The sequence below is a fragment of the Coptis chinensis genome, chromosome 4 (assembly GCF_015680905.1).
Source record: "Coptis chinensis isolate HL-2020 chromosome 4, ASM1568090v1, whole genome shotgun sequence".
Lineage (NCBI taxonomy): Eukaryota > Viridiplantae > Streptophyta > Magnoliopsida > Ranunculales > Ranunculaceae > Coptis > Coptis chinensis.
Genome location: NC_141459.1, coordinates 82830264 through 82940047, shown reverse-complemented (window position 1 = coordinate 82940047; position 109784 = coordinate 82830264). Strand labels below are relative to the sequence as shown.

The 109784-nt window shown below is 37.4% G+C and overlaps 2 protein-coding genes and 3 long non-coding RNA genes across 6 annotated transcripts; 3 read left to right on the top strand and 2 right to left on the bottom strand.

Moving 5' to 3' along the window:
- Window positions 1-6182: 6182 nt before the first annotated feature.
- Window positions 6183-6677, bottom strand: LOC147505167 (uncharacterized). The gene has a single exon (XM_086605482.1). It carries the CDS (start codon window positions 6675-6677, stop codon window positions 6183-6185), a length of 495 nt encoding a protein of 164 aa, XP_086461608.1.
- A 17018-nt stretch (window positions 6678-23695) lies between these two features.
- Window positions 23696-59938, bottom strand: TPC1 (two-pore channel 1). 2 transcript variants are annotated; one of them, XM_086557747.1, is made up of 24 exons: window positions 59670-59938; window positions 57782-57925; window positions 57414-57521; window positions 53970-54065; window positions 53367-53497; window positions 52763-52823; window positions 52443-52609; window positions 50682-50787; window positions 50396-50473; window positions 48809-48870; window positions 47186-47258; window positions 46762-46827; window positions 46469-46612; window positions 43067-43124; window positions 41833-41940; window positions 31646-31709; window positions 29714-29882; window positions 26857-26921; window positions 26500-26590; window positions 25895-25981; window positions 24989-25063; window positions 24573-24610; window positions 24369-24477; window positions 23696-23972 (listed from the first exon to the last, which is right to left on the bottom strand). In XM_086557747.1, exons 1-23 carry the CDS (start codon window positions 59826-59828, stop codon window positions 24390-24392), a joined length of 2238 nt encoding a protein of 745 aa, XP_086413873.1. In that variant the 5' UTR covers window positions 59829-59938; the 3' UTR covers window positions 23696-23972; window positions 24369-24389. The 2 variants fall into 2 exon arrangements, with proteins under 2 accessions (XP_086413873.1, XP_086413874.1); XM_086557748.1 differs by having other exon boundaries at window positions 23696-23957.
- LOC147505166 (uncharacterized) lies at window positions 57923-59644 on the top strand. Its single transcript, XR_015193244.1, has 2 exons — window positions 57923-58125; window positions 58162-59644. It is a non-coding gene; the product is annotated as an uncharacterized LOC147505166 (long non-coding RNA).
- A 6597-nt stretch (window positions 59939-66535) lies between the features above and the next one.
- LOC147505164 (uncharacterized) lies at window positions 66536-85782 on the top strand. The gene is made up of 4 exons (XR_015220551.1): window positions 66536-66657; window positions 66771-66839; window positions 84888-84938; window positions 85766-85782. It is a non-coding gene; the product is annotated as an uncharacterized LOC147505164 (long non-coding RNA).
- A 116-nt stretch (window positions 85783-85898) lies between these two features.
- Window positions 85899-86688, top strand: LOC147505163 (uncharacterized). Its single transcript, XR_015220549.1, has 2 exons — window positions 85899-86126; window positions 86250-86688. It is a non-coding gene; the product is annotated as an uncharacterized LOC147505163 (long non-coding RNA).
- Window positions 86689-109784: the final 23096 nt, after the last annotated feature.

Below are 109784 nucleotides of genomic sequence, written 5' to 3'. Positions count from 1 at the left end.
TAATAAACGTAGCTTACAGACACAGCAAGATTGTTATAATCTAGTAAAAAATACGCCAAAGTGGCAAAGAACTTAGTTACGCAACGAAACGCTTGCTCCAAGACCAAAGAAGAAAGCAAGATCCGGACATCTTGAAGGCTTCGATTCTTCACCCTCATCCCCAACAACCCCTTCAACACCTCACTCTAACCCTTCACCTTCACTGTACTCGGAATACGATCCTAGTAGTACCAAAGGTTTTTTAGAGAGGTCGACTGGTAGGAAGCAAAGCAAAGAAATTGAGAAGAACAAGAAAATTGCTTCTACTGTCGAGGGTAATGTTGCATCCACTGCTAAAAATATGGATGGATTTCTTCAAGCTTTTAAAGAAAGCCGAAGAAAAAAAGAAGAGATTCTAAATGGGCAATTTCAAACTATGATGAAATTGAAGCAAGAGAAGACACAAAAAAAGTTATTTTTGAAGCAAGAAAAACTCCGTGTTAGAGAGGAAGAAAATGAGACTAGATTGTTGGCAATGTCACTCGACAAAGTCAATCCTCGTTTGTGAAGGGTTTTAAAGCTAAAACAATAAGCAATTGTAGCTAAATATGAAAAAAAACCAACAACAACAACAAACAAACAAACAAACCTGGATCAAGTAGTACAAATGAAGCTTCCGACAACGAAGGAGCCAATGATGAAGAAAATGGCGACTGGCTTGATAACTAGAGTAACTCTAGTAGTATGTAATAATGGTGATATGTAATAGTTGTCTTTTATTTATTTATTTATTTTTATTTTATATTTTTGCAATCATGTATTAGTTATCGTTCTATTAATAAAAATTGCAATTCATTTGCTAAATCAAATTGATCAAAGGAAATAAATTAGAACTTATCAAAATGATCAAATGAACAATTCTAAATCACACAACATAATAATAATCGTTATACAACAAACTTAATATTATAAATCATCAAGTCCTCACTTATTCCTACATACGCCTCTTCTACCGTGAACTCCTCCTCGACTGTCCTTGTGCTGAACTCTCCGTCAGTCCATGTGATGAACTCACCCTTGTGCGATCAATCTGAGCCTGTAACTTATCAACCTGGCATTGCATATCGTCATAATCCACATGAGCCTGGGAAAGAAGTCTCTCTCTCTCAACACTGTAGGCGAATACCGAGGAGCGCATGCCATCATTTACACGAATGCTTGTCTCATATCTCATGCGTAGCTCATCCTAAAATAATTATTCATTAATAATTTATGACATTTTCATAATAAACAAAAATATTAAACCAAAACCATTAAAAATAATTATCGATGTCCAAGGTCATGCTCTAACTGTACGACGCGAGTGTCATCAATAGAAAAAATGGGATGGTAAATCGTCTGGCCACTCGGATCACTCAAACTGAAAACCCAAGGCCACTCTGACTGAGGGGGATCTGGCACTGGAACAAATGTGTGTACAGGTCCATGTTGAAACGTCGGTTGTGACGACTGGACAATCTGAAATTCACGTCTGACACCCATTCTGTTAACCGTATGAATGTTGCCTATATGACCCACAGCTGGGAGCAAATGACCAATAGATACCTTAAACCAATAACGGTAATACTACTCATAAGTCTGCAATGTAACTAGGTTAGAAGCTACTATCCAACTTCAAGCCACGTTTCTTTCGATGACTTGATGTAAGGTCATGTCCTTAGCCTCTGATACATGGGTAGGTGGATCAGGGGGGATACCAAAGCATGGTGTGAGTTGTTTGTAATATCTATCCCCTAAATACCACTCCATATCACTCCCACAAATGAATACCATCCTCCTATGAGAAATGAACAATGCGTATCTACAGTCATTTGCGCCAATGTGCACAGATGACTGCTAAGGCCTCCAAATAATAGAAGCTTGTATGCTAAGCTCGATTTGGGTTCGGACAGAAGTTATGTTATGACTGATCTCACTGGGCAGACGAGCTCAACGAGGTCCGTGCCAAGCCCTGAGCCTAGGTCTCTCATCGGTGTACTCTATGAGGATAGGATTTGCAGCACGGAAATACTCATAAAACCATACCTCTAAGAGAATGACAAACCCTCCCATCTGGGGACTACTTACAACACCAGTCTGCCGAGAAGCCCTATCTAAACAACGCAACAAATTACAGTATATGACTCCACCAAAATCAATACCGCCCAACTCGTGCAAGTGCTCAAAGTTGGCTAGATACCCCAAGTTAATCGTGGAATGGCTAGAAGGAAGAAACAAGACGCCCATCAAATACTTACAAAAAGCTCTTACATACTCATCAACATGTGCTTGACCATCATCAAAATCAAGTGACAAATAATTTATTAAAAATTGCAACCCATCATCATTAGTCAACGATGTAATGTATGCAGCCTTGATACCATAAATCCTAACACCAGCACTGTCATATGACTCCTCGGTCAGAGAAGGGAAGAAAGTCATCATTTGGGCACAACTCTGGAATTCAGTGCTATATCTCAACGGATGACCTAATCCTATAGTCAAACCAGATATCATACAAAAATCTAGTGGAGTGAAGCCTAACTCTCCCTGAGGGAAGTGAAAAGTATGTGTACTATCCCACCATCTCTCAGCTAAACTATTGATAACTCCCTGAATGTCAGTCTTATTGTAAGGTATGTCAACTAGATGACCGAAGGGAGTCACTAGAATTGCATCTCTAACATGGTCAAGTGCATCGACTTTTTTAATATCATCCCACCACATCTTAAGCGCACGTGGAGTGCACCGAACCTGATACATAACACATCTCTGATGTACGCAAAATGAAACTAAAATTTAAAAAATAAAAATAAAAATATTATTTAACTACTACTATACTACTGCTAATATATGAAATTAAAATATATACTTGTTGTTCAAGAACAACTCTTGAGACATGCTTATCATGAAACCTCTTAAACACCGGTCTAAGATGGCGTTAATCCATAGCCTCAGCAGGAAATTCAAAATCGACTTGCTGATATTGAAGCAGCAATGGATCGTCCGGCTCAACTCCCTGATTTCTAGTTCCAGAAGTGTTTGGTTCATCATCTAGATCACCCATGGGATTGCTCCAAACTAGTGCACTATTACCACTGTTTTCATCTTCCTCACCGTCACCACTCCATCTTGTTTGGTTATTATAGACGTATTCGTCGTCGGAATCCATTTTTTTGTTAGAACTAGAGAAACTAGGTTGAAAACAAATGTGTGAAATGACAAAAGTTTGACTGTCGTGCGACATTTAAATAGGCATAGCACGCGATATTAGTAATGGCGCGTGACAGTACCAACGGCGCGCATGGTGTGGTTTACAATCAATTTTGCGGTCGATATTTGCGACCACTTAGAGTAAGTCAAAATTTGCGTCTGGATTCTCCAAATTTCGTCTTCAAATTTGAAGCGTACGCGTATACTACCACCACCTAGAGATGCTCTAACTTATTTAAATTCTAAATTTATCTGAAGTTATCTAAATTTTAACGTACTGATGATATTAATCCTCATAGGCTTCTTATCGACAAACTCTCCATAGCCTTCTCCAGACTGGCCAACACCTCCTCACAGATTACTTTATTCTCAATCTCGATCAGCAGGCTTTGCAGGTACAATCACTTTCTTCCTTCTTCCCAAACTTTCTATAGAGTATTAGTGCGATTGGGAAACTCCCAACACTTACTATAAACTCATACAACTAAACACAAAGGGTTTTGGAATTACTACTAACTTATCTAAGAATTCTTCGTTACCAACGCTCATTAGGAAAAGTTTATGTATTACATTGACTTTTCATAATTCCAGTTATCAACATTGGCTGGCTTATTTGACTAAGCAAACACCAAGCAATTGATTGTTTCCCTTTGCACACATAGAATTTGTGTCGTTGAGCGGCACTGTACACCTGTATAAACACTGGAACCATATAAGAAAACACTTCAATTGATAAGCCTGAAACATCAAAATAACTTCTAGAATGGAAACCGTTACTTCATAAATTCTTTTTACTTATTGATTAGATAGATTGTTTTTGGTTTCGGATTAATAGTATCTATGTTCATAGGAAAAAAAAAAAAAAAGGTGAAGCAAGTTAACATTCCCCAAAATATGGCCCTTGAATCTATTGTTAGTGATTAGTCACATTTATTTTGTTTTTTGCTCAACAAGTTATTGATTATCAAAATTTTGTAGTCTGCCATGTTCTCATAAAAATTTTATTATTTTCTATTTTCTCCTCAGCATGGATAAGACACAAACTACTTCTACCAGTGAGCGTGCTGCATTTGCTGAGGTATTTTATCAAGTTTTATTTATTTATTTATTTATTTATTTTATTATTATTATTATTATTATTATTCTTACATGATGAATTGTAAAACTCCACAATTTATACAATGTTTGTTTTCTGCTTAAGTTAATATTGTTAACATATTTGTATTTTTGTAGGTGGGGAGAGAAGTACGATGGGCACGGTAGCAATATAAAATACACTAACAAGTGGGCCGAGCGCTTAGAGGGTGATGGATGGACAAAATGGGGTTACAAGTGGGGAGAGGTGGAACCGTACATGGGGGAAGGTCACAATGGCTCTGGTTGGGTGCACAAGTACAGGAAAAGCAACTGCGGAGAGCATTCGGACACTCATGTTTAGCAGGACACATGGTATGAGAGGTACCCGCATTTTGGTTTCCAACATTGCTTTGAGAACTCAGTGCAGCTACAAGAAGTTCATAAACCACCACCCGAAACATCATGAACCCAAGCATCTTCGTTAAATTGTAGAATAATACTTCTTACAGCCTCAGGTGGAAGCACAACCTCAAAAGTAACAATAAAGAATTTGACTTCATTCAGACTCAGTATGGTCTGACTCTGTGGAGTTCAAAAGGAAGTCAGGATACTGTAGTAATGAGAGGCCTATCATAGGCATCACCTGATCACCATGATCAATTGCTGCTTTGTTACTTGGCACACCATATCTAGGCCATCTAGTTAAGAATCTTTAATTCATTTTTTTTTCTTGGATTGTGTTTCCTAAAACTTAGTGGCACCCCATTCTGCATTCGTGAGTGATAGCAAATGAATCTGTAATATTTTATATAATTTTGTTTTCTACATATCTTGCAGGTGACATTGTTTATGTAGTTAGTGACCCTAATTTTTTCAGTTGCTTGGGGAATGGAGACTATGCCTGCAACAAATAGTTGAACTCTATATATATTAATATATGGAAAACCAAGGTTACAACAACTGAATGTTCGATGGTGCCAAAAATTCTGCATTTTGCCTCCTTGCGTGTCATTGAGTTATACTAGCATCACTTGAACATTTGAGCATTGTGAAATTGGGTTTTATGTGTTGAAGGATATGGATACTTAATTATATTTATCTCAACATTTAGACATTTTGTAGATATTCAAAATTTTGCAGGAGTATGATACGAATAGGCAATGGTACTCACTTTTTACAACATGTTATCCTTCAATTCGTGTAAACAAATGTTCAATATGCTGATCTTATTTGCAGTGCAAGTGTGCAGGTAGGTGTTTGATAGAGAAAGGAAAATGATAATCCATGTTAAAGTGATTTGCTACTTAAGGTTTGGGGACTTAAGATGCCTCAGGAATCAATGCTCTCGGGGTGGGCTGAGATAACTTAGTTCCATCGGTTGTTATCCATAAAGCTTTGTGAGCTGAGAAGAAAGAGGAAATGAATTCCAAGGTTTTATATTACTTTGTTAGATACAAAGTAAATGGTGAGAAACAAAATCAAGAATCATTTCGGTTGAAGACAAGGGTAATTTCTAGATCACGTTACTATACATTCGTATTGTAAAAATGTCATTCAAATTAGATCAATTATGTATGATTATTTGGAAACATATGTAATTTTTTATCACCTCCATGAAGACTAGATGTAATTTTTAGTGTTAACACGTTGAGTGTGAAAGGCACCCATAATGACTTGAGTGGCGTAGCCACGGGTTAAATTCTAGTTGTATTTGAATAGGAGAATAAGGAGGGGAGGGGATTACAAAAGAAAAAGGAACTGTAAAATAGATAAAAGGAAAATCAGGACCAAAGATGATTTTGCATCATTATGAATGGATAGCAACCCTACTAGTTTGGCCTCCTACACACCATAAATCATTTGCATTGTCCATCTTAGTTGAATCTGAAATATGTGCTTGTGGCAGCCTCCCATTTATATAGCCATGGGGGCTTACCGTAGTACAGTCCTAGCTCTTCATTGTTCATTTTTGTGGCATATTTTGCAGCTTGTTCTGCTGAGAAATTTGCTTCTGTCCAAGTAGAGGTAAGCATAAGACTGTTCAATTCTGAGCTGCACTTCTCCCATCTTCTTTTGATCTTCCATGACAATCTACCCATTCCAAAAGCCCTCACAGCCGCAACTGATTCTGATTCTAGCCATAGATCTTTCCAATTCATTCGAATAGCTACTTCCACACTTTCCACAGTGGCGATACATTCGGCCATGCAGTTTGTGTTTATCCCCATCTTCCTCCAAATTACCAGTAAAAAGTCTCCTGAATATATTCGAAAAGAAGCATCGAACCCAGTTGTTCCAGGATTGCCCATAGCCGAACCATCACAGTTAACTTTTATTACACCAGTTGCTGGAGGAGTCCACCAACACATTCTGATTCTAGGGGATTTTGGTAACCTTGAGTTGATGTTCCAGTACGTCAGTAATTAATTGCAAGTCAGCTGACTTGTTGCTCGCATTGGAGTCCAAGAGAATGGATGCGTCTTTTACCATCTTTCGAATTCTTCCAGTGCAATAGCTGAAATTGGCATGTGTATCTTCATGGTAGATTTTATTCCTGTGATGCCATAAGACTGTTATGGTTGACACTATACCTGACTCCCAGAGTTGCTTCACCATTCAGCGACTACCTTGCGTTGGTTTCCTGGCTTCCATGAAAGCTGTGCATTGATTTCTCAAACCAAAACTTCCTGTAATCCACTGCCAAACTCTCTTTGAGAACCCACATTCCCACAACAAATGCTGGACATTCTCCTCTTCTTTTGTACAAACATAACAGCTGGAAGCCAACCTAACTCCTTTCCTTTAAACCATGCCATCCACTGAGTGGCCTGATTTTGTCTAATTGTATTTATTTATACCCTACTTATATCATGGATTTTTTTTAATATTGTCTTAGTATGGCGGTCAATATTCTCACATCATAACCATGTGTAGTTAAGTTCTGATATGATATCAGTTGCATGTTGCCAATGAACCTAGGTGTGCATCTATTCACTTCCCTTTTGGAACTAAATCTTTCAAATTTTCTTGGAACAATGAAAATTTAAGGCACTCCAGTATTGAACATGCTGGTTATATTTGCTCCTAGATGTAATTGCTCTTCTCAAATTTTATTTATTTTAAACTATGATTTTTGTGTTGAATGCACAAGTATATTTACTGCAGTGTCTTCTCTAATGGTTATATTTTCAATTGTTTTCAGAATTGGATCAGGAGGTTGCCTCTGGTTCATAAGTGGTTGATACGTCATCGGACAAGAAAATTGGAACTGTGACAACGTACTGGATTTGGGTGTCTGGGGGTGTTTTTGTTGAGGGTGGAAGAAGCTTACAAGAGTTCAGGAATATTGAGTGTCAAAAGGAAGGAAGACGTGAAATTTGAGGCAGTTCGATCATAGTGGTGTCGGTCTGCAGAATTGTTCACAGAGCATCAACAACATAGTGTAGCTGCTTATGATTGTTGTGTGAAAGAGTTCTTAAATCTTTCCGAAGCTAACATATGCCTGTCCATCAACTTTGACATCAATAAAATTCCATGGCGTTCTGACATTGTCCCCAATGCATGTGTACGTATATATTGTTATAAGATCGTAGTTATTGTTTGAATCAATATCCCAGAGATCAAGTTTTGTCCCCCGGTGTCTTTTTAACTCTTACTTGCTGAGCAAAACTATAGGTAATCAAGTGAGCGGAGCGAACGTTCTGGGCCGAGGGGGGTATGTGGACAAAAAGTCATTTGGTTGGTTTCTGTCTGTCCTCATTCCTCATCTCATCTCTTCGTCCCTTTCCTCTCTGTCTCCACGCCTCTCAATTTCTCCCTCTCCGCTCACGCCCCCACTGCATAGCAGTATACTAGTTAGCATGATGCACTGTCAATTGGAAATTGAGTTGCATTTCCAAGAGCCTAGTGATGTGATTTTGAGTTATATTATGATCATGCACAGACGCACAGTTCCAATATTATTTTGTTAATTAATAAACTAATCCAAAGTCTCACAGTAGATTCCAAGACTCCCTTATGGCTTATTTTTGGATATTAGCACCCGCTAGCATTTCTCTTATGATATAGCTACTTAATTGAGACGGCATATGATTCAGGTTTACTCTTCATTTCAAACTTCTAATCCTATTGGCGGGAAGAACTTTGTTAAACAAGAAAAAATATTAAGTCATGATCTCACCTGCTTCAGAGGCAAAACAGTACCCCTCCCTTGTCCAGCCACGGTTAAACCTCTAAAAAAGTGTCGCAGACTCGCAGCTCTACTACTCAAGTTTAGACCCTACACTTTTAGCTAGGTGAAGTTATTACTACTTAGAAATCTCACGTCGACTCTTTTTGGCATTTAAAATAAATATACACAAATCCGAATTCCATACACATGTTCCGCCTTGAAGGGCAGCTATTACGTCGTTGAATCCACTAAGGTTCTGGGCTTGAAGCCTTGAAGGTTGAAGGGCATGTTCCACCTTGAAGGGAAGCTATTACGTCGTTGAATCCACTAAGGTTCTGGGCGATGCTGAGAAACAGTCTAGATGGCGGTTATGGCACAAAAACTACCAACACGGTCTTTTTTACAAACACAATCCATTTCCAATCATGTTCATTCATACGGGGAAATAAATATATAAATATAAAAATTCTCCATTACACTTAAGTTCACACTTGTAATACACTACTAATGCGTACGTAGTCCAAAAGTTTCCAATATCAGGGGCAAATGAAACTTCCCTGACAAAACCAGCTCCTTTCCTGTCGAACTTCTCATCATACCAAAATATTACCAAAATAAGGAACAATTACATAGGGGTCGTCATGACTGCATTTCTTCATTGCATCAGTGCTCTTGCCTCTGCCGTTGGGCGTGGTGCCATCTCAATACACCAATCTATAGCTTTCATCTATCTTGAGAACAACCTCAGGGTTGGGTTGATTATGGATTTTAAATGCTTACAAGGCACCCATTTTCAATCTATACATCACGCCATCCTTTCCAGCATAGCCCTCTCATGTGAAATAGTTGCAACCCAGATTCTTTTGAGCGTATAGCAATTATGTCAGCTCCAGAGTTTCTAAGCAATGACAAACAAGTAAAATTAAAGTGCAACATTGCAACAACATATATAGGTTAATGAGTGAATGGATGAAAAAAGAAACATAGAGACGACTCAAAAGTGATCAACTTCGCCAACAACAGTAAACGGAATATATAGGCGGATGAAGAAATCCACACACCACTTCCTCTGTTATATGTGATTAAAAAGTTTTACAAGAACATAGAAGAGACTAAGAGAGTACTGCACCTTAATAGTACTACCCATGCACACCCTTAACGGACGCACTTCTCGGATGGGCCCTTCAAAAGGTAACCGAGGCAATGAAAAAGGTTCAACTCTTAACCTCCGTACATTTATCTGTAATGTTACACTATCGCACAAGCAAAAAGAGTCCAATGTATTCGTGTAAAAGAGTATCCTAGATTTTAACACCTTGTGTTTGGTGCCTGAGGCAACATACATGATTCTTTAAAAAAAAATCATAAACAACGAGTCAACAAATTGGATTCAATCAAAATAATAAAGCAGCTGGAAGTGAAAACAATGTGTCCAACAATCAGGTTATTTTTACCAACACTTAAATTCAGCAAATGTACAGGTGAGATATATCTACAAAAGAAAATAGACATTGAGAGTAGGATGATTCCAAGTCAGAGTCTTATTTTCACCTCTAAATATAGACTGATTCGTGAATAGACATTGAAGAATAGGATTATTCATCTCCTGCAAAATAGACATTCTCAATCGAATGTTTGATACACAGACTAGTCGATCTTCAAATTCAGCATATTTTTCTTTCTAGGAGACAATTAGAATACAAGTTGAAGTGGCAACACACAAAAAGTACGTGGGTCTCAAACTGTTTACTCGATTACTCATAAAAAAAAATTAAGACCCTGTTATAGACATCAGTCAGTCCAAACATTACATTACCGTATCTTTATCTTTGGATGATTTACACTTGGATATACTTGATATATTAACGTGTAAACAGATAGTTTTACATGCGTATGTGGTAGTAGTATCATCTGCATGTTTGAAGCCGAAATTTGAGGTAAGTATCCACAAAATTTGACCAACTTTAGGTGGAGACAAATAACAGTTGCAAATTTGGAATAGGGTCTAACTTGCGCGACATTACCACTGTCGCCCCAGGTTGAAAAAAAAAAAAAAAAAAAAAAAAAAAAAAACTCACACAACATTCCCACTGTCACGCCAAATTGAAAAAGTAAAAAAAAAAGAACCCACACAACATTAGCAATGATGCGCGACATTGTCACTGCCGCGCCGCATCCCTATCCGAAATCACAAATTTGCATCCACGGATGTAGCTAGATAGGTGATACCTCCACATTTGCCTCCACCTAGAAATGGTTTTTTGCAAATTCCGAATGGTGGAGGCAAATATGCAGGCCGGTGATACCTCTACCTAGAGGCTAGAGATGCTCTAAGTACGGTCGTAAAAAGGTCATCAAGCCCTCGGCCCGGCTCATGGGCCAAAACCCCTCAAATTTAAGCTTTCATGCAATTTGAGGGCTGGGCCGACCCTCACGTTTTGAGAGGAGGGTCAAGGCCTAGATGTGAAAGCATGAGGGCGGCCCTCAGCCCGACCCTCAAAAGCCCTCACAACTTTTCTATGTAATTTTATTTATATTTTGTTAAAAAATACGTAATTGTATAAATAACAAAATAAAAAGTATGTTTTACATACATTAGTGCTTTGTGTAGGCTCCTCCAACATTACATGAAAAATCTAGTTCAAAATAACAAATTGTTTCATTGTTGAGATGTAAACTCGGGTCACTTCTCCATATAAGCAAGAATAAAATATAAATCATAGTGATGTGATATGATCATTGGTATATGGCAATGAAGTTTTTAATCAACTTCAACTAATCAAACACAAATTATTCTACAACCTATAACACCACATCATATTTTTGGTCTCATATACATTTCTTATTGATTCATGAAATACGTCGGCACATAAAACCTAATAACGAAACTTTTGAATTTTATTATCTTACAAATTTTAGCCAATTCAAATTATTAATTAAGTACATTAACCAAAGTCAAGATTGAGAAAACTTATTATTTAAACGTGATAATTAATTTATCGCGTATTAATTTAGTAAGATTATACTGTAAATAAAGAGTTTAAGAGAGTAATCAAACCCGACCCTCTAGCCCAACCCTCAATTCTCTAAAGAAAAGGATGAGGTGAGGTTTAGGGCTTCACAATTTTAGCATTGGCCCTCATAGGCCTGCCCCTCACTACATGAGATGGTCGGGTCGGCCCTCAAGTCATACGGGTTTTATGGTTTGAGGGCCGGCTCAACCTGTTATACACCCCTAGATGTAAGTATCCTGAATTTGTACACAAATAGTGATTGCCCGGATGCAAGAAAGAAGATAAACAAGAAGAAGAAACTAGTTTGGATACCATGTAAAGTCCAGCCCATAAAGCGGAAATATTACTATGCTTAGATATCATTACATAGGGACTCACTCTCCTTAAATAAATAATGAACACATAGTTAGACTACTACGTACCTACTTAATATGGGACTAAACCACATACTAAAACTTATAGATATCTCAACACTCCCCCTCAAGCTGAAATATACAGATAGTATATTTCAAGCTTGCAATTACAATGTTGGCCCCAAAGAAGTACTCCCCCTCAAGCAAATACAAAAACAATAGTTAGCTAGATAGATTCTCTATCTCCAAGCTCCAGCCGCAAGCGAAACCTATGAACGAGCACCTGGTAAAAACAACAACAAAGGCTCCGGGCACTTATGCCTCAGTAGCTCCACAAACAAATGCTCCTCAACTAGAGGTAGCTCAAAAACCAGGGCATCGCACACTGCAAAAGCTTGACCAATACGACGAAAAATGGCCGAGTTGGATCCAAAAATCAATAACAAAGACTAATAAATGGCTGAGTTGGATCCAAGAATCAATAACAAAGACCAATCATAGTATCAGGGGTGATGTATCCAAGTAAATCATGAACAACTTGGGGAGATGCACCCAAACCAACTAAAGGGAACTTCATCCAAAAACCAACTTTGAGCACATAACAACTCTCATCCATGAGTACCTTATACCAAACTTCCAACATCACTTGATAGATAATGCATAAGCAAATACTTCCAATACTCCCCCTCAAATCCAAAGACATAATGCAAGTAACTCCCTATAAGCATCTTGTCACAACAAATAATGGCAGCATAAAAAATAACGAATTACCTCAACAAGAGATAGTAAAAGTCTGTAAAACACTTGAGTACTCGACACCACTGCGGCATAAAAGGGAATCAAAACCTGAAAATCATCAATGACATCAGCATACAATAAGTTTCTCAATAAGAGGGCTAAAACAAAAAAGTCGGTGAAACACCATAGAACTCAACACCACTGTGGCATAAAAAACGAATCAACCCTTGAAAAGTTGAACCATCAATGACAACAACATACGGTAAGCTCACTAAAACAAAAAAAAACTTGTGAAACACGAGAACTCGGTACCACGACATAAAAGATAGTCAAACCCTTACAAGCTGAACCATAAAAGGGAGTCAAACCCTTACAAACGAAAGTGCTCATTGACCAACCAATAATTAGGGAGTCCTACTAACTCATACAAGTTGAGAGGAGGAAAAACTTTGACCCGTATCTCTCAACCAAAAATAGATCAAGAGCTCACCAATAAAACCAAAGAAATAGAATAAACGATAATTACATTAAATCGCAGTGAATAGTAATTCGGTGAACAATACAGTGAACAGTGCCCCCGTGATCAATGATCTAGTGAAAAGTGTCATGAACAGTACCATGGTGAACAACAGTGTGAACAGTACGGGTGAACAATATTAAAAAAAAAATCGCCGAAATCTAGCCAATAACCGGTCACTGGTGAATCCAACAACCGGTGACCAGACAACGTGAAGCCCTAGGTCTGAACCTTAAAGCTCCGATACCATGTAAAATTCTATATATATATATATATATATATATATATATATATATATATATATATATATATATATATATATATAACACTTTTTGTACAACGTTTTATACAATACCCTTTGAATATATGAATTAAGCCCTGATTCCTTGTAGATATGATCTTTACACCATGGAGATCATCTCCACAAAAATTCAGCTCATTTGAAAACTCCTAACCATGAGAAAAATTGCTCTCAACCTATGAATTTTTATCAACGGTCCAGAAATATCAATTTTGTAACTATTTTTTGGCAAACTTAGAAATGTTTAAAGGACTCGATTTTTTATGGAGGTCATATCCATGGTGAGAACATCTTATCCACAAAAATTTAGCCCTTAAAATATCTTAAAGGGTCCGGTGGGGGGTATGTGTATAAAACGTTGTATAAAAAGTGTTGTAAACGGAATCTGCCCCTATACCTATATATATATATACAATCCTTCTCTAAAAAGTAGCTATTTAAGTTAACTTAAAATAAGTACATAAGTAAAATTTCACCTACAAAATGAATTCAAAACTTTTTTTTTTCTGGATATGATATACTCACCATAAAGATCATCTCCATAAAATTTCAGCTCATTTGGAAACCTCTAACATTAGCAAAAAATGATTGCAAAAACTCAAATTTTTTGGACCGTTAGATTTCTTTTTAAAGATGACAACAATTTTTATCTATGTTAGAGGTTTCTAAATGAGTTGAAATTTTGTAGAGATGATTTTTATGGTAAGTGCTTCATAACCACAAAAGATTAGGTTTGAATTCATTTTCTAGGTGAAGTTTTACTTACGTACTTATTTTAAGTTAACTTAAGTAGCTACTTTATATATATATATGGGCTGGCTACCTTGACAACTTAAAATGACAGCCCATCTAAACAGCTCATCACGTCCATTCGATTATACCCGATCCAACGTCCAGATCTTGTGCTAATTTCACAAAGCAAATATGAGAGGGTACAATAGTTATTTTATTTTTCTTTCACAAATTAGATTAGAAAATTGGGTAAAAACTGACGCCTCTTTCTTCTTCCTCATCCTCTTTCTCTCTCCTCACTACAGGGACACCCACCACCAAGTTTTCAGAGAAACCCACCACCACGTCTTTTCATGAAAACTCTGTCTGGAAACTCAATGGAACCGGTTAACCCACAGTCAAATCTTAAGAATCAAAAGGAAAATATAATTAAAGTTGAATCATTGACACCCAACTCAATCAAGTTTGAAGAACTCATTTGAAAATTGATTGCCTCCGGCCAGCTCAACAATAGAATCAAATAGATACAAAAACATCAATGCTCAACAATAGAAGCAAAAGATGAAAACATGTGATGCCCATCTTATCCGCCAAGAAATAAATTTGGATAGTTTAAGGTTTTATTGTTTTTAGAATCTCGTACATTTGAGGAGCTCACTGGTGCGAACATGCTTGAGACCACTAGACCTTTTCCTGACAAAAGTTGTATAATATGGATGGTTTATTCTAAGAAGGATTCGGTCGATTTTTTATACGAACCCGTAATTTGAACCAGTAATTTGAAAAAGCTCGATCACATCCGTGTATATTTCAAACATATAAAGCGATTTCTCAATCCAATCACCCATCAAAAGCTCACCAAGATTCCCAACTCAACAATATCCTTAATTCCTTCCAATAGTTTACATAAAAAAAAGGTTATCATAACTATATAAGGTATTTCTTTATTAATTAATGATTCAATGGAAGTCAAAGAATTCACTTCAACAGATAACCGGATCACCCACTTCATGCTTATGAGGATAACTCCAAGGTAAATTAAACTCATCTCCAACTTGAAGAATTATACACAAATCAATACCCAACTATGAAGTTTTGTGCAGAGATGCTTTTGTTAGGAGGAAGAAGAATGGGGTCATGGTTTTTTTGTGGATCTAATTTTTTTTTTGTGAATAGAAAGTCAATGACCATTGTACCCTCTCTTATTTGGGGTATGAACAATCACTGTTCATACCCCAATATGAGCTATGAACACTCATTGTTCATATGAATATTCATTGTTCATACATATTTGGGGTATGAACAATCAATGTTCATTCCTCATTGCATGTATAAGCTGTGCACAACACTATATAACAGAGAAATTTTATATACGACAATGTATAAGCTTATATACGACAATGTATAAGTTGTGCACGACAATGTATAAGTTGTGCACGTGTGGAAGACTACCAAAATGGTTAGATCTAATCTCGATCGTCGATCTAAAATAAATTAGATGATCTGTTAATCTCAACCGTTGGCCAAAACAAAAATAAATATGATATTATTATCGGGAAAAATCACTCATCCCACTACAAAACAAGGGGGGTATCTCAAATTAACCCTTCTTTGTTCATACCACAGTCATGAACTATGAACATTTTTTATTCATATCACAATTGGACTATGAACAGTGAGTGTTCATAGTCCATACTGTACGTACTATGAACAATCAGTGTTCATAGTCATGAGCTATGAATATTCTTTGTTCATACCACAATTGGACTATGAACAATGATTGTTCATAGTAGGTACAATATGGACTATGAACACTCACTGTTTATAGCTCATTGTTCATAGTATGTACAATATGGACTATGAACACTCATTGTTCAGCTATGAACAATGAGTGTTCATAGCTACCGAACTATGAACAATCACTGTTTCTAGTCCAATTGTGATATGAACAAAGAATGTTCATAGCTCATAATATGATTAACTCAAAATGATTAACTCTTAATATCACTGTTCATAGTCCAATTGTGGTAACTCTTAATATGATTAACTCAAAACCAAAACTGAAAACTTTAATACAGACTACCAGCCTTTATATAGGCGAAATACCCTAATTACCACAAAACTCGAAATTTTAAAAAAATGGAAAGTTTTGGGATAACCACATATTAATAAACTACTAATCAAAATAGAACTAACCTAACTGACCAAATCGAAAACGGACTCTCCTATCAAAAGATATAGCAAAAACAAAACTTTCCTAAAACGGCAAAAACGTGATTTTGAAGGCCTAAACGATGGATTTAGGGCCTGAGACGGTGGTGCCCACGGCTAAGCTGTGGGTTATGCTTATTTTGACGTTTCCAATCAAATATGGCCGCGTCCATGTCTTTCCGACTTTGTTACCCACTTTTCCAGTTCATTGATGTATGCCAACTTCATTGACATACGCATCATATGCCAACTTCATTGACATCATTGGCAAACTGTACTGCATCAACTATGAACACTGAATGTTCATAGTCTAACAAGAGTATGAGCATTCAATGTTCATAGTCCACTAGGAGTATGAACACTGAATGTTCATAGTCCAACAAGAGTATGAACATTCAGTGTTCATAGTCCATTGAGTTGTTGATTTTGCGATTTCTTCATCGGGTTCGTCAACAATGGGAATTAGTGGCACTTCGTTACATTTTCTTTTTCGGTATCCTCCTTGTGTTCGTGGAGGCATGTTTAAAATGACGATCCTTCCACATTGTAAGCTCCCAAAAAACTGGATAGTCAATTTAAAATTCAGACAATTCAAAAAAATAAAAATAAACACCCAAAAAAACAAGAGTGTAAGAACCCAACGGTCCTTCCACACTCGACAAGCATGTCATTCCACACTCTTATTTTTTAATTTTTCTGGACAATTTATGGAGTCGTACTTAACAATCTTATTACAACTTTTACACATTCTTCCTGAATTCTCTAAGGCTTCCTCCCTGGGGCCTTTCATTCTCTCCGCTTTCTTCTTCCTCCCCTTCGTTTGAGAAATGTTGGGATTTAAAACCAAGAGCTGAAAGGAAGATTTAAGAGTTAAAATCAAATAAGATTTTTATCATTGCAAAGATAAACAACAAACTAAATAAATTACCTGTGAGGTATCAACTATAGACTCTTCAACTGGAGGTGCTTCATTATTCATTGTATCTGTTTTGCTGATAGTTTCCTTGAGCTCTGAAACTCCAATAGACATTTCACTCATCTTCTGAATAAAATATGCATGTCTCAACACTAATCGATGTATCATAAGCTAATTGAGTAGCAACCTTGATACAATGGGCAACTCTTAAAGGCTCATGGTCTTCATGACCGACCACTAGTCCACCATCAAACACCACTCTATGTGTGTTTGCCTTTTGCGTCCACCGTTTCAAAATAAAATGATCTGGAATCTCTTCGATGTCATAACGCTAAAAAAGCTTTAAAATGTGAGCACAAAGTAATCCTTCGAACTGAAAATTCTTACATTCACAGTCACCCTCTAAAGTTCCTCTATTAAAAGTCACTTTCCAAATTGAAGTTTGCTTGATGTCCCTTGTCTTCACCGTATAAATTCCAGATCCATGTATGTCTATCTCTTCTCCAACAATTCTATATTTCATCTTAGCCTTTTCTAAATGTTTCTTGAATTTATTGAAAGCACTAATGGTATAAAATCTACCTGCATGCTTGAGGAGGAAAGCATCCTTAGCCACAATGCGAGAAGTATGTTCGGTGCGGTAATCAGATTCCCTTTCATTCCTGGCTATCGATTCCAAAGACCTTTCATTACTATGGACAAATTCCATAAGTGTAGTCGTCGAACTAACGAATTGATCATAATGAAAATTCATTGATTCACTCCGCCCAGTCGTATGCATACCAGTAAAAAAAAATGTCATTGTGATAAGCCGGAACCCAAGACGTACGTTTTTTTATATATTTCTGTCAACCAAGTATTTTCAATCAAGTCATATTTCAACAGTAGTGCATACCACCTTCTTTCAAAATCAACAATCTTATATGACTTCCAAATAATATATGTAAGCTCTGAACATAATGTATTGAGCTTATGGTAGACAAAGGACAACTTCTCTGAATTTTTTTGCATAATGTGCTAAAGACAAAATTGATGTCAAGTAGAAGGGAAAACTCTTCTAATTGCTGCAATCATCACTAAATCTTGGTCAGTAAGCATTGAAGTTGGTGGACGACCACCCATAGCTGCAAGCCATGTCTGAAACAACCACACAAATGTCTCTTCTGTCTCATCAAGTAGCAGGGCACAACCAAACTGAATAGATTGCATGTGGTGGTTGACTCCAGTAAAAGGGGCAAAAGGCATACTGTAAACATTAGTTCTATATGTTGTATCAAAAGATACGACATCCCCAAAAGAAATTTACCGCAACCCCTTTTGTATCTAATTGAATGGCATAGTAGAACTGAGGATTTTCAGCACTCTTTTGCCTAAAATAGTGAAGTACAGTAGTAGCACTATTGTCTTTAGGCATTTTTCTTATCAAACCATAATGGTGGTTCCAACAATGCTTTCTCCTAAACCCAATCACATCCCCATGGAAAACGTCTGCCACTTTCCTTACAGGTATACTGTTGTCATGAAAAACCTCTGTCAAACACTTCGCAGCTTCAGGCATATTTTTGTTACCTTTCTTATACTGCCTCTTTGATAAAGAGACAAAACTGTGGCTATGGTTGTTTGCAGCGACGCTCACATCATATATATTTTCAAGTTTTCTTTTTGTAACTCGCATTCTAGCTTGGCAACCACACCTAACAGTCGGAGTATTTCTCGAAGCTACACATTCACTTTCTTCTTTCTTGTTATGGACCCTCACGTGAGCAAACCAATAGACAACTAGAAGGAAATTCCACACCAGTTTGTTTTTTATCTGTAGTCCAAACACGAATCTCAAATCCCTCTTGTTTACCAAACTCTCTATAGTAAGTTTTTGCTTCATCAACACTATTAAACTTCATACCTAAGTGCGGAGAAACTAATATCTCGACATCTTTACTTTGGGAATCAGTACAACGAGAAGAAGACCCGTCAGCAGCTCCAACATTCCCTTCCATTTCTAGAAAATATCAAATGGAATAAATGCAGAACCATAACGAAATAAATATCAAGCGACTCCCATATTAAATTTCCAATTTTAACTCTTAAAAAAATTAGACAGTAATTAAATGTGGGTGTGTGCCTATTAAACTAACCATGCACAAACACTAGAAAAAATGAAAAACGTGAAAGGAGGGTGGGTGGGTGGGTTTCTTCCTAACATTTGATACACTAAAACAAAATAAAAATAACTCACCAAAAAGGTAAAAAAGCTTCAAACTTGAATTGTTTTCTTTAGGTGAGGAGAGCGGTCGAAGATTTTATGTAGAGGGAGAGAGAGTTCATCAAGCTCTCAGTTGGGATTTGTTGGGAGAGATTGATTTTGTTGGGTGAAAGAAGAAGAGCTGGGATTTGTTGGGTGGAAGGAGAAGAGCTGGGATTTGTTGGGAGAGATGGGTTTTGTTGGGTGGAAGAGGAAAAAGAGTCGGGTGGTTTGTTCGGGAGTTTTTTTTAGAATAGAAAGTCAAATGACTAAGTTACCCTCTCTAATTCCTTTGTTAAATGAGATCAAGATCTGGACGTTGGATGGACTATAATCTAGTGTATGTGGTGGGCTGTCAAGATTAGCTGTCAATTAGAGATGCCAAAGTAGCCAACCCCATATATATATATATATATTATTTATTATTATTATTATTATTTTATTATTTTTGAAAAAGATTCATAGGGTTAGGCGGACCCTTACCTGTATTAAGATCACCCTTGAGGCGGCCTTGAATATATCATTCCCCTTACATCATTAGATACAAGTTCAGATCGAGAGTCTACAGTCAAGAGGAGGACCATTGCATACATAAAGAGGAAATATTATTATGCTTAGATATCATTATATAGGGACTCACTCTCCTTAAGTAAGGAATGAACACATGCTTAATGTGGGACTAAACCACATATATACTAAAACTTATATATATCTCAACAAGATTTTTAACAAGCAATCAAAACACTGATTCCGGATAAGAGAGTTTCCAGAATTTGTTTGTGCGAGCTTGTAGGAAGAAAGCTAGGGCTTGTTTACATTAAAGATATTGTTACAAGAACATGGAGATTAAAGAACTTTTTTTACCATGAATACTTATGGTACCGATATGTTCAGTTTCCGAGTTTAGCAATGAATGAAGTTGATAGAAGAACAATTTTAGACATGTGGTCCATATTGCAAGTCACTTGTTCATGAAGAACTTCCCTATGGAGATGTGGAATAGTGAAGGTTTTAGTCAAGTGGGAAGTGTTGTTGGAACACCTATGTTCACAGATAGACTTGCAGAGACCAAGATAAGAACCTCGTATGCAAGAGTTTGCAATGAAGGGGATGCAAGATGTAAGTATCCTGAATTTGTACACAAATAGTGATTGCTCGGATGCACAGATTAAAGAAGAAGGAAAGGAGATAAACAAGAAGGAGAAACCAGTTTGGATAAAGAAAGAAGATTTCTAAAAATCTATGGATGCAAATCATGTTACACGGGATGAAATTGTAGAGATTTATGATGTGGAGAAAGATACTATTACTAAGATAGATGAAGGTTGGGAAAGCCCTAAGAAGAAGCACTCATTTAGGCCTAAGAAAACTACAAATTCAATTTAGAAAAAATATGTACGTGCAGATTAAAGAAAGTGGAGCTGAAGGTAAAGATGACAAGGTACGTAGCGAATAAGGAAGAACAGGTTACACCTTTACTGGATGGTACTCATGCAAAAGAGAAGAGGACACAAGCTAGTGAGAGAAGTCCAATAAGGAAACTAAGCAGTTCTTCAAGTGGTACGTACTAGCAGTGCAAGTATCCAAGGGGGAAGACATTAAAAAGTCCTATGGTGTGTCGTGTGTGCCAACTACAGCCACCTCAATCCCCTTCCAAAGCCTAAATGATTTACATTGGTTTCTGGAATTTGAGAGGGGATACTGAGGAGTGTAAGCAAGAAGATGCAAACCTGATCAACATCCGTAAGGCAGCAAACAAGATGGTTAATGCAATTGCCTCAAATATACCTATTGCTAGGCTCATTGAGGTTATACCAAGCTCATTTTCTGAGGATATTAGAAAAATAGTTACAAAAAAAAGAGAGTAGAGAAATAGGTTATGAGAGAATGTAACCAGCTTTATTTTATTAATGACAAGGGTAGGGGTCCCGTTAACAACCTTGCTTGCCAATAAAAACAAAGAAAACAGGAATAATAATAATAATATGTGCCTTGTAAAAAAAGGTGTTTTTTAGGATGGTTTCAGATAAATTGATGGACCGGTGTTATTAGATCTGTGGTGAATGATATAATCTTAACCAAAATTCGGTGGCTATACTGAGCAAGACATGGTTAGGGCACCAATTTCAGTTGTTATCAAGTTTTGCACACAGGCCGCCGGGTGTTTTTGGGATGGCGTCAAAGGTGTAGCTTTTGCACCTAATACGGCTGAATCTAATTACTTTTGGGATTATATTTGGGTTGGAGAAATACCTTTGAAGGAACAATTTGGAGAAAAGTACATCTTAACCAACAATAAAAGAGCAAGGGTATCAGATTACGTGGAGGGAAGGGGGCACACTGTAGTATGTAAGGTTGCACTTAGAAGGGGATAGAATGATTGGGAACCGAAGTTGATTCCTAAAAGTGGCCTTTTAGTAACATGCAACCCATGAGTAGTATCATTTTGAGTACTGTACTGCGAACTCAGACATGTACATCAGTCCCAAAATTGATTAGATGATCATCATCTCTATGAAAGCTAGTCTCGCAAAGCAATAAAGAAGTATTTCAATGGAAAGAGTGGACTCTAATCCCTAAATACTACACCCCGAGGCCTTTTGAGGTAAGCCCCCGCGCCATGGTGGAATCTAACTGCCAATGGAGTTATCAGTTATGGAAGACTCATCGGTGGTTATTTAAACTAGTTTTGCGAAATGAGATTCAACAGTAGTTATTTAAACTCCATAGTATACAGCGGTAGAGCCAAAGGAGCCCAAGGCTGGTGTTAGGGAATCATGTCATATGTACGCAGTCTATTACCACTGTCGCTAATAAAACAAACATGGCCTTCTGCCAGAATTAAAACAATCCTAGAGACTCCCTCTTTTCTTGGAAATGTTACCAGAGTCCACGGTATAGTACCCACTAGAGAGCACCTTGCTAGGCTCTTCCACATACCTGACAGAACTCATCTTCTGTGTCGAACGACAATAAAATTTATTCAACACATTCTTCTCACTTCTTCTTTTACCAAGGCTCTCTGAGTCGCTGGTACTCTATACCATGGCACATAAGAGTATAAGACTAACCCATATTGAGAACTTATCATTGGTTTAATCCACCAACAGATTGGCCTATTATTGATACAAACATCTGGAAAGCATTTTGTTTGATGATCTATTGGAATATCCGGTTAGAAAGACATAATATATTGGCTAACCACAAGCTTCCAGATTTTTATAGAGTAAGCTACACGCCTACACCACTCAGAAGTTCTTTGATGATCCAAGGGTCTTGAAACCAAAAGAAGTGAAGACAAAAATTCAGGCCAATAATAGTAACTAGACGTCTAGACACCACCTTTTATGAGTCATCTTAAACTCAATGTGGATTATTGCAAGCTACAAACAACTAGTGAGGCTTCTTTTGGATATGCACTGCGTGATTATAATGGTTTTTTCATTGATGCGGGATCTGACAGAGACACAACAAGAAATTATGAAGAGGCAAAATGCAAAGGAATTCTCCGAGGCCAGAGCAATATCCTGGAGCAGGAACTTTGTCACCACCAACCTAGAAATAGAAGTGGACGCTCACGCAGGTGCTACTAACTACCTAAAGCAACAACAGTCCAGTCTTTCAGGGACTTCTGAACCAATATTAACTGATGCAATAGCTATAATATGGTCCTATGAACATGTTTGCATCAAATGGGTGCATAGATCTGATAACCAAGTTGCACACCCAACAGCCTCTTATATCATTTAATCCCCTCTACTGTGGAGTGGACAGCTATGCCTCCACCCTGGTTAATTGATGTATTAGAGAGGGATAGATCTTCTGTAAGCCTGGAACCTTAAATGTATACATTAATACATGTATATCTGGTAATTACCAAAAAGAAAAAGGCAGAAAAAGAGATTATAGCTTAAAAATGTCATGACAGTATTACTGTATTACACCTTTTTGCGTTTCCATACATTTTAGATAACTTCAATTTTTCAAAAGTGAATTCTCCAATTTACTTTCGAAGTCATCGGAATTTCACCCATTGAACTCTCGTAAATTACCATCCAGTCTGAACTTTGTTACTATGCTTGCAGTATAATCAATCTTTTCATACAACACCTCTCAATCTCTAATAGTATATCCCAAACCAAGTCGGCCAATCTTGAAGGTGAAATCTAAAATTTTAACTAGAAAATAGAAATGAACACACAAGGAAATAGACTACACTCTATATCATTTCGTTATATAATACAATTAATCAGGCCAGAAGTTTTCCAGCTTGTTCAGTTGAATATATCTACATACAAAATTACAAACACCCTGGAAGCGCACAACAATAATCAATTAATGATTAGTTGATTAGTTCCTCAATCTAATAAATTTTCACTCTTTTAAGTCAGCAACAACAGTTGCAATATTGAAAGTAAATCCTGCTTTTCTTGCTGTTCAGTCTTCTCTGGAATCTGTAAATTAACAGCCTTGTTGGCAGACACAATTAATCAGTTTATAAAATAAGTCAAGCCATAGATCAAATTCATCATTCAGTAGGATGCAACTATGTAAACTATTGCATGGAGTAGAATGTATTATAGACTGTTAGAAAGTGAAGAGTTGCAGCATAATAAGATTCTCAATCACCACTACAGCAAGCAACCAGAAAATAGACAACTAAAATTTATTTGGGGGGTGGTGTTATCCAATCCAATGTTGTTAAGTTCCAAAAGCAGGAAATCGAGAATACTTGTTGATATTTCTACATGTCCTACTTCAATTAGAGAAATCTTGAAAAATCATGTAGTGTGCGGGCGAACATATGTTACCTTTTGACTATGGGAATTAATTTGAAGTGGGAGAGAGGTCAAGTGGGACAATACCGTGAAAGGAGGAAAATAGAACTACGCAGTGGAGCATTGAGCTTCCTTTAGCTCCGCACTCAAAATGCGATGAAGAAGTGCATCAACTCTTTGACTTCGCGTTTTTGAGCTGCATAGCAGATGGCATGAGAGAATCTGTGTTAATAGCGTAACGTATGTAACAAAAAAAACTGTTTTAGTAACCACCTAGCAAAAGATACATACCCAACTTGTCGGGGTCGATTTTTCCTTCCTCCAGCTTCCTGCAACAAGGAGTACACTTATAAGATTTGTAGACTAGCATAACTATGAAATGATGCCAATGATCCTTTAAAGACTTGTACACGAGCATAACTAAAATTCGTAACAGAAAGTTCCATTTCAATAATTATACGGAAAGAACTTCCAATTTCAAAAATTGTGAGGCAGGAAAGTTCATCTTGGTTGTCAATTTCAAGTCCACTTTTAACTGTACGAAATTTAAGCAGAAACAGGAGTCATATTTTAATTTCACAATGGAAGCTCTATCACCCTAAGAAATTAGCAGGAAAACCACGACTTTAATGCCTACTGAAAGGGGAGCACCCTCAAAGATGTCAGTAGTTTCGATTTCCTTAAATGTAAGCATAAGTTCAACATACCTTGCTTTCATCTTCCCGTTCACATGGTTCGAGTTCCATTTCGGCAAAAAAAGCCTCCAAGACGAACGCTACGACCTGAAATAAGACGAGATACAAGTTTTGTCATGTGTTTTCTTTACATTCTCATGCAGCAAGGCTTCAAAGATGCACACTTGTCAAAGTTGAGGCACTTAAAATGTTGATCACAGTATTTTTCCCTCTAAATGATTCTTGATCTTCCATGTAAATTTGGTGTCGATACCAATATCATGGAAAATCTAATACTGGTATCATGGGAAATCTGAAAACTTACAGACTCATAACAGTTATTACATCACTGACCGATGTCACTTGGAGTAGATAACATTTGTAAAGTAGCTTTCCGAATTAAATATCTAAAAGACTAGTACTATGTCATTGGTAATGAATAAGTTGCATTCCTACATATAAATATATAATTGATCTAATAGGAACTCACCCTAAGTTGCATTCCTACATATAAATATATAATTGACTGATCTAATAGGAACTCACCCATTCAACTGAGATATGAACATTTCCTAACAAACAAACGGTGATTCTAGTCAAGTTATTTGCTAAGTAAAGGATATGTACAGGGAAGCACCATTACTTCGGACCAAAATGCCATTCTATGTCTAGACAGGAAAATAGTAATTTCAGCTGAGATCCACAGCCTACCAAGTATTGATGGTTACTCCGAGCACCAGTCTAACAAGTATTTCGTTTTACTTTTGTTTTCAATCCATTGATGTCAAACACATCGACCAACATTTTAATTACATTCAACTGAGTGAGAACCAGAAGGAGAAAAATTAATGCGCCTTCTCATATAGCCCACATGTATAAATTTTGTCACTCTATGATTGCAATAAGAATATATCTGACTAAAAGGATGCCGAGAATTACCAGATTTAGAAGTAGCAAGACTGTTATGAGGTAAAAGCTGATAAAGTATGCAAGGCTCCAAGAAGTTCCCGTCAATTCCTTGTAGCCCTGAGATGGCAGGAAGATCAGTAGCATATTCTAACGGTGATAAGAAAATAAGTAACAGAAGTATTAAATCAAAGTATCAAGTTGCCATCAATATTCACATGAGAGTCAATTTATTATCCATGCCATCTTATTGTATAAAATTGAACATGCAGTATGTTACAGTGGAATCCAAGATGAAATAAGCCCTATATACATGTGCGAGAGAAGGCCGAAACTAATTGGCCGTATACCTTTTTCTCTCTTCTTCTCCAGAATTTCGTCTTCTTCTCTTATTCAATAACTTAAATATATTATGACCGTCTTCCTCTCTTATTCAGTAACTTAAATATATTATGACCGTGTCAATGTGAATTGAACTAAAGCAGTGAGTTTTAGGATTCTTCCATGTTATCTCTATTGATAGGACCTAGGGTTACTATTATCATTAATTGGTGTTCACATACTTCCTGCTTCCGCGCATAAGTTTCGTCAAAATACATGAACAATAACAGATTATGGAGATCAAAAAATTCTATTACCTGCATCCATACTTGCCAGTTGCCCATGACTAGCAAATTGAAAAGTGTCACCATCCCATTCGGATAGTCATTAAAGTTAAAAAGCAAGTAACTGATTTTTGTCAAGAGAAACATACTGAACAAACTGAAACTTGCTACTGAGACATACCAGTAGAGTGATCAACAAAATATATCAATTGAAAGCAAATGAAAAGCTCTAGAGTATACAGTGTCCAAACTTGTAACCCATTTAGAAAATATATAGAGCATGACTTTATAGCATTATGCATTTCTTATAATGCATCCAATTGGATAACAACAACTACTGCAAGCGAACTTATATGACAAATGGAACTGAGAAAGCATCACCAAGGATACTCATTATCAGAAAGAGCTGATCCTGGTAATTTTGGGTTTCCAGCATTGACGAGTCCGCCGAAGATCTGCAAAATAAGCAAATGTCACTAGTTATTGCATCAACTGATCGAATGTACTTGTCAATAATCATACTATAATCTGGAATCTGATAAACAGGAACATCTCCATAACATTTTTTCACCAATCCATTTAGTAATTTCAGAAAACAAAAAGTTAAGCATTAGTCCAATCCACATGGACTGTATATTTAGCACTATTGTGAATGAATAGGCACCCATGAAATTCTTTAGCAAGTATGATTATAACCATCATCACATACACCTTACTCCAAAAGTTAGTGGCGACATGGATCCTGTTCCACTATTCAACGGTAATCATAGGAATATCTTCTGTCAATGACTCAAGACACATAAACTAAAACTTTACTTACAATTTCGCGGTTCACGTCATTTTCATCCTTGAACGAACCCCTTTTCGGAGTCTATAACATGTACCAACGTATGAATCAGAGAGCTATTTTATCTCATTATAATTGGTTTTAGGCTTTTAGCTGAGACCTTGATTACTTTGGCCAGCATAGTTCTTAAGGTCTTACCGTTAACATCATTAGCAATATTACATGATTACACTAATTTTAGTAATATGGCAGTGGTAGCCCATGCTTACACCATTACTAATCAAACTCATCCGTCGAATCGAACTTCGAAGCATTTTGGCATTCCTTCTGCTCATCAATCGTTCAGCCACGCTCATGAAGAAGGGATTGAAAGAAAGGTACAAAAGATAGAAACCTAATTCACTCAACTGCCATATACGAATCTGACCCCTCTCGATTATCGGCTGCCTTCACATCAAGATGGACTTTCATGGAGAAGGGAATGCCAATCTGGGGTTCGGATTATGGTGGGATCCTAAGAGATGGCATTGGTACTGTCATATCGAATTGAACTGGCCTCCTCTAGGAACTAGCGAGCAATGACCTTCAAGGCGAATAGGCTTACTACTTCCTAGCGATCAGGTGGCCCTCCCTCTTCCTACTCACAGCTGTTACACCCACTGCTTCTTTCACAGATGTCTTGCGAAGGGATAGAGCTCTGAGCTTTGCCCTTCAATCGGTTGATCAACACCCCATCCCCATACCGGAGAGATTTTTATACCTGCACACTCAGGCCTAACATCAAGGTTTCAAGAAATTGGTTTTAAAGTTGCAGTCAACCCACTTTTCTCCACCAATTTAGCAACTTTTGGAGTTACTTCTGTCCAGAATTATTCAATTTACGTTCCTCTTTTAACGAGGTTGGAAATATGTTCTAAAAATTAATTTCTTAAGGATGATCTCTACTGTTGGGAGATCATATCCAACAAATAGCAGCGCTTAATCATCTTGTAGGTTTACCAACGGGCCATTTGTACAGACTTCTGTACAAAACCCTTTGTACATATATCAACCAACCAACCCCCCCCCCTCCCCAACAAACACACACACACACAGATACAGACGCAAACATATACATATTCATGTTTCTTTTCTTTTCTTTTCCATTTTTCAATTTTGATCGAACTCCGGCTTGAGTGCTTGACAAGGAAAAGAGATACTTTTTGTCCATCAGCCTGATTCGCTAGCCAGTTCAAGTAACTTGCACAAATTATACTCCATCTTAATAGTAACTAACAACCAATGTTACTTCTTGAATATAGTGAAGCATAATTAACTAGCCATACCTGATGAAAACATACCAAAAAAGAAAAATAAAAAAGATAATAGTGCAAGATACATAACTATAACTATACAAGACACCCCTCATCTTAAATTGTAAACACACTAACTTGGACAGAAAAAGGGGATGGGGGAAGATATCATACTAGAGTAGGTTATAAATGCAATACCATGATAGGTGCATTTTGCTACTATTTCCAAAATAATATCATTATCAAATAGCTACCCTGAACTTCTATACTGAAAATATATTCAGCTTCCTGGGCATAAAAGCACCTAAAAGTAACAGTGGTAATAGAGCTACACTCTCAATGGAGATACACCCTGGATCTTTACACTGATTGTTAAACCAAACAAAAAAGATAAAGATCATTACAAGCTATTTACTTAGAGGTCTTTTCTTAATTTGTAACAAGGTACTTAGGTCATTTTAGTGTCATTAAGTGGGATGTGCACATAACCTGGATATAAAAATCCTTGAAGGTAAATGATGATCATGGGGTGGGCTTAAAAAGTTCAAATTGATAGTGGAGGAGAGGACCGGAGAGGGAATCCAGAACTCCTCATCTATACAGTGACACCAACGTACTCCCATCAATACATAATGACTAATTACGAATAAAAGTGGTCATACTATTGAATTTAGTGAGTTATCAAGCAACATAGTTTGACAAAATTTGGAAAAAGAAAGAGGCTATCAAATATGGAAAGTAAATGATATTCAGAAAAAATACGTCTTGCCATGCCAAACAGCTCACATGGTACCAATTGTATTTGAAGGATTGTTAATCAGCAACGCTATACTGCTAAGCAGGAGTACGGTTAAACGCGTTTTTGTGTTAGACCAGCATCTCCTTCTATATATTCTCTAAAGGTTCTGGAGTAAAGTGGTGACATTAACAAGTAGTATATAGTTCTCATTTGATACTACTAGTTATCGCTTCATCTTTTTCCCACATCAAACTATAATCGCTGATTTCTTCATTGACATTTAGCACTAATGTAAGTGGAAAGAAAAGAAAAGGAATTAATCAAAGAAAAAAATTAGAACTTTGTCCAAGATGAGACCAATTTTACAGGACTCCAGGTATTTCATTTAATTATTTATTTTCTGGACCTTTTAAAGACAAACCCGCATACCTGTAAACCAAGGGTGCAATAGATACACATCACACAAAAGATGGTCCCCAGATATGGCATCAAACTCGGTATAAGGGTTAAGAATGTCGCAACAAAAGCTCTGTAACGTTGAACATGCATCAATAGTCTTATCAATCTCAGTAATCTTGCAATGAGAAGGTAACGAATCCTGTCAACAGAAAAGGAACAAAGTTATTCCTATTGCACTGTATGGAAGTCTTTGAAAGGCTAATCATTGTTCATTGAACTAAGGTTACACCACACGCTTGGCCACAATAAGAAAAGACGTCCCTTTACAGGAAAACTACAGTTCGGTATGATATGACTACCTTAGAATTCATTAAAAAACAAAAGTTTGATGAACTGGATTCAATATTTATGTATAAATGCTTCCTGTAATCAGTGCAATCAACGAAGTCAAAATTTGATAGATAAATTAGTGCACCCTGTATATGAAAAATATTGGAAACTAGATGTAGAGTAGTATGAGTAGTATAGTATAGTCCCACATTGTTCAAGTAGAGATGAATCCTTGTAGTCACTCTATAAAAGCTACAACTCTACAAGGTACTTCACTACGGGTAGCCTAATGAAATTAATCTAGAAAATGACGGTGCAAGCTTCACGGGCATGTGTTATTTGGATTAATGTATGTTTATAAATACAATGGCAAAATTGAAGGTATTGAAATGAACAAATTCAACACAAAGAAAACTGTTAATGACCACTCCAAAAGCAAGGCACAAGATGCTTTAAAATCATGAAAGGCACTGCAGGTATGACATGGGTACGCACATTCCTCAGAACACCCCAGGCTGGGCAAGCACTAATGCTCCAATAAAGACTTGAACAAAATTCTTGAGACCTCATTAATGACTGGTGGCAGACCCAGATTTTTTCTCGAGGGTATGCAAACATTTATTAACAACCTTGATAATTTAAAAAACAGACAAAAGCGGTCGGCTTTTTTGCAAAAACAATTCATAAACTAGTTAAATTTCTCAAATTTTCAGTAACTGTAGTACAAAACAAAACTTTAGCAAAATATGTAGCCAACCTGCTTAAGTTTATGCTAAGGCTAGCTTATCGCCCATGGAGCTTGTAAACTATTCCGTGACGAATCATTAAAATGTATTGTTTTCTTTAGGTAGGTGTATTACGATCTTCTCAATATTGACTCTCCCATCAAGTACCCAACTTTTTTGGCATTAGAATATCTATTTATGAATATTAATTCAATGATTTTGAATGTCAACTGGGAATCAAATGTGTGATCTATTAAGTGTTTTTTTTTTTTTTACTAAGTAAGATTGAAAATTGTGCATTCAACTACCCAATTACTAAAGATAGTTGTTAAATGAGTTGGAAACTGAGAAGCGAGCACAAATCTAATCTGAACTTGCATGTGACCACTTGCTGAACCACAATGCTACTGACTTTTCTCAAAACATAGTTTGTTGATGCACCAAAGACGTGTATCCCCCCCCCCCAAGGGTATTCAAGTGGATACCCTAGGTTATACCTTGGTCCGTCCCTGTTGATAACCACTATAGTCTGTGCTCCAAAAGTCTGTGTGTCTAACATGGCACAGACACAATGACAAGCTGTAATGCAATTTTAAGATGAAAACTCTAAGAGACTGATTTCATAAAAAAATTATCTAAATTGAGGCAATGGAGGTGAACTGGTCCAGAGCAAAAGCTAAGCACATCAAAACCCAAAAACCTAACCATAAAATCATGAATTAAGCTGGAAACTTTAGACACATAAATCCACAAAGAAAGAAACATAAAGGACATGATTCTGTTTGAATAGCCAAAAGACCAAAACCAAAAAAGTGTTCAAACATTAGTTGCTAAATGATATGACCAATATTAATACCAAAAGCTGCAAGAAGCATGATATTGTAAATCAAGATAGTTCGAGGCATACCATTCTCCATTTGAAAGAAACGTAAGGCCACGAGGAGCAATAAAAGTTGTTGTTTCTCCAATTACTGCAAAAGAAAATTGTCCATAAGCTTGGTAACTGGAATCATACCATTCAAAAATAATAATAATAAATAAATAAAAATTGACGTATATAAAATTCAGGAACAAGGATACAGAGTTACCTCTATTTACCAATGATAATTGGACCAAAGAATTATAAATCAGACTCGCAATTGATGTATAAGGGTAATTTCCGAGAAAATGAAATAGGTCAAATCTTAAATATGCTATACTTTTTCCGAGGTACTCCATGTTATTCACATCTTATGCCTCTATTACTAATTTTATTTACCAAAGGAAAATTCCATAGTATACTTTAGCGATGGTAAATCCTCTCAACCATACCAAGCAATTTATAACAAAATTCAATCAAAGTAAATAGCAAATTATTATTGTTGAGATATATAGTGCAGTCCCATATGGATATGTAAAGCCTTGCACAATAGTACAAAGATCTCAGTGCCACTCCACTATCACCAATTGGTTTTTAGTTGGATGCACCGAAAGGTTAAGATGGAATCAGAGCAGGCTATTGTGCCTAGCCAAATGGACCAACTTACTCCATGTCAACGAAATATGTTTGTCCACATGTTAGCCTCAAGTAACACCACACATGAGGGGGCATGTTGAGATGTTCAATATAGTCCCACACGGGATATGTAAAGCCTTGTACAACAATGTAAAGATCATGGGGTCACTCCACTCATCACCAATTGGCTATGAGTTTTGAGTTGGTTACTCCTAAATTTTAAGAATCATCAAATTGTTCTGACCTCGTTCCCTTCCTCTTCGAGTCACATAAAAGGCACCCCAAAGCGGATTTTAAATTTCACCCCTTAAATTTATAACTTTAACTTTTCTAAGTACCATAATTAAGGTTTGGTAAAGATTGAATTGGGCACGACAAAGCGTTGAAACCTATTATTGAATTATTGAAGATGAGCGTCCAAATTAAAACCAATTTGTGATAAGTGGAGGGCCCAAGAACTTATATATCTCAATGCAAGGCATAACATATCTCAGGTAGGACTAAACATCTCAACACACCCCCTCGCATGTGGCATTACTTGAGCTTAACATGTGGACCAACATATTTAGGTGACATGGAGTAAACAACAAACTTTTTGCGTCAGCAACAATAGCCCGCTTTGATGATGAGCATCCAACTTAGAACCAATTAGTGATAAGTGAAGAGGCCCAGTAACTTATATATCTCAATGCAAGGCTTAACATATCTCCTATGTTGCACGGATGCAGACGCGGACATTGACGCGGATGCGGATACAGACGCGGCGACTCGGTTATATCTCAAAAATGTAGGACGCAGACGCAACAAAGGATGCGGAAATTAATTAATATTTATAATATTATTTTATATAAATTGAATATTAAAAACTAAATTAAATGTATCAACATTCATAAATTCAAAACTATTAAAGATAAATAGCCACAAAACTAAGTTTAATATTTCCTAATCAAACTTTAAAAACATATCATAAGTCTTAATAAAACAAAAAAATGAAAAAATTGAGTTTTTTAATATTATTTTGATTTATTTTTTATTTTTTTGGGTCAAAATCCGCATCCTGACCATGTTGACCCGCGTCCGGACTGCGTCTTGACCCGCGTCCAATTTAGTTGACTGCGACTTGACCGTGTTGACCATGTCCGCGTCCGACGCGGACACATCCCATGGGTTGGTGCGTCCGTACTTTAGAGCATACCGACGCGGACACAGCCCATGGTTGGTGCGTCCGTACTTTAGAGCATATCTCAAATGGGACTAAACATCTCAACACCTATCAAGTTGAATATTAATATAATTTTGATTTCTCTACAGTTTTTTGTTGAGATTTATCCCATATCGGATATCTAAAGCCTCACAATAAAATTTATAAATCATGAGGCCACTCCATTCATTGCCAATTGGTTTTAAGTCGGATGTCCAAATTTAATAGCGTATTCACAACGAGCTATTTTATGGCCCAAAGGGGTCGTGAACTCCTCGTGTTAGGCCTAAAGTATCCCATAGTTGAAAGGGAGTGTTGACAGAGGCCCTAAGATTTGTATATTGTCATGTGAGGCTTTAGATACCCAATATGGGATTATAAGTCTCGACAGTTTTTAAGAACAACATTATCCTTTAGAACCCACCTTTCTTATTTCTTTGATCTTCAACCAATTACACCACCACCACCGCGACACTGCCAACCTGTGAATCCACCACCATCTCCCAGTAAACTTCTTTGGGTACTCAAGTTACTTCGCTTTGGATGGGACGATGGGAAGCCCCCGAGTTATTTTTCACTCCACACAAAGTCCCTTTTTAAGTATCATTTTAGACATGAATCTACTCAAGGACTTTCCAATTTAGGGATCGCCATCGGGTCGAGGCCAAAGGTGCAAGACTATCAATGTAAGTTAAGAATTGTCAACTATTTCAGACTTTCAAGAATCTTCCCTCTATTTCCAGCAAAAAAAAAGAATCTTCCCTCTTTTGTTTATATAGACAAGAAGAATATATATAGACAAGAAGATGAAACTCCATCTTCAACGTTGTAATTTATTTCCCCTTTTAAGGGTTAAGGATGTCATCTCCTTATAAGCAAAAACTGAAAGATACAGTGTGTGTTTTTTATCTTATTTAAGTGATGGAAAGGGGAAAACAAAAAAGGTACTGATGATTCATGAGCCCACAAATTAGTACGAGAATCAATTGGGGTATCTCCACTTATCACCAATTGGTTTTAAGTTGGATGCCCATCTTTAATATTGTATAACCCACCTCAAGGAAAATTGTTTATAGAACTTATAAGCTCAGGGGAAAATTCAAACTTTTTTTGAGAAATGAGACAAATTCTATGGAGAATCTGTAATTTATCTCATTTTGCAGTCTTCCATGTAAATGACTTTTACCCTTTATCTTTTTACTCATTAACTATATGGCACTAGGATCAAGCCTTGTAAGACACATATTGATGCGAGGATGCAATAGATTATCATGTGCACAACACATGCATAATGCTACAGTTAGAGTTTATCTTTTATTCTATTTCTATTTTGAATCCTAAGTTAATTAGAATTAGACTAGCTTCTATTTTAGTTTCCCAGGTTCTATTATGATTAGGATTTGTTCTTTTTAGCAACTAGTTCTCTTTATAAGCAGATGTAACCCTTAAGATTTTGAGATTTGATTATTATTATTGAATTAAGAGATTTCGTTTTTCTATTCAAATCCTAGTTTTTGGCTATTTCCATAAACTTTCATTGGTGTTTATCCTCAAAGATTGCTTCCGCCTTCGAGTTTACATCAAATGGGTATCAGATTCTTTAAGATTTTGGGTTTTCACAATGGTAAATCACAAAAAGAACAAGGAGAAACCAACTACTTTGACGACTCGTGTTACCCGCTTTGAAGAAGCACTAGACGAAATTCTATTGAAGGTGTCAACCCCGCATCATCAGCAGCATACTCCCATCCTTCTTGAATAGGAGCAAAACTATGATGTAGACAGCCTCACTTCTTCGCGACAAAGCTCATCACCGTACCTTCCGGCTGCCTTTTCTTTACCTGAAGCACTTAGAGAACAATATAAATTACACCACCATCGCATTGCCGCATGGATGTGTGACCCACAACCCCAGCCGAAGTTACCCCCAATCAAACCCAACGGCAATCTGCCTCACCTGATTAACAACATTTTTGTCCATACCACAAAAGCACACAATCACAGCCACCATAGATGTGTTGTTGCAAGTGCACCAAAGAGAAACCAGACCTGACTTCTCCAACAACAACCAATTCGAAATTTTGAGACTTTACCACCTTTCCCAGATCATCACCACCAACCTGGTGCGACTTTTCCCACGGCAGATCTAAATTCATATCAGACTCTAAGAAGACACATAGTTCGAGATGAAGAAGATCTTGGACATGAAGACAATGTTCGCACCACTGCTCGAAATCAGGTTCATTACCAGCAAGCTCCTCGTGAAGGAGGAAGACGACCCATCCTTCCTTTACACAACCATCATGCTCAATTGGATATCCCACCACAGGCTTTTACTTATCGGGACCAAGGTACCCCAACCCATCCATATGGGGCTGTTTATAAAGTCAAGGAACTCCAAACTAATAGGCATGGTCGTGATAGCCACCAACACAATGGGTCTGCTGCTACCAATGGTGTGCCATTCGACCTTGATCAGTACATTGACTCCCCGCCGGAAATCTTCAACAACCTCTTCAGTTAGCACCTGACCCACCAGATCCTTTTTGAATCTTCCCCTAGCCGTTCTCCACCGCGGCGTGATAACCACAATGGTCGCAACCCAAGGCGCGAGCTTCCACAAAATTTGCAAGATACCGTAGGTAATTTTGACATTAACCGTTTATTGCGAATTTAGAAAAAATCAGATGGGTGATATACGGTTAGATGTGCCAGAATTTGATGGACAATTGAAGCCCGATGCTTCTGTGGATTGGTTGAACAAAATTGAGAAAAAAATTTATTATAAGAATATGAAAGATCCTAAGTGCGTTAAATTGGTGGCCACCAAACTCAAGGGTGATGCACTCGTTTGGTGGGATGAATTGGAACAAACCCATGCACAATCACACTACCGCCAGATTACTACATAGGATAAAATGCGCCGAGAGTTGAAAAAAGAATTTATTCCTCATGACTATGAAAATGATTTATTCATACGCCTCCAAAACTTGAAACAACGGCTTCAAAGTGTGACTGAGTATACTGAGGAGTTCCTTTTGTTGTGCACACAGGCTGATTTGTCTGAATCCGTCGATCAAAAAGTTGGGCGTTATTTGAATGGTTTGCACAAACCACTTCGAAAGGTATTAGCTTTCAAAGATGTTTATGATATTGTCTGCTGCCATTAGATATGCTCTCAAAGCTGAAGATTTGCTTCGCTCATCCCTTTCAGCTACTGCTAGTGCCACTTCTACCCATGTTACTTCGTCATCCAAACCTCCTCCTACCAGAGTGGGTCCAATCACACGCTATAAGTGTAAGGAAATTGGACATGTTCGTAGTGAATGTCCTAAGCGCAAGCGCGTGGGTTTAACACAGGATGAAGAAAATCTCACCCATCCAGAAGAAGAAGTCATTGAGATTGATGGTTTTTTGACTTATGCAAATTCTGGTTGTCCCCAATTGATTGTTCGTCATTCTTTATTTACTCCAGTTGTTATCTTCCTACGTCATGGCTTCGCCATAATATCTTCCATACACGCTGCACTTCAAATGGCATGTTGTGTAATGTTATCATTGACAGCGGTTCCAGTGATAATATTGTTTCTAAAGATATGGTGGACAAGCTGAAACTCAAGGATGAGCCACATCCTGAACCTTACACCATTTCTTGGTTATAGGATGGTGCCACAGTCAAGGTTACTCGTCGTTGTCTAGTTTCTTTCTCCATTCGTCCTAAATACAAGAATGATGTTTGGTGCTATGTTGCACCCATGGACGCATGCCACTTGTTACTTGGTCGTCCCTGGTAGTATGATCTCCTTATTACTCATAATGGGTGTGAGAACACTATACCTTCACTTCTGGTGGCGAGAAAATTGTTTTGGCACCACTGACTCCATTCCGCCCAACTTCTCATCCACGCCCACCAGTGAAACCAGTAATTGCGGTATGTTTTTTGCTCTTACTGAGTTATTTCTTGCAAGCCCTACTACCATACCACCTATGTTACAACCAATGCTAGATTCATATTCTGATGTTTGTATTGAGCCTGCTAATGGAAGATTGCCCCCTTTACAAGATATCCAACATGTTATTGATCTTATTTCTGGAGCTCCCCTCCCTAACTTACCACATTATCGCATGGCTCCTTCTGAACACGCCGAGTTACAGAGGCAAGTTACTAAGTTATTAGCTAAAGGATTTGTCAGAAAGTATGTCCCCTTTTGCTGTGCCACCTTTACTTACTCCTAAGAAAGATGGGAGTTGGAGGATATGTGTTGATAGCAGGGCTATTAACAAAATCACTGTAAAATATCGCTTTCTCATTCCATACCTTGAGGATATGCTTGATTCATTACATGGTTCTAAGGTGTTTTCCAAGCTTGATTTGCGATCTGGATTTCATCACATTCGTATCCGACTTGGAGATGAATGGAAAACTGCCTTTAAAACAAATGAATGTTTATATGAGTGGTTGGTCATGCCCTTTGGTCTTTCTAATGCTCCGTCTACCTTCATGCGCCTTATGACTCAGGTTTTGAAGCCTTATTTGAAAAAAAAATTGTGTTGTCTACTTTGATGATATTTTGATTTACAGTTCTTCTGAGTCTGAACATATCAAGCATATTGAGATTCTTTTGGGTGTTTTGCGTACTGAGAAACTTTATTTACAACTTAAGAAATGTTCTTTCACGGTTGACTCTGTGGTATACTTGGGTTTTGTGGTTTCTGCTGATGGTATTTGTGTTGATGACTCCAAAGTCCAGGCTGTTATTGAGTGGCCTATTCCTCAGGTTCGTAGTTTTCATGGATTAGCTTCTTTCTATAGAAGGTTCATTCATAATTTCAGCAATATTATGGCTCTTTTAACTGCTTTGACGAGTGAGAAATCTTTCAAATGGACTCCTAAAACTAATGAGGCATTTGACTTGATTAAGAAGAAGATGACTTCTGCTCCTGTTTTAGCTTTTCCAGATTTCACTCAACTCTTTGAGATGACATGTGATGCTTGTAAGCACGGCATTGGTGCTGTTTTGAGCCAAAATGGCAAGCCGGTTGCTTTCTATAGTGAGAAACTTACTGGTGCTAAATTGAATTATTCTACATATGACTTAGAGTACTATGCAGTTGTACAAGCTGTACGACATTGGCATCATTATCTTATTCATCGAGAAAGTCTGACCATGAAGCTCTTCGTTATCTTAATACTCATAAAGATATCAATACTCGACATATCAAGTGGAACTCTTTCTTGCAGAAATATACTTTCCACTTACAGTTTCAGGCTAGAAAGGATAATCGAGTTGTTGATGCTTTGAGTCGTCGTTCGCATCTCTTGGTTACTCTCCGTGCCTCTTTGTTTGGTTTTAATGAGTTACGCGACTTATATGCTCAGGATGCCTATTTTGGTCCTATTCATGCCGATTGTTTAGTACATCATGGTGTATCTGGTGAATTTTTTCTCTATGATGGTTTCATATTTCGGGGTTCACAGCTTTGTATTCCCGTTTCTTCCCTCCGTGATCAGATTATAATTGAATGCATGCTGGGGGGTTGAGTGGTCACTTTGGGATCATAAAGATCATTGCCTCTATCAGGGAGAAATACTTTTGGCCTACTATGCATAAAGATATTAACCGGTTTATTAAGCAATGTTATGTGTGTCAGACAACGAAGGTAAGACACTAATGCTGGTTTGTATACTCCACTTCCAATTCCTGACAAGCCTTGGGTTGACGTCTCCATGGGTTTTGTGTTAGGTTTACCGCGTTCTACACATGACAAGGATTCTATTTTTGTGGTTGTGGACCGTTTCTCCAAGATGGGTCATTTCATTCCTTGCACACATACTACAGATGCTGCACAGGTTGCTCATTTATACTTCCATGAGGTAGTTCGTTTGCATGGTTTACCTCGCACTATCCCTTCTGACAGAGATGTCAAGTTTACTAGCTATTTTTGGAAAACATTATGGAAGCTTTTTAAGAGTAAGCTTCAATTTTCTACAACTTTCCACCCACAGACTGATGGGCAGACTGAGGTTGTAAATCATAGTTTGGGAGACCTATTGAGGTGTTTGATTGATGATAATCCCAAATCTTGGGAGTTTGTTCTAGCACAAGTAGAGTTTGCTTATAATAATTCTGTCAACCGTTCTACAGGCCTTTCTCTATTCATGATTGTAACTGGAATGACTCATCTTACTGTTCTTGATCTTGCTCTTATTCCATCGATTGTTCCCGTTTGTGCTTCTGCAGAGGAATTTGCAGTGTTCTAAAAAACGCTAGGCGGTAGTCGGGCGGTGGGAGAGCACCTAGCACCTAGGGCCTTCTAAGGTGCCTTAGCGACCTAGGCTTAAAGTTTTTTTTCCTAATATATATAGTAAATACACACATATACTACAAGAAATACTACAAGAAATGAAGAAAATCATTTACCATAACTCAAAAAATAAACACAAACAAAGATATTTATTACAAAAATGCGTAATAGTTGATGAATATTGACTTCATATAAAAACATATTATTTGTTATAGTGGCATATAATTTACATTAGACTTAAGTTTTTTAAACTCATTCAAATCTTAAGCTTACACGGGCCTTTATTTTTCGACATTTAATCATTCAAAAAAAAAAAAAAAAAACTTGACTGGAACGCCTAAAGGCCGCCTAGACCCGCCTAGTCGGTCCATCGATTTTTTAAACGACTAGGGCCTAGGCGAGTCGGTTGGGCACCGCCTAGAGCCTAGAGACCGCCTAGGCGGCCGCCTAGACCGATTTTTAGAACAGTGGGAATTTGCTTCCCGGATTCAACTTATTCATGAGGATGTTAAGAATCATTTGGAGAAATCTTATGTCCTGTACAAGACTAATGTAGACAAACACAAGCGCTTGGTGACTTTCGAAGTAGGTGATTTGGTGATGGTTGATTTGAGAAACGAATGTCAGCCTTCATCTCACAAGTTAATGATGCGATGGTTTGGCCCATTTTCAATTGTCGTCTGTCATGGAGAAAATGCTTATGAATTGGACCTCCCTCCCAAGATGCGTATATCTCGCACTCATAATGTAGCGGATCTCACTCCTTTTGTTGGCGATAGTAGTCCACCTATTCCCCTACCTAGATCGTAGTGTAGTTCCTACTACTGCTACAGATCGGATTGAAACTATCATTGATGTCTCTACTACTACGACTCGCCAGGGTACTTATGATCATTATTTAGTGAAGTGGTGTGACCATCCATTTTCAGAAAATTCATGGATTTCTGATGCTGCATTTCAACTCATGGATCCTACTTTCTACCAGAAGTACAAGGACTTAATCTCGAGGACGAGCTCTTCTCAAGCAGGGGGGATTGATGCGAGGATGCAATAGATTATCATGTGCACATCACGTGCATAATGCTATAGCTAGAGTTTATCTTTTATTCTATTTCTATTTTAAATCCTTAGTTAATTAGAATTAGACTAGCTTCTATTTTAGTTTCCCAGGTTCTATTATGATTAGGATTTGTTCTTTTTAGCAACTAGTTCTCTTTATAAGCAGATGTAAACCTTAAGATTTTGAGATTTGATTATTATTATTGAATTAAGAGAATTCGTTTTTCTATTCAAACCCTAGTTTTTGGATATTTCCATAAACTTTCATTGGTGTTTATCATCGAAGATTGCTTCCGCCTTCGAGTTTACATCACATATTATTACCAGAAAAATTATGCCAATACTAAAATTAAACCCCCACACAGAACTAATATGACGAATTCAAATTAGCTTTTGTTAAGCAATTAACTAAGCATAAGAAAACATGTCGCTCAGTGAAAGACTATTAGAGTTCTAAGAGGACATCTTATTTTTCATATATATATGCCCCCGACCCGGGATTTTAGAAAGTATTTATTATTGTAAACTTTTATTTTTCATGTATATATTGAAGTGATACAAGGCCGAAACTAATAAGGTCGTATCCTCTTTTTCTTCTCTCCTAAGTTTTTCTCCATTAACAACAATACAATTTTACTAAGACATTGTAGTCATGAAGTAAACAATATAATCTTGGGCTAAACTTGTGGCAGTAGAGTCTTCCATACGAGATACATAGGCCAAAAAAGATCTATGGTTTTTAGGTTTGGATACCAAAACATGTTACTGTTGAGATTTGTTGTCCCACATAAGGTATCTAAAGCTTCGCATAACAATATATAGAACCTGAGGCCTTTTCACTCATTGTCAATTGGTTTTAAGTTGGTTGTCCAAATTTAACATGGTATCAAAATGGGCTATTCTCAGGTTTAAAAGAGTACATCTACTTCAGCTCCAAGTCACCCATTTTAGAAAATTGTCCACGTGTTTGGCTCAAGATACGCCACAAGTAAGGAGCGTGTTGAACTTTATAATATGGTTTCTTAGTGCTTACCTATTATCCACGTTACAACAAAGTCAAACCGGTTTTGACCGTCCATCCAATAATTTGAGAACCCAGTTGCAAATATTTTCAAAGCCATTTCCACGACATATATCAAGCCTGCAGGACATGATGTAAGTTTAGTAATATCTCATATGCAATGTAAGCTTTCGCAACAATTATTCCATCATATATGCATTATTTGTAAAAAAGCACATAGAAAGCATCGAAAGAACTGTAATTTGAATCAATGAGTCGAAACTTAAAGTTCAAACTTTGTAGCACATAATCCTTGACATAAGTGCTTCACATAGTTTTAAATCATCTTAGCTTTTTCCACCTGACATGACATCATTGACCAAATATAGCATGTTTTACTTAATTTCAAATGTCAACTAGGCTTCCTACCTTACCCCAATCAGTTACGTATCAGACATCCTAAATCACAAACAGGCATGCTGATGTCAGTGAATTCCAAACAGGATATATGAAGTATCCGACATGATAAGTGTGTGTAAGGGTATCAGACACGAGTGTTAGTGTGTCCGACATAGGTTCTTTTAAGAATATGAAGTATTGATGTTACACAAGTTCAATTGTCTGTGAAAGCCGACTCCAAGAACGTAGCTATTGTTGGACTCTCAACATTAAAGTGTGCATGGACCTGTTTGATCCAATGTCGCCTGGAAGAGTTTGCTGTTCGAAGTTCTCTGTGTTAATGACAGTGTACTATTGATTCATAGAAAACAAATTCTGTTGTAGAACCAATTAAAAAGAGAATTCATGGAAAATAAAGTCATGGGCTCATGGAAACAGGAATCCAAAGAAAAGACTTCCCATGAAACTTCAATTCCATGAAAGTGTTGAATAAAACATACAGATCGAAAGTGTTGGTCCATTGACTCGTTTTCTCTGTTCTCTCTACAGAATGTTACTACTTTAACTAATTGCACGCATGATTCTACAAGCTTAAAGTACAATGATATATTGTATGCAATAGACACAGAGTGAAATGTTAGCCACTTGAAAGCAAATGTAAACATTATAATTAACCGGTCCTCGACTCTTTTGAGTTGATTAGATGTTTTCTGTTCCACCATTATATTTCTTGAATAACGATCAAGAATAGTAGACCAAAACCAACACCATAATTGTTACCAATGGATGTGACCTTAGAACAAAGAAACCTTACTGAGCGAGATTCCACAAGAAATCATAATTTCGGGATAGCTAATCAAGTCCTTACCAAAGACAAACTCTACATCCTGCCAAACCTTCTGACCAGAATTGTCCTCTATATCAAGCTGTAAACCAAATAAACATTCAAAATTAGTATGGAACACACACATATATGCACATAGTATGGTTTATGTTCTTAATAGAAGTAGTCAGGATATTACAGAAATCAATAGACAATCAAACTCAATTGTCACAGTTGTGGGGGTAATGGATGGAGATGAACAAGGTGGCACTTCGATGACAAAGCGGTGTCGGTGGAAGAGGTGATTGTGTATGTCAGGATCCTTATTCCTTCAGTTGAAAATTATGAGGATTGGCAAGATAAAACTTTTGGGTCTTTTGTGTTCAGATGGGACTCATTAATGGGAAATGTGTAGTGTGTTCCTAGGTGTACGTTTAGAGGTGTGTTTTGTATCCGTTGTTTTGGTTGTCTGAGATTGTTGAGAGTTTTGTTCTGTAGGATATTCATTTGTATCTCTCTTGATTATTCCAATAAATTTATACCAATTAAACAAAAAATAAAAGCATATGGTACATTAAAAACTTAAAATTTCTAGACCTAAAAAACAGTATTCTCCGTGTTTAACTGGAGCAAAGATTTGAAACAAAAGTATTGAAGAACCAGTTAATGTGAGCAGAGAATGAATAATCAGTACGAGAAAGACTGGAGCAGCAGTTAAAGGCACTAGGGTGCAGGAAAAACTTTTCTACAAACTGTTAATTAACACCGCCCCCTCCCCCCAGTTCTAGGTGTGTCCTGCCTATGTTTAACCCTAGCCTCCTCTTCATATTATAAATCGGCCCTCTCCACAATCTTGAGCATTTAGGGTAATAGATGGTTTGACATGCTTTGAGAGCTTTGGTTACAAGAGGTTGCTGGTTCAAGATTTTCCAGGTGCAGTTCTACAAAGTTTGTCTAGCTTGCTAGTTGCTATTCCAGCGTGTTTCTGCCAAGGGGAAGTATTAAGAGTATTCCTCCTCTTCTAGGCGTGAGTGGCCTATGTTCAATCTCAGGAATCCTCTTGATATTCATCTAATTCCACACTCTACCAGCTCGAACATTTAGAGTAGTCGGTAATATCCCACAAACAAACAGTGTGCTTGTTCAGCTCAATAGTACATTTTTGCAAGATCATTACCAGTTAGCAAGCACTAAATGTTGAAACAAGTCAGTGATTAACCTGAGCTATCCTACTCCAAGGAACACATTAATTGCAAAGTGATTAAGATGACGAGTTGATCTCATTTTTAAGCTAATATCGTTCTTACTCCACAATATCGCTGCCATCTTGCACCACAGCCATAGGCTTATTTTGTAAAGTAAAAGCCTTCTAAAAAAAGGAATTGATATCATCTGAATTAATGGTGTCTTGTACTGTTGAGGCCTCTTTTTCACCCCTCACTAGATATAGCCACTTCCAATAGTTCATTCTTCTCAGTTACATACATTACTGACCTTGTTACTGTCCGACTCAATTAAAACAACTATCTCTTGTGGCACAAACAAACGAAGTCCTTCTAGGCTGGCCAAAATTTTGGGGTTTTTCCGATGGCTCCTATCTCAACTGGAACCCTTTCTCTCAAACACGCAATAAATTTGTTGTTGTTGCCATTGGACTAACGTCTCCTGGCATCGTTCTGACCAATCTTTTAACTGATTGGCTCACTTCCTTCCTACTTGGGACGTCAGTTTGAGATCAAGGACATCTGTCTACTATACAAGCTTCTCCGTCTTGAGGTTACATACCTTACATCTTTCCCGGAGCAATTATTCTTTGGACCTCCAGCGAACCGACACGCTTGAGTTGCCACAATCTAGTGAGTGCAAATTATCAGCTTTCTGCTATAGATGGGTTGCCACTTTCAAATCCTATTGAGTACCATAAGATTGTTGGTTCCTTTAGCGGTATTCAACTGTGACTTGGTCTGGATAGCTTATGTTGTGCACCATGTAGCTCAGTTTATGGCTTCCCTTGTCAACCTCCTCTTGTTGCTGTAAAACAAGTTCTTCATTATCTCAAAGGATCGTCCGGTTTTGGATTAAAATTTCAACAATCTAAGGGTCCTCCCTCTCCCCATGCTTACTTTTGATACCGATTGGGCTGCCTGCCCCTATACAAGCCGCTCCATTTCTGGATATTGTGTCGTTCTGGGGTTCAACCTTATTTCCTAGACTGCCAACAAATAACCTACTGTATCCCACTCTAGAGCAGAATCTGAATACTTTGAACTTTCTTACATGTGTAACGAGATATTGTATATTTCTTTCCATCTTAATGAGCTTCACAACTCTTTTGCAACTACATTCACGTACTTACGTAGTTATATGATGACCAAATCCGGTGTTTTACTGTCACTAGGGTATGCCCGTGCCTACGACCCGTGAGACCTCAACGCGCCTGCCGCGCTATCCCGACAACTCGTTGTGCCTTCGGCGCAAGGCATATGCGTGCCGAAATGCGTGTCTTCGGCACGAAACAACACGTCGCGCTTTCGGCGCAAGGCCAGCCGCGCCTTCGGCACGAAACAACTCGTCATGCCTTCGGCGCAAGGTGTATGTGCGTCTTCGGCACGAAACAACTCGTCGCAGCGCAAGGCCAGCCCAATTGCCCATTATCCATAAGCCCAATAACATCAATTGGGTCAACCAATTGTGCAGTACCATGTCAAATTTGGAGGCCCAACAGTTTATAAGCCCAGCCTTTTGGCTGATTTTTAGATGCCTACCCCTATTATTACAATTTTTTTTTAATTGAGCCCATGCTCATGGTTCCAAGCCCATAAAAGATTCAACCCATAAAAATTTTGTCCAATGTTGACTTTTTTGTGTGGGGGTGGGTGAGGTGAGAAAAATTGTTTAACTCACCCCATAAAAGCTTTTTAATTCACCCTCCATGAGTTTTGAGTGGCTACGGTTAGGGGGTGTGTCGACCACGTCTCACCTTATGACGTGGAATCTGTCCTCCCACTCCTCCCTGTTTTGTTAGATAGATACCCAAAACATTGAGTAGGAGTGTAGGACTATCACTTTGTTTAGAAAAGAGTTGCTTCTGAAATTTCAGTTGTTCCTTCAGTTGATCAGACTGCTCACCATTTCACTAAGGGTCTGCATAAGCATTGGCTTCAGTTATTTTCGTCAAAACTTGTTCCTCCGAGACCACACAATTCTGAAGAAGTGTAAAATAACCCGCACATCTTGTGTTGTGCAGCTGTGTATGTTACCTTATTTGTATTGGTACATATGTTGTTACAGCTGTAACATCTTTTCTTATTTGTATTTACGCAGATGCTGTCTTGTGTGATAAACGTAGATACACAGATTTACAGCTTTAAAGACAATTGGAACCCTTTTACGACAATACGATTAAAAGATCAATCTCGGAACAAAGAGGTTTGTATAAAATCATACCGTTGATTCAATTATAACAGTAACCAGATTGAGCATGAGTATGGCTGCTATTATGTATCCGAACACGGGGCCCCGCACAAAGTCTTTCAACTTTTCAGTTAATGGTGCGTGATAAAATGATGGACATTTCTCAAACAAAGATGGCTGTAAAACAGAAAAAAGAAAATGCCACATGCCAATCAAATCCTCTTGATTTTTACAAAGCATACATTAGCAAATGTCGGAAAAATATCTTGATTGAAAAGTTAATAAAACAATTGAAGTATAAACAAATATTGAAAGGATTCACTTACAGAAGCCTCCTTTTGAAATCTCAAGGCAATCGCATTGCAGAGGTCATTAAATTCATCCAAATTAATCTACATATGCAATAAGTTTAGGAAATGAATCAGTGAGAATGACAAACTGAAACACTACTACCAAGGGACAATAACCATTGGAAAATATTTTTGGAAATTGGAAGCTCAAAAAATGTTTTATTTTGTGCTCAACATTGGGCAGAGCTCTTTCTTGAAATTGAAGTGTTGTGTTTCCATTTTATCCCCTTTCTTTGTTATTAAAAATAGTTTTTTTAATTTTGAGATTATTAATCCCACTATGGGAGTTTTAACAGCCTTGCTAAATAATTTATAAGTTCCTGGGCTCCTCTCATTGCCAATTGGTCTCAAGATACCCACTGGTCTCAAAAATCAGTTTTCAGAGGTTTGACAAAATTACCTTGAAATCGTCACTGGAATCTAATTCATCAAATATGAACTCAAAATCTTCCCTTGAGATTTTTGGCAAAGACCTAAGAAAAAAATGTATTATGTCAAATTGTTAAATAGAGCTCCGGAAGTTATAAATAAGTTAAACATGCTCATGTAAGGAAACAACAACTGATGCCTGTTCAGAAGTTATAAACAAGTTAAACATGTTCATGCAAGTCACAGTAAAACTAACTAGGTTGAAGCAAAAGAAAAGGACACAAAATAATCAGAGAGAGAGAGAACATGGTTCAGCGGGTAGACTCCACAAAGTTTTTTTAAGCACACTATCAATCCTACTACCTTTAATTACACTAAAAAAATATTATCTCAAAACTGTTACTCTTAATCTGTTTATGTACACAGGGACCCAATATCCGACTGTAAAGCACAAAGTGCTGCTAGACAGCTGATGTTGATAATCACAAAGTCCAAGTGGTGTTTTCTTTTTATCCTCACATAGCGGAGTTTCAATGTCCACACCAGGAAATTAACTTTTAATAGGTACAACTGATCATAGTTCAAGATCTCAGTTTGGGTTGAAATTTGGGTCCTAAAATAAACAAATTATTTTATAAAATTCTCGGTCTCAAGGTCCAAGAATACTTGAAAGCACAAGTGCCACCTTGACAAGGAAACATAACCACAAACAAGAGCGAATTATATATAGACAAGGAAAAGTAATACCTAACCATCTTTTTTCCCATTTCGAATTGACCTGAATACTTTGTCCGATATACTGAAGTAATATATCAGAAATTCACTGGTCTGGTATATGCGACTATCAATATATTTGGTCTTGGCAGAGAGGCAGCCTTACCCATTAAGAATTTAAAATTTCAACATACTTTTTAATCAGCGACTCAGCTTTTACGTAATTTGGTATTTTAACTTTTTAAGAATGCTTTTGTAGAGATCTAATTTCTAGTTACGTGTTTCATAAAAGCATTCTTAGAAAGTTAGAATCCCAAATGAGAAGATCTAGCAGAGATCTAGTGACATGTTTCATAAAACATGGCTTAGGGAAGCGGATGTGCGCCAACGGCATGGTGTGCTAGACTGCCAGAGGAATGCCAACATGTTTCAAGAAATGTATTGTGGATAGTGGGAAAAGCCTATTCAAATAACAATAGGAAAGACCTCCAAGAGCCTGCTTTATGGTGAAGGTGGACACTGAAGGTTCACAAGGACACTTGGTGGAAACGGTGTTTTCACTAAGCACCCAAGTTGGGTACATTGGTTGCAATTACCGTGCAAAAACGGTGAAACCTTATGTACCATAAACAGCAAGAGCTTTGAAACAGTACCAACTTCTAGTCACCACTCACCACCACAAAGATTGATTGCATTAGGTTCATAATATGCTAACATAGAAAAAAACAAAAAACAGAGAAAAGTAACATATGAAGAACATTTCCGTCTATTATGTGCAAGTGTGCAACTACATAGGTTTTTCCTGCTTGAAAAATAACTGTTTTGATGTTCTGTTATCAGGCTTGCATGGAACAATAAAAGAATAGAAAGAGTAGAGTTTGCAAATTAAAAGATTGAGGTACTACAAGTACAAAGTATATTACAGAAAAACGAGCATTACCTGTACTTGTTCAGTTCTTCAAACAAGCGAATGCACTGATCTTTGTCAAGAAACCCTTTTTTCTGTTCATAAACGTGAGATCAGCACAAATACAGCAAGATATGTAACGACTATGTTGCTTGAATGAATTAAATGAGCAAGAAGATTGTAAGGGGGATTTCCCGCTTATGTCCAAGAGACACGTGGAACGTGAAATACCATGAACCTACAGGCCCTCGTAACAGACGACGATTACCAGATCAGGATTAAGTGAACTCATGCTGATCACGTTACTTTAGTGGCATGTGCCTGTCACGTGATAAACCGCCCTTTTGGTTCTTAGGTTAATATATTCTCCGAGTCGATAGGAACTGTCGACAGTTCCTGAACTGATGGAAATATAAGAGAGCGGTACCTGATGATAAGGAAGTAATCTTGGAGGATATCATGAGAGTTGCCCATTTGGGATAACCTTCTATCCAGAGAAGGGTTATCAATCTATCATAGCCAAGAAGGGAACTCACTCCGGACAAGATGCTGTCCAGATACAGACTTCCTAATGAGGTGGATTCCTAATAGGAAAGGAGAGTACAAAGAGGGAAGGGAACTCACATGAGGTGGAGTAAACCCTAACCCTAAGACTCCTAAAGCCTTCCCTATAAAAGGTAAATGGATTCACCGTCATGAACTACGCGTAATAGGGTTTGATTCCTCTAACAGTTAGGGGATACGTAGGCAGCCATTAAAATTGGTTCAACGCTTCTCCCATATCATCGCCATCTCCTTCTACTACTAAGTTCCTCTAGTTCTGCATCACATGGTTTAGTAGGGGATCGTGGGATACAACAACAACAACAACAACAACAACAAAAAGCAACACACTCACACACACACACACACATTGTTGAAACAACCACCACACTTCATAATATGGAGTCATGAACGTCATGGTTCCCCCACATCAAACCAAAGCTTACTGAACTACCCCTCCAAAAAAGAATAAAGCATTTGAACCTACATGAAGAATAAAACGCTTCAAGTAATCTCTTTGCACAAATCAAACAGCTCAAGAAATAATCTCTACTCTCAAAACAAATTCAAGATCAGATGAAAATTTATATTACATGGAGCAGCAGTGTGGGTCCCACTGCCGCTTGATCTCATTGCTCCTTTTTGTTCTTGCATCTTATGATGTGGAAAACTTAACTAGGTTTGGATTGGATGCTGCTTTTGTTATGATAAGGCTACCCCATACGATCTCATCCATTTACCAAAACAAATACTTTTTGATAAACTCCCTAGAGATATGGACAATCTTTTCAAAGAATAAACAGTTGCAGATCTACATATCTCCAAATTTATCCATAAACTGGGTACGTCTAGAATTCTCCACATTTTAACCAGCCTTAGGAACAGTCACTAGCTAAGGGGGAAAAAATGAAAAATTTAAGCATGAACACGTATTCGCGGGAAGAAAAGATCAAACAATGTCACTTTACCTATGAAGCAAAGGGAAAAAATAGGCATTCAGAGCACGAACTTGAAAGTTGTGACAACTACAGAATACAGACAAGAAAAGAAGAAAACTGTACTGTCAAACAAACTTACATGAGTATCAATAAGATTGAAAGCTTTTTCCAAGATGCTTCTCCTTGTGGAGTCCATCTCAACAACTTGCTTGGCAAGCTGCAATAAGTTTACACAAGTGTGTCCACTTCAGTGTGCAAGGCATATTTTCTTCCCCGGTACAGTAATTAAATGAAACAGTGCACGAAGTTGGATTGACAGACAATTCATGCGCGATTTTAATATTTTATAGAAGTAATAACATATGTAGCAGTGGAAGCACCTTATTTGTGCCTGCAAGAGTACATAAGAAGAATGGAATATCTACCTGATCTTTGAAGCTATCATACACAACGGCGAGAATCAGATTGGTGATGAAGTACACCCCCAATAGCACGTATATAACAAAAAACAGGGAATTCCAGCGAGACTCCCTGAAAAAAAAAGTGAAAGAATATGAACCCAGCAGTATCAAAGAAAAACTAAACTTGCATTAGAAAACCAAAGGCATGTAATTTATTCTATCTATTTATTTTATTTTTCAAATTTTATTCCCTAACCCCTTGAGACCCCTTTTCATTGATGAATGTGGGATTGTCCCAAAAACTTCAGCACAACCTCCCCAAGGCTTGACCAGTAGGCAACTGGATGAAAAATGGTTGTGATAAATCTTGGAATCGCGAAGTGGCCGTGGTGAAGAATAGGGTTAACGAAAAGTTTTCTGAAAGTTCTGCTTCTTTATTTGAACCGTAATGTTTGAAGTGACCTGTTAGAGTTCTCAGGGGAGTTTCCAGAAGGCTTCTTCCCCACCCGGATATTTTTGGATGAAGGTCAAAACTAATCAAGGCCGTATACTCTTTTTCTCTCTTCTTCTCCCGATAGTCTTCTTCTCTAATCCAATAACTAAAAGGGTTATTTAGACTTCCCCTTCCCCCTCAACCCCAATCAAATTTCGATCCAGCAATGTGACATCTTATTGTGGGTAGGGGCATCTTCAGATAATAGATTGAGTAGAGTGAGATACAAGGATATTCTGTCTGGGTATGAGAATATATTGTTTGTATGATCATGCTCTAATTTTGTTGTAGTATGACATCCTTGGTCGTGCAACATTACCAATAAAATGTTGTTTTCGTGATAGCTAAAAAGGATGCTCCAAATATGATCATTAGAGCATAGGATGCTACTAATCCTTCCAAAAACAACATAGAATAATTACTCAGACATTTAATCACTCCAGGACAGTCTCTACAACTGCTATTAGGAGAGAAAGACTCCAAAAATCTGATCCGAATGTCACTCAATACTCAATATAAAGAAAGAGGGAAACAAATGTGAGGTTGTCCTCTTCACTTCTCAACAATGCACGCTTGTTAGCATTTTCATTTTCTCATCACAGTTAGATCTTGTCAAGAGGTGTTCTCCAAGTAAAGAATGTCACACTATAACAATAGAAGGTATACAAATCTTGTACTTCATCGGTAACCGGTGCAAATTAGTACCAATTTGCTCGTAGAATGTTTTTGGCCGGCCAAGTGTAATAAAACTTAAGGTGAAGAGTTTGGTGTTCTCAAAGCACCAAATCCTCCTCCCTGAAACAAAGCCGAACCAAAATTCTTGAAAGATTTTATTCAAAACCAAACACCAATAATTAAGAGTTTAAGACTGCGTGTCGACATAAAAAGCCAAGTGATCTCAGTCCCATTTCACAAATGTAATCAACTACGAGAGCTTCCTTCTTACTAGAGAGGGAAAATGAAGAAGTGATTGAAAAGAAATTCAACAAATTTAACTCTGAAAACAAGTGCAGAGCTGTCGCTGATTTACTGACCCTTACATCATGTCAAATATGAAAATTAACTGACAATTGGATTGAATTGAATTCGTCAAAGACTTATCCCTTAGTTGTTGGTAGACAAAGCTCTATCTTTTATCTTAATACTCCGATATTATTGGTCATGCCAAGAAGTATATAGTTTTTCTTTTTTCAATGTAGAATGCTCTCATAAGAACACGTCCTAGATATAAACAGAGAACAAAGGAAATTTCTCTCGACACATATAAGCAGTTTATGCAAAGGATAACTTACTTGTAGGCAGGAATCCACACATCAGGGTTGTTGGATGTGGTAAATAAAACAAACATTTGATACAACGTTGAGCCATAGGAATAAAATAGAATCTTCCCCTGTTGAGTATCTTCAAAAATAATATACGCTAACCAGCTACAGAATAATGTAAACAAGAGCCCAAGAGCCTGTATTCCAAGACAATAATCAATCAGAGTATATACAAGTTCTAACTCATTTAGGAGCTTTTGGGAGTGTTTTATAAACAAGAAAGTCAAAGTCTCAAAGAAGAATAGAATATGGCAACCAGAAAAAGATTCAAATGGTAATGAGTATTTTACCAAGACATTGAGGTACATGCCCATCATTCCAGATAAGGTAACGGCGCAAGCTCGTAATTCCCTGTAGCAAAAAGAACTGAAAAAGTCAGATGCCTTGCCCATAAAAAGATAAAAGATATGAATCTCAAAACTCTGATCCCCCATAAAAAATGGAGATGGATCAAGTATCAGGATAAAATGCCTACCTTCATATAAATTCAAAGTATAACATATCAATTATGCCTGCGCTAAGTAGATCATTCAATTTGTAATTAACTTATCAATGTTGCTTTTGCTGCCTGAGATGATCATTTGTTTGTTTATGAGTAAATTGTTACATATTGGAAGGGGGGAATCAATCCTAGAAATATATAAAGACATTTTGCCATGATGTTGCTATATAGGACTCTCTTTCGTATTGAGAGGTCTCACTGATCTTGGAGGGTGGTTGTTATTATTTTATATTTTTTAGTTGTTTTCTCTTGTACTTGTAATCATCACAATCTACTCTGATAAACCATCATTACACTGACGATAGGAAAATAATTCAGAATTAATAATAGAAAACATTATAAAATCTCAATGGTAAACAGGTCAACAGCAATGTAAGAAACTTTATACATACCTAATATTTAAAACAAAAAAGACAATGCGAATATATGGAGCTATCCTCAAAGGAAGAGAACTAATGGCAACTGGGGACAAATAGAGAGCATAGATCAACATATCAGCAACCAGAACGAACAAGAAAATGACCTGCGAAATGGTGGAGAACATCACCAAACAGAACAAAAATCTAAATAGTTAATCAAAAGTTTCGAACTTAATGGTGAAAGATACATGAAGGTGTAAGACAAACACTGCTCTTACTCTCATGTTGCTTGGAATTGGGAGCATTAACCAGAGGTTATGTTATGAAGAATATGGAAGAAAGGGAACAATAGGGTGTTTGAGAACACGGGCATCAAAAATGGCCAAGGAGTAAGGACTAAGGTCATTATCACCATTAAGGCAGCAATGTTTAATGGGGTTCAAGTGGTCAAAGCTATGAAAGAAATCAGTAAGAAGATATACCCTGCTATGTAGAATAAATATACAATCTTATAGGTTCTTGTTAAAAGGTGGTCACTGGTTATTGTGGAGTCAAAAAATGAACCAGAACCCACACACGCCAGTCAATAAATCATAGAGAACTGAAATTTCCAGAAAAACTATGGAGATGATCTACCTTCAATTTATTCAATAGGCTTTTCCAATAGATAGTCCATCCTTCATATGCAATTGGAAACAAAGTGTGAATAATGAGAATGATGAGAGTTATGCCCTGCAAAAGAAAAAATAGAAGTAAATTTACCTGTGACAACTATGCAAAAGCTAGATTTTTGGAGATCAATAAAAGCAAATCCCATGTTATAGTTATAAGTTATAACAATTAGGTTGATAACTTCCAATTAACACCATCAGACGTGCCCACAAAGTACCTAAAATACAAAAAAGTAGTTGAAGATATAGTTCCCTTTGATTGGTATGAAAACAGATGATAATAAACTAGTGCAAAGCTATACATCAATAATAGGCCCAATACCTACTCAGCAACAAAGAATCATCAAACAAGAAGACTATTTGTCCAAGTACGATGCACCACAATGAGATAAATATCAAATCACATTAGAAGATCATCATCAATAACTTTAAGTTCTATCCAATCACTATCTATTGTAATCAATATAAGACCTTCCAGGAAAGGAGGCAAGAGGGCAACTCTTATTCTCTTCTTCTGTAATCTCCAAGCAACACCATTAACAAAGATCAGTGTGGATGTATGCGCCTTTGCCGAACCACGATAAAATCCTTGTGTTCCTTTATTTATTTATTTATGCATTGTCTTTATTATTTTAAGTTTACTGTTCAATTTATGGTATTACCACTATTGTTAATTCTATTGTGTTTGACCCAAGAAATTGTGTAGAAACACAATGCATTTCCTATAACACCCAAATTACCTCTGTCAGTATATAGAACTTGTTTAGATTTATTTGACAAGCCAGAGACATGTGATATGACTAGATAAGTTTAAAGTTTAAATCACAATAGCAATATGATCTGAACATCGTAGTCAAGTCACAATTGGTGCATGTAATAGGCCCCCTTTATTTTATTTATGTTGCTTCACTTTGTTATTTGTTAATAAGGGCATATTAGTAATTTACATTGGTTAGCAGAGAAAACCTTACTTATAAATAACGGGCTTGTTATTAGGTTTAGGGAGTTTATTTTATTATGTTATTGAAAGAGATTAAATAAAAGAGAGATTTTTAGGGTTCTTGATTTATTTCAATTAGCCAATTGTTAATTCCCATTACAATATCACAGATAGATAACTCGGTACAAATTTGCATCTTCATCTAAGACCCAAACTGTAAATGTATATGATCAATGTTCTCCACATGTGAAAGCCACCAAGTACCACAAACGACTCCAAATAGATGGTACTATAATCCATCAAATAACATAACTCATGCCAGAAAAGCACTATGACACCACATCTTGCTCGCGTGACGTGCTACGTTGGATGCACATTAGGTTCGAGAACAAAGCCTTCAAAGATAAGCCACAGCTCAAGCTTGATAGGGCCCTAATACCTAAGAAGCTTTTATGAATTTCAATTACGACACATCATATTGGAACTTTTGGGGCTTCTAAACCCCTAGAATTTCAATATTACTGTTTTGATCGTTATCTACATGTTGTTTTATGTTCAAGGTGTCTATTAATTTACTGGTAGACAGTACTCCGTGGAGTTGTCTTGTATCCATTATCACTCTTAAAATTTGGGGCATTCAACTGAAAAGTGGAAACTAATTGGCAGTGAATGGAGAGGCCCAAGAGCTTGTATCCTGTTATGCAAGGCATTCAATGTCCATATGGGACTATATCAAACATTTCAACACACCCCCTCACGCACTCCTTTACTTGAGCCTAACACGTGGACGAACGTACTTGGGAGACATGGAGTACATTAACCATTTGGGCCAAGGTAGTATAGTCTACTGTGATACCTGTTAGGAAATAATTAATCCTAGATTTTTAACATGCTAATCTATTTTTTATCAAAAAAGAATTAAAAGAAAAATACCTTTAAAGCCGAAATTGGAGATTGACAATAAAGAAAAAAATTCCAAAACTGAATCCAAAAAACAAATTTTCAATCTTCTAGTAGTGTTCACCATACAACACACCATAAAACACTTTTTTTTTCTCCTACTTTTAGTTGTACTTTTCCTTAAAAGACTAATGGTCTCTTTCACCAAAAAGTCATTCTCTTATATAGAGAAACTTTGAGAATACGTATATGCGTGTAGTGGGATCCACTTAAGATTCCAAGTCTTATCTCAAAGAGGTCAAGTCCTTGTCATACAAATACTTGTATTTGATATACTAAAATATTTTTAATATATATCTCTTTAATATGGAAAGTGCCAATTAACAAATCTATATTTACAATAAAGCCCATGGAATTATCAAGAAAGTCCTTTCCTACCATTATTTAAATCTAAGTCCTTCCACCTCACTTATATTTACAATTAGAATATTGGGAATTTGTTCTTCACTGTCACACCCATATCTAATTGACCCAATGTAACTTTTAACATTAATTGAGCACTAAGAAACTATTTCTTCTACCTATTTCTTCTACCGGCCGGGTTTGAGCTCAATCAATTATGTCACAATTTCCTAATAGTTAACTCTGTAGGGTGGTGGTTCCTTTATTGAAATTCATGATTCAAGACATCCTACATTCATTACCCAAAACGTCAAGTCTAGTCTATGAATAGACATTACTTTTTAACGTCTCAAAGTAATAAATTTGAGACACAATGAATTTTCACAATTTCTCAAGTCTAGAGAATAATTAGTATAGTAAGATTTGCACACTAACTTTAACAGTGAGTTTTCAGTGTGTTCTCACTTCGATCCCCTCAGTGTCAGTCATGTGACTACACCAATATACAAACTTAGAGTCACTCAAATGATTGAGATATCATCATCCTATCATATATCAGTTATGTATATTATAGTCGTATAAGTAAAGCGTCCGACTTCACCCCTAACTATGAGCATTCTAGGTAAATAGAAACAATCAAATCTCCCACATATGACTCTTCATATGCTTGATTGTTTCTAATTTTATTACCTATGGAACTTGTGATTTCATCATATGATATTAATTCACCCATATACATAACAATAAAATTTGTATATTTAATTAAACATCGTCATGTATAAGCAATAAATATTCATTGGCTTTATTGGCTTTGTAAAGGCCAAATATCCCAACAATACCACCTTGTTAGACTCGGAACACCCAACTCAGAACCTAGGTTACATGGACACAGCAATATCCAAAAAAAATGTCGCCACCGTGTTGACACGGCTAGATACGACAATATAATATTCCCAGTCGCCAATAATTTTGGGTTTCTTACCGTCAGAGTGCTAAAAAGGCATCTCCTCTTAGAACCCTAATAATTATTTATAAAAAAAATAATAAAAAAAAAAAAAACACACACACACACACACACACACACATTTTTACCAAAACTTAATGGTAATAACAACTTAGCAAATAATGAGAAGTTGTTAATTCACAACAATTTACAATTACTCTAACCTCGTAAACAAGAGACTGTGCTTTGGTTAAGTACGGCAACTGCCCGAGAAAAAAATAATCTCTGTCATTACAAGAGTGTGCAGTGTACCTTGCACACCATAGAGGTCTCTGCAAAGATAATTGAAGACAAAAGCAAAAGAATGTATTAAACATATTGTTGAATGCTTATCAATTGAATATATAGTGCGAAATACTGAAGGAAATTAGGACTGGGATCAATGCAGAACCAAAAGCAAGTTTTTTTATTTATTTATTTATTTATTTATAATTTGGAGAACAAACAGTATAAAATGATTAAGTCTTTTCTCTCATTTTGCAACAAGACCCTAACCCATCTCCAATATAAAAACAAAGAGACCGGAGCTAACCTCAAAGAAATTTAGTGCTATCAAAACAAAAAGGTTGAGGGACCACAGTATATCAAATCGAATATAGAAGAAGTAGAACTTTGCTGCACGTTCAAATCTGGTATCATTAAGAACTTGCTCAGGTAAGCCAATGCCATCTTCGGCCTGCAAAATGTGTTTTCAACCAAATACAAAAAAATAAACAAGCACACCATTACCAAAAATAAATCATACTAACATCACGTTTTCTTGGTGGTTGAAAACTATCACTGATACACATTGATGCAAACACACTTAAACAGTTAAACTCATTACAGATCACCAATATAAACCCATCGCGAACTACTTTACAACCTAACATGTAGGTTACATCTTCCATTTTTGCACAACCTAACATGTAGGTTACATCTTCCATTTTTGCACTAAGTAGGACTACAGATGGCACTTACAAATTACCCCAAACTCCTAATTTTTACCAATTGAAATCCATAATTCATATCATTACCTTAATGCTTAAGCAATGTTACTTATTCTATTTACTTAAGTAATACCAAATGTTTACTTGGTCAAATCCATCTTCTTTCGGGGAGGAAACTTCAAATCCTAAATAACATAGTAATGGACTAATGGACTCGAAACAAGTTCTAAAAGCTCAGCAAGTAAGACTTAAAGTGCATAACGAAGTTAAGCAACAGTTTATACAAATTCACCTCGTCTACCGGAAAGCTTACATAATAGTTAAAAAAAAATCAGTGATTACACAAAAGCTTTAAGGAAAACATCCACGATTTCAACTAGTAAACACACAAAGAGTTAGCTAGGCATTTGAAACAAGTATCACCTTTCGGTTCTGATCTATATCTCAATCATGTTATGAGTATTCTATCAAATCAGTGTGCAATCTGAATCAATGAACTTTTTAGAACTATCTCCATAAGCATATACAATGTAAAACTGCAAAATGAATCCCAAAGATCACTGTGAATGGCCAAGGGCCCATTTGGCATTGCTTAAAAGCTGTTTTTTGCTGTTTCAAAAGCAGGTAACATACTGTAATTATGTTTCTCAATTAAAAAAAAAAGCAGATTGAGAAGAAGCACAAAGTAATTAAAAAGCAAATAACACAAAGCACCACTTAAATGTTTTTTTTCTTTTCACTTTTAAGGATTTTAAATAAAAAGTGCTTTTTTTATAAATTGGAGCCAGACACAAATAACTGCTTCTTTAAAGCAGCTTTTATATAACCTACTTAATTTAAAAATAAGCAATTCCAAATGTGATTAAAATTCATCCTTCTTCTCCAAAACATTTGCATATATACTGCACACCGATAATTACATTGATCAACAAATGAAAATTCAACAATTTCTTTCACAATTAACCTATGTTGGTTCTCAATCTACTTCAAGAACAAAAATGTGTACAATGTAAATAAACTAGAAAATTCTTAAGTAATTTTAATCAATTCCATTCACAACAAGAAGAAGATTTGTCAATTCTTAGCTTGTTAATGAAAATTGAAGAGAAATGATAAAAGAAAAAAACTGAGCAGATCAACAAGTGCAGCAGCTTTTTCGTAATGATTACCATAAGCAATTGCATCAGATTTTGTTGAGAGGCAAAAGCCATTAAAGGTTTTTCATTTTTATTATTTTAGTCTTATCTATGTCTAACAAAAAAATAAAACAAACTCGCTTATGTGGACAAATTGCTTGGCTGTATCAATATGGTATGTATCATGTATAGCCACATCGTTTTTCCATTGATAACTCCAATCTCTATTTTTAGTATCTCAAACCAATGAAACTTGCATAACAAGTAGTATAAATAAAATCTCAATCATCATATTCACATTCACATGTAATATGAATCAATAAAGTTATCAAACAAAATCATATGAAAAACTGACCAGATCAACGAGTGCTGCAGCTTTTTGATAACGATTACCATAAGCAATAGCATCAGATCTTCTTTGATATTCTCTCTGTCTCTCTCGACGTTCGTTACTGCTACTACTACTATCGCTTCTACTTATTTCTTCACTGCCGCCAAGTAATGGGTTCTCCATTTCTTCTTCTTCTTCTTCTACAAAACTTTTCACAAACTTCTGAGCTCTCAAAACAGAGTGTGATAGTTGAAATAACAAGTCAAACTTACATGCAACCTATTTTATGCGCTGTACACGTGCATCGTTTCGTTAATATCCGCGTCTCATGTATGAATTGCCATTTTACATTTAGGTTGCACTGGTTCAATCTTTTAAAAGGCTGCTTAGTAGAATTTTCTCACAAGTAGTTCAAAGTTAATAACTACTGCGTCGACTGTCAACACATCTCATTCTCAGCCACTAATATTGTTTTATTGCGACGTGCGAGAGCATTTCTTAACAAAGTCAAAATGTATAAGGGCTGTTAATTAACGAAAATCATGTCGTTGGGTCATGGTATAATCATATATTTGTGTATTACAGTAGGGTGATCTTGGACACAACCATAACACCACCCCCATACCCCATAACTAACTGAAGATTTTGCCATACCCCATTAACCGTCTCAATCCAATAATATATCTCCCAAATTCATTTGGGGTATTTTCAATATAGAAAAAAAAAAAAAACAACAACAATAATAATCATAATAATAACAATACACGAACTTGTAATCTTTCACTTCATAATTCAAAATCATTAGCTAGTTGTTGATTGAGACTTAGGCTAGACGGATATTTATACTTTTTCATTGTAGTAATCCAAAATATAATAATTTTATGAGTTTTCTCATTCGTCAATATTTTATTTTATTTTTTTTCTTCAATTTTGATTTTTTTTTTTTTTTCATCATCATTATTTTGGTATAGTTGATTAATGCTCATGCTTATTTATTGGTGAGAGAAATGTTACTAGATAGCAAGGTAAATTATTGGAAAAGAATTCAAGAACATTTTTTTTTTAAAGAAAAAAGAATAAATAAATTATTTGTTTTGTCTTGGTACGCCTAATAAAAAAAAATAAGAACCTAAATGTGTCCTAAAAAAAAAATTTTTTTGTTTATTTTTTAAATTGGGGTAGGATAGTGTTTTTATGGGTGTGTCCAAAATTACCCTTAAAATATGGATCATGAAGTCATTGTCATGTGTGTGAAGTATGTCAACAAAAAGACAGGAGACCTTGTCGGCAGCAAAATCAAACATTGCGTATTTTTTCATATTGGCTTTTTGGAAAAAATATGCCTTATATTGAACGCATTAAGAGACCTACCATCCTATCATCGAATATTACATATGCCCTCAATCCTGAACAAATCCTTTTAAGCAAGAAATCAAGAAATGCAACTGATAAAGAGACATTCCATTCCTTTTATGGGTCAAACTAAATAGTATCTCTGCTTAATTATCTTTTAGAAAGTGCAAAGCTGCTGAAATGATCAATGTGACTTCTAATTTTCCTAGCAAAGTGCACATGGACTGGGTCAATCTTGACTACACAACATAAATATTGGTCCATTTCATTTCCTAATCCAATAATTGCTGCAATATGTGCCCCCGTCGTGGGGTACTGGGGGTAAGCCTTTTGTCTTCAACTATCAACTATATACAGCCAGATAAGTTGTTAGACGTTGATGTCTTTCAATTGGGACCTGGTGTTTTTTCTTGTCATCCGTGCCTTTGAATCCTTCTTAAGAAAAAAGTTACAATGGATTAGGGTGTTTATCAGCTACAATTTCAGATTTCCACTTTATTGACTTTAACTACTTTTAAAGGGATACCTAGTTAAAAAAAGTTCAAATGGATTAGGGTGTTTATCGCCTACTGATTTCGGAGAAATTACCTAGTTAAGAAATTCAGATAAGTCCACCGATATTAAAAATGTAATATTAAACCAAAAAGACATAGCATTTTAATTCGATTATCGTTTAATAATCATATAATAATTATATTTTCGTACTTTTCGGGTTTCGCGCAGTTAATATGAATATAATGATAAAATATCGATCAATGACGGGAATACTTATAATATCGAAGTCTTCATACTTAGCCCAAGAAAGCCCAACAAAAACTTGACTAGAGCCTAAGTTTTCAAAAGAACAAAACCAGGTCTTGAGCGGTCCACATATAAAGAATCAAACAAATTTCACGGCTCACATCTTATAAATCTTGATGTTGATTTTTGGCTAGTGAATTGAATGAGGCCGGACTGAGGCTTAACGAACTCTACTTGAATTAAAGTCAGAAAGTTGTAAAACGCCAAAATCGGCAAAATCACCACTGGACACACTAAGTGGACATTTCTGCCTGAACAAAAGGCATGACGAAGTCAAAGATAGGCGGTGGCAAGTGATGGTTACAATTTTGTGCCACCTCGGAATATGAAAGACATGTTCCAATTCAATGTTTGAATTGAATTGGGGAAAAAGACAAAACAAAACTTAAATGTTTGAATTGATATGGGAGAAAAAGACAAAAACTTAAACATTTTGAGACAAAACTTTGTTATTCAAAGACAAAACTTTGTTATTCAAAGTTTTGAATGTCTCAATTTAAGAAACTAAATCCCTTCACGAGGGTCTCTACAGCTATATATATATAGGGGGGTTGGTATTCTTCCCGGCATTTTTTATGCTTTAGCTTCCGCTCAGTAGTTAGTTAGTTTTCATTCTAGCACTTTACATTCCATCATTTTCTCTTCCAGCAATTTAAATATTGTAAGTTATTTCTTCTTAATAAAAGTCATTTCTTTTCAAGTGTAATTCCTGTCCTGCATTTATTTATTTAATGTATACAACAAGTTTAATTATTCCTTCAATGACCATGAGATAATCCCCCTCCCCCCTCAGGGGGAGGGTTATGCTGTTCGTGTGAGAATCCGGATTGACACTTTAATGTTCTAGAATTACTACTTAGGAATTAGGTGTAGATTAGACATCAGGTCCCCCAAAATGGCCGAGATACAAATTTGGAGTGTTGATGTTCCGAAGCGATCTCGCGAGACCAAAAATGTCTTCATGACGACTCTGCGGTGTCGATGACTCTCCAATTTGTCCAACTGATGTAGAATCGAACCAGGAGCTGAAATGATATTCCAGAGATTAAATATTAGTTCAACTCTTTATGCTAGTGCGATGCGACTCAGAGATGTGCGTGTTTCGCTAGGGATCGGTACTCGACGTCGTCTCGGGTTTGTCTATGAACTCGAGGCGAATTAGAGATGTAGTGATGTGGTAATATAAACTATTGAAAAATAATTCTTGCATGAGTATGATTAACCCTATCCATATTTCTCTATCTTTGTTATTTACATCGAAATCACCGTTAGTAATTTACATTATTTGCATTACCGTTAATTTAATTAAACCAACTAAAAAACCTAAAATCCTACTCACCAAAAAGTTGTAATTCCAGTTGTGAACATTGCCGAGCCCTAAGGTTTGGACGATCCCTTACTCGACCTATCCTACCAAACCCACGTGAGTAAGATAACTTGACTAAACGGACGACTAAACGGACTTTGGACTTTGGTCTTCGGAGTGTGGACTGTGAACCTCGGACTTAAGTATAAAACCAATAATGTGGATTTAACGTTTTATCAAATGGCGTCGTTGCACGCCGAAGGACTTTGGACATTTAACGTAATAACTGGAATACATCAAACAAAAACCCTGTCACACCCCGAATTTCGACAGAATTCGGAAAAATAACATTTGTTCCCGACTCTTCGATCTTCGAGGTGTGACGCACTCTCAAGCATAGTACAAAATATCGCGATATATCGCGATATATATCGAGATTTCATAGATAGATAGATAAATGCCGCGATACTTATTTGGGTAAATACCAGTGCAAATATCGACAAAATTTGTTGATATATCGCGATATATCGACGATATATTTTGTTATCGATATTGTCGGAGATAATTGGTGGCTTTCGGTGCTGGTGATTGCAAACCGACGAAGAAAATGAAAAAAGGCTACTCCTACCTCTCCCACGCGAGCTAATCTACCCTCTCCCACGCGAGTTTGCCAACCCACAAATATAAAAGCCCCTTCTTCTCCATTCTCTCACTCCTTCAAACTCAAACTAAAGCCCCTTCTTCTCCATTCTCTCACTCCTTCAAAGACTGAAGAAACCGACGTCTTTATCAGAGGCCATTGTACTAACTACTGACATAGTCCTAGTGAGGAACAACGAGCCATGGAAGACGACTTCGAGGCCCACACATAGATCTCCACCCCTTGCAAACACAACTGAATCGAAGTTTATCTGGGAGGCTTAAAGGTTGTACAATTTATCACAGTTTATATGGTACATTGCTTATCGTAAATATTTTCATTTGTGCTTTTATCAATTTATCATAAATGTATTCATTTGTGCTTTTATCGAAGTAAATTCTAATAGCTCTACTAGTATATTGGCTTCCGATAGGTATTGTCGATGATAGAATAGTGATCTGAGTTTCACAATTTTCTTCCTTTGATGCTCATAGGTTTACTTTGTGCTTTAGAAGTTAGTGAACAGTGAGCATTTTCAACTAGTGAGGTCGGGGCCACACCGGACCGTCAACATGCCCTTATTTGGATGCACGGATGTGATGCCTTGAACATACACTTGAGCGGTGCCTAGCCTTTAAAGAGTGAAGGTTCTTTCACGAGTTTAATCGATCTCAAATTAATTAGGTCCCGTGCTATATAACCTTGGGTTTCGTCATACCGTGATTTTGTGAAAAACATAGACATAAGACTTTGGTGGTAGAGTGGGTCATGTAGTCATAGGTTGCATTTGCTCCGGTCTTGATTGTTAAGTTGATTGACTTTAAATCATCGAAAGCTTGATCAATGTTCTCCTTTCAATCACCGATTAGCATTAGTATTATTTTTCGCCTCGTCTCTACTTAATTTGACTCGTGACCCATATTCAGTTATTTACCTAACATAATCCAGCCCCTACCAAAATGGTGACATGGTGATGGAGTGGGTCCTTACAAACCTGGTAATAGAGCTGGGTTACGCTTTCATCTTTAAAGCGGGCAAGCTGTGATACCCCTCGGGTATGCTTGAAAGGCACCTTGACCAATATAAATAGGGTGATGAACCGGCGTTGCACTAGGAGTTTAGTTCGACAACTGTTAGGTTCGGACGAAGACCGGAGTGTAGTCGACATTGGTTAGGTTCGCCCCAAGACCTAAGTTTAGTCGACAGCGAGTTCGATCCGTATGAAACCTGCGGTTCTCACATGACGATGAGGTTTGTACTTACTACTTAGTATCATGGCCCTTTGAGTTTGTCAATTGAATAGTTACTTAAGTTGGTATTTGCTCTTCAATGTCCGCAAAGGAATTCTTTGGTTATTTTCTTTTGTACATAGCCATGTGGATATCGTTCCTTGCTAATTAGGCTGTGATACCCCAAGGATATCTTTTGGGCGCCTTGTTCGAGGCGGAGTGCACGGTATTTAGTCCGAAATTGTCGTAGAGTTTAGTGAGTTTGGCAAAGGCACCAACATGTTCTGCGTTTTATGCCCCTGTTGCATCTATGATGCCTACAAGGTAGTCATCTTTGGAGAGGGATGCAATTGGAACATAGTGTTGGTCGATGATGATTATTATTATTTATTATTATTTGTTTGTTTGTTTATTTATTAATATTATTTTTAGGTAGGGGTGAGGGCTTTTGAGGAAGCAATTACCTCATCGAGCATAAGACAATTACCTCATGTCTCTATTATTGCTTGGCATTTGCATATATATGCTCTATTTGGTGGGGGTGGGGTGGTGGTGGTAGGACTTTTGGTCTACTTAGTATGTGTAGGTATAGTTGTACTTAAACAAGAATGTTGTGTGTAAAATACTACTAACTATCTTTGGAATGTGATCTTTTCGGGCTTGCATCGACTCATTTGTGTAGAATCCATGTACACTTTTAAATGGATTTAGCCTTTAGTGCGACAATGATACACATAGTCCTCACTTGCAGGTCCTGGCAAACCCCCACTTCACTCGTCTTATGTACACTTTTGTACTTGGAAAGTTGAGGCCTATTTCTTCATGACATATATTGACTGTTATATTTTTCTTTTCGAGGGAAGATATATTTTATGTATTTCCTTTTTCAGATTAGTTCCATGATTTCTAGCAAAACCCTTAATGCAGTAGGATCTTGCATCTCTTAAGGGTACTTGGTTTTCTGTGATTGATTTAGTGTGTTGGATGAATCTTGACTCTTGAGTCCAAAAGTCTTGAGTCTTAAAATTAATATCCGATTTTTCAAATACGAATGCGAATCGGAGTCGAATTTTTGGATATCCGTCTACACCCTTATGTATAACAATGATATAAGTGGAAATGATGTATATGTTGTTTTTATTTTAATTTTTGTATATAATTAATAGTATTCTTTTGATTCGAGGATTGGTTACTTGACTTAACTGGCATTGGTCGAGATGGTTAAGTAGCTGGTTCTACGAATCAATATATATTTGAGTAGTTGGGTACTTGGGTTTACGAGGTATGAGGTTTTAATATATGTTATAGAAGTATATTATATGATTTTCAGGTTATGACAGGTTTTAAATTTATGAAATGTTGAAAATACAAAGGAAACTCTGCCGAATTTTTTTTAGAATGTGATGTTAAGTAGTGGTTTTATATTTGAGTTATGTATATCATAAAATAATTTGTCTTCTTGAAGTCATCTAGAAGAGGATTGTACCCATCTTTGGTCCTTGTAGGGTAGAGCAAACTCTTCCACGAACTCTTCCTTGTCTTTTGTACAAGTATGTTCTCAGTGGTTGCTTGTTTTTCTATTTTGCAGCATAAGCACAGCTGAAAACTTAGTTGTTGCGCCCTAGGTACGTCGTGTTGTCTCCGTGGTTTGTTCTTCTCCCACTTTTGGTTGTTGCGCACTAGGTACGCCGTGTTTTTTTTTTCCAGCAAATATCAATTTTTCTAGTATTTTGAGTAAGAAAGTCAAGCATTTATTAGTAAGAATAATTCAAATAACATGTTCATTGTTGGTGCAGTAGTGGAGTTTGATTTGCAGTAGTGGAGTTTGATTCGTAGTAGTGGAGTTGGCTTCTGATTCTCTTGAGGTAAAATTTCTACCCATTTCGTATACTAATTTTATTTGTTGCTTGTTATTTTTTGCAACAACTGAAATTGTGGGTGTTTGTATGCATATAAGGGATATGTTTTGGTTGTGTGCCATGGTAAAGTCATTTGGTTTGTATATTAGGTAGTGTTATGATTTATTCTTGGTTTAATTATCAAGTGTGCAGGTTATATGTTTTTTATATTTTATTTGCGCATGACTTTAAATTAATTTGAATGGCTAATGTAATTTAACTTGGTATTCATATTCTATTGATGAACTGATAGTTATAGAATTTATGTTTGTCTTTTTGTTGTCTTTTTTTTATTTTATTTTATTTTTTTCTTCTTATTTTACTATATGAGTATTTTAGGCATAATACAGGTGGTCAAAAAGTTGAATAAACAAAGGAAACTTTGTCAAAATATTTTTAGCTCTTTTGTTTTATAAACAAGCAAGTTAGTGTTAAAAATATAATACAATGGTAAAATTGTCTAAATGATTTATACCGTTATTTCTAAGTACAGGGAAGATATGATTAGCATTGGTAGAGGCATGAATATTAGAATTAGATGTTGGAAAAGCTCCCGACACAGTTAAGGCAACATTGGAATATCAATAAAAGTACACAGTTATCATTGGAATATTCTTGATATCACTCAAAGTACAGTTTGGTTCCAGAACACGGTGCACCTACGGGTGATCTGAGAGTTCCTACTTGTTTAAAGATTGGTTAAATCCGATCACAAGCCCGAATGCCGGTTTCGAACTTGACTGTAATTGTTTGATATTATTAATATTTGGATGCTTGACTATTAGAATTAAATGTAGAAAAAACGCCAGACACAGTTAAGGCAACATTGGAATTTGAGTTATAGGACCACATACTTGATCCATGTATTTTTAAATAGGAATCATCAAATTTAATTATGTTTTGGTTTAATGTATATATTAAATTATTCTCGTTTGTGATAAATGAGGATAGAAATGCCAAAGGGATTTGATATCAGGTGGGACCACGCTTATCCATATCCCCGGAAATAAAAGCGGGCACAGTGTAAAATCTTGTGACAAGATTTTAAATTTGGAGGTGGCATTACAAGGCTGAAAGTACATCTTGGCGGAGGAACAAAAATGTTGAGAAATGTTTGAAGTGTGGAAAGGAAATTCGAGACATGTTCCGACAAATAATTGAGTCCGGAATTGAGAAGAGAAATGGAAAAAAGATAGCTGAAGAACATTATAGAGCTGCCATGCATGCACACCCTCCTGGAGAAGACTCAGACGAGGATGACAACGAGTTCGAGATGGCACGACAACAATCTAGGGATGAGTACCAGAGGAGGTTCGCGAGCGAGCGGGCTCGTGGGATAAGAGGGCTCCAACCAGAGAGAACACCAATGTTGCAAGCACAAGCTCTCGCAAAGGCAAAGGTCTTATGTCTCTCTTCTCCCGTTCGAAGAGCACTAGGCATCCCGAGCTTATTGATGTCGATTCGCCGAGAAGGCCTGATGTTAATCAACCATCCGTCCACCCGGATGACTCTCACCGTAAGTCAAAAGTGGGGTGTTTAGAACATTTGTGGCTAGATTTGTACTTTGGGGAAACTTGTCTCCAAATGCAATGGCCAACAACCCGTATTACAAGCCGATGTTCGATGAGGCATGTCGCTACCGGTCTTGAGTGACCCTCCTTGACCTATCAACTACTAAATTCAGAGTTGCAAAGGCTTAAGGCAGAGTGTAAATTGTATATTGACCATATGAAAATAAAATGGTCTACATATGGTGTCACCGTTATGTGTGATTCTGGTGGTCCAAGCGGCGATTCTTGATGAACTTCATGGTGTATTGTGATGGGCTCATGACTTTTGATTCGTCCGTTGATCTATCGAAACACAAGAAAGATCACCGCCACTTACTGAAACACATGAGACGTGTTGTTGACAAGGTTGGCAAGGAGAATGTTGTTCAGATTGTAACGGACAACGGGGCGAATTTTAAGAAAGCTGGAGAGATGCTTGTAAGAGAAAATGGTATACTTACAAATAAGTTTTATTCTCCCATTTTAGATTCCTTTTGCAAATAGGTTTTTTGTATGAACTATCTACTAAACTACTTCATGTACAATAGGGTATAACCTTTTCTGGACCCCATGCGCGGCTCATTCTATAGACCTTATCTTGAAAGAATTTTCTCGAGCCCCGTCGACGAAAGCAATCCTTGATCAGGCAAAGGATATCACGTCTTTCATTTATAACCACTCTCGAGTTGTTTCCCTTATGAGGGAAGTGTGTGGTGGAGACTTAGTCCGAGCTGGTCCAACTAGATTTGCCAGTAATTACATGGCATTAAAAGTTTCTTTGAAGAAAAAGAACAAGCTCCGGTCAATGTTTACTTAGAAGGATATCTTGAAATCAAGAATGATAATCCTACGGTCCGGATGATGATGGTTGAGGATATTATAAGCGGCCAGAATTTTGGCGAGAATGTGAAGGGATTGTAGGCGTATTAGAACCCATTGTGGTTTTATTGCGGAAGGTGGATAAGGATGATAAACCGACCATGCCATTTTTACACAGATGGGTAGAAATAACAATTGAGCAAGTTCGGAGGAAGATTCGCTCGCCTGAATGGATTGTTGAAATCATTAAGAGGAGGTGGAACAACCAATTGGGGCACCCATTACACAAAGCTGGTAATATTTTTGTTAACTCGAGGTTTATTTAATTGTACCATAACTGTTGTAAGCTAATATGCTACAAATTTGCTTGTAGCACACTACCTTAATCCTGCCGTAATTTACGGCCCTAATAGTGAAAATGTTGCATACAATGGGGAGTTCCTCTCAGCAATGCAGACAGTCATTAACCAATTGATCCCAAACCTATCAGATCAATTGGCTTGCTTAAATGAATGTAAAGCTTATCGAGAGGCTTCGGGGTATTCTCTCTGCGCCAATTCTTGTATATGGAAGAACCAAAGTCATGCCGGGTTAGTTTCATTGTTAACCCACTACTGAACTTGTAACCGACTTATTTTAGTTTTAGTCCATACAAAATTATATAATATGGTCTACATTGTTTTGTCATTGACGCGAAATTGATTGGTGGATGAATGTTGAAGGCGGTTATGTCGACCACTTGAAAACGTTAGCTATCTGGATCCTCTCACAAACTACCTCATCATCCGGATGTGAGAGGAATTGGAGCACGTTTGGATTCATACACTTAAAAAAGCGTTGTAACTTCGAGAACCGAAGTCACTTTGGAGGATCGAAGTCTTTGTCTACTACAACCTTCGACCGAAAAGCAAGCATGTCCAACTAAAGAACCAATTCAAGAAGAGAAGAAGATCTTGGACCTCACATCATTGTACCCGGTCGATAATATTTCGATCGGCCCTATTTTTTATTGGATTGATGATGAGAGAGAACCCCCGAGGCATTATTAGATGAAAGCGGTCGCCCTAATTCATACATTGCGAGCAAACGGTGTGCCAATAGATGGAAATTGGGAACCGTTCGAATCCCAATCGAGGATAACTTTGAAGCAGCTCTCAATCTCCTAATGACACTCAACTTGATGGTGAAACATATTATGATCCTGATGCATGGAGAATGCCTAGTGATGGGGAGCACGATAATGCTTACAATGTTGTTGATGACGATAACGATAGTGATCATGCTCAAGTTCGTGCCAGTGGTCCTAGTCGAGGAGGTGGTGGTGGTCGTGGAGATGGTAGTGGTCCGAGTCGAGTAAGTGGTGGTGGTCCCCCTGGTTTTGATGATGATCATGCTCAAGTTTGTGCTAGTGGTCAAAGTCGAGGAGGTGGTGGTGGTCGTGGAGATGGCAGTGGTCCGAGTCGAGTAGGTGGTGGTGGTCTGATAAAGCATAAAATGAGTAGTTTACCTACACAATGAGCGATGAATTCAAAATGTAAGTAAACTAAAACTTATCTTATGAGCCTATGTTTATCAAAGATTCTACTCTCAATCCTATGAGATATAGTGGAGTAGAGTGATTCGTTCCACTCCTAGTCCTTCCGCATGCTGTGTTTTCTAAGTATGAGTATCTTCTTAAAGTCTATGAGAGATTTACGAAAAGGCAACTAGACTACGATGCAACTACCCACAAAATGCAACTAGTCGGTTATCAGAATAACTAAGGGAATGCTACGTTGATTCGATATTAAGGAGTTAGAGGGGGATTGATTCCACCTTAACTTCGACTTAATCCTATTAACGACAAATCGTAAGTAATCCGAATTGAATCGAGCAGAAACAATTGGTTCTTCCTAATCCCTAATTACACATGGCATTTCTACCAATTAATAACTAGCATGTGAACGATTAAACCCATTCTCATGGTGAACTAAACATTTCTAGAGTGGAAAGGAAATTACGACGAATCTACGATAATCGGAATCAAGCTTTCATCAAGGCTTCTCAACCCCCTCTAATGGAGGTTTAGCCGAGAATCATTACGCAATCATTTCCGATTAAATTTAAACTAAACATGATATAAAGAATTGAAATTTACTTAATTAAACAATAATGAAATCTAAATTAATGACTAAAATGAACTAAGGACAGGAATTGAAATTAGATCTAGAAATGGAAATGACAAAAATCGAAGTTGATTAAAATACTACTTTATTGATCTAATAAAAAATGAAGAACAAGATTCAAAGATTTAATCTAATACAATAATTGGATTTGAAACTATACTTAATCAAAAACAATTAAATAAAACTAGATCTAGAAGCTATTTTAATGGCTACTTTCTATTCTAAGCTACCTACCATTAACTATCTACCATCATCCATCTACCATTAACAACCCATAACAAAGAGCTAAGCTTTTGTTTTTATACTTTCAGATCCAAAAATCGTGCATGGGCTTGGAGCCATGTTTTGGGCCAGAGAATCAGGCCCAAAACCCAATTCTTTCAGTCCAAAAAGGCCTCTTCAGCTAGATTCGGCTTCAACAGACTTTTCGTCCACTTCTGCTCCTCTGATTGGGTCAAGGCTTGGACCATTGCAAAGCTCTTTCCGAGCCGGTCGTTTTGACATAAGGTAGGCCCAATTCTGAGGTCTGAGTCCAAAGATATGGCATTCGGAAGTTCTGCTGACTTTTGCTCCTTTATCTCGCTAAAGTGGCACATTTCTGCACATAATGGACTTTGAAGCCTGAAATGCATAAAAACACGTAATCAGTATTAACTCTTACTTATTATTCACATAATTGGTCTAACAATATGATTATTAAGGGGTTAAAACTACAGTTTTGGGCTCTTATCAAACCACCCCCAAACAGCATTTTGCTTGTCCTCAAGCAAAGATGAGAAATTAGAATAAGTGACCAAAAATGGAGTTCTAACTACTCGTTTTATTTGAGTCGCGATTGCATTGACCATATGCAACAAGGCCTTAAACCACTAGGAATTCCCTAGTGGACGAGTTATAACCTCGTGAGAGTTTTCCAATGAAGGTACTCACAAACTTCATCTATACTACAACGACTAAGAAAATAAAACTATTGTTTCCTTATTCATGCTCAACTATCTATACATCTCTCTAGCAATTGAATAAGAATAACCAAGTCGAAACCTAAGTTAATATATGCATAATAATCTATCATCTACAATAAACATATACACAATGATAGTAAGATCTTGTAAAATGTTTAGCGGGTTTGTTTCGAGAACTTCTGAATAAGCGTCCTTAAGTAGGTTCTCACAATAATAGTCAAGAAACAACACTCTGATTTTTCCACTCAAGTTTATTTACTCCAGTGTCGGTGGGCACACTTTACCTTACAATCTCAATGACACACAGAAGGCTAGAGTCGATCAAACACATCGCCACTTACTATCACACTAACCTATTCCTAATTGAGCTAGAGGTCTTTATTAGGTGTTACGGGGATTAGGAGATGGTTTAAGAAGGAAGGAAATGGATATTCTAAAGGACAAGTCTGAGATAATAGAGTCTTCATATTATGTAACTAGAGAAAACCTTGTTATTTACTTTTGCTTCTACACTTTGTTTCCATCATTAGCCATATTTTTCTTTTTCTTTTCTTTGGCTTTGACTTTTTTTATTCTATTTTTGGAGTTTTATTTTATTTCTATTTCTATTTTTCTTTTCTTTGGATGGAAACTTCTTTTCTTTATTTTACGAAGCAACTAACTAATTTTTGTTTACATAGGTTTTTCTCTTCTTCTTTCTTCATTCATTCTATTCTCAGACTTATTCTAAATTGGGTAGGTTGATTTTTTTTTTTTTTTTTTTTTTTTTTTTTTTTTTTTTTGTAACAGGGTAAAGGAATTGTGGTTTATGGAAGGGCTAATGAAAGGCTCAGTGGGGCGACTAGCGAAAAATATACTTAGGTCAGAATTTCTAGCTATATCGATCCAAAAAGGGCCTAAATTCTCGCTTAGGATATGGTTTAGTGATCAAGCAAGTGGACGTGTGATTTTCTATCGGATTTTACTTCTCCCTTGTGTCATTTCTCAAATGTTTCGGCTCATATAAGGCTTTAGGCTATATTCTCACAGGATTTGTAGAATAAACTTACTTAGCCTAGATTTGAAACTTGTTGCTAACAATCATAGATACTTTCGGGTAATATATTTATAGATAGATGCAAAGATTATTACCTACATATTAACCTAAGTTTCTAACAATTATTCTGATGCAAAAGCTATGTGAGACTTCTAGATTGTTAAGAGCATAGAGAAAGAAAACAATACCAATATTCCTAAGTGTATAGCATGGACTTATTTATTTATATTTTTAAATTTTTGAAATTTTAACTAGAAAACAAATGCATATTATATATATTTATATCCTAATAGATGTCTTAATTACACGTGTTTCTATGCCCCCCAAACAAGAAGCATGCTTTGTCCTCAAAGCATTTAAATAAAAGAGGGTAGGAAAAATACCATTGAAGCGTGAAATTCAGAAACATCGCAAAAACAAGGTTAGAACGTACTAATATAGGAAATAAAACCGACTAACTCTATAAGAGTTCCACCCATTATGGGGTTAACAGAATTAAATTGCTTGGGACATAAGCGATTTTAGAAACTAAAACTTACCTCCACTCATTTGTTATTCGTCATCATCGCCATCATCCTCTACTTCTATAAAGAAGTGAGGCTCCTTCAAGGCGTCTGCCATGCTATGATAATTTGCCGGCTTCACGCCATTTATCATCTATGGTTGCTAACCTATTAAGTGCCACTTGGTATGATGGGGTGTAGGGTGCAACCCTGGTGAGGTTAATATCCGCCACCCTTGCCAAGTCATTTGCACGGAAAGATCGAATAATACTATTGGTGGGTCGCGACCGTGTCTACCCTAATCCAATCCGTGAAACGTGTACAAAAACGGGGAAAGAAACATAACATAATCATTGAAATTAGAACAGGCATAAGAAGGTTCTTATGCCTCATGGTATGAGCTCGTGCTAAACTAGACATCAAAGTTACGGGAAAGTCATAGAACCGTCCGTGGCTAAAGCAAGGAAAAAAACTGCAAGTGGCGTCATTCACGAAGAAAAACGCCATTCCCTAAAATGTTTAGCATAATCCAAAACATAACAGTTCCTATGTTCATGGACAGGCTACCAAGGGCAACGTTATAGTCCCCTTGGTCCTCAATCTGGAAAATGCCGCCCCATAAGCCTCGGCAACAACTCATAAGTGAGACATGCATATTATCGACCCAATAGCACCATGGGTCTTGTATCTCGGGGGTATAGCAAGTCCAAGAACAAATGCTAGCAAGAACACGGTAATTTCCATTGGTTCATCGTCAATGTTGATGGAGAACACTTGTTCTCCATCCGGTCTCTCAAAGAAAATGCGGTTATTATAAAAATAAGATGCAAGTCTTTGGAGAATAAAGTTCAACCCGGTCTTACCATAAGAGGTTCCGGCCAACGTATGTGATCACCTCGCGATACAAAGCACCGTAAGTAGTGCTTTTGGAACAAATCTTCGAAGATCGTTTCGGTATTATTATAGGAGATGTCATCTCAAAACTACGCTCTGGAACAGTACTGCAAAACAACCGCGCAACTTCGCGGAAAACCGGAATTTTTCTCGTCCACGGAAGTCGGAAGCGCATGGCCCTTCGCCATTAACTAAGGCGCGAAGTCGCTCTTTGTATTTTGGAATTCCGGTGTTTGGCGAGAGTCACGCTTTTGACTTGGGCACAAAGCGCTCCCGAGCAAAATTTTCAATCATAAGTGTAGAGCGCGCCTGGCTCCTCTGAAGCGTAGAAGCCTTCCGAATGCAATTTGCAAAAATGGAGACGAAACGTGGGAATCGCGGGTGTGAAGAAGTGCGTGATGGAAGTTAGATGTAGTGTGAGTTGTGAGTGTAGAATGTATGAAGTTTATATAGGTTTTAAGTTGCTAAAACGGATCGGGGAAGTTGTCAAAAAGTATTTCTGGCGGTTTCGGAAATCTAAAATTTCCAAACCCAAAAACGGAAACAACTCATTTTCTTGATTCTAATTCAAACCCAGTATCTTTTAGGTTGATTTTATGATTGAATGTACCTATTTAATCTAGATTTCATCCTACAATGATTCTCAATCATAGATATGCCTAAACGGCCATATTTTCACCTTACTCATAATAAATTCTAACACTAGGGTTATATAAAAATAAAGCTTGAATTGATAAAACCACCCCCAAACAAGTTGGGAAGGTGGGATCAATATGAAACAACCACACATACTGAAAATAACCCCTTATATTAAAATTTTCATTCGGAGTACCTTTCACTACAAAATTCAAATTACGAAAATAAAAGTTACATTACAATAAAAACAACAAAAATAAATAAAACAACAACCACTATCAATCCTCACACTCTCTAAACACCTCGCCACTGGTGGCGGAGGGCACACTCTCTAGTGGTGGCTCACGGGCTCCCGAAGGTCCAGCAGTCCGCCCTTCGCGGTCCACTACGCTCATGCCTCAGAAGTTGTGTCCTCCCGAGTAGTCCGTATGAGGTGGGAAGCGCGCAAGCATATCCACTCTAAACCGGGCTGGGCTTCCATCTCACCCTCGCTTTGTTCCCATCTCTCATCCTCTCTGGGTGCGGAGCTCGAAGTTGTGATGAATAGTCACGTCGAGTCCGGAGGTCTGCGACAGATAGTGTTTAGTGAACGCGATGCCCCTATGAAGCCGCGGCCGCGTTCGTGATCCGACCAACACCTCTCGAAGGCATCCGTATCAAAGCAAGTCACGCCCTCCTCATCCTCCTCCGAATCATCCTCATCCTCCTCCTCTACCTCATCCCGTTCCCTATCCTCGGGCAATTTCAGACTTGTTGGACACACTCCCTATAGATACGCGGGTTACGGTCGCGGGGTAATGTAAATCCTATCGACGGCGGAGTCGCTTTCATCTTGACATGATCTTGGTAATTAACACGGGAAGAGGTGCCAAAGACTTTTCGACCCCCTAATCATGCTCGGCAAAAACTCCAAGATACAGAAATCGTCTTACGCTCTGGAGTACCCATAAGATGTGGAGCAGGTCGGGACCGATGTCATCGACCTTGTCCTTCCCTAGGACATTTCGACTAATCCATCGAGCAGTAGCCCACCGGTTGGTTGGTCTGAGGATGCTGGTGAACACAATGGGAGTTTGTATTGTAGCTCCCATTGATGCGATCCACGCCCATCAAAGGCTCTACCCGTCAAACCGGGGCCCCTGTAAAGTGGCATCGGATGGATTCTAGGCGGAATGCCTAGAATCTCGACCAACGATCCAATGAGTCAACTCCTTCCTCTTCTTCTTTACCAACACAAAAATCCTACTCCGCTCCAACTCCCCGGTGTTGTAGAACCGTCGGACCAAGTCTTCGTGGTAGAAGGCTTCGGTCGAAATTACCACAAACTACTCCCAGCCTCTCTACTAGCCATTTCGTCACCGTAAAAAAAGCGAAGTGGTCGGCGATGAAAACTTGCTCCGGTAAAATTCGGGCGTTGTTGAGCCATCTAGTGTTTGGAATGGAGTGAGGGTTGAAATGTGATGTGGTGGTGGGATTTTAATAGGCGGTTGAAGCAACGGTGGTGGTGGTGGTGGAGTGGTGGTACAGCAAAGACCAAAATTATGAATTTTCGGTGGGTTTTAGTGATGGAAATCGGTGGTGGTTGTGGTGGTATTGTTTTAGAGAAGATTTGGGGTTAGAGTTGGATTTTGGGCGTGGGTTGATTAGGTTTTCTTTTTATTTTGATTTTTAGGTCGGGTTGGAAGCTTTGTTAATGGAGGTTTGTGGGAAAAAAAAAACGATGAACTGATGGTGAAGGCAAAAGGATGGTCGCCTGTGTTGTCTTGCTGGTTGGGCCCAAGCCCAATGCGAATTTGTCGAATTTTACGATTTTTAGCGCGATTTCAAACTAAAATTGCCGCTTCGTTACCGGTCCGATTTTGGTGAATGAGATATGGACATGATCAGGAGAGAATTTCCTATCCAATGATCCATAAAACACTCTATTCCGACTTCAGATGACATACGAGATAGTGGAAACGCCTCGAGAAGCGCATGGCGTATGACGTAAGTTATCGCGAGCGAATAAACTCTAAATTAATAGATTATGTCAATCCGAATCGTAATACAATAAAACGGCCTAAGCAACTCTAATGGGACATAAAACATTTTAGTATGCGGAAACATTTAACACCTTGAATTCCCAAAACATTTTTTTACAACGAAGCTTAGAAAATTTGTTTTAGCGATGGGTCTTTTAAAGTCGATTCGAGACTTCCTAGATTACTATGTTTATTTTTTATTTTTATTTTTTATTTTATTTTTAGAAGGAAAAACAATAAGCAATAAAGACATAATTCACACCATAGAGAAACATGACTCAAAAAATCCGAGAAAAACATGCAAGAGTGGAAAACGTGAACTATGTGAACCGTGGACTTATGATCCGGTACTTACAGCCACACACTCCATAGGGAGGGCCCGGTTACCTTAATGGTGCACTCACCAATATATTGAAGTGAAAGGAAGTGCACCAAGCACAGAAATTGAGTGGTTTATAGTCGGATACTCGAGACTTTATCTAAAACATATGTATGAACATGCGGTTGATCATATATCAACAACGAAATAGTTGTGGATCATTCCATAAATAAATATCGAGAAAACATATCCAAACACAATCAAGCACCAAGATTTCCCTCGACGTAGCCTAGTGGAATGAAAACGAAGTCGGATAACCCTATTGTGTAACCTATCATGCACTTTCTTTTTAATTTTTGAATGAGTGGGTGTTCTAGTAAATAAGTGTGGAAAAGTGAATGGTTGTGGAGAATATGGTGGATATGGATAAGTTGTAGAAAGACAGCCTGTATAACAATGAGGATGTGGTTTAGCAACCGAACTCATTCATTTGTGTGTGTAGGGACTGTCTCAATTCTGAAAATGAAGGTGTCAAATAGTTTGTCCTTACCTGAAGTATCATTTTGCTAGGAGGATTTAAAAATTATGAAGCCACGGGAGAAACAAAAGGATCGAGTGCAAACTCGAGATTCCTTTGAAAGGGTGGAAGGAGGGGAGTCGAGGTGGATGTTGTGCAAGTTAGTTCTTGATAGGGTGAATTGTCACCTACTCGAAGAAACTCATCGAATTCCTCATCTAGATTGGTCATATCCACATTACTATGGTAGTCCTCTACATCTTTGAGAAAGTCATCTATCCCGTCCTCATCAATAATATGTGTATCGACTAGTGTAGGAATGAAAATGTTGGAGTCTGACTTTCCAAAGGAAAGAATTTTGGGCATATGATTATCGAGAGAACGTGTTGTTGAAATAATCTCGGCAACGCTTCGATCATGCTAACCTCTCCATCCATAGGCGAATCGAGATGCTTGTGTCCTTGTTTTAAAAACATTGACTTCAACAACAAGATGGCCAAAAGACATGGACATTGAACCATCACGGCAATTAATGAGCGCATTGGCGGTTGCGCGGAAAGGGCGCCCTAAAATGATCGGGGACGAGTCGTTAGCGACTTCGTATCGAGGACTACAAAATCAACCCGGATAGTAGAAATCTGAACTTTTACCGGACATTTTCGACTACACCCTTAGGATACTTAATATACCGATCGACTAATTGCAACGTCATTTTAGTGGGTTGCATCTTGTCTAGACCTATTTGTCATACAAATAAAATGGGAGTAAGTTAACACTAGCCCCAGTGTCTAATAACGCGGTCGTCGTATAGGAATCTCTAAGGTGCATTATCTGATAGGGCGACCGGGGGTCCTTGTACTTAACAATTCCATTATGTTGAGATAAGGTTGGGAATTGTTCATTAAAAGGCGTCTTTTGGTATATTTGTCTTACGCTAGTGGTACACAATTCCTTAAGAAACTTAGCATGATGTGGTAGCTTTTTAATAGCTTCGAGGAAGGGAAGGTTTATAGTTAGATTCTTGACGTCCCTAATCTCCTCGTAATTTGTATCCCTAGTTAACATGGCTAATTTTTGTAGAAGCGGTGGTTTTACGTCTATATTTAGCAATGGTATCACTGGATGTTTAACCCGTGGCTTTACGTTTTCTTAGGTTGTGTTATACTGGTACCTCTACGGTGGTAGGCTCTTGGAGTTTCTATTTGGGTATCTAGTAAAATAGTAGGTGTAGGGAGACTCTTGGTGGGGTAACTATAGGCATAGTTACCTTGTTATCAACCACTCTGCCGAGCGGAGAGTGGTGATGGCATTTATCTCACCTACATTTTCATATTCATTACTAGTATTATCGGTTACCTCGAAAGGCTGTGTTTGTTGTTTTAGGATTAGGTATTGCGTGACTGGCAACACACCTTTGGTTTGGGCTTTATCTTGAGCCAACTGTTGGGTTAAATTATTAACGGATTGTAGAAGCTGTTGGTTAGATTGAGCCATGGTTTGGAAAAGTTTTGGCTCACTTGTATGAAGGTGTCAAAGGCGATCCGGTTGTGTGGGTGTAGTAGTCGCGGGTGGTGTATTTGGAACTATTTCACGTGAATTATTTATGGGTGGATTTTGATAATTATTATTGGCCAGGAGCGATACCTCTATTAGTATTATAATTATTATAATTACCTTGACCTTGTGCTTGACCTTTGTCGAGGTTGCACTTGGTTGTTATAATTATTAAAATTACCGACCCAATCCTTGTCGTAGTGGAGCTTGGTTAAAGGCGTGCGTTGGCCTAACATATTGATTATTGTACCCTTGAGGTGTGACTTGTTGGTTATTTCTCCAACCGGAGTTGGGATTTTTTGTCTCAAGGCGTTAGGTTCACTATTAATGGAACAAGCCTGTTCATAGGCTATAGGGACGATGGGAGTCGGGATGCTCGGGACTCAATGAAACTACATGGGTTTGAATTTACATTCATGGCGGGGATAGGCTTTTGTTGTCTGAAATGGCCTCTACCTTTTTAGTGAGTGATTCGATTAGAGTTTTAAGCTCGGAATCGTGTTTAATTTCAAACATACCCGTGCCTTAACTGTATTAGTAGAACTAGCGGAGCCGGGAGTAATCGTCACTACCCCCAATTATTATTTAAGCTTAGTTTGGTCCTCTAAAAATTTATAAGCCTCAGAGGCTCCTTTACTTAAGAAACTACCCCATTCATTATGTCAAGGACTTCTTTATGGTGATGTTGAAGTCCTTTGAAAAAGGCACTGAACTAACGTGTCTTTGCTAAGTTATGGTGTGGACACTCTATAAGCGGTCGGTGAAGCGATTCCAAGCCCTCTGAAAATGATTCATGAGGATTTTGTCGAAAAGAAATGAATCTTGGAAAGCATCTCATCCGTCTTTAGGGGTGGGTAAAAATGTTCCATAAACTTGGTTTGAACAAGTTTAGCCCACGAGTCCTGAGAATTAAGGCAGGCAGTTAACCAAAAGGCAGCCGCCTTCCAAAATTTAAGGTGAAAGGGAATACCCTTAATTTAATTTGTTAAAGGTACCAACCGTTGGATGGTGGAATGTTGTTAGGACTTGTTCAATCCCTACGCGTGTCCGATAAGGTTTTTCATGGTCTAAACCATGAAAAGCGGGTAACAAATTAAAATATTTGGAGGGATTCGAAATCCCATTTGGGTCTGCTAGAGCGATGCAAGATTTGGGGCTATCGCTCAAGGCTTTGTAGAAGTCGAGAGAGGAGTCTCTCTTTCTTCCCCATTATATCGGTGGTGTGTGTGAAATAGTAGCTAGAGGTGTAGTGTGTGGTATACTAGATAGACTTGTTTGTTCTTTGTTGTTGTGTATTTCGTTAGGTGTTTTGTTGACCGGACCTTAATCTCATGCAAGACTAAAGTCGAGCTTAACTAAACATGCAACACTCCAAACAATTACGATATACTAGTATAAACCTCTAACAGGAGATGCGCGAGGTGTGGAAGAAAGGAATACGATTAGCGTCCTTGCTTCGCTTATGAATAAGCGTCTTGTTTTACGCTTGTTAGGTGTATAAGCGAGTTAGAACACTGAAAAATATGAAAGATCAAAGTTCGAATCAAAGCTGCCAATTCGGAAAAATCAGCTAAAAGGCGTGGCTTCTCCTTAAGTGGTCGCTTCGGTGTAAATTAAATTATGATGTTTGGAGAGCGCTGGTCGCTTTGGTATGGGCTGGCTCGCTCGGTGGTAGATGAAATTCAAGATAACTTAGCTGGTCGCTCTCCTTCCTGGTAGTGCGTCGATTCGATTATTTTATCACGGAATTTTTCCAAAGCTGAAGCGGGCAACCCGGTATGAATCAAACAAGGGTGGGTAGGTGAAATGGGACTTTAAGAACGATACTAACACTACGAAAACAATCGAAAAGTGAAACTAAGATGGCGGCCATTTGATGATAATGCATAAAATGAGTAGTTTACTGAAATGGCGATGAATTCAAAAGCGTAAGTAAACTAAAACTTATCTTATGAGCCTATGTTTATCAAAGATTCTACTCTCAATCTATGAGATATAGTGGAGTAAAGTGATTCGTTCCACTCCTAGTCCTTCCGCATCTTTGTGTTTTCTAAGTATGAGTATCTTCTTAAAGTCTATGAGATTTCTGAAAAGGCAACTAGACTACGATGCAACTACCCACAAAATGCAACTAGTGGGTTATCGAATAACTAAGGGAATGCTACGTTGATTCGATGTTAAGGAGTTAGAGGGGATTGATTCCACCTTAACTTCGACTTAATCCTATTAACGACAAATCGTAAGTAATCGAATTGAATGCTTGTGAGAACAATTGGTTCTTCCTAATCCCTAATTACACATGGCATTTCTACCAATTAATAACTAGCATGTGAGCGATTAAACCCATTCTCATGGTGAACTCAGCGTTTCTAGAGTGGAAAGGAAATTACGGCGAATCTACGATAATCGAATCAAGCTTTCATCAAGGCTTCTCAACCCCCTCTAATGGAGGTTTAGCCGAGAATCATTCGCCAATCATTTTCGATTAAATTTAAACTAAACATGATATAAAGAATTGAAATTTACTTAATTAAACAATAATGAAATCTAAATTAATGACTAAAATGAACTAAGGGCCGGGGAATTGAAATTAGATCTAGAAATGGAAATGACAAAATCGAAGTTGATTAAAATACTACTTTATTGATCTAATCAAAAATGAAGAACAAGATTCAAAGATTTAATCTAATACAATAATTGGATTTGAAACTATACTTAATCAAAACAATTAAATAAAACTAGATCTAGAAGCTATTTTAATGGCTACTTTCTATTCTAAGCTACCTACCATTAACTATCTACCATCATCCATCTACCATTAACAACCCATAACAAAGAGCTAAGCTTTTGTTTTTATACTTTCAGATCCAAAAATCGTGCATGGGCTTGGAGCCATGTTTTGGGCGAGAATCGGGCCCAAAACCAGTCTTTCAAATCAAAAAGGCCTCTTGACTAGATTCGGCTTCAACAGACTTTTCGTCCACTTCTGCTCCTCTGATTGGGTCAAGGCTTGGACCATTGCAAAGCTCTTTCCGAGCGGTCGTTTTGACATAAGGTAGGCCCAATTTCGAGGTCGAGTCAAAGATATGGCATTCGGAAGTTCGGTGACTTTTGCTCCTTTATCTCGCTAAAGTGGCACATTTACGCACATAATGGACTTTGAAGCCCGAAATGCATAAAAATACGTGTCGATATTAACTCTTACTTATTATTCACATAATTGGTCTAACATTATGATTATTAAGGGGTTAAAACTACAGTTTTGGGCTCTTATCATGGTCCTCCAGGTTTTGATGGTAATGATAGGGTTCAGTCACAACAACCTAGAGTTTCCATTGGTGGTGGTGTTGGGTCACAACGGGTGACAGCACCAAGGTCACAGCAGTCAAGGGGTGGGTCCTCAATGCAGCAGTCATCGGGGTAGATCCTCACAAACAATCAAGGGGTGGGTCCTCACGGCGCCACCAAGTGGTAGGGGGTGAATCTTGCTGTTGTTGGGTCTCAACAAGCGGCGGTGGTTCCTCGCGTCGTCGTGATAATAGAGGAGTATACTTTCTTGAAGAGGATGGGTTTGACCATACAACTCAAGACTCGACCATGGTGCTACGCCCGGCCCAACGAGGATCTCGTCAAAGAAAAGGTCGACAAAGGAGAGCGAGATCTACCTGAGGCACGGACTCAAGCAATTGTTTTTATGGGCAAGGGTCGTCTCATGGGGTCGAGATGTGCGTGGACGTTGGCCAAGGGCCAATTTGGAGGATTGTTTTCTTCACGATCAGCCTTATGGATATTCTTCTTGGTTCAAATATGGTTGAATATTCTACTGGACTCTTCATATGCAAATCCTCGGAAGAATATTCACGTTCTCAATATTATGGGAATTGGAATGATCCTCAAGCATACTCTCATCGCTTCCACCTATGCTACTTCTTGGAACAATATCGTCCCCTCAAATTTTATGGAGATTGGAATGCTCCATCTCAGCGAGTATTCTACTTGAATCTACATTTGTGCTACCGCCGAACAATATGCACCTCCTCGTTATTCTTATGGAGGACGGAATGAAAGGACCAAAGTATGGAAGATGTTCACCATTCTCGGACCATAGTGTGGACATGCCTCCACCTGCATGGGGAACTGTATGGGAACCTCCGAGTAGACCCGTTGTTGAGGAAACTGGGTATCCGATTATTGGTTACCTTCAATTGTGTGGCAAGAACTTGGATCGGTCGGTATTATGACTTGCGTGGAAAACTTTAAGAATTGGTTCGGCCAAACCCTCACTTGGAACCAGTATTGTAATGATTTTCTTTTTGAATCGGCATTACATGGTGTTAAAGGCATACAAGAAGGGTTGCAAATCATTAGCATTAGTCTTCTTTGTAATGGTTTGGAGTGTAAACTTACGTTGGTTTGGAATAAAGTTAAAGTGTTTTTGTATTGGCTGTTAGTTTTTTTATCATGTTTAATGGTTTGGAGTGTCAGCCTCTCTGTTGGTTTTGAATAAAGTTTGAGTCATAGTATAAAATATCGCTCTGTTTTGTGAGTTCTTTATGTCTATGAATTAGTTTTAATTGTTATGTTTTTGGTGAGCCACTTAGATCTTGAAGAAAAATGTAGAGCTCCATGCAGCTTCGAAATGCCGTAGTAATTGTTCTGGTAAGGAGAAAACAATAATCTTCCTATGGGGTTTTATTTGTTTTAATTAAGCCGAGTGTCTAGTAACAAAAAGAAGCTATATTGATAAGCTTTGTCTTTGATGGAAACTTGTACTTAGGATTGGCAGCAGAGAAGCTAGAATGGGGAGATGACAATCATATAAAACAAATTTCAGATCAGTATCCAGGGGGATTTGATCTGGTTCTTGGAGATGATATTTATATCCTTCAATTTCATATGTTTTCTTCTTAATGTAGTGTTGGGCTTGCTTATTTCTTAGTTACAATTGCATCTTTTTGAATTTCTTGACGCACTGTACGCTTTCAACAACATAGCATCTCTCCACTTTTTGATACTGTGAACCAACTTTTCCGCCTCAGAGAAGTAAACTGCTGCAAGTTCATACTAGCTTATGTTTCTCAAGCTAAGAGGTGAGTGAAGATGCTTACTCGTTGTGTAATTATGACTCTGTTCACAACTGTGAACCAAAGGTCTTATAATTTGTAGTTATCCCGATTTTACTCTTTTGCCGCACGTGCATTGTTGCTCTTGATTGATGCCCCTGTTACTTGCTTATCCCTTAAGGATTCTATTAGCTTATCAACCTTATTTTAATTTCTAAGAGTAGCTATCTTGAAATCTATAGGTTTGTTTCTTAAAATCTATAGCTTGTCTTGAAAGAATTACCTTTCCAGCTCACATATGTTATTCACTTATTTGACTTGCTTTCTTCAATTCTTAATCTAGCTAGTTTATCATTTCATATGTGTTTGGAATTGTGGAAATCAGCATAAGTAGAAAGTCGTAACAATTTTGAAATTTTATTCCTCTACTTTGAGGCCTGAGGTGAGCTGAACCAAGCTGTTCCTTCCTCTAGTTAGCTTGAATTTGTTGATATTTGATTCGAGGGTTGGTTACTTGACTTAACTGGCACTAGTCGAGATGGTTAAGTAGTCGGTTCTACGAATCAGTATATCTTTTAATAGTTGGGTGTAGTTTTATTGGATATCCAAGTTATGACAGGATTTAAGTTTATGAAATGTCGAAAATACAGAGGAAACTCTGTCAAAAATTTTGTAGGATTTTTCCGTCTCTGTGTAGTTTGGGTTTTGCTTAGTTGGTCCGTATCACATCCTGAGTTTTGTAATAATTGTAGATGCCACGTGTCTTTGGTATTCAGTGACTGTTTTATTGTTGATTGTTTTATTGTTATCTTCGTTCTCTTATCTTTTATCTCTTATCTCTCTGGAAATACTAGGGCTAGTTGTTCTTGTGCTAAGATCTGCATCTTGAAGATTCATCGTGAATGAATCATCATAAGAAAAAGATGATGAAATCGGTCTCAAGAGAAAAGATGATGAAATCGGTCTCAGTAGAAAACGTCTCTGAAATCAATGGGAGTTATATTAATAAAAGCATGGAAATAATAATGGTCAATGGTCCGAACGAGACGATGGGTAAGGTTCTAGAGTCCTTGCAAGAGGCAAAGGATCATGATCATAGAAAAGGAGAGGATCTTCTTGATTCAGTGTTGTTTGTTGGGAAGTACTTGGCGGAATCACCTTTTGCCTACATGCTAAAGGCTCTAGATCTTCTCGAGTACCTTCTTTCCATCAAGGGTGAGGATGAACCAAGACCATTCTATTCTGTTTTATTTATGGTTCCCCTATTATCTCAAATAACAACCTCTATTGAAGGATGTAAAATCCTGGCTTCAACCAAAGGGCTGCAATATGTTGTAGATTGCCTGATCAAGATGATGGATGCGGTTTATGGCAGTGATGGGAAGGATACTAGTGGGAGCATGGTTTTGGCAAGTGATGTAATTGAACACATTCTATTGACAACTGATGAAGTGGATTGGAGTTGTGTTGGTCGTCTCCTGAAGACGTTAGAGTGTTGGATAGACTCTATAGGTGAGGCATCTATGGACATCAGGGTTGCAGAGCCTTCACGCTCTCATCATGGATTCAATCACAACAGAAGATCTAATAGATGCGCTATATGATTGAACGCTCAGTGCAAGTACAACAAGTATTGTAATATGTAGAAAAAAAATTCAAGATTCATTGTTAAAGAATGAAAAGTCAATTATGTAGGAATTCTGAGGTGTATTTTTGAGTATTAGAGAGTAATTTATATTAAAAGTATGACTGTGAGGGAATAATATATTTATATATATTATGCACGTGTCCAACACTTAATCGAAAAAACTCATGGAAGATCGTTATAACATAACACCTTGTCTAGAATGAGGTGATAATCTCCAGGACTCATGATAGATCGTTACAACATAACACCTCGCCCGAGCCAGGTGACAACTCGCACATGCACGAACGGGCAAGAACGCTTTCAACATAGGCGTGTTAGTTAAAGTCATTAGCATCTCTCGCTTTATAAATACACCGTTTAAAAGCTCATTTATTCTCATCAAGGCAGTGGGGGACTTGAATGAGGAAAGGGGAACAATGTCCGACTTGATTCAAGTTCATCACAAAATCTTGATATGTAGCAAATTTCGTCCCAAAGCGAGCTCAATCAAAACTCGACCCATCACAATCTTCTCCATTATTCACACTTGTAAGGACTGATCAAATTCAACCTTTATAATGACCACATTCAAAGAAAATATAGATATTTATCGATATTTGTCGATATTTGTGGATATTTATCAATATTTATCGATATATCGCGATATATCCACGATATTTGCAGTTATAAATACCCACACATAGTCTGTGGATATTTGTCGATATTTATCGATATATCTCGATATATCCATGATATTTACAGATGCCCAAATGTAATATATCCCCACAGAGGGGGATATATCCACGATACATATCCATAAATCAGAGGTCGATATTTTGCTATATCCCGATATTTTGTACTATGCTCTCAAGTCCCAAAACCCATAAACAATTTAAATATGCGGATAATTAAAAACCAATAAAAATTTCGATTAAACAAAAGTCCTCTTCATTTAAAAAATTCACAAATAAGATTAGGTTACAAATCTCTTTTCAATAACTCTTTATTTAAAATTACAAATGAAAATACAAAAACATTGTCTAGACTGAAAATCTATATCACCTAAAGGGAAAACAAAACCTATCTTGAAAAGTGACGCTAACGCCAACCACAAGCAGCAACCAACCTTCTTCAACACTAAACCTGTCAAGACTTATCAACTATGTTCATTTAATGAACACACCCGATAAGCAAACATGCAAATCGGGTCAGGATTATAAAATCTTTGGTGTGAGTAGCTTTAAAATACAATATATACTTGTACATATACATACACAATCCATAAGGCGTTAGTTCCTCCACCGGCTTTTAACTTCCAACAACTAATCGACATTCTTAACTACAATAAGTAAGGCAGGTAGTTCCTCCACTGAGGCGCCTTAACTTCCCACTAACCACACAACAAACCATACGCATAATAAAAGGCATTTAGTTCCTCCACGAGACTCCTTAAGTTTTAACTAAACTAATAACTAGTCAAGCATATTCTATAATTACCTTACAGAGTGGGTCGTCTCTGCCCAAGTAATTAGTTTGACCCACACTTCTGCAAAACCATATACAATCATCTATCTAAAGATATATCATTAACCAACACATTACCATAATTATATTAATTTAGGCTTTCTTTGCGTGTCCCTAAAATCACGTCGTATCTATGTCTTACCTAGTTTTCCTGGCTACCACAATCGCTTCCCAACGCCGAACATGTACATCCACATGCCTCCCCTTACATAATGAACCACTCCGTGCGTAAACCACTCCCGGGCGGGATGCCGCGACCGGGTAACCCCACACGAAAGTCATTATATAAGTACCGCCACTATTCGGCATAAAATATCGCATGTCTCATTCTAATTTTGTGAATGGAATAATCAAGCCACCATTCGGCTACGATTGCCCAACATATGGGTCAATCAACATCTTATATATACACCTTACACAAGGGCCAATCATATCACATACGCCCACACAGGGAAAATCACATAAGTTGTGGTAGTCAGGTTCTAGGATTTTCGTTACATAATTTATTCAGGTGTCATACATTTATATCTCAGAATAATTCTTATTCTATCTCATGCCAGTATACTTAATTGTACTGAAGCTCAACGTTTCTCGTTATAATACAATTCACATTATCACGTGCCAATACTATTCATTGCACGATATCCAAGTATCTCTATATCAAATCTCGAAACTTATTATTTCACGTGCCAATCATATATTGCACTACGCCAAATATATTTAGAATTATCTCAATACATCTCATAACAATTTTTATTCTTTCACGTGCCAATATATTATTGCACTACGCCACAATCCCGTGGAAAATATCCACAAATACTCTACTAGCATCTCACAGATAAAATAATGGAGTGTCTATACATTTATTTCTCCAAAACTATTGCCTTTAATATATATATATCCCAACATATTATATAATGTCACAATATCAACGTCAAATCTTATTTAGATAATGACAACCAAATTTATACAAGCTTCCACAGCATTTTAGCATTTGATTTGTCCATACAATTTACAACATAAAACGTAACACAATTAAACAGTCCACAGTCCACAATCAAATCCCAAAAATCTAAAATCCATGAATCTAAGTCCGTATGTAGTTTAATACTCATAAAAACATATATATCAAATTCTTATTATCAGAATTCCCCTCTAATTACATGCTAATATTTATATGTTTTACACACTACTTACGTCAAATCTTAATTAGATAATGACAAACAAGGTTATACAATGTTCGACAATATTTTATTATTACATTTGTCCATATTCTTAAATATGTGAAAATCTAGAAAAAGTCAACATTCCACAGTCAACGGTCAAAGGACAAAGTCAACGGTCAATGGTCAAAGTCAATGATCAATGGTCAAAGGTCACCGGTCAATGGTCAACGGTCAAAGTCAACACATCATTGTCAAAGTCAAACTGTCGTTTCCATGTTCAACAGGTTCATGGTCATAGTCATGGTTCATGGCTAAGGTCAAAGTGCATGGCTCATGGGCTCATGACTAAGGAAACGGTTCGGACCCAACTAGCCGAGCCCAAACCCCAAATCTTATAACCAAAAAGTCTACATGTTGAAAGACCCATTTGGATCTCTATTAAGTCCTATGGACTGGCCCCGAACAATATTAGAAACTGGCCCAAAAACTTTAAACTGAACTGGTCCACAAATTAAAACAAAACCGGGCCCAATCAAAACAAATGAAAGTGGCCCATAGAGCTTAATCTAGAAATGGCCCAACAACTTAAAACAAAACCGGACCCAACAACTTAAAACAAAACCGGGCCCAATCAAAAATAGAAATTTTGGCCCAACAACTAATAAGCTAAGGCCAAAAAACCGAAATTGGCCCAAGGCCCAGCCGGTCATCTTCTCCCTCCAGCAGCCACCAAATCGGCCACCACCAGCCACCACTAATCTCCACTCGTCCAAACCAAATCGAAAATACTCGGGGAAAAATCCCCACTACTTTAACAAAAGCGAAATCTCTAACTCCTTCAATCAATACTCTTCCTCAAATCTAGATCTGAACCGTCCGCCATTAATGGCTTCTTCAAGCTTTCAACTGCCCCCACCACTCTACAACACTCAATCAAACATCCACAACCAACAATTCATCAAACCAACAAATACCAAACAAGCAAAACTACAAAAGTTCCAACCACAGTATGACAGGGGACGCCATTAACGATTTCTCCAAGCTTCACTGCCCCAACATCACTCAATCACTCAAAACCAAACATCAACCCAACGTCATTCAATCCTAACCTCATCAGTAAGTAAGGGTTCACTACCCCAACAGAGTTCAAAATAAACATAGAGGACGATTTCTTGCTATTGGGCTTTATCTGCCATTAATGCCCATAAAGCTTCGACAGTTCAAAATAAAACCATCCACACCACATCATTATCCCAGTTCGACAGTATAAAGGAGAGGGTGATGGTTTGGGGCTCGCGCCTGATGAACCATCACTTAAGAGTTTCAACAGTTTAACACTCCAACATAATTTACCAAATACAACAAAACACCAAATAAAAACAGGAAATTGAGCAGTAATAATACAGAAACCTTAGACAGAGAAAAATGTCCGTATACACCGATACACGGAAAACAATAGATTTAGTGAAATAGCAAAAATAACTACTCACTTGTATTAAAATTTAACTCGACGAAACCCTCATCGTCTGAATCGTCGCGCTCCAACACTCTAGAAATCCAGTTTCTATCTTTGCCTCCATTTTTATTATATTTTATATTATCTAAAAACCCTATTATCTAGAACAATGTGATTATATATTTGGGTTTGAAACCCAAGCCCAACACAGACTCGAGCCCAGAAACCAGGCCCACATATCCCAAATCCAATCCAATCAAATATTAAATAAATAATTAAATTAATAAATAAATAAATAAATACGTATTTTAAATACGGACGTTACAAACCCCCTCCCCTACCCCCTCATCTTTTGATTTCCATTTCTTTTTGCAATACTTACGTGTTACGTACCTGTTTGCCCAAATTTTTTCTACTAACAGATATCTGTAAACCAGATCTTGTTTATTTTTATTAGCACAGTCTAAGTATTCCATAGGAACTTGAAGTACTGAACTGACAAAAGAGTCTTGGACGAGATTAAATTAGTAGCCCGCGAGACTAAAGCTGGAGTATTAACACTCTGGTTTTCAAGTACATGTCACTTTCCTTCTCAGTACTATTTTGGACTCTCTAGTCCTGTTTATCCCCCATCCAATAAGTTCACGAGCTCGGGAGTTAATTCGATCGTTGTACGAGAAATCGCAGAACGTCAGGTTTCAAATTCTTAAACTCCTCAAACTTTGTCGAGGATATTATTTGGTTGTTTGCTATAACTTGTTTTACCTTGCATGTTTGTGTGTTGGCATGAGAACTCTTTGCATGTAAACGTGGTTCGTCATTACATCTTCACGTTAACACGATTAATATGATTCGAATATATTTGGATGTATGTGTAATTTCAAACCACCTGCTTATAATATTTTTGTATGTGTATGTTATATCAATTCACGTACGCGGTATTCATTTACATGAGTTCGTTATTGACATTCTCTTAGCTCACATATAGTTGCACTTATCGATAACTATAGATTATTGCACGTGTAGGACATATTTATATTCACGTATAAGTAATATAGATTGCATGCATATGTGTAGACTTCCTGTATAACACTAGCATGTGTTAATTATATGTTTAGTTTTCTATTTTAGCATCTATCGTTTTTAATTGCATGTTTCGTATTCACGTATCCATAATACATTAATTAAGTAAACTAAAAAAATAAAAATAAATAAAAATAAAAATAAAAATAAATAAAAATAAAAAATAAAAAAATCATAATAATTAAAATTTCATCTTAATCATTTTAATAACACCCTGCATAATACACCATCATAAATCATTATCATATTCCATCAGTGTCTAGGAAACTCGAAAGATTGAGATTGCCTAATTAAGGAATGTGTTAGCACGAACAACCTCCCTCAATTCTCTCAGGTGACCTAGCTGTTGGAATATTTACATATTATCCTAGTTTACTTGCTCAAGTCAGCAACAGCTCAGGAAGACGTGTTTCACCTCCCTCCTTCCTTAATTCTAAATCCTCCTGTCATAAGTTGTTCCTTATGAGCCTAGAATTAAAACTTGTATTTGTATGAGACTACGGTCTGGTACTAATAAGGAATTAGAACTTACATATCGTTGTCGGAAATACAATAAACAACTGTTTAAATTATCTCCTAGACATAGTTCCTCCTCCGTAAACCAACCTCGTCAAACATCTCCGTTGCCATTATCTCCCTTAATTATGGCCCAAGAAAATCCCACAGTCGATAAACAGATTTCTATACTGCCTTACAGGAAGAACCTGCTTGCTGCATTAAACTTGATGCGATTGTAGGTGATTTTCGCATTCCGCCAAACATTTTCGGTTTGTTACCTATTTACCATGGTCTAGACCATGAAAAACCGTACAATCACCTTCGTCAGATGCAGGAAGTAGTCACCACTTTTTGCCATCCGACCGTTACTAATGAACAAGTTTTGCTTAGGTTGTTTCCCTTCACCTTAGCTGATAAAGCTTCAGCTTGCCTCGCAGGCGAAGCGCCGCAATCCCTTAACACATGGACCAAGCTCGTACAAGCATTCATGATAAAATTCTATACTCAGAAGAAAACTATAGAAATGCTTCAGAAGATTTAATTCTTTCGCTAACATCCCCAGGAATAATTTTCGGAAGCATGGAGCAAATTTACTGATCTGCTTCTCGAATGTCCCCATCATCAACTCGACACCGCTGTATTAGTCCGTTCATTCTTTAATGGTCTCTCTAACCATCAAAAGGAAACATTAGATATTATGAATGGCGGTTGTTTCATGGACAAAGGTGCTACTGAAGCATACACTTTCCTTGAGAAACAGGCTTCACGAAGCACCCATTGCGGAAACACTGATTCTTCCAGATCTTCTAAAGACACTCCTACCAAAGTTACGTCTATCTTCGAGGTCAAACCAGATCCGGAATTAAAAACTCTGATCGAGTCCCTAAACAAAAAGGTCGATGCTCTTTCGGTTCAAGTAAATGATCAGAAACCCAAACAGGTCATGGCTGCCAACACTTCCCCATGTCCTCTTTGCTTAAGTCCCGAGCACGCCGATTCTTATTGTCCTTTGGTATACGAGTGCCCTCCCCAATCTTCTGAAGAGGATTGTGCTTTTAATATTCCTAATACACCTTGGTGACAACATCCGAATTTGGCTTAGGCACCCCCTGCCCAACAACAAGCTCTTCCGGGTGTCAACAACGCTCCTGTACGACCACCCACAAACTACAATTCCTACCATCAAGGAAATACTCCGCAATTCCAGCAAGGGCAAAATAATTTTCCCAACAACACAAATATAGGGTACTAAAACAACCGCAACCTTGTTCCCGCTAATCAAGGATATGACTACCAAAATCAACCCGTAAACAATAACCGTGAACTTGTTCATACTGCTCCACTGGTACAATCCGCTGCCGATAAAATAGCTAAAACTTTTCTGACTTACATGAATCAACATAATCAAATCTTAGCATCTATCCAACAGTCTCTTAAGCTGTTAGCACAAGATAAAAGTCAAAAGGGCGTGTTCCCTGGCTAAGTAGTTCCAAACCCTAAGCCTACAAACACTGCCTTTGAACTCAACAATGCACCAGGATTTAGTAATCCAAGCCAGGGTGAGGTAAATGCCATCACCACTCTTCGTTCTGGCCGAACCATCGACAATAACATACATATGACAAACGTCAAATCAACGGAAGCCGCGGGTGACGTCCTTCTAACTCCTACCTCGCAACCTATAGCGGACGAAGTTGTTCCTTCCAAATCTACATCCACGTCCATAGGGAATGACGCCACTGATCCTTATGCACGATTACGCCCAAAAGCTCCGTTCCTTGCTCGTTTGGCAAAGAACAAACCTGACGAACATTTCGATGAGATCCATGAAACCTTCAAAAATTTGACCATAAACCTACCTTTTCTAGATGCGCTTAAGCATTTGCCCAAGCATGCCAAGTTTTTGAAGGACACGTGCGCCACCAAATGAATGTTCCTCAACAAGCGTTCCTCACTGAGCAGTTTCCCTCGATTACTACTACTAATGGTGTGGTTAAGTACAAAGACCGTGTCGAATTAACCGTATTATATGCACGGGCGACAAATATATACCGCTACCGCACTTTTAGACCTAGGAGCCAGTGTTAACCTACTTCCCTATTATTTATTTAAGCAGTTAGGTCTTTATGAATTAAAACCTACCAATATGACTCTACAACTCGCCGATCGCTCCATCAAATACCCAAAGGGCATAGTAGAAAACGTCATAGTCAAGGTCCAAGATTTTTACTACCCTGTTGATTTTGTCATTCTAGATACCGAAGTGGCCTGTGACTCCATTCCTATCATCTTGGGACGTCTATTTCTTGCAACTGTTAACGCTCTCATAAATTGTCGGGACGGTTCAATGACATTGTCTTTCGGGAACCTTTTGGTGAACTCAACGTGTTCAAATTAATGAAACAATTTCCTGATCCTATAATGGAGGGTGAAATTAGCTTGGTTGATAGCCTGGCACACGATTATTTCACAAATTTTTTTCCCGAAGACGAGGTACACCAATTTCTTTCTTTTGATAATCCTGAGTTTGACGATGACTCGTACATTAAGGATGTCCACGCATTATTAGAGTCGGTACCACTATTTGACCCTACTGCTGCGTTGCTAACTGATTCAGAAGAATCAGACTCACTCTTTTCTATTGAAGAGATGACCCCTCATGAGTCCTTGATTCCCAACCCTCCAACTCCAGATTTAAAACATCTACCCTCTAATTTGAAGTATGTGCATCTTGATCCTGATGGTAGTCACCCTATAATAATTTCTTCTCAATTGACTACTATCGAAAAAACACATTTGATTCGTGTCATTCGTGAACACCGCTCCGCTATCGGATGGTCCTTAGATGATATCAAAGGAATAGACCCTAGTGTATGTACGCATCGCATATATCTGGATGATGGCTCAAAGACATCGCGAGAACCGCAACATCGCCTTAACCCCGCCATAAAAGAGGTGGTGAGAGTGGAAGTTTTACGTTTACTTGATGCAAGTATCATATACCCTATCTCTGATAGTGACTGGGTTAGTCCTGTCCATGTTGTTCCTAAAAAGTCCGACATTCAAGTTGTACAAAATGAAAATGGTGAATTCATCTCCACTAGCATTCCATTAAAATGGAGAATTTGCATTGACTATCGCAAACTTAATACCAGAATACGTAAAGATCACTTCCCTCTCACATTCATTGACCCAGATGCTAGAACATTTAGCCGGTTATGCTTACTATTGTTTTCATGATGGCTATTCCGGCTACTTCCAAATTGTCATCGATCCCGCCGATCAAGAAAAGACAACTTTCACATGTCCCTTTGGAACTTTTGCATACAGACGAATGCCTTTTGGTATTTGCAATGCCCCAGACACCTTCCAATGCTGCATGCTTCATATTTTCAGTGATATGGTGGAACATTATATGAAATTTTTTATGGATGACTTTTCCATTTATGGAAATTTCTTTGACGACTGCCTATCTAACCTTTCTAAAGTGTTAACGCGTTGCAAAGAGAAAAATCTGGTACTTAATTGGGAGAAGTGTCATTTCATGGTTACCAAAGGACTTGTTCTAGGTCATATTGTTTCGAAAGACAAGATAATGGTTGACAAAGCTAAAATTGTTAAAATTGCTTCGCTACCTTTCCCACGTACAGTTCGTGATATCCGTGCCTTTTTAGGACACGCTGGGTTTTACAGGCGATTCATTCAGGATTTTTCTAAAGTTGCTCGACCCTTAACCAATCTCCTGCTTAAGGATGCGGTATTCGACTTCAATTTCAATTGCAAACAAGCTTTTGAAACTCTAAAAACCGCCCTAACTACCGCTCCTATCATTCAACCCCCTGATTGGTCTCAACCATTCGAACTAATGTGTGACACTAGTGACTTTGCTATTGGCGTTGTACTAGGCCAACGACGTGATGACAAACCCATTGTCATTTACTACGCTAGTAAAACTCTTAATGATTATTTCAGCGTAATTACACAACAACTGAGAAAGAGTTCCTAGCTGTTGTCTATGCTTTGGATAAGTTTCGCCCTTACCTAGTTGGATCATCCACCATCGTATATACTGACCATGCCACACTTCGATACTTACTCGCGAAAAAGAACTTGAAACAGTGATTGTTTCGCTGGATGCTTCTCTTGCAAGAATTCACCCTAGAAATCAAAGACAAGAAAGGAACCAAAAATGTCGTGGCCGACCATTTATCAAGGCTGGTTGGTGACATTGATAGTGATTCTGAATCCATCTGTGATTCCTTCCCAGATGAGTATTTGTACTATATTTTCTCCTCTCCATGGTACGCGGATATCGTTAACTACTTAGTTACAAAGGAAGTTCCTTCCTCTTGGTCACATCCTGATCGTAAAAAGTTCTTATCCACTATAAAATATTAATTCGGGGATGACCCCTACCTCTTTAAGTATTGTTCCGACCAACTCATTTGTCGCTGCATTCCCGACTGGGAGCACACCGATGTATTATCCTTTTGCCATGAACAATCTTGCAGAGGCCATTTCAGTGGAAAGAAAACTGCGGCCAAGGTGTTACAATGTGGTTTTTCTAGCCAACCCTTTTTCGCGATACACACGAACATTGCATAGCCTGCATTCGTTGTCAGCACCTAGGTCGAATTATAAAACACAATATGATGCCCCTAAATCCTATCTTGATTGTGGAAATTTTTTATGTTTGGGGCATTAATTTTATGGGACCTTTCCCTATTTCTCAAGGTTTTCTCTACATTCTAGTCGTTGTGGACTATGTGTCCAAATGGATTGAGACACTCACATGTCGCTCAAATGACCATAAGACTGTCGTGAAATTTGTAAAAGAAAGCATTTTCTCTCATTTTGGTGTCCCCAAAGCTATCATCAGTGATGGGGGTACACATTTTTGTAATAAAATTTTTGGGTTTTTAATGAAGAAATATGGAGTTAATCACAAAGTTGTTACTCAATATCACCCACAAATGAGTGGCCATATGGAAGTCTCCAATAGAGAGATAAAGTCCATTCTGGAGAAAACTGTCAATCAATCAAGAAAAGACTGGTCTCTCCGCTTATTGGATGCATTGTGGGCATACCGAACATCATTTAAGACACCTATAGGGATGTCTCCTTACCGCATTGTTTTTGGAAAACTTTGTCATCTGCCAGTTGAACTTGAGCATCGTGCCCTTTGGGCCATCAAAAGCCTCAATTACAATATCAACGAGGCAGGCGAGAAGTGAAAACTGCAATTAAATGAGCTTGAGGAGATTCGGAGTGATACTTATGATCTCTCGAAATCCTACAAAGCTAATATGAAAAGAGTGCACGACAAACACATTTTGCGTAAGGATTTTAAAATTGGCCAAAAGGTTTTACTGTACAACTTTAGATTACACATTTTTCCTGGTAAATTGAAAACACGATGGTTTGGTCCTTTTATGGTGTCAATTGTGACACATTATGGGGCAATCTCTTTGCTTAATCCACAAGATAACAGTGAATTTTAAGTCAATGGACAACGCCTAAAATATTACCACGAATTACGTTCCCAAGATGTTAAACAGACTCTTCCTCAGGATCCGGTATACATAGACTAGATGTTTCGTTTGGTGTACTCAATCTTGTTTCTATAGAGGGTACACCATTTTGGTAGCCGGGCCATCTTCTATTTTATGATCTCAAAAGTTCTTTGAAGTGTGTGGTTGCTAGCGCCGAAACCTTAGTCCACGAAAACTCTATTTTAGAACTGAGTATAAATGTCTTCTGCAACACGAGCAAACGTGCCTGTAAGTAAACGATGGGTACCTAAAATTTCACTTCTTTCCTTCTCTTCCCTTTTCTACTATCTACCTCGCGAACTTCAGCTAATTATTTGGTGTAACTCACACTCATCATGAATAGGGAATGGTCATAGTACTTTTGCTTGTAAATGACGTGTGTGAAAGATGGGATGGTGTATACATTATCAAACACCCTTCTGTCCAGGTCTTGATTTTCTATCCGATACTAGCCAGTTTAAGATATACTTTTGTTTGACACCAGCTGCGCAGGATAATCTTCGTCACCGCGCCATTTCTCCCACGGGTTAGGAATCGTCTTGAGAATCTGACGTTAAAATACTCATAAATGTCTTGAGAATTTGACATTAAAATACTCGATTCGTCTTGAGGATCTGACGTTAAAAGACTCACCTTGTAGATATGTATATATTGTTGCCTTTTATAAACAAATTCTCCGTGCATTAAGTTGTGCACATAGAGATTCGTGTTCAACCTCGGATGTTGAATACTTGGAACACAAACGGGCAATGGATTCCACCAGACCAACCCCTAGAATTGGTTACTTTGAGTTCCCTTTGGGGCGGTTTGAGGATAGCCGTATGTAATAAGGGCAATATTATTAGACCGTAGCGCGCACGGTCCAGGATGGTACCGTCCTGCCCCTAACCCCATAATACATAGAGGTAAAGCCACAGTCTGGCTGGATTAGGTTCACTTCAGAGCCGACATGACAGTTGCCTATGAATTTAGATGGTGACTCTTCTGGACATCCAGTATTCTTCACGTAAATCTCCCTTGTATATAAATAAAAACTTTGATTATAAATAAAACACCCTCCTTATTTTCAAAAACTCTTGTGACCTTTGGGAAAGACTCATATAATTGGATAGCATTTTTTGTGCCGATCATTTCGATAGCTCATTCATCCAATTCGGAGTGCGAACAAGTCGTGGGAGAGCGTTTAGATTTTTTTTAGGCTTAAATCGGGCTTTAGGCTTGATTTGGGCTTGGGATATTTTTTGGGCCCAACCAAATCTCGAATTCTCGATTCATTTAAACTCGACAAACCCCACCACACGCGTCACCTTTACACCCTTCGTCTTCCCCAAAATCCGGATCTAGTCCCCCTCCGCTTTAGTCTCGCACGAGACAGGCCCACGTTATATCCAGGTCTCACGCGCGACTATTACAGCTCCAAATCCAATTCCCTTCCGTCAACAAGTCCCATTTCTCCCCCTCATCATAAATCAATAGCCAGCCTCTTCCTAAGAGCACTAATGGCCGAAAACAGGTGAATTTGTGTGGAGAAATTTTTTGGAACTCTATTCGAAATTGGGATGTTTGCTCTATTCTTTGATAATGAAATTCATCCTAGAGGATGGGAGTACTTGTTATATGCTAATGGCGGGCAATATTCTAAGGATTTGGTGATGAAATTTTACGACAATGAGAGCTTTAATGGCGACCATTTTTGGGTTACCGTCAACGGTGTGCGCCACAAAGTGTCACACCCCAAATTTCCAGACAATAATTAAAACAATTATATTCAATTATCTGGAAACCGGGGTGAAACAAAACCCAAAACCCTATTATCAAACACGATATATACAAAACTGAAATCAAAAGAAAACTAAAAGGAACAATCCTTAAATCACTTTATTAAACTACAAAGAAACTAACCAACTCTATTACATCTGTCTCAAAACAAAACCGTACCCTTCAGAAAATCTTAAACCAGAAGACTCCAAGAGCAACTCCAAATCACGTGTCCTTATCCACTGCACTCCACCATCTATGTTCCCAAGAACACACCCATGTTGCAAAACAAAGCAAACATGGGTCAACAAATTGAATTTGCTAGTATGAGTAGACTAACCACAAAATATATATAATAATATTTCAAATTAATAAATATAACATTACCAACCATTTCAACTTGGAAGACAATATAGTTCCATTTTCCAAAACGGCGTGTAGTTTCTTCCCAAGTAAGATTTCACCCCCAATATACAAATTCTAAGAATCTCATATAACATTACTCATCATTCCCACTTTTCAAAATAACTCACAACATAAATACCACTTACATTTCATTTATTAAATGCATATATGATAACCTAATTAAATATGAGTTTGGTATACCTTACCTTTAAGCCAACACGTCGTCTTAGGGTAGGATATTTACGTCCCTGCAGAAAATATTAATAGATCCAACCCTCCTGCAAAACAGAGTTAGATATCACAATAAAATGATTTATCTCAGCCAGTCAAATTTCCATTCATAACCAAACCTCATTTAAGACATTTAAGTCTAATTGATATAACCTGGTTCGTCCCGCATATTCGAAGAATACCACTTATCATAATACATATATCAAGGGTAGTCATTCATTTGACATCATTACGCCATAAAGTTTCTACGTGCATAACCATAGATCTCAGACTATCACAAGTCATTAATATTTTCGTAATAACATATCAAGTTATAGTCATTTCGCAGTCACATAGAAATCACAATCATTTACTAATATTATTCACAGTCACACTTCATATCCATAACATCACACAATTCATATACTTTTACTTAAAAACCACTCGTCTACTTATGAGAACGGGGAAATATCACACCCAAGGAGTACATTCATCCCTTGTGAGTATCAACTCATACAAACCACGTATATATTTTTCATAAGAAATCATATACATCATATGCAATAACTCCATCATTCGTAAAATCAATATTTTACTTTACTTATTAATTATCTCGTTGACTTATTTATTAAAAGACACAGCCCAACCTTTAGTTCCTACTATACGATTTGCACTACACACATTTGCCAAATCACACATATCCGTGTGCCTCACTCACACCGAGTACCACTACAAGACATATGTCCCAAGCGGGATATTGCCTCTAGGAAACATACTTTCATCTTGTAAACTTGTAACTTATGAGTCAGAGCCATCTCTGGGCTTTCCATATACATAATCACAAAGCCTTCTTTGGGCATAACAAAATATCAGGTCATTCATGGCACATTCAATGAATACCTTGGATCATTCCCACCACATTCAAGGAATACCCATCATAATACTAACAGGTCATTCATGGCACATTCAACGAATACCTTAGGTCATTCCCGCTACATTCAAGGAATACCTATCATAACACTAACAGGTCATTCATGGCACATTCAATGAATACGTTGGGTCATTCTCGCCACATTCAAGGAATACGCACCTACATTCCCGTACATTCAATGAATACATCCCACCCGCAAGGCGAATGCCTTAGTTTCTCTCTAAGGCGGCTTTCACATGACATCATTAGTCATAAACATTTCTTTTCATCACAAAGGCGTGGAGAGATCTAAAGATGTGGGCGACACATTAAATTTTCACCGGACATTTTTACACCGGATTTTCACACTCAAAAGTTATCATTTATTATAATATTTTCATTTTATTATAAAATATACATCGTCTCAAGCAATAGAATCATTATTCTAAACACAATAACCAATCAACTCACCTCATTATCCATTATATAAATCATAAATATCAAAATGTTCAATCAGAAATAACACATTAGTTAAATGTCTTGTGAATACATTTTAAATTACCATAATCACGTACACAATTAAGTATTAACATTGTACACATATAGTTAATTATCACAATAACTAATAACTAATATATAATATAGTGTAGTGTAGTGGCTGCACTTTTGCTCAAAGCTGCCTACGTATCCAAATCTTTCAAGATTGGAATCAAGCCTTCGTAGTTCTTATCATCCACATAGTCAATGCTATAGTTTTTCCTATATTCATCTAAATGACATGTAACTTAATTATTTAGAAACTAGGGTAGGTAGACATACTTTTTCATATAGAACTCGAAGTCCCAACCTCAGCCCATCTAGAAGAAAACTTAAGTTGAAAACGGTAAAAATCCTAATTTTTCAGCAAACTAGATTTCTGACAGACTATCTTCTGAATGACACAATGCTTTCCACAGGTGTCCAAATGCATTGAGGCTTTTTGCGTTGAAAAGCTAACACACAGAATTTACTTTCTTATGTTTTACAAAAATACGCAATCTCATTCTAAATGTTTGATAACTAAGCTCGAACACAGTGCGCAGAAACTGATTTCTGACGTATTATTTTCTGCCAGTCAAACTTCCATACACCATAATTAATTCCACAGGCCTCGGAATGCGATGAGGCCAATTGGAATAGAAAGTAGACTTCAAAATATTAATTTTTCACATTTTCATAAAAAATCTAGTTCAAACTCTAACTAAATTAAAACTGGACTTGAACACAGTGCGCAGAAACTGCTTTCTGACGCACTGTTTTCTGTTAACCAAACTTCCAGACATCATATCTACCACCACAGACCTCGGAATGCGACGAGGAAAATTGGGTTAGAAAGCAGACACATAAAACTTTTTTTTCATGTTTTGGCGGGAGTTTGAATCTGACTCTAACTATGTGAAAACTCGATTCCAAACCAGGTACAGACTGGATTTCTGCAGTCAGAAAATTCTGACGTGCCAACTTCCGAAGGGTGAACTCCTTCTATATAAACCGAAATGTTATGGGGCTTTTTAAGTTTGAAAGAGGGCGGATAACACTCACTTAATGTGTTTTAAAGAAAACCAAAAATCAATCTCTAAACACACTGAAATTTATTTCCAAATCAGACAAAATTCATGACTTGAATAAGACCAAACAACACCAAATCAACCACTATCCATCAACAGTTCAACAAAACAATAACACTCAATATACCAACAATCAATCAAATCAACAATCAACAAGTCGAATAATAACACATTATATCGTCAATATTTAAATAATTAATATTTGAAGTTTTATTAATACAACTTTGTTTCAACAATATTTCAACAGTATGCAGACTAATTCGACAGTATGCAGAATAAACAAAAACTTATATTTTCGACAGAAGTTCGTAAAATGTTTAAATAGACTATTTAGTCACTTAAAACAAAAGATGTCACCAGCGCTATACTACCATATGGTGTGTCAAAATAAAAGATGTCATACCAGCGCTATACTACTATATATATGAGGAAGTCAGGTAACTCACGAGACAGCACGGATGCCCATTCAAATAATTTCTAATGATTTGTTTGGTAATGAGAAAGCCACTTTCAGTTTGTCCTAAAATGTTGGTCCTGCACACATGCACCTCTCTATGGAAGCAAGGCAGTCCTACCTTAATTGCATCCAGTCATCCACATATCCACTATTCCATTATAGAGGAGCTTGACTTAACTATTGGCCCTAATCAATCAACACTGATTGATACATGTATAGTGGTACAAGACTGCCAACATGTGGTACTAGCATTATCAATTCATTATACACATTTTTTTTTGCTATTAGACTTTTAGAGTTCCAAGACAAGGGATTGGTAATTGTCATAAATCATTAATCTACCCTGAAAATCAGTTATATATGTTATGCATTGATTTAGACTTAGCTCTCTACATTTAGTTACATGCATCATGCAACATGAGTAGAGAAGTATTGACATCAGGAAGAGGTACAGACATGGGAAGACGGATTTTTTTCCCACTTTTCCCAATCTGTATTAGTTAACATAGCCATATCATCATAAGGGTCTAGGTACAGCGCAGCACATCCACGGCTCCAAATAATTATCTTTAAACATAGATAGGGAAATCCAAAAAATCATATGCTTGTAGCCATCAATTATAGTAAAATTTTCATTCTTTTCTCAAACTACTAATATTTTGCTTATATGTATTTAAGATTGTTGTGTTTGTGATAAAGAAAAAATAGTGGAAGACTAAGAGAAGCAAAAGATGTAAAGAAAAGATTTAGACTACTCACTCGTGATACGCTCCTGTTGCCAGCAAAGCCCCAGCAAAAAACCTTCATTTTCTTCTTTTTGTAAAATTCTCTCTATCTCCACTGTTTAAAACTCTCCGTGTAAACTCCTGTGTAAAACCTTTTTTTTTTTTCAAAACCCTTTAAGAATAGGGAATGGGGTTTATCCTCTTTACCCTATCTCTTTCTAATCTTTATCATTTTTATTTTTTATCTTATCTCTTATTTTTATTTTTATTATTATTATCATTATTTATTGTACTAGGAAAATATTAAATAAAAACACGGGGTGTTATACGAAGTCACACCCGTTTTGATCTCCGGGATCACGGGCATTACTCTGGTCGACCACGTGCTGACTCAGCAGCAGTCTGTGTACCCACAAACTTACGACCAAATGCTCGACACGTTAATCGAGGGTGAGTACAACATAGATGGGAAATACATGTATTAGCGCTCGGTGCGATGGAACCAGCTGGCTGTGACTCAATGGCTGGGACTGAACGTCATTGGCACCTCGAAGCCCTCGGACATCAACAAGACTTTCCTCCACTTTCTCTGGATCCTCCAGAAGCGAAAGGGTAACTTCTGCATAGTTACATTTCTTTTTGATATTATTACGCATGCCACTCTCAGGTCAGCCCCTCTTGCCATTCTTGTAAAACAAGTTATGATTAATTTAGGTTTCCTGTCTGCCACCCCACTACTCCCTATACCACTATATGAGAATATGCTTGTCTTCAAGAAATGCATACTGGCCCCTTGGGAACCCACAACACCAATGGCTGCTGAGCACGCTAACGTAGGCCTATCTCACCTACCCTACTTTGATGAGATTGCTATTAGTAAGATGAGCCACCCTATGGATGCCTTACGTGCTATGAACAGTGGCATGAGAGACATGTACACTCGCCAGGTATTGATGAAACATGCCTTGGGCGAGTTAAGGACGGATATGACCACTCATCATGGGTCGCTGACAGACATCATGGGCGAATTTCAGCAGGAAATGTGAGCTTCAATGAATGCATTTCAGGACCAAATGACTACTCGCCAGAACAAGTTCCAGCGAATGCTAATGGCGAACCAACATCAGTTTCAGGCTCAGGTGTTGGATACTCTGGGTGATATCCAGGAGCAATTAGCCTCCACGGGGCAGAGCTCGCCCCGCGACGTCGCCGAGAACTCCCGGTTCTTCTTCTCACGCCTCGAGGATTCTCCTACAACCCCCGAGGATTTTCAGTAGATAGTTTATTTTCACCGTTCTTGTATATTATTTATGTTGGATATTTTATTTACGTGTTTGCATTTTATTTTCGAATCTGAGACGTCTGTTAATTCCTACATTCTCCAAAATTTATGCCTTGTTAAATAATATATTAGTTATCTCCAATATTATATTATATAGGTAGAAACATATATTATATAGGTATATATAAATATATATATATATATATATATATATATATATATATATATATATATATATATTATATGTCACACTTAACGGCAAATTTTACCGTAAACTAACGTTTTACAAAACGGTTATAAAAACGCACCAAAAAACGGTCATGAAATCGCATCTAAAAATGGTCAGAAAACGACACAATTTTCTTCTATAAATAAGTTCAACACATTCTTCACATTTTACTCCTTTCATCTTCTCCCCTCTCCACTTCTTATTCTAAAAATCGTTTTTATATCGCTCCAAGTTTCAAGATTCATGGATGCACTAGAAAAGTTTGAGCAGCAGCAGATTGAATATGTTACTCAAGTCTTCATGCTCGGTTGTTTTATTATAGTAATGTTGTTAATGTGGCATATAGTTATATCTAATATTTAGGTTTGTATTTTATTTCCCGTAGCATTATGATGTGTTTCCACACCTCTGTACGTTCTTACATCTTATTGTAATATTATATTTACATCTTCCTTTGCTTTCTACTTACGCCATTTATTTATGCCTAAAAATAAATAAATAAATAAAAATAAAATAAAATAAAATGGGCACTCCTTGTAGTCACATGCCCCATTCTTCTCATCCACACTACATCTTTTGCGCCAAAATTTAGAAGATACACATGGTCTAACTGCCCTGTGACACCTCGATCCGTATTTTCTACATCTTCGGATTGGTGCCTATTTATAACAAGGGTAGACACCTCTAAATACCAACTTCCCTTTTTCCACTAAATTTTCTTCACCACTCCATCTTTAATGGCCCTCACTCGAATTTTCGTGCCCGAGCAAAATTTTATGGAAAATTTCCAAAACGGTCTTTTTCATCCATTTTTTGACACAGAAATTTTACGTCGAGGATGGTACCCTCTTTTACATCATAAGCAGGCATTTTTTTTCCAGAGAATTGGTCATGTTGTTCTATAAACACGGTTATTTCCAAAACGGGCAATTCTTTGTCCGTGCAAACGGATGCGAACATGAATTAACTTTGGAAATTATCTCCGAGGTACTTCAAATTCCCATTACAAACCAAGGGGTACACCTTCAGGATTCACCATTCGACAATATCAGGCATTTGATGTTTGCAACTATCCTTCACGGCGAATACAACCGGAAAAACCGTATTGTTTATCAGTGATCCTTACAAAAGAACCAATTATCTGTGATCCAATGGCTAGCTCATAATGTGCTCGGCACGTCTAAGACTTCCGAAATAACAAAACCCCTCCTCCATCTACTCTGGGACTTGTAGAATAACTGCAATGATTTTTCCATTATTAAATTTCTCTGGAACGCGATCGCGCGTGCCAGGAAAAAGGTAACTCATTTGTCAACCATTGTGACACTTATCATGATACGTTAGGATTTTTCTAGTACTTCTCCTAATACACCTCTCAGAACAGCTAACATTCTTACCATTCACTCAGTTTGTATGAACGGTTTCTGGAATCCCGACATTGCAAAGAACCATGTCAGTACAGAAACCGAAGAAGCTTGTTCCGCTAACAACATCTTCACTGAAAATGCATTAAGCAATGTATTTAATCCTATGGAAGGCCTTCGTTTAATTCAACAAGGACTGATGACATTATAAAAACGTTAGAACATTATCATCACCAGTCTTCTTAAATTTCACGACCTGTGGACAATACAGGAAGAGGAACAAGCACAATTCTTGCACAATCACAACCTGTTATCGGAAAATCACACTCTCATAATGGAGAACCACGCCGAGATTTACCAGACACAGAGTGAAATTATGCAATGAGCTGTTGCCAGGATTGACGGCATCAAAGATCTTATAAATGGATTCCTCTCACAAAATGATCCTCGCCGTTACTTGGGCCCATGACACAATTTAAATTTTGCAATTTTATGTTCTTTGTCATTTTGTTTTTAGTTTTTAAATATAGTGCAATTTCCCTATGGTAATTTGTTTTTACTTAATCATTCTCATCATATTCTAATATTTGTTTATCTTTGTCTAACAGGTAGCATATTTCTTCACACATCTTCTACAATGGCAGCTCCAAAGATGATTCCAGAACAATCTTTCCATTCGTTGCTGAATTCTCCTACATATGGACATCTTTTCAGAGACTTCATCACTTGAGTCAGTTGGAACTCCCTTATTCTACACCCAGAGCAGACATACTCCCCAGGTTTGGCAACTTATTTTTACGATCATATGGAAGATCTACCTGCTGTACAGGGTTTCCCTTTGAACGGATTTACAATCCGTATTGGTAACACCCGACACCCTTTTTACGAGCCAACAATTGCTATGGCTCTGGACCTTCTTTTCAGCCAGACATCCCCATTCAATACATGATAGAAAACAACTTTAACGACTATTCTTGGGAAAAATTTGCCGCCCGTTATGGCGATGGCCTTGCCCAGGTCAGTGAACGTGCAGAAGCTGGACGATGGCCAGACATCACTATTCCACTAGCCAGTATAACCATGAATGTTGGAACTGCCATGTTATTTATTCTTCTGAACATCATGGGGGATTGGCATTTTTCCACTGCCTCCAAATCAGCTTGTAAGACGTTTCATGCACTGGCCCAGCAACATACCGCCTTCGACATCACAAACCTAGTAATTGAGAACCTTAAGAGGGCTCGGTCTTTTCGGCAGCACTATATCACCTTGCCAGTCACAACATGCAAGATAGTGAGGACGTACTTCCCACAGTTTGCGGCCACTTTTCAGGACTGGATAAAGGTCGACTCTATGTGTCCAACAAACAAGATAATTCGTTCTTTGCGATTTCGGACATAGCGGCGCCCTGTAAGGTATCTAAAGAAAGTTCATTCCTTCCCTGATGATGATAAAATGATAGCTCATTTGGACACTGCAAAGAAGAGGAAGTGGAGCGAAGTCTGGAAAACTATGATAGATTGGCATGACGCAAAGGAATGACATTTTTACAAAGACAAAGCAAGGATGGACCATCCCCCAGTTCGTAATTGAGGCAATGTGAGTTGATGCATGTACATATTTGTTTTACGTTTTGATATGAAATAAATAAATAACCTAACAGTGTGCCAATCTAACAGTGTATTTTCACTTTTATGATGTATAATATATAGTGTGTTACAATAAATTTCTGTGGAAGATGTCAGCTATATTTTTGCTCAAAGGCTCTCAGGTATACTCTTTCTTCCTCTTAACACTTTGAGGACACCAGCGTCCGACTGTTTGGGGGTAGTGAGAACCTTTCGCAAAAATTAAGCATGCATAGTTTTATATAGTTTACTTTATGTCTAAATAAACGTATTTAGTGACAAATTCTCGTTTCCTTTTCTATGATGAAAAAATATTTAGAAATCTCACCCTAGCATCAGAATTAGGACTTGTTCTTAGAAACTTAATTGAATACATATGCAATAGTTTTTACATCTTTTCGTGAGCATTCATGCACTGACTATCATTAAATATACACAGCAGTAAGTTTCTGGGACCCACGGTTAGATAACTTAGTTTCCATATCCTGTAAGAATCTAACCAAAAAGCCTCAAAATGTGTGATATGTGAGTAATGACACAGGGAGTAGTTTTTCCAAATAGAGAATGAAGTTCACACATCTATTTACTTGAGAATTTAGGCCTTCTTTGGATCGATATAGCAAAAAATTCAGGCTAAAAAATTTTACTGGCTAATTAGGCCTTTGAACCTTTGGATCGATATACAAAAATGAAAATAAAAACCTACCTAGATGATGAAATCAAAATGAAGTCTTGGAAAAATGAAGAGAAAAAACTTGTCACAAATCAAAATCGAGTGCTGTTAGGAAGAAAAGAAAAAGAAAAATAGAAATATGTTTCCAAAAATCAAAAGAAATATCAAAGTTAGAATTCCCCCCAAAATCAAATCAAAAGGGAATACAAAAGCTTGAAAAACCAAGTATTGCCATGTTAGAAGCAAGAAAGAAAATAAGGATTTCTCTAGTATAAATATCTTGAAGACCTTATTCTCTCATACTTATTTTTTTTTTTTTGAATTTTCCATTCTATTTTCTTCTACACTACCTCCTAAGCCCTATAACACCTAATAAAGACCTCTAGCTCAATTAGGAGTAGGATAGTGTGATAATAAGTAGTAGTTTTGACTTCTCGACCTCGACTCCTCTGACTGTCATTGAGTATGTGAGGAAACGTGTGCCCACTGCACACTGGAGATAACAAAACTTGAGTGGAAAAATAGAGAGAAATTGTGTTTCGACATATATCTGTGAGAACCTACTTAAGGACGCTATCCAAGGGATCCAGAAACGGCCATGCTCGTACATTTCATTATAAGATCACTGCATGCATGCTCATATGTAGATGCTTGAATTATTGTATGTATATTAACTTAAATTTTGAAAGAATTAATTCTTGTTTCCCCCGCTAGTGAGA

What these genes read in the sequence shown, in the direction of transcription:
- LOC147505167 (XM_086605482.1), bottom strand. Translation starts at nt 6,677, where the DNA reads ATGTGTTGGTGGACTCCTCCAGCAACTGGTGTAATAAAAGTTAACTGT.
- TPC1 (XM_086557747.1), bottom strand. Translation starts at nt 59,828, where the DNA reads ATGGAGAACCCATTACTTGGCGGCAGTGAAGAAATAAGTAGAAGCGAT. An exon ending in CTGCAGCACTCGTTGATCTG is followed by an intron (nt 57,926 to 59,669) that starts GTCAGTTTTTCA and finishes CACATTTTGCAG; the next exon opens with GCCGAAGATGGCATTGGCTT. An exon ending in TCAATCTTATTGATACTCAT is followed by an intron (nt 48,871 to 50,395) that starts GTAAGTTTGTTT and finishes GTTTATGAACAG; the next exon opens with AAAAAAGGGTTTCTTGACAA.